This window comes from Labrus mixtus, chromosome 10 (assembly GCF_963584025.1).
Source record: "Labrus mixtus chromosome 10, fLabMix1.1, whole genome shotgun sequence".
NCBI lineage: Eukaryota > Metazoa > Chordata > Actinopteri > Labriformes > Labridae > Labrus > Labrus mixtus.
Genome location: NC_083621.1, coordinates 9852077 through 9992331, shown reverse-complemented (window position 1 = coordinate 9992331; position 140255 = coordinate 9852077). Strand labels below are relative to the sequence as shown.

At 40.2% G+C, this 140255-nt stretch overlaps 13 protein-coding genes across 16 annotated transcripts in view; 8 read left to right on the top strand and 5 right to left on the bottom strand.

Annotated features, from left to right (window-relative positions):
- Positions 1–10236, top strand: part of zdhhc5b (zinc finger DHHC-type palmitoyltransferase 5b) — an 11704-nt gene extending 1468 nt beyond the window's left edge. Inside the window, exons 2-12 of one of the 2 annotated variants that reach the window (XR_009674659.1) lie at positions 422–1882; positions 2367–2488; positions 2658–2815; positions 3092–3264; positions 3410–3512; positions 3637–3728; positions 3978–4110; positions 5565–5673; positions 5765–5871; positions 6655–7702; positions 8068–10236. Coding sequence is in view for 1 of the 2 variants with exons in the window: in XM_061048009.1 (XP_060903992.1) it covers positions 1734–1882; positions 2367–2488; positions 2658–2815; positions 3092–3264; positions 3410–3512; positions 3637–3728; positions 3978–4110; positions 5565–5673; positions 5765–5871; positions 6655–7589; positions 8068–8173 (2187 nt within the window). In the remaining variant the exon portion in view is untranslated. The remainder of the gene's footprint in view (positions 1–421; positions 1883–2366; positions 2489–2657; positions 2816–3091; positions 3265–3409; positions 3513–3636; positions 3729–3977; positions 4111–5564; positions 5674–5764; positions 5872–6654; positions 7703–8067) is intronic. The other variant, XM_061048009.1, reaches the window with a different exon arrangement.
- A 6-nt stretch (positions 10237–10242) lies between these two features.
- Positions 10243–14093, bottom strand: tmx2a (thioredoxin-related transmembrane protein 2a). The gene is made up of 8 exons (XM_061048016.1): positions 13905–14093; positions 13718–13778; positions 13104–13217; positions 12493–12569; positions 12052–12158; positions 11131–11196; positions 10921–11050; positions 10243–10826 (listed from the first exon to the last, which is right to left on the bottom strand). The coding sequence occupies exons 1-8, from the start codon at positions 14091–14093 to the stop codon at positions 10647–10649; spliced, it is 924 nt and encodes a 307-aa protein (XP_060903999.1). The 3' UTR covers positions 10243–10646.
- Positions 14094–14127: 34 nt separating this feature from the next.
- si:dkey-6i22.5 (polyamine-modulated factor 1) lies at positions 14128–17085 on the top strand. The gene is made up of 5 exons (XM_061048018.1): positions 14128–14506; positions 15987–16092; positions 16234–16334; positions 16574–16769; positions 16896–17085. Exons 1-5 carry the CDS (start codon positions 14280–14282, stop codon positions 16956–16958), a joined length of 693 nt encoding a protein of 230 aa, XP_060904001.1. The 5' UTR covers positions 14128–14279; the 3' UTR covers positions 16959–17085.
- A 32-nt stretch (positions 17086–17117) lies between these two features.
- med19a (mediator complex subunit 19a) lies at positions 17118–21793 on the top strand. Its single transcript, XM_061048017.1, has 6 exons — positions 17118–17482; positions 17879–18001; positions 18714–18847; positions 19031–19127; positions 19234–19328; positions 21353–21793. Exons 1-6 carry the CDS (start codon positions 17263–17265, stop codon positions 21416–21418), a joined length of 735 nt encoding a protein of 244 aa, XP_060904000.1. The 5' UTR covers positions 17118–17262; the 3' UTR covers positions 21419–21793.
- A 478-nt stretch (positions 21794–22271) lies between these two features.
- Positions 22272–45707, bottom strand: slc43a1a (solute carrier family 43 member 1a). 2 transcript variants are annotated; one of them, XM_061048013.1, is made up of 15 exons: positions 45496–45707; positions 38314–38469; positions 37963–38155; positions 37011–37066; positions 36477–36553; positions 29265–29357; positions 28989–29122; positions 28736–28863; positions 28455–28601; positions 28305–28340; positions 28079–28214; positions 27823–27952; positions 27576–27649; positions 25279–25402; positions 22272–24735 (listed from the first exon to the last, which is right to left on the bottom strand). In XM_061048013.1, the coding sequence occupies exons 2-15, from the start codon at positions 38465–38467 to the stop codon at positions 24538–24540; spliced, it is 1680 nt and encodes a 559-aa protein (XP_060903996.1). In that variant the 5' UTR covers positions 38468–38469; positions 45496–45707; the 3' UTR covers positions 22272–24537. The 2 variants fall into 2 exon arrangements, with proteins under 2 accessions (XP_060903996.1, XP_060903994.1); XM_061048011.1 differs by having other exon boundaries at positions 38314–38472; positions 45496–45706.
- Positions 45708–65344: 19637 nt separating this feature from the next.
- On the bottom strand, positions 65345–77445 carry clcf1 (cardiotrophin-like cytokine factor 1). Its single transcript, XM_061048008.1, has 3 exons — positions 77075–77445; positions 68477–68631; positions 65345–67203 (listed from the first exon to the last, which is right to left on the bottom strand). The coding sequence occupies exons 1-3, from the start codon at positions 77088–77090 to the stop codon at positions 65863–65865; spliced, it is 1512 nt and encodes a 503-aa protein (XP_060903991.1). The 5' UTR covers positions 77091–77445; the 3' UTR covers positions 65345–65862.
- A 2911-nt stretch (positions 77446–80356) lies between these two features.
- Positions 80357–95483, top strand: ssrp1a (structure specific recognition protein 1a). 2 transcript variants are annotated; one of them, XM_061048007.1, is made up of 17 exons: positions 80357–80512; positions 82254–82439; positions 85221–85326; positions 85576–85769; positions 85931–86031; positions 86195–86324; positions 86432–86535; positions 86833–86961; positions 87056–87277; positions 88228–88300; positions 89664–89796; positions 89898–89943; positions 90084–90213; positions 90310–90477; positions 91153–91259; positions 91343–91550; positions 94927–95483. In XM_061048007.1, exons 1-17 carry the CDS (start codon positions 80399–80401, stop codon positions 94990–94992), a joined length of 2217 nt encoding a protein of 738 aa, XP_060903990.1. In that variant the 5' UTR covers positions 80357–80398; the 3' UTR covers positions 94993–95483. The 2 variants fall into 2 exon arrangements, with proteins under 2 accessions (XP_060903990.1, XP_060903989.1); XM_061048006.1 differs by having other exon boundaries at positions 88228–88306.
- Positions 95484–100244: 4761 nt separating this feature from the next.
- On the top strand, positions 100245–107108 carry p2rx3a (purinergic receptor P2X, ligand-gated ion channel, 3a). Its single transcript, XM_061048014.1, has 12 exons — positions 100245–100681; positions 102187–102322; positions 102783–102854; positions 103317–103386; positions 103570–103666; positions 103777–103854; positions 104014–104155; positions 105451–105587; positions 105689–105782; positions 106291–106356; positions 106455–106532; positions 106637–107108. The coding sequence occupies exons 1-12, from the start codon at positions 100548–100550 to the stop codon at positions 106763–106765; spliced, it is 1233 nt and encodes a 410-aa protein (XP_060903997.1). The 5' UTR covers positions 100245–100547; the 3' UTR covers positions 106766–107108.
- A 1405-nt stretch (positions 107109–108513) lies between these two features.
- On the bottom strand, positions 108514–115281 carry zgc:113229 (uncharacterized protein LOC550612 homolog). The gene is made up of 7 exons (XM_061048010.1): positions 115131–115281; positions 112707–114124; positions 112473–112624; positions 110937–111339; positions 110645–110780; positions 110344–110540; positions 108514–109645 (listed from the first exon to the last, which is right to left on the bottom strand). The coding sequence occupies exons 2-7, from the start codon at positions 113538–113540 to the stop codon at positions 109382–109384; spliced, it is 1986 nt and encodes a 661-aa protein (XP_060903993.1). The 5' UTR covers positions 113541–114124; positions 115131–115281; the 3' UTR covers positions 108514–109381.
- Positions 114808–122119, top strand: rad9a (RAD9 checkpoint clamp component A). Its single transcript, XM_061048015.1, has 12 exons — positions 114808–115024; positions 115138–115208; positions 115335–115408; positions 115533–115581; positions 116581–116695; positions 116859–116958; positions 117491–117597; positions 118053–118159; positions 118428–118492; positions 118724–118822; positions 119612–119852; positions 121664–122119. The coding sequence occupies exons 1-12, from the start codon at positions 114991–114993 to the stop codon at positions 121778–121780; spliced, it is 1179 nt and encodes a 392-aa protein (XP_060903998.1). The 5' UTR covers positions 114808–114990; the 3' UTR covers positions 121781–122119.
- tbc1d10c (TBC1 domain family, member 10C) lies at positions 122113–130687 on the bottom strand. The gene is made up of 10 exons (XM_061049095.1): positions 130573–130687; positions 130059–130192; positions 128042–128141; positions 127741–127953; positions 127291–127397; positions 126959–127073; positions 126684–126749; positions 125955–126144; positions 125613–125770; positions 122113–124840 (listed from the first exon to the last, which is right to left on the bottom strand). The coding sequence occupies exons 2-10, from the start codon at positions 130190–130192 to the stop codon at positions 122288–122290; spliced, it is 3636 nt and encodes a 1211-aa protein (XP_060905078.1). The 5' UTR covers positions 130573–130687; the 3' UTR covers positions 122113–122287.
- Positions 130688–130907: 220 nt separating this feature from the next.
- Positions 130908–135175, top strand: ndufs8b (NADH:ubiquinone oxidoreductase core subunit S8b). The gene is made up of 7 exons (XM_061048019.1): positions 130908–131042; positions 131800–131848; positions 131932–131997; positions 132111–132200; positions 133838–134010; positions 134240–134368; positions 134643–135175. Exons 2-7 carry the CDS (start codon positions 131800–131802, stop codon positions 134772–134774), a joined length of 639 nt encoding a protein of 212 aa, XP_060904002.1. The 5' UTR covers positions 130908–131042; the 3' UTR covers positions 134775–135175.
- A 459-nt stretch (positions 135176–135634) lies between these two features.
- Positions 135635–138722, top strand: ran (RAN, member RAS oncogene family). The gene is made up of 7 exons (XM_061048005.1): positions 135635–135733; positions 136602–136641; positions 136801–136885; positions 137550–137675; positions 137817–138004; positions 138089–138259; positions 138357–138722. Exons 2-7 carry the CDS (start codon positions 136609–136611, stop codon positions 138399–138401), a joined length of 648 nt encoding a protein of 215 aa, XP_060903988.1. The 5' UTR covers positions 135635–135733; positions 136602–136608; the 3' UTR covers positions 138402–138722.
- The last annotated feature ends 1533 nt before the right edge of the window (positions 138723–140255 follow it).

Genomic DNA, 140255 nt, shown 5'->3' with positions numbered 1-140255 from the left:
TGATAGATATCAGCTACTGATATCAGTTCATACCACATTACTTGTCAAGCTGTTGTCTGTCAATAGGGCCAATATAGGCCAATACTGTTTGCAACCGATGCATTAGTGCATCCCTAAAAAAAAACGTTTTTATATTTTATATTCAATGTGTTTTATTTTAGGTAGTTGTGTTCTCCTCTTGTTATTAGGTCTGGGCGTTATGAGATATACCTGCAATGTAAACATGGTTTAATGTTGCAAAATTGAAATGTGCAATTAAATACCAAATATTGATGTGCACATATTAGCTACTTTAATAGCACTTACAGTTCCTGTTTCTGTCAGTCGTGAGGCATTTTTTTTACACATTACCATTGTTTTAAACAATTATTATATCATTATTCAAATTATTATTACTAATTATATATTTATTTTTTTATAGGGGCATCCTCGGTTACCCAGAGAACCAGAGGTTGACAGAGGACCAATTGAACAAAGGATTAAAATGCATCAGACTTCATAACAACACTGCTGCACATGGCTTTATTAAAGAGATGCAAAATGGAAAATGAGGTCTATCTGCAGAGAATTTGGAGGTGGGAGAGGTCTCTTCACCAAGACCTGGCCTTCTGTGGCGACAGCTCGGCAACATGCACGGGGCCTCTGTTTGGAATGAGTTGATTCTTTCCTCATAAAGACTGAGGGCAGGGGTTTTAAAAGCCCAGAGGACTGTGTTTTGCTATTTGAGCAACTTGTAAAAGCAAGGCTAGACATCATTTTAAAACATTCTTTTAGCAGATTTAAAAAAAAAACTCCAGCTGGACTCTATTGTTTGATGTTAAGCAGCTTCATGCAGCTGATTCAGAAGTGACATTTGTTGGTTAAGTTCTTTTCAACTGCTGACTTGGTTTGAAACGCTGGAACTGTCCCTCCTGCCACCATCCTCAGTTTCTTCCACCCACCCAGTGCCTAAATAAGCCCTCTCGGGACAATTACAGAAGTCATCAGCAGCTGCTGTGCTCAATCCTCTGCCTGTTCTCCTCTATGTGCTTCTGCTCTGGGCCTACTGGCTTTCCACCCACTACCTCTTTAATTTTCTTGTCTTTTTTTAAAATATTACATTTCTCTGAGGCTTAAAGTCAGAAGTCAAGCACAGCGACAAGCATTAGTGTAAACACTTGAGTTTGAGAAGTGGAGACGAACCTAAACTGCTCCAGTTCTAGCTGTGTGTACTTGTGTCTATGCTTTAATGTGCATGCACAGCTGTGTAAAGGTTGAACTGGTGCCAGGAAGCAACTTAAGTTTAGATTTATTTATATTCTTGCACCAAAAACAATTACAATAAGCCATACAAAAATATTTATGAATTACCAACACATATTTTTGTATCACATAGCTTAAGAATAGTTTTGCTTTTATAAACCTCGACTAAGAATATGCATATAAAGTGAGTATTTAAAACGAATTGTACACATGCAAGAAGAGCTGTTCATTGCTAAATCAGTAAATAATCCTCTGTTTTGAGTGATTGTACTAGTGCTGTGATACATTTAGTGACTGGACCTAGTTAATTCCTCATGTTTCTGCTGAGTTTCTGCTTTGCATAGTGTTGGTTTTCTTCTCCAGTCTGCAGTCATGGCCCCTCGTAGAAAACAACCTACTCGCCATTTTAACCTGTAGAGCACCCATAATAGTAGGTAGACAGTAGATATCTACCTATCTCTGTGTCGTCTTTCCCTCTCTCTCTGTGTCCGATGCCGGGCTTCAGTGGTGGGGGGGTTGGGGGAGGAGTGGGTGGCCCTGCTTCTGCTCCTCCCCGCCCATTTCGACCTAGCCGATATGTCCCTGTGTCTGCAGCCACCACGTTCCTTGTTGGATCAACCACCCTTTTTTTCTGCTTCACGTAAGTAGCATTTTAATGCACAGAACACAAACATTTTGTAAACGCCCTACGTATGTGCCATACATGTATTTCCCCTCTTTTAATTTGCATACACACACTTGTGTCATTGCACAACCAAAAGTGTTTTAAACATGTGTTTCCTACCCGCATGTGTAAATATGCCTGTGTTTATTATGTTTCATCCAAAGGCATCATTTTCTTTCTTTACCTTTATTTTTTCAAGGCAAACTTTACTGATCAAACTTGCACTCTTACAGCAACACTTGCATTTATAATTTCTTACACTTTCAGCTGAACAGCTTTATTTGAGTTGTTTGAGGGTAAATTATTTTTTTCTATTTGTGCATTTAAAAAAGAAATCTATCTGTGATATGTCAACAAGTCCTTGATTTAAGCCTGTTAGTGAAAAATTGTCTTGACACTATGTAGTTTTGAAAATTACGTGTCAGCCTTTTACCATGTTTCCTATTTTGCATTCCTCTAGGTGCCCATGGTTGTCAGAGTATTTCTTCTCTGTCATTCCCATATACATTGCTGTGATCTTCCTCTTCACCCTTGCCAATTTCTGCATGGCCACCTTCATGGACCCTGGAGTCTTCCCCAGAGGTAAACACACATGGGCAGTGTGTGTGTGCTAGTCTTTTCTCCAGAGAGTTATGTACCAATGAAAAGCTATTCTCAATCAGTTATTGAGTTGTAATCTAATAGAGGAACAACATATGATCAGGGTGTATGATGTCTGTGTAATCTCAGTGCCTGTGTCTGTTATCTTTAGCGGAGGAGGATGAGGATAAAGAGGATGATTTCCGCGCTCCTCTTTATAAGACGGTGGAGATCAAAGGCATCCAGGTGCGCATGAAGTGGTGCTCGACCTGCCGCTTCTACCGCCCACCGCGCTGCTCACACTGCTCTGTCTGTGACAACTGTGTAGAGGTAAACACATGCACATTAACACACACATAAACAGACACATACAATTTGGTGGGCATTCTGTACATACCATTACATAATTTTGAATTGAATGTCTTTGCAACATCTACTAAACATCCTCTGCTTTGTTGTTAATAAAACCTAGTTTTTTAAGTGACTGTCTCACAGGCCTAACAGTGCTTAGTCTGAAAATGGCAAAGTCAATTATTAGTTATTAAAGGAGCAAATTTTTCATCATAATTTTGCATCGTCTCAGCTTTTGACCCTGTGCCCTCTCAGGATTTTGACCATCACTGTCCATGGGTGAACAACTGCATTGGCCGGAGGAATTATCGTTATTTCTTCCTCTTCCTGATTTCTCTCACCACCCATATCATAAACATATTTGGCTTTGGTCTTGTTTATGTCCTGCACCACCGCCAGCAGTTGGACACACCACATGCAGCTGTAACGTATCCTTAATTTAGCGCTTTGCAGCTATAAAGACATGGGATGTCATTTTCCTATTTTACGAAGCAACTTGTTATTTTTAGCCTGTTTCTTTTTTTTTAACTTAATTTTTCTGGATTTGTTGCAACCTCCTTGACCCTCTCTTAGTATGGCTGTTATGTGTGTGGCTGGTCTGTTTTTTGTCCCAGTCGCTGGCCTGACTGGGTTCCACATGGTGTTGGTGGCACGCGGTAGGACCACAAATGAACAGGTTTGTACAAGAGCTGGTTGTGTAAATCACATCTTGCGTCATATTTCACTGTTCTTTAACTTCCATCAATATTTTCAATGTTCATGTGAGCTTAAGCATTTTTCTGTCCTCCCTTTCATTGAAGGTGACAGGGAAGTTTCGGGGAGGCGTGAACCCTTTCACCAATGGCTGCATGAGAAACATTTCCCATGTGCTATGCAGCTCCCTGGCCCCCAGGTAAGCCTTTCTCCTTCTCCTCTCACATGCTTTTACTCCCCTCTTTTAACACTATGCTACATGAATATAATGTTTAGGCCCTCTATTTATTTCTATTACTCTATTTCCCATCCCACCTTACTCTTTTATTTTTCTCACTTGTCTGTTTTGTTAATGGTATACCGGAGTTCCATGCCACAGTATGAAGGGTTCTTATTTGTTCCTGAGTATTGTATTGAATTTGAATGTATGTGCATGTTCCTGTCACAGATACATGGGCCGTTTGCAGAGCCCCCAGTCAGTGGAGGTACAGCCCCCATTTGTTAGACCGCCTCTCACTGAGGCGCAGCTTGAGGCCAAGGTCCTGGACAACGGCATCCAGAATGACAGACACAGTACCAGGGTGGGTGACCCCAACAAACACAACAAAAACATGCCTACCCCACGGACTCTTATATGCATTTTCATGTTGTTCAGAAATATTTGGCACATAATGAACATTTCATTGTTACGAGTTTACCATGTGACCGACTGAACAGGTTTGTAGAGGAAAAAAATGTTCTTCAGCTGGTTCAAACAGTGCTTTTATTAATTTATCATTCTTACATTATAATGCTACTTGTTGTACATCGCTACAAGTTTAGCTTTTAAAGCCAGTTAAAAGCGTGTTTGATAAGCATTAGGGCTGCAGGAACGAAATTGGGAAATCAAATTATATTTTAATATTAAAAGTACCAACAATATTTGAATGCTTAAATGCCATTCGATTATGTAATTTTGTTATAAATAAATAATTGTTAAAAAATCTTTTGGATAACGTGTATATCAATTCATGTGAGGATGTTAATGTTCCAGAAACAGTTTTACAAAAGTAGTCAGCCTAGGTGTATTTTATTAAAAACAAAACTGCCCTATCTTGAATCAGGCCACTACCCCTCTACCAACAGCCCGCGAGTGCTATATGTTGTGTCGCATGGCGCACGCTGGCTGTCCACACTGCATCCGTTAAATATTTCATTCCTTGTTATGTGAATTTCAGTTTCCCCTTACAAACAGTATGACATCTAGTGCTTTTGTATTGCTGCGTGCTGCGTTGCTCTGTTTGGACCATTTTAAAAATACTATGGGCATATACATCCAAGTGAACATTATTCTGTGCAAAAGCTTCATGATAAAGAAAATGACATGCAGTATGGGCGCAAGGTTTGCCGTAGTAACTAGTAAAATTGCCTTTAATTATGTATAGGATAAACGGTACTAAATTTTAGCATTAAAAAAAATCTGATGTATTCGAATATTAATCAAAAAGCATGCAAATTCCAATGGGATTATAGATATATAGATATAGACTGGGAATGTCTGCAGCCCTAATAAGCATACTGGTCAGGCTTGAGTGTTAACATGAATGTGTGGTTCCGGTCCAGAATGAATGTAGAGATAACTACAAGTAAAAGTATGTCTTGTTTCTGAGTTTTATAGGTGTGTTACTGGTGTCCAAAGCATGCAAGACAAGAAATTAAAATGTTTGCTATTTTGCAAATCTATTTAAGCTTTTCTGTATGAACAACTGTTGACTTAAAAGTATTAAGTATATAGTAAGAGAACTGATAATAAGCAGCAGAATCCCCTACCACATGTTTTTGAAGCTGCAAACAAGCAGGTATTCACACTCAAAATAGTTAGAGGACATCAGTGTGATAGTTACCAGAAGCCAACATTTCATTTTCTTACGATGTTGCATTGTTTTTCATTCTCTGTGCCATGCATTATGCATATCAGGGAAATGATTTTTAATTCAGGTATTTTCTCTCTCCTGTGAAAACGTTTTGATTCTCTTTGATGGCGTTTCTTTTTCAGTCCAAGATCAGCCTAGATCAGATGGAGAGTCAGTCAGCCGATGCAGAGCCTCCACCTCCTCCAAAGCCGGAGCTACGGTACCCTGGCCTGCCCCGTGCTGACACAGAGGGTGAGACACACACAAGTACAGTTGATACATAGGTAAAGTAAATCCATCCTGGAGAACTCACCTCTTTCAAATGTCCCATTTGTTTTGTCAGAGAGCAGCTTGCTGACTGAAGCTCCGCTTACGCCGTCAATGTTCAAATACCGACCACCTTACAACAGCCCAGGAAGGAACCACTCTGCCATTACACACCCGAACAAGGTACATGTCAATTTACACTTGCATGTACTGCAAAATATTGGAAACTATATTCATAAAAATGATTAGATACTGTAAGTAATAAACAATCAGCATTGAGTGAAGTTAACTGCATGGCTTTGCTTGATTGGATGGAAACACAGACACATGTAAATTGAATCTGTATGTATTGTGTTGTAAATGCACACAGCCATGTTGAACATTACACTGCATTCTTACTTTATAATTTGTATAATTAGCCGTGTTACTCTTAAAGGATTGAAGCAATCAGAACAAACAGTATCCCACAGATTACTAATTTCCTTTGTGGTTAACGCCATGCCCCTCTTTTTTGTTTTTACTTTGAATTGATCATTCAGTGGCCATCGGTTGATCAGTAAGTCTCAGCTAGTGTCATCTGTGTGTGTGTGTATCCCTTTGACTGTCTCTGTGGGTTTGAGTGGATCTATCCTTTCCCCTGAGACTGAATTGACTGGATTGTGTAGTTCCTGTACTGTACTGTATTGTATTTGTATTCCATGTCTGTGTTGACACACCGTCTTTGACATGCGGTGTCAGTGCTTGTAAAGCCAGTCAATGTTTCAAATCCAGTAGTGTGATGATGGAGTAGAGCACCGGTCAAGCATCCAATTTCCCCCTACCACTTTTTATTTCTGTTGCAATCTGTACACAAACATTTTTTTTTTTTGGTTATCCATTCCTGAAGTAACAGGGTGTTTCCATCTTCATCACATTGTTCCTCCCACTCTTTTCCTTTGGTCTGTGTCTCCTCTCCCTTCTCCTCAGATGATCCGTGGGGAAAGTCTCGACTCTCCATCACCCTCCATTCTCCAGTCCAGCCGTCAGCCAAGCTACCGCTCGGAGCCAAGCAGCCTGGATGGGGCCACAGTAGTGGGGGGAGGTGTAGGGGTCCGCAGAGGGGGAGGGGAGAGAGGTGAGGGCCCCGGGGGCCCTGGCGGAACTGCTGGGGGGATGTCAGGGGGCATGTCTGGTCACTCTCTGACTGGACGCTCCTACACCTCCTACCCATCCTCTTTAGTTCTGTCCGCTGGTGGCTCCCACTCCTCCAGTCTGCGCTCAGCGCACACAGCACATTACCCTCTGGCCACGCTCCAATCAGAGGGCACCACAGACACCAGCTATAAAAGTCTAGCTAATCAGACGCCTCGGAACGGCAGCTTGTCCTATGACAGCCTGCTGACACCTTCCGAGAGCCCAGAGTTTGAGTCGGCCGCTCATGAACTGTCACCACAGAAGCCTCGAGCTCTGTTTTCCTCAAAGACTATAATGAGCCAGCCTGAGGTGATGTCACCCAGTAGCCCGCTGCAGGGCTACACGTCGCCCTTCCTCTCAGCTCAGATTGCCCAGCAGAGGGAGGGGCAGCTTCTCCAGGGCTCTGCCACTTTCTCCTCCCCTCACAGGGCCTACCTGCGTGCTGTGAGCCCGCCCCCTCCCTCCTCCTCAGGGCCTCCTGAGAGTCAGCACCTGCTCCATCATAACCACGACCCTTCTTCCCGAGCCCCTCGAAACCCTTCCTCCTCATCCTCTTCCCCTGGGGCTCGCTCACTAGAGCCTCCTGTTTCCCCACCACCCCGCGGGCTCTCCCTTGGCAAATCCTATTCTTACACTGGTGAGGCGGGGCCTCAGTACAAGCCTCAGCCCACAAGAGGAGGCACTGTGCTGGGCGGGGGAGGAGTCGGGGGAGGGCAACAGGCTCCACAGTGAGTAGTGAACCGCCGGCAGATCCATCAGCCTGCAACTCTTCCTCCTCCTTTCCCTCATAATCCTCTTCTTCTTCCTTCCTGGTTTGTGTCAGCCCTCCACCCTGATCTGTGTGAGTCTTCCTTTTCCTCCTTTACACTTTAGAGTCTTGCTTGCTAAGCGTGTTGCAGCTGTACGTGTGTAAGGAGGTTGTATTGGTGTAGTTGGTGTAATGAGTGCACTAGTGTCCAGCATGCTGATACATGATTAACTTGATGAAAGCATGTCTCTTTACTCCTTTCGTTTCACCTCTCAAATGACCCTGTATAGAAACCAAATGCCTTACGAGATCAATGGTAGTGAAATACTTTTGCATTATATGCTTGTTTACCGTCTTTGATTTAGAACCACTCACCTCCACTTCCATTTATCCCCTATCCTTATCCCTAATCCCTCCACCCCCTCTTCCTTTACCCTCCCCAATGACTGTCCAATCAGATCCATCTCTCGCCCAGTCTTGGCCAACCACACCACAGCCAAACCAGGGGGTGGGGTGAAGAAGGTGACCGGTGTCGGAGGGACCACTTACGAGATATCAGTTTGAGTGACAGACATCCTTCATGGACCATCACCAGGAGGAGGAGAAAAGGTCTCTGGACTACTTCCACTACCCTGAGCTGGATATTATTCACGACTGCAGGACCCTGAGGAATTACTCTTTTTCAACAGCATTGGATGACAGGAGCAGGCGCGTGTGGTACTCACTGCATCTCTTTAAGGCCACTGGCCGGTCTTCTCTGTTAGCTTTTCAGATCTGAACAAAGAGTAAAAGGGGACTTCGTTTTATTTTTCAAAGGATACATTTTTCTCCATCTAGCCACTTTGTGAGCCATAGACTGATGTGACTGTATCATTACTGGGTACAGATATGTCAATAGAACATGCATAGCTATCTAATGATTTTCTGTTTTACTTTGGTACTTAGCACACAGAGTGCTGACTGCTGTGCTTGACACACTTAAGGAAAAGATGGCCTTTATCCAGTGGATGTAGAGATTTAGAGGGTGGATTCAGGACTGTTGACCAATAGAAACGTCTTCTTCTTCACTGTCTGAACGGACCACATGACCTGTTAATCGATTTGAATCATGGAGAGCAGAGTCCGACCTATAAACACAGTATCATTTTAGTTTTATAAATCTTTTTTTAAATATTGTTTTATATAAATGTATGAAATCTTACAGATTATTATCGGGGGGAAATTGTCAGGTATTGAAGATGACTATTGATGAGGTTGACAGTTTTACTGTGTGTAATTATTCATGAAAGCGATTTCAAATCAGTTGCCTGTTTATATTAAATGGCTGCATCAGCCACTTGTGAGCTCTTGTTGGAGTTGACATCGTCCAAAGAGAAAGATGATCCTTCAGTGGACAACTTAAGTGGCAAATAATTGAGGTTAACTTTTGAAAGCCACAAAGAAATTTCTGAATGGAGATTTCAGCACAAACATTTTTGTGGAATGTACACTTGTAATGTTTAAACTAGAGACATTATGCAAAATCTATTTGTAGCTTTAAGATCATTATTTGTCTTGTTGGTGTCTTTTATTTTTTCCTTTTATTCTGTAATGTTTGTCAGTCAGTCAGTCAATCAGTCAGTCAAGATGCTAGCAGAACCTCCTACATTCAAACAGATAGCCAGCCAAATAGAGGCAGCGAGGGAAGGGCTTATTTATTTCACAAAACCAGAAAAACTTTGCAGTTATCAACACAACATCAAACCAGTCTACCAGTTTTTTTTTGTTTGTTTTTTTATGACAAAATAGGGACATATTCAAAAAAAATTAAATGCTGTAAAAATAAATTGTAAATGTGATAAGCCACTAACTATCTTGTCAAACAGAGACTGGTTTGCAAGGGATATTTTTTTGTCTGCCTTGAGCCATTTTTTTTTTTCATTTTTTTTTTTTCTGAGGACAAATTTATAGGCAGATAAAGTTGTATTGATGATCATGCTCATTTATAGATACTCCCGTAGAGGTACAGAAACAGCCACTTTGAGAAAGTAATAATTAGAGGAAGGGAGGGGTGTATGCAAGTTTGTGTCTTTCAGGATCGGGCATTACAGTTGAGGTTTATTTATTTTATTATTAACTATTAAAGCAGTGTTTGCAGTAGAATGTTAAATCTGGCTAAATGTGGCACATCTTTGGGTGGAAGAATACGCTTGAAGCACACAAGTATCATTGTTTCAACCCAAATGACTGTGTTATGAGTTTTCAACCTTCCCAGGCTTTGTCTTAGGTGTGCATGCAGTTTTGTCAAATGTCTACCCAGTTTATGTGTGGGTGGCTAAAAGAAAAGAATCATCATGAATGGCACAAGCAGTCGTTGTAAGGAGATAAAGAGAACCTGTGTTACTTTTTCCTGCTCCGGCCGATGATGGTGGCCACTGAACAATCTGATCCTTTGAGTATAGTAGGTATACTTCTGTGTGAGATAAAATATCGCTATTGTGGGCTGTGATGAATGGAACGAGTTTCACAAATATCTGTAATGAGTACATGAAAGACATTTCCAAAATGGCCTTATAAAGAATTTTTAAAAGATGTCTTCTCAGAATAAAAAGGTCAAACTGATTTAAAAAAAAAAAAAAGTACTGTCATGAATCTTCGCTGTGCACTTCTTTGTTTTATTTCAGATTCACCTTTACGATACGAGGCATCAGTAACAAACAATACCGTCATCAATAGTTTACGTCAAGTGAAGAGATATTGCTGAAAATACAATCATTACAAAAAGGCATTTGGTTTTAAATAACTTAAGGTTTGTATTAAAAAAATCATTGGTATGGCTGCATTCAAGAAACAGCACCATAGCCAGTCAGAGCAGGCAAAGGTGGCCCAGCTGTTATGGGTATTTATTTAACACAATAAAGACTAAGCCGGAGAGAACATGTTGAAGTAGATTAACCTTCTTTCATCTCTAAATCCGTATTTGAACTTCTGCAATGATGTAAGAAACCACCTGATGCAAAGGAGACCCCATTTAGCCCCTCTGACTTGTCCTCACATCTCACTGGTCTTTCTTGCTCTCTGTGGGCTGTTGTGGGTTGTCAGATTCAGTTTGGAGCTCATCACTGCCTTCCTCTGGCGGAATTCCGTTCTGATCCTCTTCCTTCAGACCATGACTTTTGTTCAGCTTCTTGGACTTTTGGAAGAGTTCATTGAGGTTAAACTCTCGGATAATGTTCTCCTTTTGAGGAAAGAAATAGTCCTTGTATTAGATATGTGTGAATATGAATAATCAGTATATAGCCCTTCACATTCGATCTGAAAATATGATTTACCTCACTAAAGATCCAGGATACAGCTCTCCCTTTGTTGTCCACCATTGGACGTCTAATCATTTCCCGCCCTCCTTGGAAAAGAATCAGTGAGGGAAGCTGCTTGGCCAGAGGAGAAGTACTGACCCTGTACCTGTTCAGAAACAATCTATGGTCATTTTGTGGACAAACAAGACGACACAAAAAAAGGTAGAGTGAAGGATAATGACTGACTTTTCTGAAACCTCTCCATAGCGTCCGATGTCCACCTTCCCAAACCTGAGTCCAGCACAATTATACCTGAAAGATGCACAAAACATTTATCCTTGTTCAAACTTAAAACATGTTCTGGAAGTTTTTTAACTGAGTTGTTTTTTCAAAACTCTAAAATTGCCCCAATGTGATTGGGACTTTGGAGGAAAACTTCAGTTTCTAAAAAACCCCCGACATTTTTCAATAATAACCTCCAAAATAAAATATACAGAACAAAATATGGTAAATATAATTTACCTTAATAAGCTGATATTTTACAGATGACATGCTTTTGTGTAGCAGCACTTCAGGAAACCTGAAGCTCTAATCTGTTTCACTGACAGACACCAGCATCTGCAGCTGATTCTAAGAAATTTGCTATTGTTTTGACATTTGAATGGATCAATATGTTACTCTGACATCTAGTGTTTCAAATGGGTACTGCAGTCCAAATTGAAAACATTGAAGAACGAAGAATTAGTCTTTCTGTGTTTCATACTGGCTGCTGTGTCAGAGAAGCCAGCGCTTCAACAGAGACGTCTAATGATATACCGGTAGTAAGGTAATTTTATGATTTAATTCAGTATTATCTTACATATTGGAACTTTAAATACTAAGACATGAAAGACCATGATTAAACAGTAGATGCAGAACGTTCACAAACTTGTACAAAATACTATTTCAGTTTGCTGAAATTTTGGTTTGAATAATGATTATCTCCTTCAAGATACAAAACAGCGTGGCTGTAAATGTGTGACTGGTGATTTGTAGTTTAGATGTCCTACTTGTGTGTTAGTCTACTCTTTGTCTGATCATGACCACAGCACAGCCAATCACTAAAATATTTGTTTCTCCAATAATGGCAAGATAACTGATAGAGTGTCATCCTCAGTTGATTCTTACTTGAGAGAAAGTTCAGCGAAGACTGGAGCAAAGGACTGGCAGTCAGAAGACCAGTTGGCAAAAAATTCAACAATCCAGGTGACACGACTGTCTCTCTGCAGCTCCTCCTTAATGATTCAACAGAACAAAACTACATGAGAAAATAATACACAACAACAAACTCTTTCATTCACACCTAACCACCTATTGGACTAGGAAATCATCAATGAAGTAGGTCTAATATTCAAAGAAATACACTATAAATTGTGCTGTCTATAAGAACAAAAAGTAAAAAAAAGTTGAAGAAACTGTCATCTTTATATTTTTAATATAACGCATCAGTCTGTGATTATCAAATGACCTGTGATCTTGCAGTACTTCCACATGGTCTTTTTAGTTCATAAAGGAATTTGAAAAAACAAACAACTGCAAATTCAGCATTATCTAAAGAGTAACACTCACATCTATGGTCTTGTCACTGAAGTACTTGATGTACTCAGGGCCCATGTAGAGAGGCGGCTTACAGGTCATGACGAAGGCTGGAGACAAAAAATGATGAACAGAACATTTTTTTTAAACTACAAGTGACAGATATTTCCACACAAAAAATTATTAATGCAAGGTTAAACATTCGTTAAGAAGCACTAGAGGTAACACAACAACCTTAAAAAATATACTGGAAGTTAAGGCTTGTTATTCGATTGGGCAAGGGAAGTTGTGCGTGCATTCACCATACCTCTTTGAAATAGGCCTTGATACAAGAATCTAATTAATTATTTTGAAAGAGTGATGCCAACACACTGGGAGCCTCAGGTAGACCACAATTGCAGATGCCTTTCATTTGTATTTTCATTTATCAATTAATTTAGCCTCAATTTTGTCTTATTTGGCAATTATGGGAATAAAAACCACATCTGTTACAGTGACCACCTTACAGTTTTATAAACGTTTTGTGTAAATGTGTAGCCCGACACAAGGGGACATATTTGAACTGCATCAGTTTGATTTAGGTGATAGGCTGATATCCTGCTGCTTTTTAAAAATAAATATATAGGAGTTATAAGGCCACTGACCGACACACAAAGCGAAGTAGAGGATGCCAAGCCGGATGTCCAGCCTGAAGAAAAGGATGACGTTGGCCACTTTGCTGAATAGGAACAAGTTGCCTATGTGCTGCTCCAGTGTGACTGAGAGAGAGAGGGGGGGGGGGGGGGGAGAGAGAGGAAAAACATTGAATGCAGCATCGGAGAAAAACCTTCAAACTGTTGACACAAGGTCACAACTGTAATCGCAGCTGTGTGTTTACACATCAAAGCGTAGTTGTTAGTGAAGCACTTTGGATGTTGCTTCAGGCAGGGTCTCTCAGAGGGTCTTGAAGGAACACCATATGTCGCAAATTCCCTTTTTTTTGCTGAACATAAACAGTTAGTATGACTTTTGGTTGGGTATGATGTTAACCCAGTTATATTAATGTGTACAGGTTAAAAAAAAAGAGCTTAAATTAGGAGAACCAATTATTTTGTGCATAAATAATCTGATGGTTGACTGTTTAGAGTGTAAACATACACTTGCCATGATATCACATTAGTTGGTTTACACAATAATAAAACTGTGTGTGTGTGTGTGTGTGTGTGTGTGTGTGTGTGTGAGAGAGAGAGAGAGAGAAAGGGGGAGGGGGGGTACTCACTCGCTCTTCTGTTCTTCATCATCACTATTGCAGTGAGAAACATGAGAATCTCCAATTCTCTCTGTAAAAACAAAACAAGAGGCAAAAACATTTAAAAACAACTTTGTGAAGATTGTGGAAAACAGCTAACTCATCTCACAGGACCCTCCATATTTAGAAGCTGGCGGCCCCCCCACATGCTCCTCACCCAGTCAAAGTCGCAGGAGTTGCCGTCCTCGCGCTGGGTCGCCAGGTGGTCACACAGACCGGGAGCCTTTCGGACAACCATAAAAGCGACTGTCATGAAAAACGACATGATATAATACGGTTTCAGAAGCCATTTGTAAATCTGAGGTAGGTGGTACAAGAAAGAGCACAGTCCTGTGATAAGACCCATGCTTGCAGGCACGACAGTCACCCAAGAGAGGTTTGAGGAGGAGTGACAGCTGATGTTACAGACATGACAAGACTCTTGTGTCGATCTGCGCCTGCGCCACATAAAGCGATTCCGCAGTTACTGGGCTCACCGACTCGCCGTACATTTGGCGGGCATTGTTAAAACGTAAACAGAGGAGTCTGAGAAATGGAGGAAAGTGAAGCAGCTGCAAAAACCGAGACCGTAGATAACAAGGATGTTAAAGAAACCTCTGAAACGTTGACTAATGATGCTACAGGAGAAGTTTCGTCAAGTGTGTCAAACTCAGGATCAGTTTGTAAGACGTCCGAGGAGACGGAAGCGAAGTATGTCCGGTTGAAGTTGTTCGACAAAGTGATGCAGAAGAGCCTTGAGAGGTTCATCCAACATGCCAGGTAAAGTGACACTTTTCTTTATACTGGAATTACAAAGAAAGAAAGAAAAACGTGTATGCTGTAGTCCCGGGTCGAAGCCCTCTTGTAATGATCACTTTTTGTAATTGCAGTATGATAATAATAAAATAACATGAGGGCTACTCATCATGAATAGAATAGAATAGAATGTCTTTATTGTCATTATACAATATGTACAACGACATTATTTGGCTTCACCTTAAAGTGCACACACATACAAGCATCCACAGCTAAAAACAACAAAAGAAGAAAAATTAAAAAAAGGAACTCTCATTCAGGTAAGATGGGCAATGTATGGTAGGAGTTATTTACAGGTAGTAGCATAACAGAATATAAATAGATATTGCAGAAATATAAAATAAATATTGCACAGTATGAAATGTAAAATATTGCAGAAATATAAAATAAATATTGCACAGTATGAAATGTAAATATTACAGAAATATAAATAAATATTGCACAGTATGAAATGTAAATATTGCAGAAATATAAAATAAATATTGCACAGTATGAAATGTAAAATATTGCAGAAATATAAAATAAATATTGCACAGTATGAATGTAAATATTGCAGAAATATAAATAAATATTGCACAGTATGAGATGCAAAATATAAAAGAAATATAAAAGAAATATTGCACATTATGAAATGTAAATATTGCAGAAATATAAATAAATATTGCACAGTATGAGATGTAAAATATTGCAGAAATATAAAAGAAATATTGCACAGTATGAGATGTAAAATATTGCAGAAATATAAAAGAAATATTGCACATTATGAAATGTGAAATATAAAAGAAATATTGCACAGTATGAAATGTAAAATTATTGCAGAAATATAAAAGAAATATTGCACAGTATGAGATGTAAAATATTGCAGAAATATAAAAGAAATATTGCACATTATGAAATGTAAATATTGCAGAAATATAAATAAATATTGCACAGTATGAGATGTGAAATATTGCACAGTATGAGATGTAAAATATTGCAGAAATATAAAAGAAATATTGCACATTATGAAATGTAAAATATTGCAGAAATATAAAATAAATATTGCACAGTATGAAATGTAAAATTATTGCAGAAATATAAAAGCTGAAGGTAAATACAGCAAAAGGCTAACATGATAAAGGTGAGACACAAAAATTGTTTATGTCACAGCTGGTATCATGACTGCTGCATTCACTGACTCATCTGACAGATAGTGCACAGAGCCTCATTGAATATATCTGTCTGTTTTTAATTACGTTGTTCAATGTGATTCAAACAAACATTAACATGTTTCACTGATAAAATATCTTATAAGACCTGCCTATTCTGCCTTATGGTCCTGGGTCTCTTTAGATAAAATGTTTCATTTGTTTTGTACAACTAAGGGCTCAGAACAAAAAAAATCCATTAAGAAAGGTATAACACTGAAAATTCCCCACTTTGCTGATACACTGGTCTCTTACAGTTTTAACAGATTCGCCAGCACATTTCGTCCGCTGTACAAGAAGAACCCTCAGAGGATGGAGAGCATTCACAAACAGTTCATAGAGGAGTTGCAAGGGGCTATAAAGGTGTGTAGCATATTATTTTAAGACTATGTGTGAAAAATAAATATCCCCTTTAAAGTGTATTCTATGTGTGTAAGCAGTCTGCACTGGTCTACCTGTTTTTTTCATCTGTTTGTATGAATGCCTGTGTCTGTGTTTGTGAAGGATGACATCAACAGGTTGATTGAAGAAGGCCAGTTAGAATTCAAACTGAATGAACTGGACAAACTGGAGAAGACTTCAAAAAACAATCCAGATCCTGTATGGTTAGTAAACTGCATTATGATCTCTTATAATCTCTGTGTACAAGTGTTGAGAATGAGCAGGTGTGCTGAAACACTCAAGCAATGCATCGGGTTCGTCCAATCTAATTGTGATGATTTACTAATTACTCTTCCTAATTTTGATTATATGTTTGTTCCTTATATTGCCAATGTTTTCTGCATTTTGCAGCTTGAATGAAATAATAAATGTAATCCTTCAACCTGTGCTTTTGTTCCATTAGGCGGCCAAGTGGCATTCCTGAGCAGGACTTCTGCAGCTTTTTGATGCCGTACTATCAAAAACAGGAAGCCTACCTGCGACTGGAGCTGAAAAAGATTCAGGCAGAGAACGCAGCTCTTGCGCAGAGGGTTCAGACAGGTAGAGAGAGCATTACTCAGACTGAACATCACATCTCTACTGCTGTTGAAGAGTGGAAGGTGAGAGAGAATTATTGATGACAATAAAATAAGATTAAACATTTATATTTATACGAGGTGTTCATTGCCAAGTTTAATGTTAGTTTGACTTGATTATTCTTCTTTTTTTTTCTCTCTCTGCTTTAGGCGTCGGTCACAGAGTTTGAAAGGATGGCATCTTCTCTCTGCCCTGCTGATGTCTTTGATTAACTTAATAACTACCTTTAATGTAAATATTCCTTTTGTATACTGTCTGTTTTCCTGACCCTAAAAATGAAAACGTTGGAATAAATAAAAATGTTTTTTGCACACATACACCATTCATTATGGTAACATGCGTGTTCTCGCCTGTATTACGGTAGACGGGCAGTGGAAATAATGCCACAAAGAAGTGAGGAGTCGAGTAGTTGACACTGGATGAATACGTGGTGAGAACTATCAAAACAGGAAACATTTCACACGCTTCAGTAACCCGGTATTTTAATTGTACATACATGCTTTACCCGGGGTAGTTATGACGGAAATGTTTTCAACGCTGTACGGGCAAAATGAAGCTCAGGGACCGCCCGGCTCGTCGTCTCTTGGTTTCGGACCGGGGAAACCTCCGCCGCCTCTGCCGCAGAATCAAGCCTCCATGGCGGGGCAGCTGCCACCGCAGCTCGGGGATGAAGGGCCTGCTCTGCGGAAGCCCGGAGCCATGAATGAACCCTTCTACTTATTGCGGGAGCTTCCTGGTACTGTGAGGGGGGCCAACCCTGCTTTGTTTTTTTTTTTACACTATTTTTCTGTGTTAGTTTAAATAAAGAAATGACCTGCTATCACGGGTTGTTAAGCAGTCTGTTTACAACGCTAGCTGAAGTTAGCCAACGAGATGAGTTTATGGTAATACGTGGACAAAGTAGCATGTTTTTCATATATATGTTTTTTTTATTTATTATGTTATATGATAAACAAACTGCCTTATTCGTAGAAGAACTAGAAATGTAGCTTACTATTAATCATATGAGCATCTGTGGCCTGATCTTTAGCTCTGCTTATAATGGTCACCTGGCAATGTTTCTGCAGGATGAAATGTGTTGAATAAGTCACACATGGCAGGTGTTGTCTTTCATGTTGTGACTGTGTTTTAGTGGGAAACGAGTTGACGGGAAACACCAACCTGATCACGCATTACAACCTGGAACACGCATACAACAAATTCTGTGGGAAGAAGGTGAAGGAGAAACTCAGCAACTTCCTGCCAGAGTTACCAGGTTGGTGTCTCGTCAGGTCACTGCACTGACCATGTTTCAGCTTTTGTCCTAGAGTCAAAACTATTAACACTGTCCACTGGTAGCTATTTCTGGTTTACTTAAGGATTTATCAAAACAAACCATCCAGTGCCCCCGCCATAATGGATGCTATAATGCAGGGGTTCCCAAACTTTTCAGGTCGTGACCCTCAAAATAAGGGTGACAGAAACTGGGGACCCCCCCACTGTTCTTTAAGGTGGTTAGTTAAGTATATAACGTAGCGACAGCCACACACACTAATAAATCTATCCAAAAACTAGTAACACAAAATAATACAACAGCCTCAAGGAATTCAAAATTTCACTTAATGATACTGTCTTTTATGACATTGGACTACTTTTTGTATATTTACAAAAATGGTAAAAAGATATACTTATGCACTTTTAATTTTTTTATGGAAGGCATCTCGCGACCCCCCTCTTGGTGGCTGGCGACCCACCTTGGGGTCCCGACCCCCACTTTGGGAACCACTGCTATAATGCATGACCTGCTGACTCTTTCCTCCCAACAAAAGCAAAGAAATGGGTGCTTAATGAAACCCTAAGATGCAAATATTTTTTTACACCTTCATCATGTGTTCCGTGCTCAGCCTTATGCCTGTCATCGCTGGTCTTTTGATTTCCATTAGTATTCCCCACTCACTCCTACATGTTCTGTATGTTCTGTGCCGTAGGTATGATCGACTGTCCGGGTACTCAAGACGGCAGCTCGTTGCGCTCACTCATCGATAAGCCTCCAGTTTGTGGGAACTCCTTCAGTCCTCTGACTGGCGCACTGCTCACAGGCTTCAGACTCCACACAGGACCGGTACAAACTGAACACACAACATGTTGATACAGATCAATAAATGCATTAACACTACCATGGAATATCCTAACTCATTTTGTTAGGATATTCTGATGTGTTTGTAATTTGTGTTCTTTATTTCTGTTTTATTGTTGTATAAAATACAAACATGCATTCATGTTATTTATGTTTGTTTTTTTACAGCTCCCAGAACAGTACAGACTGATGCACATACAGCCTCCAAAGAAAAAGAGCAAACACAAGCACAAACACCACCGACCACAGGATCCATTACCACAAGGTATGACATCAACTATGATGTACTGTATTGCACTAGGTACAAAACCGCAAAGGATTGTGACGTCTTTTCAGGCAGTTGACCCTTTTTTTTTTTTTTTATCCCACAGAAACTCCATCAGACTCTGATCCCAAGAAGAAGAAGAAAAAGAGAGACGATGATCCAGACCGCAAGAAAAAGAAGAAAGACAAGAAGAAGAAGAAGGTAAAAGAATCTACCAAATCCCATGTTTGTCAGCTAGGTGTAATTATCAATAAATCAATCAATTTTTATTTGTATAGCGTCAACTCATAACAAGTGTTATCTCGAGACAATTTACAAAAAGCAGGTGAAAGACCTTACTTAATGCTATATTACAAAGACCCGGCTTAATCCATCATGAGCACTTTAGCAAAGCAGCAAAAGTTACAGTGGTAAGAAAAAACTGTCTTATTAAAAGGCAGAAATCTTCGGCCGGATCCCCGGCTCATGACGAAACAGCCTTCACAGCCAAGACTGTGTCAGGCTTGAAATTATTGGATTATGGACCCTAATTTGTCCTTCATGCATAAAAGTCTAAACTCTTAAATAAATGATCATAAAAATGTGTTTAAGTTGTCCCCAACACAAATTTAAGTTTGAGGGAGCTTTAATCCTCTTGGATTAATTTTTTGCTGCTGGAGCGTGAAGGAGCAAAACTATCCTAAAGATAACAGACGTGACTTAATATTGTTGAGATCTGTGGTAACACTTTCATCCCCTCATGGTTCTCAGTACCTGGCACATTTTAGTAAATATTTACTAACTTTTAAGTTCTAGTTCAGTCTTCTGCCCCTGAGAAAACTATCTGGGCGTTTTGCCTTGTTCCAGCTAGATCTTAACTCTGTCAGTCCGCTTTGTCGTTGCTTGAGGTAGCATACAGTGGGTTTATCTTTTTACCGAATAAAACTGCTGCTGGTAACAGAATTTAGGAGAACAACTGAGATTGAATAACTCAATAAGTGTGAGCCCTCATCAAAACAGTCTGATAGAGAGCACAATTCTGCATAGAGCTGCAGAGCTGTTAAATTTGGAGTTTTATCGCTTTTTTTACGGTGGCTGGGAAGTGCAAATCAAAATAAAATGTGAGACAAATTTACATTTTGACATTTTATGAAACAAAATTACAAAACCGAAACATTTTTACCAAGGACAAAACATATTTACATTTTATAAAACAAATTTACAAGTGGCAGAACACTTTAATCAGTCCCCAAACAAATTTACAAACGACAGAGTCTTGACTGAAAGGGAGTGTACCAAATGCAGGAAGTGACCCAGAAGTGATTTAGTAAGCGGTCATTTAGTTTGTTTTGGCAGAAAGACTTGGCCGACTGTGACACGCAGTGATATGGAGTTTGTGGTGACAGAAAGATGTTTTGTGGAACTCATTTGAGCCAGATTAGTCAGTTTTGCTTCTCATGTGGACTCTCGAACTTTTGAAGTATCCTGCATCTCGGAGCTCTGCAAATAACTCCATCCAAAACTGAGACTTATAGAAATTCATATAATTTTATGTGTATACATATATGAATAACATCAAAATTAATTAATTAAAATAAATTATCTGCCAAGTCTTTCTACAAAAACAAACTAAATGAGCCTTTACTCAATCCCTTCCGGGTCACTTCTGGCATTTGGTACATTCCCTTTCCGTCAAGATTCTGTCGTATATAAATTTGTTTGGGGACTGGTAAAAGTGTTTCAACATTATTTTTATAAAATGTAAAAATGTTTTTCATAATGTATGAACACCCGCTTCACATCAGGTGTGGCCACTTAATACGATGTTTGGAAAACGTGGACTTATGTAATAACCCACAAAGGTTGATCTGTTAATTGCTCTCTAAAAAACTCTGTGCCATAGTTTTGCACCATTCTGTCCTTTCTGAGAAATGTATGCAAGGTTTCCGCTTCAAACTAAATTTTCCCAACCAGTCTATAGTCCCCACAGCGGATCAAATACAGTATATTGAACATGGAAATTTCTATCAATGCTCTATCGATGATCTGATATCAGAACATCGATATGTAGGCTCACTGATATCTTCCTGCTTCATGTCAGCTAGCAACAGTCAGAGTTCCTGAGTATTTTAGGGTTTTAGGTCATTTCTGCATTCCTACTCACAAGAACAAGTCTGTTTTAAAATTCCGGGTCACAGATGAATATGTTAAGTCTGATCCCATTGATTTCACCTGTCCCCCTCTAGAACCGCCACAGTCCCGACCACCCTGGCCTCGCTGGATCACAACCCAACAGTAACAGCCTCAGATAGACGAGAGCCCATTGTGTGCGCGCCTGAGATTGAATGTGTGTGTGGCTGTGTATTTTGTAAAATGATGAGTGTTTTTTTCCAGATAATTGTATTATTGGCAGAATGTTTACGAGAGGGCTTGATAGACATAATGCTGATGGATGTATGACGTGTCGGAGAGAGACAGGAGCCACAACACAATGATGAGTTGTTGCTCATTATGTGTGTGTGATGATGTAAAATGTTACAGAATAGTGTAAGAGGCAGAGAGCTGCTGCTGTTGAGCTGAGTGGTGTTATGAATGACTGAGCAGAGACTGTATGTCCCTCTTCGACTCTGTTGTGATATCTTTTGACCAGAATGCCAAAATCAAATAAACTTTGGTTATCATCTTTACTTGTGTCTCCTTCACTTATAGGAGTTTTTCACTACCAATGAATCACCTTGTGCTGCATTGAGACAGTGTGTTTGCATTCAAACATTGATTTATCAAATTGACAAGTGGGATATATTGACTTAAAGCAGGAAAAAGAGATGTGAATTTAGCATAACATACCAACATTTTTCCCAAAGGGTAACCTTAAAGACAGAACATGTTACGATACAGGCGTGAAAAATAAAATAAAGCAAAAGTAGAGGATAATAATTTCTCTTTTTGGAGTCTGTCAGAGGTTTTAATTTCACTATGAACTCTTAATATTTCAGGCAAAAACTAGCTTGTCAGCTACAACAGAGGTTTACCTACAGTTCTTAAAAGGCAACTCACAGAGCTACAAAGAGGTTGTAGAGTTGTTGCTGGATCACCAGATCAGTGATTTAAAATGTTACAAATAACTCTGGCATGCGGAAAGGTAAGACAAAAACTTCACCAACACATATTGAATTGCACTTTATAGTACGCATACTAAACAACACAAGGAACAGACAAAAAAAGTCACCACCAAACTGAATCGACACCTTTGACAATCAACAAAAACCAAACTGCACTGTGAAAGAAGGCATTTCTGTTATTTTTCTTCTGTTTGTTTTCCTGAGGAAAAGTGCCGCAGTATCGACTCGCTCCCAGTCTCTACACATGGCTTTGGTATACAGAGAAAGACGTTTGGCAGAAGCATTAATTTCACATTAATATCTATTGCAATGAAGCCACGATGGCAGCAAAGGCACAGCCTTCAACTCAAATGGTCTCCTTCAAAATGAGTGAGCGAAGAATTAAGAAGTTGAAGACGTTTTATATATGATGAACTACAACGCAGCAAAGGAATACTTCCAGAAAGACAGAAAAGACAGTCTCGATGACAAATACTTAGTCAAAAAAGTAAAAGATTACACATTACAACTGATTTCATACATCTACAGGATACTGTTGTGTGCAGAACAAATGTGTAAAAAAAGATTTTGTTGTAACTTTGTACATTTTTCTGTTTGGGTCTACAGCTGTCTGAAATGTTTCATTGTGATTTGGGTGTTTAAGCAGAAAAACCACAGCAACAGCAAGTTTAACCACATCTATCAGTATATATATTTTAATATACCGTACACACCCATATATAGTCAAGCAAGCTGAATATGTAATAAAATAAAGACACACCTCGGTTCTATTTACAAAAAAACAATGGAGGTCTCTTTGCTCCATCAGAACACGATAAGAAAAAGTAGAATAAACAGAAAAATCATCATAGCTTCATATATATTAAGCACACTACAAAATAACAGAAACAAATGCTTCCCTTTTTAATACTACTGCAGCTAGAGTATAAAAATACACTTAAATACATTTTTTATACACACTAGTTCATTTCTGTGCATAAAGCAGTAAAAAGTGTTTCATTTCATCGACACACACACACACACACACTGTGTGTTAGAACTTTCAAAAGTCAGTCCTATATTTCCTTGTTTAATTTCCATGAAAAACAAATTTTCACTAAAGAAAAAAAAAATCAGAAATGCAAGGGCCAAGGAACATGAATGCACAGGGATAAATTCTGAACTGATATAATGTTTTTTTGGTGGGGCTGGGGGGGGGGTATTATTTACTAAACTTAAAGATGATGGACGGAATTGAGAGTCGGTTGTAGAGAGAAGGTACAAAAAAGGAAACTGGAGGTAGATGTGGTGTCTCTACAACCAGCCTAACTGTGCGTGTACACGAGTGTCTTTGATTATTTATATTCTGAAAGTGTCCCAAAAGCTTCTTTAATCGTACCAGAAGTTTGGTATTTCGATATGTATATGCGTTCTCTGATAGCTTCTATTCTTTAAACAGTGTTTTATAGATATCTTAAGCAAAATGGATAACTACGGAAGCCAAGAGCTTGCCATCTTCAGACCAAAATGAATTTGAGTAATTTCAAAACAGAACATCTTCGATACACATATTATCTCCAGAAAATTCCTCTTTCTTCCTCAAGATCGGAGGATATTTTTGGAAAACTAGAAAAAGACTGTTTAGTTTGAGAAAATAGCTTTTAGTTCACTTGTGATAACAGATATTCTGACTTGATAAAACAAGAGGTCTTTTTTCTCAAATCTACCAACCACTCAATATCTGATGATTTTGTCGCAACATTAAAAAAACAGCATTAGTGGCTGTTCTTGGCTTCCGTAGCTTACAGTAGAAACAGCACAATATACTCCAAGTTTGCTTACTTGAGTAGAAAGTGTAACTTTCCTGATATATTTCAGCTGTTCTTTGGTGTTAGCGAGGATTGTCATGATTATCAGAAGTCTTTAAAAAACTATTAAACAGTTTTTCAAGTACTAAAACCCCAGGTCTGACACACAAGCCAAACCAGGACGTGTGCATATGCCTTTCATGTGCGTGTGAATGAAATCTATGGCTTGAAATCACACTAATTTGGCTTTTTGATCTAGGCCAAAATAAATATACAGCAACAATGATGATGACACTGTTTTTCCATTTTTAGAGGAACTGGAAGTCTACATCTGACTCAATACAAACACAGGGATTCCTATATACTGTTATTTGGATTGTTGGGAGAGCAAAATGTGGACCAGCAATGACCAAAGCAGAAATATTAAAACTAAATATTCGTGACTGAGGAGACTGTTGGTGCTCATTTTGAAGGCACATAAAGATTGATCCTTCAGCTCTACAAATTCAAGACTGTGTCGCTTTAAGCCTCCACAGCAGAGAGGCCATTGCTGTGTGACTTGTAGCCGTTGGTCTCGGTGTGTCTGAGCGCCTGCATCTCCTGTTCAGCAGCTCGCTTGTCTCTGGCCTCCTTTTCCCTTATCAGGTGCCCACGGTGGTAGAACAGGTAACCTGGCAACAGGAAGCCAGCCAATGAGAAGATCAGCAGGCCGAGGTTGATCTGAAGGAAGGACGGATTGCCAAAGGAGGAAAGTTACAGCTACAGCCATACACAGATATGTTCATGCAAAAATGCAAGCAAAACACCGATCAACTTTTTTCTTTGGAAAATTATTTGAAACATGTTTTTTTTTTTTTTAAAAAGCAGAAACAAGCCAAAATACAGCTAAGTGAGATACGTTTTAATATTAAGTAAACAGGTTCAAACCACTTTCATATGGCATTTTCTGAAACAAATCCCAACCACCTTTTGCTGGTTTAAATGGACACAATCCAGATGCAAAGAAAGGTGCGGGCGGCTAATGGGTTGTATTCGATTACTTAATCATTCGTAGATGTGTTTGAGGCATACCATGAATCAAACCCATCAATGTCATTTCCTCTTTACAATACAGACAATTTCAGTCATTATTTGTAAATAGAAGGAAAATACTGCGCCATTAATTTTAGACCAGATTGGGTCAATAAAGATTAAGGACAGCAGAATTTTGTTTCACAAATTAAACCCGATGGCCTTAAATGTGGGATAAACATGCGTCCTCACCCAGTAGGGGTCTCCCTGCAGTGGTCCGACCATGGCAATGAAGAGTGGCTGCTGGAGCAGAGCAATCACAGCGCTGATCATGGACTGGAGGCCTGTCAGGGTGCCGAAGTGGTTGGATGGGTAGCTGTGGGAGATAAACGAGGTGTAATTACTAATGTAAGTTCTACATTTAGAACCGGTAGTGACCTTTCCTTTTTTTAACTCATCTGTGCTCACTCTCCCCTAGCATAATATTGCTGGGAGATTTTAATACACATATGGATAAAATGAGGACTTAATTTGCTGCTCTGGCGTCACTCCTCTTGACTGCACTGCAGATGTCCTTCCCATTTCTGATCACATGTTAATATCTTTCAATGTCAAACTTACACTATCCAAAACAAATCTGCCACGTGTCATTTCATGTTGCAACATCAAGGACATTGATGATGGTAGTCATAGCCTCTTAAATACCCTGGCTCCTTTAAAAACCTGGACTGTTTCCTTCACCCACTCTGCTCCATGGTTTACGCCTGAACTTCGCCAACTCAAAACAAAAGGCCGTCGCCTGGAACGTCTCTACAAGAAAAACTGTTCTTCTTATTCACAGAGAAATGTACAATAACCACATTCTCCACTACAAGGACAGTCTCTCCACAGCAAAATCAGCTCAGTACGCAGGTATCATCAGCTCAGGTGAAGGGAATACAAGGACACTGTTCTCCATCGTCAACAACATACTACGACCACCGGACTCTCTTCCTTCTCATCTGTATTCCACCGCCTACTGTAACTCTTTCATGTCATTTTTCACTGCCAAAGTAGACAAGATTCACCAGCAACTGACTCCTAACATCTCATCCCTCCCAGTCTTCTTACCCCCCTCTCTCTCTCGCTCACTTTCAAGTTTCAAACTTCCTGCTGTTGCTGACATATCTGACCTCATTCGGAAATCAAAACCATCTACCTGTCCATTAGACCCTCTTCCTACCGTCCTGGTAAAAGCTTGCCTACCCCCTCTGTCTTCCCTAATAATGGTCATCATACATTCCTCCCTCACCTCTGGGCTTGTTCCCATTTCTTTCAAGTCAGCTTCAATAACCCCTATACTTAAAAAACCACCAAACCCACCTCCTCCCTCCCGCCCACTTCCCTGACTGATTGCCTGCAAGAAATCAAATCCTGGTTCACCTGCAACTTCCTCAAATTAAACGGTGACAAAACCGAGCTTCTCCTCATCGGCACCAAATCAACAATCTCTAAACTCGACGGTTTTTCTCTGGCTATTGACCACTCCTCAGTTTCTCCCTCCCCTCAGGTCAAGAGTCTGGGTGTCATCCTAGACAGCACACTATCATTCCAAGCTCACATCAATAATGTCACCCGGCCTGCTTATTTCCATCTACTGTAACATTAATCGCCTCCGCCCGTCCCTCACTCCCAGCAGTACTGCCATCCTCGTCAACACCCTGGTTACATCCCGCATTGACTACTGCAACTCCCTTCTCTTTGGTCTCCCTCTCAAGTCCATCCACTAACTTCAACTGGTCCAGAACTCTGCCGCTCGCATCATCACCAGAACGCCCTCTGTTAATCACATCACCCCTGTCCTACAGCAGCTTCATTGGCTCCCGGTTAAACATCGCATCACCTTCAAAATTCTGCTCCTCACCTTCAAGGCCATCCACAACCTCGCTCCGCTTTACCTCTCTCTGAACTCCTGCACATCAACACACCTACCCCGCACTCTCAGGTCTTCTTCTTCCATTCAACTCACTGCACTGTCCACCATGGGGGGTCCAGGGCCTTCAGCCGCTCTGCCCCCCCACCTCTGGAACTCCCTCCCACCACAAATCCGTAATATCGACTCTCTCTCCACTTTCAAATCTCATCTCAAAACACATCTTTTTGAACTGGCATATTCAGTCTGATCATTCTCCACCCGGTCTCATAACTCCGTTACATCCTGTACATTTGTGTTTTTAATGTTAATTTTATCGTTGTGTTTTCACTTTGTTGTTTTTATCTCTGCTCTGTAAGGTGACCTTGAGAGTTTTGAAAGGCGCCTTTAAATAAAATGTATTATTATTATTATTATTATTATTATTACATTTATTAAGGAAAACTGTTATACGAGCACAAAATGAGTCAATGTTTTTTGGTAGAACTTTCAGCTTACAGAAAATCAAAAACCAACATATCGGTGAGCAAAAACTTGATGATTGTTAGGAGGTTTTTTTTTTATGTTGTTGGGGTACAAGAGGGCACTAATCAGCTCGTCACAGAGATGTAACACTCTCAGGGGACGCAGCACTCACACAGCGGCGTAAAGGCCTCCGCAGCAGGAGTGGATGAAACCTCGGACCATAGTGTGCAGGACGAAGGTCAAGACCTGAAGGAAACAAAGCAACACAATCAATGTGACTATTTAACTGGTTGATGGTTCTTTTTTCTGCTGTGATGTGTGTGTGTGCGTGTGCGTGTGCGTGTGCGTGTGCGTGTGCGTGTGCGTGTGCGTGTGCGTGTGCGTGTGCGTGTGCGTGTGTGTGTGCGTGTGCGCGCTACCTGTAGGGGCAGGTTGTCTACGAGACAGCAGCTTCCAAAAGCAAGCAGCAGCACATTGGTGAGGATGAAGGCTCTCATGGCGTTGGTCAATTTCTGGATCTTGCGGTCTCTCATGGGTTCACTGGTCTGTCTGATGAAGCACACACACACACACACACACACAACACACACACACAGGAGTTTATAACGTTATAATCTTCATCTTCATTTATTCTGTTTGTACTGTAGATTTGACCCCAACCTCCCATGTATTTACCCCTTCTCTGTGGTTGAGTCAACAGTCTTCTCATCTGCACATTCCTTCATTCTCCAGTCCATGATGTAACCAATCAGAGGACACGTAGCCAAACACAGCAGCTGCAGCGTGCCGAAGATGGATGAGTAGAAACTCACTGAAAAAAGGAATTAATAAATCAGAATAAGAAGAAAAAAATTCCCCAAAAAGTTAAAGAAGCTGTACAATTTCTATTCCTTTAACTCACCTTTCTCCTCTGCCTCAATCACCAGCTGTTCAGTAGCTGAAATATAAAAAAACCCAACTCTTTCAGTATCTCTCTTTGAAAAGGTTAACTAAACAACACAAAAAGACTGTAATTGTTCTGTGTGAATGTTGCTGCAGGCTGGACACTCACGATGCACTTCACCATGTGTGACCATAAACTCGAGCATCTTGTTCATGGCTCCCATGAAGAAGATGATCCTTAGCTGGGACATCCCCATGGTAACCAGACTCCACAGGAAGATGGGAGAGAAAACAGACCGCCGAAAGGGAACAGCATCTGAGGGAGAGAAGACGCTGTTTTATTAGTAGTGAACTCATTTGCTTTAACATCCTGTGTATGAAAGAAGTCTGACCTTAAGAGGGGTCATATGAAGTCACATTGAGTATGTTTTTTTTTTTTTTTTTACTCACTGTGTGCAGCGTCAGTTCCATTAGGAAGTTTCTCTATGGAGTGTCGGACGTCTCCATTTTTCTCACTCAGTCTCTCTGCAACACCCTTCTGGTCTGGAGATGGCAGCTCTTGCACTATGAGGATCTTACTGTTATATATAAACACACACACACACACACACACACATTGTAGTTAGAGTGATGTTCTGCTACATTTTTTGTGCCTCTGTGTCTCTGGAAAATGATATAGTAACCGACAGGCAGCCAAACTCACCTGTAGTCGACCTCATCAGGTGTTGGGAATCCTTCAGCGGGCCAGTTGAGGAAGCAATTACAAAAAACAAACCCAGCAAGACCTGCCCACATCCACATGATCACCTGGAAGGAGACGCCTGCATCATAGATCAGCTGGGGAGGTGAGAGAGGGGGAGAATGATTTGTTATATTTTAGAAACAATTTGCGGACACTTTTAAAGTTGCATTTATTCATTATTTTGTCAAAGCTCTAAATAAAACGCTTATTTCTGCAAAAGAAGCCGATATTGTTTACCTTGACTCCAGGGAAAGTTACAGCAGAGGAGGCATAGGAGCCGATCATCAGAGACATGACAGTGGAGCTCAGAGAACCAAACATGTTTGGGAGCTGAGGGGGACAATGGAGGGAAAAACAATATTTTCATTAAGACAAAATAAATGACAGTTTCCACACTTAACAAACATGTTCATCCAGACACGGGCAATGTGACAATGGTCTGAGCCAAGCCCGAAAATGTAGCAATAATCCAGATGTAGTTTGTGATTCTGACCAGCAGAGGGCACAGTGCTGCTTTGTTTATGCAGTATGGACCAGACTGACAAAAGTTCCCCTTAAAGCTGAAGAAGGAAACTTTGAGAAATCCGCAGCAAAAGTAGCTGAAAGTTATTTTGAAATGTCACAGCCAACTCCCTGAAACATGTTAACGTCCATAAATGACTGAATTATGATTAAGAGAGTTATTACAGTCCAGCAGTGACCACAGTGCATTTCATTAACTGAACACTATTGGGATGTTGAGGGAACATTAATAGGTATTAAAAAAAAAAAAAAGATGCATCTAAAATATATTGGTTATGAACTGATCCGGACAGGAGTTTTCACACAGTAACACTTCTCTCTCTCCCAGCAGAGCAGACTCATTAATAAAATATTAGTTTCCATGTCCTGAGGAAACTGAAAACTAAGTAACGACCTAGTTGGGCTCTGACACCATAGTGCAAACACAGGATAAGCTATATTCAGGCTAATTTTCATTGTTCATTCCTGCTGTTTCAACATATTCTTTGAGTAAGGATTAAAAACTTGGAAGCTGATCTATAGAAAACTCCCGGTGAACTATGGGGCACTCGGTTGACCCAGCGTGGAGCATGTCTGACACACCGAATAGGGGAAAGGTGGCGGGCACCAGGCACTAAAACATCATATATTAGGTTGACCTATTTACAGTAGTAAGAAGCTTGGCCAACATAACAATGATCTATTGTGTTGCCAGCGCACTCGTTGTCCTTTGATTAGAGTTTTAAATGGGTCAATAACGATTATAAGATCACATGTTTGGGATTTCAGGAGTGCTGCATTGCAAGCTCGCTATTCTCCCCAAACGCAGACCACAGAGCTAGTGTTCCCTAATATCACTGCTGGGTCAGAGTTCACCCTGAATGTCAGTGCGAGTGCCTTTCTCCATCTCCCTCAGTTGTGTTCACTTTTCACTCATCTTACTGAGGCTGGAACAAATGATGTCAAGTTAGAGAAACGAAATAAAGAAGCCAGAACATGAAAAATATTCAGAGCTTTTTTAGACTGTCCAATAAAAAATATTAAGGGCCTCTTGAATTTGAGTTCAAATTGGAGGGCAGAGAGGTGGATGTAAAGCGGCAGAAGGACCCGGGAGTTGACCATTTTACTGTCATCTTGAGATGAGCATGTGCAAGAAACACATGTAGAAAGTTTCGAATGTTCACAATCCTAAAAAACAAAAAGCATTTTATGTAAAAAAGAGATGTACATGTGTACATTGTACCTACTGGGCAGAGGCCAGGATGTAATAGCCCTACATTTACACAATTCAAATGCAGTCAGATGAAGCTAAAGCTAGGTATCAGCTACCACTCAGGTTGATTGGTGCCAATTTAGTGATGAGGAAAACAGCTTTTTGGATTTATTTTGGATTAAGGAAAGACTCGCTGTTATACTCACAAGGAATTTGTAAAAGAACAACAAAGACACAACTGTAAGCTACAGCTAATACGCACTTTTTTTAGTATTTGTTTATTATTCACACTCAGTTTAGTAATCACAAATCACATATTTTTCTCAAATAGTGCAGGCCTACTAACCACGTTATGAAGTGGATTTAGAAGACATGGGGCCACCTGATTGGTCTTTACTGCTCCTGAGGACAATATCTGGATAGATAGCTGCTAAACCTACAGGCAGATAGCTGCTGACTTTGCCTTTAGGTGCTTAACGGAGCATACAGTCAAGAGTTCTTGTGGTCAACAAGTGTCAAATTTCACATCTTTGTTGTCTGTTTCTAGTAACCATGGCACTGCATAATTGTTTTTAAAGGCTAGGTACTCCTTGGTGGGTCAGAACTTCCCATAAAGTCTTTCCAGGAACCTTTTTTTCCTGTCTGGAAATTCCTTAAGCTGTTTATGGCTTTTAAATCCAGCACGTCAGATGAGCCTAACAAGTGGAATAACCAGTGTGCATTTATGTGTTCTTTTTGTCAGAAGTTTTGTTATCTGGAGACTAGGCGTGTAAGTTTATGCGTGTGGGTGTTTGTGCATGGACACATTAGGTCAAATCAGAGGGCTGACAAAACGACAACTTTAGAAGGTAAACATGGGGGGGAAAAGCGTTCCCGAGGATGTTGGACAGAAGCCGTCATTGAGCAGGAGGAGAAAAGCATCCCAGAGAACACCCGTCCTCATTCAGAGCTTCTGAGAATTGAAATACTTCACGGCCGGTCTGTGGCCATGAGATGTACAGTGCTGTACTCTCTGACTTGTATTTGTAGTATGTAGGCGAGAGGGCCCACTTAACACACAGCAGAGTTTGCATCTCTTGACAAATGTTAAAGCAAAGCTATTCCAGCCATGTGGGATGTTAGCTAACACATGTTTGTTTTCAAACCCATGGAAGCAGTAACCATAGTGTGTTTGAATGATTTGTGCATGAGGCAGAAAGAGAGAAAATGCATGACATGTGTGTCTGCATGTGCCAGCATCAGGCATGTTTCCCACCCCTGTGTTCTGACAGTTCTCATAAAATACATATTTCACAAAAGGGCCTAGCAGCACATGTCCTGCATTCTAACACTGCCAACTGAGGGGGGGGGTGTTGATAGGAACATGTGACTGCAGAGAGAAACACGAGGGTCACCTGGTGTCAAAAAGTCACACACAAACGGGGCTTTGGCCTTTCACTTGTCACGACTAATCAGTCCAGGCTCTGCTCCTGCTGTGCTCACTCACTTGGGTGTTGTAAGGCTTTGGCACCGAGTTTAATTAAGATCTTAACTCCAGCGAGAAATGGCCAAACTGTAGCATAATGAGCAGTGAAGTTTGATGCAGTTCTGAACATGTGGACGACAGGTGGAAAATAGGAGGAGAAAGTGGGACAAAAGTGAATATGAAAGAAGCCACACAGAGGGAGGTGTATAAAAATAATCAAGATTAGACGAGATTTTTTTTGAGAACATTTTTGAGATTTGACTGATCTCCCCAAGCCACAGCTGCAGCTTCTCCCTCTGTGGAGATCCCAGCAAGAAACACTAAACCACGGCTGATTAGTACCGGCTGATTCTGTTCACCTAACCTTTCTGCTGCCCTCTCTCACAAAAAAAAAGAAAGTATTTCTTATCCTTCACAGTGTGGGTAGAGTGCACTGCTGTCATAGCTACACAGAACTTATACAACACCCTTTTAGATTTCTTTGCGTTTCATAAGGAGCATCTTTCAGAAAGTCATCCCCTGAAGACGCAGCCTCAGCCTCTGAAACCAAAGGTAGCGCGTAGAAAACAAACAGCTCTTATGATTGTGGCTTTCTTTGCTCGCGTGTGATCAGACAGGCCTCTGCATGCAGCCAATTGAATCTGACTCATATTTTGCTTTACATTTTAGCAGCGTGTGACACTGAAGCTTTCTGACACGCTGTACATAGTTACCATACAACACTGATGGTAGTAAAGTTTTTGAGAAGAAGGGTGTCCCTGAAGGTTATGTGTTTCATGCAAAGAGGAAAGGAGAAGGCATTCACTCAATGCCCTTTTATGACCTTCAAAACCACAAGGGTGTCTTCTTCGCACACGTTACCGACACCGCCGATCTGTTTAAACCAGTTATTAGGAAAAACTGGTGCAACTGGTGATCTCTTCACGGCTTCATTTTTACAGATCAGTTTCTGAAATCAAATCTGAGGAAAGACAATGCAGCCATGTTACAGATACAGGAACTTTAACCTTCATCTAAATTACATAAATGACAACTATGTTTGTAATTTAAGTACACGGTTTTTGGTGTTTTAAACTTAAGCTCATTATATTCCACGTATGATGACATACTATCTGTAATTGCATCACACACACAAAAGACGCTCGTCATCAGGGGACATTTCCCTCATCAAAGTGAACGGTCCACAGAGACCGTTTCTTGTTTTGTAATCTATTTAGAGTTATTATTATCAACCATATGGTTTGAATCATGACGGCATGTGTGTGTTTGTCCTTCAGTCTTCGTGCTCTGCCGTCACTAACTCTTCAAAACAACAACAGTGTGGAGGTCAGTCAATGTTGGTAGACAGCCGTTCAATCACAGACAGACAGAAAGACTCAGGGGTGACACTGGGACAAGAAGAGGAGCGGGTGATATAAGTTACTTAAGTGTGTGATTATTAGAATACAAATAGCACAGTGCCTTCCTGCCTTGACTGTGGGTGTGTGTTTGTGGTTTGTGGTTTGTGTGTGTAAGAATGCAAATAGAGCAGGTTGAATCATGCTTAATTGCAGCTTGATGGATTCATTCCTCATTTTGACCGATATGATCCAGAGTGTAAAACTTAACAAACTAGTTGTCTGTTATTTCAGTGTAAGCTTTATTGAAATCACTGATTCCCTCTGGATCATGTTGTCTATCACCATAGCTCTTTGATTTAAAGCTGTAAAAGCAGTATATAAGATGTGAACCCAAATGATCATGTTTTATGGCTGAATTAAAGTTCCTATGTCTATTCCCCTTTTATGAAAGCCCAGGTCAGGCTCTCTACGGAGACATTCTCTGGAAAAAATCTCATGTGAAGTACAGTGATGTGTTTTTAACCGCCGGGAAATGTTTGGGAGTTGCTCTTAGTGTGAGGCGAACAGAGATCTTCAAGATTGTGACTCTTAATAATTGCCCAGTTATTTAGCCCCCCTTACAGTTTCCTCGAGATCATGGTCAGGTCTTCTACTGCTTAAGCAAAATGCTCAGTCCAGGAACTTAAAATCTTGTGTTGTACTTACTTTACGATGTACGTCGATTTGGATTAAAGGGTCTGCTAAATGAATTGTGGAATTGTAGGATGTTTCTGATGTCTTGTGCATAATTTACAGAAATGTTCCAAAGTATTGGTCTGATTTTTTTGAGAGCTTTATTTTCTTTAAACAAACCTGTACCCCACATTTAGCTAAATCACAGCTGGGATCGGCTCCAGCCCACATGACCCAAAACGGGACAAGCAGTATTTTTTTTAAACAAGATGTATAACTGACCACTAACAAGACGTGACCTGCTGAGGGATTACAACATGCTATTAGTGTTTTTACTGTGAGCATAAATATAACCTAGAATAAATGGGAAATTACTCCTTTACATAAAGAAACTAACTTGTTTTTTTCACATTTCCAGCAGGTAACAGTGAGATTATCTGCAGTGGCACAGGTGACTGTAAAGGTGCAGAATATTTCATTTGAGCAGAGATTCACAGACAGACGAGAGACTTTTTTTTTTAACAGAGGCGAGCTTCAGTCAGGGGGAAGATCACAAGAGAGGGTCATCTGACCAAACTCAGCTTGGACTTCTATTATCTAAACATCTGTTTCATGTTGGACTCCCTGTGTGTACATAACCATGTACATGCATTTGCACATTGACATGTGTGCACAGTCACTGACTTTTTTTCTCTGTTCTGCTGAGAGCAGAGAAAAAAAGAGCTTGAAGAAAAGACGACAAGAACAAAGGGGGAAGAGAGGATGTGAGAGTGTAAAGAACAGAGGCGGCCGGAGAAAGTGTGACCTTGAGTGTTTTGAGCAGAGGTGAGTGGGCTGAGCTTTTGGGGAGGGTGTGTGGACAACTGGAGGCCGTTATTGGTGGAAACACAAAAGGGACGGTTTGAATCTGGGAGAAGTCACATGCAGCTCTGACGGAAACTTTTGTGAAGTGAAACACGCGCTGTACTGACACACAACACCAACCTAAATACTTGGCAGGACAAAGTGAGGAGGCAGCAGCAACAATAAAACACACTTGATAATGTTGGTACCAGCTGACACATCACACAGAAACACACAGGCCTGGCGTGAATGCAAACAAACACAGCTCCCAGTCACAACCCACACTGTTTCCTCAGCTGAGATAAAAAGAGGCCCCCGGCCCAGTGGGACTCTCAGCTACCAAGACTTTTCTGCTCATTGGTTCCAGGAACACAACCCTACATCTCAGAATCCCACTTGTATAACCACAGAAGAGGCCTTTTTTTCTTGCATGACAAGCCAAATTTGGTGCACAATTATGACTCAAATGCCCAACAATGATCGTGTTAATTGTGCCGACAACATGCGTGTTTAACACTGTATCAAGAGATAAGGAAGAAGGTGGATGCTATGAAGTCTTGTTCAATTCCTCACATTCTTTGGTTTTAATCGTTTGCATCTTTAACACTGAGACAGAACAAGGAATAAAAACAAACTATTTCTTCCCTTTGGCTGAGAAACAGACTTGTATCACTTACAACTGGTTTAAATCGCAAACTGTTCCTTCCAATATTACAGTAAAACTGTCATTTGTTTCAGTTGTCCTTTTAAGATTAAAATAGCTTTCTATAAATAAAAGCCTATAATTAACACACACACTCTCACACACACACACACACACACACTCACAGTAACTTTTGGAGTTGGTCAGGGACTCAGCATGTAGTGCTGCCAAAGACATTATGACCATCTTATCCAATTTCAGGCTAGCAAACAACACAAAAACAAATACCAAACATTGCATTACAGAGGTGATTTGTCTTTGATTTTGGGCCTTTCATTCACTCTTTTGCTCCTGTAGTTTACAAAGATTGATAACAAACACAGTAGGCATTTAAGTACAGGTGTTGCTTTGAATGTGGAGCCACAACAAAAACACAGGAAACTTGCAGCAGACACTTACTGACTTACTCATTGAGGCATTTTAACCGAAGTCAGATGGTTTTCAAAAGTAAACAAAGACACAATGATCACGATTCATCTTATATAATCAGAAGCTCGTTTTTTCCCCACAAAGTTTAAAAAAATCCATACTGGATCTGTTTTTAGAGAGGGTCGATTACTGTAGCTATCAATGAAGGAACAAAAGGACCAGTTATTTGACCGCAGACATGAATTGTCTTCTTTTGTAAGCACCACTTTCATGCTTTACATTATATTCCCCTCCACTAGTCAGTTGTGTGTCTATTCATGTTTTCTGTTGGTTTGTGTCTCACCGTAAGAGACGTGAAGGTCAGGCAGATTCCACCGAAGCCGTTCAGGGACAGAGCCAAGAAAATGAGCGCGGACAGAACTACAGAGAAAAAGACACGGATGAAGGGTTAATGTTGAAATCTGCAGTCTTACCAAGAATGCAAGATGTATTTTCTGACTTTACAGACTTTAGAGAGACATACTGCATCCTGGTGTGTGTTCAATATTCAATAGCCACTATGTAAACAGAAGAAAGTAGAGCAATAATCCTCCAAAAAAGTTGCTGTGAATCATTCTAACACTAATACATTTCATTACATGTTGCATAATAAATGAATTCTATGCATACTATGTCAACCTGCAGAATGCTGCCGCTCCAGATGAACCCTGGGATCTTACAGTAAACCATGATCTGCAGAGATTTGCTTTCAGCTGTCAATCAATATAAGCAGCTGAGCATTATAAGCAAAAATCACTTGCGCAACAGTTTGGAGTGGACTAATTCAAACTCGGTGTGCTATATTACAGTGTGCATGTGTTTCTGTGTTATTACTCACCATGTGGGTCATGTGCAGACACGGCCATCATAGCACAAGACAGGGCGAAACAAGAGCTGTAACAAAACATGGGCTCATTTTAACGACTTCAACACCAGATCATGAACTTGGATGCCAAGAGTCACTTCAGTCAGTTAGAGTTTGTACAGATAAGTCAACAGACGCTCTCAGAGGGTCATGATAAAGAAACCCTCGCTGACTCACCGGCCTCTGTGTTTGTAAATGCCTGAGTGCCTCATCTGCCACATCAAACAAGTGAAAGTTTAGACAATGTTAGTCATAGCCAGCAGATACTTAAGGGATTTCAAATGTGTCAGCAGTCAAGTCATTGATCGTCTGACCAACACTGAACCTGTCAGTGGTTTAGCGGTCTGAACATCAGATGAAGATAAATGTCTTCTTCTTCTCTTTGTATCTAATTTCATGGCTTCCCATGTGGTGAATGAGGAAAAACACAGATTTGAACGTGTGTCCGTTCTTGTTAGTCTGTGGGCCGTCTTTTTTTAATTCCACACTGTGTACTTTCACAACACTGACGTTAAAGCTGGTAGTTCCTCTGGTAATCGGACAGAACAGTGCTGTGTGTCGTATGAGGAAGTACAATTGTGTTTACATACACACCCCCTCACAAAGACTTTTACTACTTACTACCAAAACCATTCTTACACCCAGACTCACTGGTCTTCTGCCCCTCCTACATTCATTGACACACAAACAATGAACGAAAGGCACAATCACACTCCTCCCACTGTGATCGGATGGAATGTGATCCGTCTGCTTTTTACTATAAACTCAAACCGCAACTAACTTCTCTTTCATATCAGAATGTCATGTTCATAGCATTTATGAAACAAAAAAGAAAAATGAGTAGGTATCTTAAAAATGTGGTTTGCTGTGTTTTAACACTCCAGCCCTTCAAGTGTGATGCGTCTATTGTTTTTCCAAACATTACCTGCCCATCAGGCGGATTGGACGTGGCCCGAACTTGTCCATCAGGATGCCAAGTGGAAGGGTGGTGGCACTTAGCAAGAAGGAACCAATGGTGAAGCCCAGATTCAACATCTCCTCCTGGTCCACACAGCTGAGCCACTCCTCCACCTCCCCGCTGGTTGAGTTACCCAAAGACACGGCCACAGACTCGTTCACTGTGGGGAGGAATGAAAACAAAAACACAAATGGTAGGATTTGTGCATTCGAGAAATAATTGGAAACTGCTGATGTTTTTGCGAATAGAAACTTTCTGGATAAGAGAGATATCAAAGAGATACAAACATTAGCATCAGGGTTATACTGCTTATTTTACCTGAGCACAGGTGGGAGTAGAAGCCTTCCCTTTTCAGCATAATGAGTAGGGAGCCCCAGCCCAGGAGCACCGCCGAACACAGCAAGTTTTCAATCACTGCCGACACTGCCATCCACCAGCGCCTCCTGTAGGCCTGGATGAGAGATGGCGTCATCTCTGCTGTTTGAGGAAGGAGAGGCAAAGAGAGGAAAGAGGTGGATAGAAAGAAAAGTCAATATCAAAATTCATATTTAAAGTCTATTGTTACTTTAGGTTGCTGGGAACCGCAATCTCCCGGCAACTGAGGTGCACCTATCACATGGACACCAGTCAAGACAGAAATGAGACTACAGATGGATCAGATCCAGATCTGCTGAAAAACTCATGCGGGCCAAACTGCCCTCTATCCAGGACCTATTCCAGTTCAGGGTTAGGAAACAGGCAGTCGAAATCACTGAAGACCCCTCACACCCTGGACACGAACTGTTTAAACTCCAGGAGGCTTTACAGAGCCCCGTACAACAATACAACCAAAATAGATTCTTCCCCGAGACTCTGATGAACGCTTAATAGTCAAGAAGTGTCAGAACAATCACTGTACGATAACCACATTGTTTAAGTAAAACAAGAATAGAGTGTTGATGATGATTGGAGAAGGTGTTGCTTGTATACACACTGCTCTCTGCCCCCAAAACAACACAAAACCTTGCTCAGGTGGAGTCCCTGTAGTCAAGATATTTTCTCTGTCAACTTGTCTAATGAGTGCCAATGTGACCAGTCTCTGTTTTGTAAATGCCAGTTGGGTACCTGACACCTCACACTGTCATGTCCTCAGGAAACCTCCCGCTGTGTTGTCTACTAGGCGGCTATTTTAACCTTGATTTTGAACAGAGGAAACAATGTCGAGCCCACTTTTGTTTTGGAAATACTGACAGCACTTTAAAAGCATGACATTTAAATCTGAAAGCATCGCCAAGTCAGATTGTTGTTGCCTTGGAACAGCAGGAGGAGCAGAGGCCGGCTTTTTGTTCACAGGCACAAATGGGTCAAAAGTGAGTGGGGATGCAGCTCTTGTGTAAACATAAACACAAATAAACTTAACAGACACTAATGACGTGACTGACCAAACAGACGAGTCAGGTTAGTCATGACCGCCTGGAAAGTACACACAAGGTCACAAATTGGTCACATTAGCCTCTGACAATTGAAACAGGGGCAAACATACAGACAAACACGCACATTCTGAAAACATCTATTAGGAAACTAAGGCCCTGATATAACCAATTGTACCAGCTTGAAAAATAAGTAGTGGAAAGAAAAACAGGAGGGAAGTCTCGTCCACTTTGGGGGGGGGGGGGGCAAAGGCCTCAAAGGAAACACTTTCAGGAGTGCCTAATGAGGGCATCTCTTCAGCATGCTTCTCTGTGTGTGTGTGTAGTATGGGAGCTGGTGGACAGAGGACCTAATGGGGCTGATTCGTCTGTGCGTATGTGCACATGAGGCGCGTGTGTGTAATGCGATTATCCATGGCCCAGTGAACTGGCTTTATGCTGAAAAGAGTTTGAAAGGGGAGGATTTCTGTGTAACTGACACTCCAGGCTGAAAACCCTTCAGTACGTATACACACACACACACACACACACACACACACACACACACACACACACTCATCATACACACAACAAGGAGGTGTCAGAGCGAGACCGGGCGCGTTTTTTTTACCCACAAATAAACGTGTTAATTAACTCACAGGCGCACATAGACTTTAACTACTTGGCTGTGGTTGTCTGTAATCTGTCGAAACTGTATCCAATGAGAATATCATTAGGCCTGCAACCAGCCGCTGTTTCGATTAATCCTATTTCCCCAAGTAATTGTTTGGCCTATGAAACATAAAAAACACATAAAAATGCTCATTATGTAATAGAGGAGCTTAATATGACCTCACCAAATGCCAGTTTTACTCGACAAACATCTCTAGTCCAAAATATTCAACTTACTATCATGTAAGACAAAGAAAAGCAGTAGATTCTTACATTCGATTTTGCTAGATTATGAATTTGTATGATGAGCTAAACATTGGCAGATTAACATGTCAGTTAAAAGATGACTTAACAAATCTCTAATGAAAAATTGAACTCACTAGTGGTGTGATTCTGATAGTTGAGGTTCTTCACCGCTGATGATTTTCTGTCATACCAATGAAACCACTTTTTGCAGGCTTCCTGTTGATGTTACACTGACACGTTTTTCCACTTCCATTGTGTACCAAAAGCCCAAAGGCACATTCTAGTCTTGAGATACTTTACCATTTTATGTTTACAGATCCTAGTGTTCATATTTAACAGAAATTACATAAACGGTTGTCATTTACGAGCTACTGGCTAGAAATTTAGCAAAGAATGCTGACATACAGAAAGCCCCGTTTCCACCAAGCGGTCCAGTTTGGTTCTGTTCGCTACGGTAAACCCTGATCTTGCTTGTGTTTCCACAGCCAACCGTATCCTTATTTGGTAAACAGAGTGTAAGCCAGATGGAGACAGCCAAGTTCAACGAAGAAGAAGAACGGGACACAGTAAAAAAAAAGGGACCCTTTAGGGTTGGATCGGTACCCTTGGCACACGGACAGGGCACCAAAAAAGTAGAACGATACAGATCCTTTATTTTGGTACCATTCCCAACTTTTGACGGTGGAAACACCAATAAATGGATACTGTACCGAACCGAACTGAATCGGACCGCTTGGTGGAAACGGGGCTCTACACATGTGCAGAACAGTGATTCCGACATCCTAATTGTTGTGTATGTTTTAGCCAATCTGTAAAATCCGGTCAGCTAAGTCCTTTCAAAAAATCTCTGACTTTGCTGCTCGTCTTTGTTTGGCATAGTTACACCGTGGTTGAAGGCAGAGTGCCATAACGATGCGTTTAAACCAATACAACTGCATTACAGTGACTTTTTAATGCAAGTTTCCCTTTTTAATCACCAATGTTTAAGATGTAGTTCTGTGTCTCTGTTGAATATTTCAGATAAAAGTTACCTGTAGAACTAGTCTGATAACTGCCAACATTGTAGGAACCAGAACTAAAAGCTCAATAGTTTAGCGTAATGGTTTTTTTTTTTTATTGGTGTGTTAGGGCGCGGTCTCAGGGAAAAAAGAGAAAAAGAGACGCGCAGTCGAGTCCGCTTAAACACAGAGAGCATGACAGCTACTTTACTGACTTTGCAGCTTATTTTAAGCCATTTTAATCAGACACAGCCATAAATAAATTTAAAAATAAAATAGTCCGCGGACGCCCGCACATCGGCGAACAACACAGAGAACATGACAGCTACTTTGTGTCTTATATTGAGTCATTTTAGTCAGACACAGCCATGGAACTCTGGATCTCTCCATAATGAAGGCTGTCAGCGTTGTGTACCTGCGTGTGTGCTCGTGCATGAAGTGTACCGTGCCGAAGCACACCTCTCCCAAAGTGTGCCAAAGCCAAGGAAGTGTACTGTGCCTGAGCACGATACGGAGCGGTCACACCGGCCAAACAAACTGGACTTTAGCGTTGAAGCGTGCTTGGGCACGGCCAGTGAGGGTGCGGTCTCACTGGCCGTCCGTATAATCCAGAAGAGTCAGGGGCCTTCCAACATGAACAGACACGTCCATTATAAGCCTAAGTATAGGCCACTGTCACATGGATTGGATTTACACTGCTGTGGCTGCAACACAAAATGAACACGCATTGCATTCACAATCCAACACAGTGAATTTCTCTGGAGACAATCCTGTAAATGCAGCAGCTGTATCTCATGAACTCTTTTTTTAATAAAAGGGCGTGGTTCCTGTCCTCTGTGTGTATTTGAGCTCACGTTATTTGTCCACATGTTACAAGCTGCTATACAATTTCAAGAAACCCCTGTTGGCCTTCTGCCTACACTTCCTCTTTCTCTTATCAAACCTTGTCGCCGTCACTTTCCCGCCTGTTCTGTGATCGTTACAGAAGCGGTTACTTTGAAACCGGCATGTTGTTGTTGTTGTTGTGCCGAAGCAGTTACTTCTACAACGCCTTCTGACACAACAAGGACTTTCAAACTCGTTAAAACAGAAGCGTGTTAAGTGTTTACTAGAAGATGTTTTTTTAGGATATGTGTTTGCGGGCACTTGAGAATTCTTGTCACAACGGTGTGAATGGGGACGGCTTGTCTAATCCACTGTATTCACAAAGCAGCCATTTTTCTCTGATGTCCTGCTCAGGGATGTCAAATTGTACTGCTGTATTATAGGTTTAGGCTACTGATCTGAAAAGACAATGTAGCCCAGGGCTATTCAATTGGCGGCCCGGGGGCCAAATGCGGCCTGCAGGCAATCTCAGAGCATGTAACTAACTTGCAAGTGAGGCATCTTACTTCATTCTTATCTGTGTCGAGAGTTTGCAGTACTGATCAGAACGGATGTTCGCGGAAGTAGTGGTATTCAAAACATTCAGACCTTGCCTTTCCAAATGATTAAAAGACAAAATATACAGTGAAAAACCGCCGGTTTAAACGTGCCTGGGCTGCAAAGTATTTATTTGTTTTTACTAACAACTCCAAACGCAAAACCAATGTTGCAACGAGTGCGTTGCAGTAATTAAAATAATATAACATTCGGATGCATCGCGATGAAAAACACCTGACTGATCCGGACTAACTTTCTTGAGGGATCACAGGAGAGGGACCTTAAAGTACAGTTTGTCTCCAGCGTATGATCGGAGACGTAGCCCTGGTGCGGACCTGCACAGGGCCAACAGAGAGACGCGGCAGCTTCCCCGCGCGTGTCACTCACAGAATTAGAGCAGTGAGAGGACGCACACTGGCCTTTTTGGATGAAGTGATAGGTGATGCGAAAAGTCCGGCCCTCTTCAAATCTGGCCCTTTTGAATTTGTAATTGAATAGCCCTGATGTAGCCTATAGTGAAAATCTGAAGGGGCATCAGAACGCATTTCAAGTTTAACTACATATTTACAAGCTGTTATGTATTTTGGCCTACTGTGACCTCCGTAGAGGGAGGGGCGCATTGAATGTTGGAATGTTAGGCACCCAGATAAAGTGGAGATATAACACAAGCCAATAAGCTTATATGAGAAAACAGATAACGTAACCATTCAACTAATGATTTTAAACGCCAGCTTTTGAGGGAACAAACTTGAAATAAAGCCGTCTTGGTCAAAATGTAATGATTTGCGACGTTTCTCAATTTGTGACATTACAATTTACAAAACACAACTCAGCAGCACAAGATATAAAAACACACCCTGAGAGTTGCATCATAATGAAATGGTCATAGTTTTTAATATGGTGAATGGGGGGAAAAATGAAGCTATACTGTTGGGATTAAGCAGTTCGTGGTTTATACTGTGTACGAGTTAGACAAGGAAGGTCTAGATGTAGTGTGACGGGAAAGCAGGTGAAGTATAGATGCACCATATAAGGAAGCTGCTTCCTGAAATACCTGAGCACCAGCTGAATGATGCAATAAACTATTCTTTTACAGCCATGTCAGTTGTAGTAGCCTATTTATAGGCCAGTGAAGGAGTGGTATCTCGGATTTTTTAAGGATTAATTCAATATTTTTTTTCTGCTTCTGTGTATAAATTGTACTTGTCCATGATTTTATTCATCACGTGTCCTACTTTCTTTCAAGTGCTCCCATCCAGCCCTGCTCTTTTTTCCCCGCGGGGATGTTTCTGACCTTGACCAGCCGTGTTTATCAACCTCTGTCGGACATAAAGGACCGCAGGCCAAACTCTTTATCCTCACAAGTTTCCAAGAAAATAAACCACTCGCCCTAGGACTCCAGAACGCAACCCTAGAGGCTGACCGGCCGGCAAGCAGCTGTCTCTCCAAGAGCACGACCTCACTGCGGGGTCTTGTTACCCGCTCTGAACAGCGACTGCTGAAAAGACCCGGACCGGAGCAGGGTCTGCCGCTCCGTTCACGTGCTGTCTGAAATGTCGGAATTTCCCCCCACAACAGTCACAAACGACCATCAAAAAAAAAAAGTGACCGTTTCCTTTATCATACCACTTACAGGTAACACAGTGATGCAAGGACAGAGAGGCATGATGTCAGTGACACCGGTGGATTTAAAGCTATATGCTGGTAAGATTAGGCTAATTGATCAGCCAATTAAGAAAATTGTTCGCCAACAATTAAAAAAAACGAATTAACCAACATTTTCCAGGTCGAGCTTCTTAATTATAAGGACTTTTTGTTTTTCTCTTTCTTTATTGCCTATTTAGGCTACATTTAATAAGGTCCTATTTGTGTTTCTACTGATAGTTTGAAAAACATTTGTAGATATCAGATGAGGATGTGTGGGTGTTGTGATAAGGTGATTGAAGTTTTCACTATTCTCTAACAAGATGTAGTATAAAAAAAAAAACAGCACCTGGCCCTGAGTAATTAGCCATTTTCTTAAAACAAAAGATGAAAAACTTAGCCATCCTGAATGTGGTCTTTGGGGTGATTAGGCTACAGCACATGATTGCATGCAGGCTAACAGGACAAAATAAACCCCGATGTTTTTTCATGGATTCTTAACTTTGTCATCTATTTCATATTGAACATAAAAAATATAGGCTATAGAAACATCAGCATTTATATAAAAATAGTGATTAAAAATGGTGCCTCTGTTGTATACAAAGGTCTGCTATTTTACCAAAACGTCTGAGAGGACCACTTCTGGTTGAACCGGTGACAACATATAATTTAGAGGGAGATTAACCCGTAGCCTAGTAGTAGCAGCGTGTTTGCATCCTTATGCACCACCACATTAATTAGGCTTTAACCCACATAATTTTAGGCAACAATAAATCCCCTTTAAAGTAAAACAGAAACTACGGCTGTGGAAAGAACAGTCACTTCCGAAACATCAGCTCTTCCCCTCATCCTAATTTTGTGGTTTCTACTCTCACGTTTTCAATCTGTGTAAAACTTTGAGCGTTTATCACATTTTTTTTTTACACATAGCGTCAATGTGTCTTTTGTACTAATGTAATGTAGCCGATGGATTGTGAAGTTTTCTGCCACGTGTAGCCGGTTCGTCCAGCTTTTCTGCCGCCTCATGCCGCCACTTTACGCACGCTATAGGATAACTACACATCTATTAACAGTGGAAACATACAAGTATCATCATCAAGAGTCAACCACATTAAGACTAGGCTACTTACTTGAGTTGTATGCCTTCTCAGGGAGTAAAAATACTTGAAATGTTTCCTTTGCTGCTTGCTGAGCAGAAATGTAGGATGAAAGCTGGTTGTTGTTCTTCTTAAAATACTTGCTGAGCCCCTGAATTAAACCTTTTCCTTTCCCTGCTTCTTTACTATGGAGATTTCATGGAGAGACTCCACACTTCTTTCCTCTCTCCGGTTTCATTAGAGACTCCCCCTCTTTTCCTCCTAATTTGACTTCTAATTCCCTCCCTCTTTCTGTGACTTTTCTGAGTCGCCACCCTGCTGCCCTTATCCGCCACTCAGCAGGACAGATGTCTGTACTCCACTCACTCAATGCAAATGTACTCCACGGACACAGCATGTTTGCCTGCAGCTGTGGGCTCTCTGACAAATTACCTCCTGGGGAAAAAAAAAGAATTGGGCTTACTGTCAAAAATAAGTTTTTAACTGAAATATTTCACAATATAAAACAATTTCACAACAAAAACGACTCTAGTAGTGTGTCTGTTCAAATTACAGATCTACAATCTGTTATTTGCATAACCATTAATAAGATAGTATGAGTCAGTATGTTAATAGACATTTATTTACACATGAACAACTAAGGACAACACCTCTACTTGTGTAAATAAAGATCTAGAAAAACTCATGACTCTTCAGTGTGGAAAGCACACAAGTTTAATGAATTAGTCTGCAGAACAGAACTTTAAAGGGACTCTGAGTCTCTTGCCTCCGAGCTTTCCTATTTCAAACACACTGGTCCAGCTGATAAAAGGCACACATGATTGTCACCATTGGTAATAAAGCTCAAACAAATCGTATTCTTCATATGTAATCAACAAGCAGAGCAAACATAGTTTGGGAACAAATCATGTATTATTAGTGAACATGCCCTTGACCTCCTGTTCATTTTGAAATCTTTATTACTTCTCAGATTGACAGCAGAGCTCCAGCAATTCTTCATTAATTCTTCTCTCCATACAAAAGCAATAGATTTGCTAATTCACTGGATCAAAGGGAAATCTGCTCCCTGCTGGCCTCCACAGGGAAGTGAACAGTTTTCCATTTCAAAGATAAAGTTTTTCAACATTGGTTTCTGACCATCACAGCTTTACAGTAAGCCATGAAACATTTGTTCCAGCCGCAGGGGCAAACCTAGGAACTCAAGGCACAATTTTTTTTTAATAAAATAATCCTGTTGGAATTTCAGTGAGCTCCATCCAGCTGTGAACACCTGGAAATGTGACCTTTGATCCCACCTGTACGCCACAAAGTCCACGAGAACAGAGAAAAAAAAGTCAGGCACATTTGTACTCATGTCATGGTACACTAAACTCACTGGTTGTTAGAAGTATGTGGCTGAGTGATTAGACACAGAGCGAATGATGCAGAAAAATGAGTCCACTGACAAAATAGAGCTTGATTAATGAATACCTTTGTGAACCTCTGAATGTCCTGTTTTTGTCTGAACTGTTTCTGAAACAGTGGCTCAGATTTAGAAAGAAGTTTGGACAATATATTTAAAAAAGAGAACATGTTTGATTCATTGCAAGGGGGAGGGGGGGGGGGTAATTTATCACCATCCTACATAGGTCCACAGGGATCAATCAAAAAGATCTAAACATTTACTTGGGTACCCTCTGCATGAAAATCTCTCAGGCACATTCGTCTTGTCTTCGTGTCGATTAAGGGTTTCTAAAGAGCTAGCCCGTGTGCTGAACAGACAGGACTCTCTGCCTGACACACTCAACAGCTTTTATCCTAATTTGGTTCTCCAGACTCCTCTAACTAAAAATAAAACCGCAAACAGAAAACCCTCCAAATCCAGGCTTGAGAGTAACCTTTAAAAAACTTAAGCAGTCCATGTTTTTCAATTCAGCTGTGTTTTTAAGACCTCGTTAGGAGATATGATATTTTCAATAAAATGATACGGTATGATATTGTTGTTTTGGCCTTAGTGCTAAAACAAATTCCTTCTCCATTTGGTGGATGTGTGTTTGTTGTGTTTATATGTTTAGGTTATTTCTAATCAACTCTCCTGTTATCCTCACACATCTGTTTTCCTTGCTATCATTTGATCCCAGCAATTTCTTAACCTCCAGAACATGTGTATATTCTACACATCTAATTGTTACCCATGTGTTTCAGATATTATTTGTTTCATTGACAGCATACATAGCCCTTTAAATAAAACAGTTTGTCACAATTGAGAAGGACAACAACTGAGCACACATCTTCACATACACTTTTTTTTTTAATTCCTCCAAAAAATTCCAGCACCCCATGCAAAACATCAAAATGATTGACTCTAATAGAGGGCTCCACCTTCTGGAGATACAGGAGTACTTGTAAGATAACCTGCAAAGTATTTAAGTTCTCTGCATTACATGTAAGAAGGCTAAGTACAGCAAAGAATGACTTAGATAATTAATAATTAGATAAAACAACAACAACTGAATAAATAAATCATTTAGGAATACAAATAATTAAACACAAAGCAGGAGAAGCACAGGTGAAACACATTTTGTTCACCCTGACCCTGCTCCATCAAGCACCTTTGTCGGTCATGACAATGTCCCTGCTTACACTTTGTTTTAATAGCATTTTTTATCCATCACAAGTGGGTAGCAGGAACACATTGTTGATGTCGGTGTATTATCGTTTACACATGACAAGGTGTTTAAGTGATGACAATGCATCTTGGTGGTTGCTTACACTTCTACAAAGCAAAAGCAAGATCCCCATCTGAATGACTTGCTTTATATGTAATCAAGATATGATACAGATATGATTTGGGGAGTGAATGGTGTTAGTTTTATGGGAGGGGGGCGGGGTTAAATTATAAAACTCCACTATGACATGAAACTGTAAATTCATGCTATTTCAGACTGTTCAAATGTTTATGGTGCAGGGTGCCATTTATGTGTAACACCTGTCATAATGTCCTGCTGTGAAATATGCTCATTACTTTAGGAGGTGAGCGGCAGAAACGTTTGCTTTTCATGCAGCTAAAGGAGGCTGCAGGCCAACGATAAGCTGGAGGCTTATCGTTGGCTCTGCAGAGACGATTATTGGCTGCAATCTGCCATCCTTCACAACCTGTACACCTCCAGGACCCTGGGGCCCGCAGGAAAGATTGTGGCCAACTCCTCTTACCCTGGAGACTCTTTGAACCCCCCCCACACACACACACACAGTTTATTCTATTAGATTTTATTGAAGTCCCCTGATCATCTGTTATATTTTACTTTGATGTTCACTGTTTCACTGTGTACACAAGGACACACTTTGCAATAAACCTGATTCTGATTAAAAAGTAACCAGATCAATTCCAACAGACATTGCTTTCATAAGGTAATTAACAACAAAAACATAATGACTCCAGATGAAATTGCAAGGCAGCAACTAAAATGTGGAACTTTAACTTTAATGTTTGACTCTATCTTTAGGCATGCAACATTTGTTTTTCTAGCACAACCAGCTGTTTGCCAAAAGATTCAACTTCAGAGACCATTTAGGTGCTTTTTTTTTTTGCTAACTCCAAGCAATCATTGAATTTCTTCCTACTCAGCATTGGTTTCTGTCTTGGCACTCTGCAATGAATCTTATTATTCTCCAGCTACTTTTTGATGATGGGCTCATGAATTCTGACTGAGGCCAAAGACAAAAGAAGCCTGCAGATCCCTGGATGTTGAAACTTGGTTCTTTTTGACTTCCTGTTGGATATTAATACTTTGCTCTTGTAGTGAATTTGGCAGCGTGAAGACTTCTTGGAAGATTCAGTTGTGTCCCAGGGTTTCTCCACTTGTACGGCATGCAGTTGGCCGGGATTCAGCGGAGCCCCGGAGCTTTTGGAATGACTTTGGAAAGATTTCCAGACTGACAGGCGTCAGCATCGCCCCTCTGGAGATGTTGAGGGATTGCATTTGATCGTGACTTGACATGGTTCTGAAACTTGTCTGCTGATAGTTTTTCTCCAAAATGTCTCACATGTGTTACTGTCAAGTGTCCAAATCAGGCTGTATGGCTGCCATTTATAGAGAGACAAGACTTTGCAAAATAAATTGATGCACTAAATAATACATCATTTAACTAACTGATTAGAGTAATCCTTATGTGATGAAAAACACAGAGGTAAACATGAAAAGAAGTGGTTTGTCATGTTGTAAATAACATTTACTGTTAGTTGCTGAGAGTTAGGTGAGAAGATTGATAGCCCTGTCATACCTGTTACACTTAGCTTATAGCTTAGCATACAGCAAAAAGGACAAGTTGCATAACTTTGTCTGAAGATCTCTGCAGCTCAAGAATAAACCTACTTTATATCTGTAATATTTCATAATATTTTCAAAATAAAACATACAAAACAGAATACAATAAAAAAGTTATGTGATCATTTTATGACAGAGCATTTCGGATTTAGATCAAGTAAGGAGCTTTTCTAAAATATTAATTTGCATGTAGCATGCATAACACTTGTCATTTGTCCAATAAAATATGTTAATTTAAAATAACCTTTATAACAGCAGTAACAGCAGGGGGGGGGGGGGGGGGGGGGGGGGGTAATCAGGGGTCTCATATTACCTTCTATGCATGTATGTATGAGTGTGTGTGGTTCTAACTGACCTGAAGCCCCTTTAAAAGCAGCAGTGATGCGGCTGCTGTTTGACATAGTTAGGGAAATTCCATCTTATTAGAGCTAATTATCATTCTTCAATCTGTTTCTACTTAAAAAGGTCCAGACAGCAACAGTGAAGGCACACTCACACACTCACACACTCAAACTCAATGTGGTCTTAATTTTCATTAATGTGGGGACTGTTGGCGGGTCGTCAGAGGAGACGTTAAGTCTCACGGTACCTGAAACATTAAACATATCTAATCCCATGATTCTGTTAGCAGAAGAGCATGACACATCATTCTCCTCAGCTCAAAACTACACACAGGTGGTGAAACACGCTCACAGCTCCTGAGAAGTCATGAACTGCTAATGGTAACGATCCCAGCTCGCCACAGGAGGGCAACAGAGGCCTATAAAAACAGCATGGCGCTCCTTTTTACAAGAGAAGTCTATTTAACCTCATTAACTACTGTCCAATTGGTTAGGAAACAGTACTGTGGACTGAAACAAAACAGTTTCCAATGAGCTTATTTACCCCCTGGCAACGTTTGGAGCAGCAGCTTTCTCCCTAATGTAATCCAGTGCTCTCGTAAAACAAAAAAAACAAAGCATGAATACATCTTTTTGACACATCTACTTGGCTCCAGCTTCTCATTCCCTCATGTAACTTGGAGGCTTTTCTACTATTTCTCAGCTCTTCAGTCATATAACTCTTTGTCTGTCCAACTTGGAATGTATTTTGCCATTATTCTTCATTACACCGATTCTGCCCAATGTCTCATCAGTTGCTTCACTGCAGAGCTGCAAACATCTTCCTTATGTGGGTGCGTCCATCAAAAGGATAAGATGAGCAGACCGGCAAAAGCATCAATCCAAAAAGCTACACTCTCTGTTTTCAACACGCTGAAAAGCACACCTGCATCTTGTTTCAGTTATTGAGTCAATAATGGCCAAATAAAAAAATAAAAAACTGGCTGAGGCAGAGATGTATTCAAAACGAAACAGAAGTGATATTAGGATTGTATTTCTACTGCTAAGCAATGAGTAATCCTTGCTGTTCATTTTTATTGTGAAGATGAAGATGGGGACATTTAAAGTTGACCTATTTTTCCAGGCGTTATTGTAACCCCCTAATCATCATGCGACTTGTGCTAACAATGTTGCTCCTTATATTTTCACTGGCACATTCTGTGTACATAAGCAATTTAATTTAGCATGTTATTTCATTTCAATAGCAGCCACACAGGCAGAGGCTTTGTATCAACCACATTTAGTTTTGACCTGCAAGGCAAAGCTTAGGCACACCTCAGTATTATGAAATAACTATCCTAATATGGCAAATTCAGGTGATTTACTGTAAAAGGGCCTATACACTATTTGTATCTGGTTACACCTTCTGAAGAACTGAAACAATGTCATAGGGTGATCCCAGGTTAACATAGGATCCCGGGTGCTATGATTGTAAGGCTACCTGGAGCGCTAAATTTGGCCATCACCATTTCAAAAGAGAGACACCTTAGACTTCCTCCTTCGACATTATAATGGTCAAACACTTTATGTGCGTTCAAATAGTCATGTTTAGTGGGAATCAGACAAACTGAGAAGACGGTTAGGAACTAGCAAAGTGGAAGCTAGTAAGCTTAGCGGGCGACCTTTGGTTTTCTAAATGAAAACTAACTTGGTCAAAACAAATGTTGAGTGTTGTAAAAGAATGCACATCCCAACGCGTTTAAAGCAAAACGTAACTATTGGTTACTGGAAAATTACATCATTATTTAACAAAAAGTTTAAAAAAAAAATGATGTTTAGTCAAACTCAGTACCTTTTGAATGATCCATAGGTCGAGCAGGACCGGGGAGCTTTGAGATCTGTTTTTTCTTTTTTATAACAAGGAGCCAGGCATGTTGGCTAGAACGATATACTGAGATTTATCATAACCAAATAAGACTTTGGTCAGAATTGAATAAAGATGTGAAAACTGAGTCCAACATGGCCTGAGTTAGACTATTGGGGGGGGTATTTGGACCTTCAGGGCATTGAGTGTAGCTGTGATTATCCTCCCTGCTGCTTCTCTGCACGCTCCTGCTCTGAAGCTCAATGGGCAGAGCATGGCACCAGCCGTGCTGTGGTTCAGGGTTTGACTCCCGCAGTGGCTCTTTAAATTGAAACTGTGTGTTTGCACAGCGCTGAAAGACAAATAATAAAATGTATCCCTCCAGATTGCTTATGCTGCGTTTGTGCCCTTTGAGGCGAGGAGGTGTCTAAAACTAATGATCACATTCGTCATTGCTCTTTCTCCTCTGAGACTCCTGCTGCCTGAAAACGCAGGCCTATGCTTTGAGCAGTGTTAAAATCAAAAAGATCCCGCTGTGCTGTCGAGCCTGTTGGCCAATCAAACATCTCCCTGGCTTGAGTTATGACATGAAGCTTTTTAATCCCGGAGCATGGAGTCAAAGGAACCCTGAGTGCGCATTAAACCGAGGCAGCTCTTACAGGACAAGCATATTCACATAAATATGAGATAATTACATGACAGCGTCACAACCGCCGGCGACAGCACATGATGGATGAGCTGGGGAAAGAAAACATGAACAAGGCGAGTGGAGAAGTAGACAAGGCTGCTGGTGTAACACAAACTGTGGTCGGAGGGATGGGGCTGAAAAGCAAAACAAAAGATGGACTGTAGGAGGAGGAGAGAATAGCAAAGGTCTGAGTGTCTCAGGCCTCAAGTATTACCCCTCTCCTCTCGCCCTTCTTCTATTTCTGCCTTTTAAGGAACTCCATAACTTCAAGTAGATAATGAGTGCCTTCAAGCAGGCAGGAGTAAATCAGACGGAGAACAACGGAGGGAGAGAAAGAAGGTGTGTGTGTATCTGTGTGTGTGTGTGTGTGTGTGTGTGAGAGAGAGAGAGAGGGAGAGAGAGGGTGGACTGAGCACTGCTGTGGGAAACGGTGGAAGGAAGAAGAAGATTAGAAGTGATAACAAATGAAGCGAGAGAGGAGCTGAGCTGAGTGGAGATGCATGATAAGATCTTGCATTAACTTAAAAGCATACTTTAATAAAACTCCACAAAGAGCTTTAGAGGAGAGGCGCAAGGATAGGTCCCATGCAGGTTAGCAAAATACATGTTCATTTGAGATGTTTTTTCATGATTGTGTTTAGGCATGGATCTCCTTTTCTCCATGTTTTTTTTTTTTTACTATATTATTTATGTGAACAGCTACCAGATTCACTTCTTTTACCGTCATATGTCAGGACTTTTTTTTTTTTGCTTGTGACATCAAAAAAGCTTTGAAAGTCAGGGAAACTTTGACCTCATCACTGAGTTCAAATCAACATTGATTGAGTCAACTTTAACATTTGACCCTTATTGGAATCATATGTGTCAAATTGAGGACTTCAGTATGCTCCAAACAAATGCTTGTCAGGTTTTATTTTTCTTGTTCTTAATGCAGCCAATTGAAAAGTTAAGTTAAATCCCATTTTTTGACATCAGGACTTACAAAGTCACCTGAGAGGAATTCAGGAATTAATTTACTCCAACTCTAAAATCATTCCACAGGAAAAAAAAAAAAGCAAAATTTTCCTTTCAGCTTGTGTGTCAGTCACTGCATGTTTACCTCGACAAAACATGACATTAAAAAAAGATGCTGCAGAAATCCAGCATGGCTCAGTCCAACACTAAAGTGACTACGTTTGTTTTTGCCTTTTTGTTACTTGTAATTGGACATTTTCACAGTATCAACAAAAACTAGCAGGAAAGACTATAATGGTGAGCAGAAGAGAGTATGGAGTAACTTCTTAATGTGCATGGAGATCACACTGGTCACTCCAGCCCTGTGGTATCAACATCATCAACATCATCATGACTTTTCTCATTAGATGTATTTGTACTCACTCTCTTCGCTCTCGTGATGATTTCCTTCTTGTGATCGCCTTTTCGGCTACAGCAGTGAAGCTTATTATTATAACAAATCTTTAAAAACTTAGTGTTCTACCGTCCAGGAAAAAAGAGCAGACACAGCAATGCTGCACATTGTCAAGCTTTGACATCATCATAAACTTTTTAAGGAGTTGATGGAGACCAAAACAAAGACAAAGGGACAGTGAATACTGACTTGAATGAGTCAGGACCAGAACAACTCTGTTTGCTGGAGATGGGCAGAAAACTTTCACTGACATGTCTCCAAACACAATTTAGAAGGTGAAAATATGTCAATATGTTTTCAGCTGCCTCCGAAAGACATTATCTGAACAAGAGAAGGTTCCCAATTTCCTAAAATTAGGGAGAATGTTTGCAAAATGAGCCTCTTGTCAGCTCAGCTGACTGCAGACACTAACACATAGTATCTGAGCATCTCTGTGGTACATTCAATTTCCTTCTTTTCAGCCACACTTCAGAGTCAAAAATGACAACAGGCTGTCTAATAAAAAACAAATAGCACCCAAGATCCAAACACAATTATTAAGTGACGTCAATGAAAGAAAAGAAATCCTCTTCTGTCCCCACCTCAAGCTCTGTCTCTGTTTTACTCGGTTCCTCTGTATTTTGCTTTGCCATTCTTTCGCTTCTCTGTCGCTAAACCACAACAGTTGGGGGAAATCAGTCCCAGCTGTCAGCACTTTGATTTGATTGTAGAATGTGTCAATCAAGCCAGGGCACGTTGTCCAAAATCTTATTCTAGTCACTCGTTATTTCAGCTCCCACTGAGCTCTTTGGTGAAGGATTAACTCTGTTATAGAGAACGAAAGGGACCAAGGGCGAAACTGACCAGCCCATCTGATCTTTGTTCCATGTACCAAGCAAACCCAACATGAAAGCACAAACTTATTCAAAACAACTTGTCCTGGATCACTTTGAATGTTCTTGCTCCAAGCAGTAAATACTTGGATGGCAGCTGTGAGATTATTCTTTTTTTTTTTTTCTTTTAAATTTCAAGATGTAAAAGCTTTCTCGATGCAAACTGCCAGCTAATGGACAGACTCGGCTATTTTTAACAGTGTGGGAATCTTTACTCTGAATATCTGCATGTGGTGATGTCAAACATCAAACTGCTTTCACAAAAAGGATGCAAATCAAAAAGACTCAGATTCATTCATCTGTCTTGTGAAACAAAATCAGTAAACTCCAGACTCTCTCTTTACCTCCAACCTTTACTCACTTTCTCATCCCTGTTTGTACTTCCAGGCAGACACAGGCATGCCTCGATCAAGTTTGTTTAGGTCCAGTCCTGTCTATTTGTGCTCAAATAATGAAAGCCCAAGAAGGAGTTTAAAAAAAAGAAACGCAGACAGCGTGACGGAATGAAGGAATAGCATCACATTACTGTGGTTTTTTTTTTTAAGAGGACAGTAAAAAGATACGCATTGTGTATTTTCCAGGCCTGGAATGGGAAATTGTTTGGTTCTGCTTTTCCTTCACTTTTGAAATAGTGTATTGTTGGAGAGGAAAATAAAATGGTCCAGTTCCAAATAATTGTGTGTCTCAGGAATCTTTTGTTGGATGCAGGTGTGTAAATGAAACTACTGTTGGGGTGTGAGAATGAAGGGGCTATAAATGTCTAAGTTATGTTGGGAGGAAAAAACACAGGTATTAACAAGTTTTTAGCTAACGTTTGAAATGTTACTAAAAGAAGTGAGAATTAGGCCTCTGACCATTTCCATCAACTGGTTTGGAGTAAATTATCTAAACTAAGACCATAGTATAGTTTTATTGAAATTATGTTGGTTTTGGACCGTGAACAGAACAAGTCCCTTTTGCCATCTACAGTAGATTGGATAGAGGTTTGTCTGTTTGTTTGAGCTCGTATTGCAATGTTTTCATGCTGACCTGAGACAAAAAACATGATCGCATGAACCCAATTGGAGACAGCTGATGTAATCTAAGTTAAATTAATTTATTTTCAGAATTTATGAAAATGCAAAGACATTTCTTTATCTTATTAGGGGCCTCAACCATTTTCCCCAAAGGCATAAAGAACCTAAAACAGGCATAAAAACCTTCTGCCAGGTTGAGGAATATGTGTTATCAGATTTTGTTGTTTCCATACATCTATTTGCAATGCATAAAAGCCACGGACTCAATAAAAAAAATGGACAACATGACGGCTACCCAGAAGTGAAGTCTAAATATTTGTGTGAAGCTGCCCATATTGACTCGCTGCTTTATAAGTCATAAGCGTTGCCTCCTCCATGTTAACTGATGGAACATGGGTCCAACTAAAAAATAATAAATATTTGTTTTCTAAAACATGTTTTTTGTTCTTATAGATAGTTCTGATCATGCTGATAAAGCCTGAGCGGATACATTTAATTTCAATGAATTATGTTTGCTTAAAAACAAGTGTTCAGGGCAAAGATTGACAGCTCTATTTACTCCATTTCCTGGAGTTCTGTGTGCACGAGATTCGCAGAACAGAGCAGGAACAGCAAGAAGAAACATGACAGTTACACAGGAGTCCTTGCATTGTTCCATAACTGTTAACAATTGTGGACTTATTCCAACCTGAAGGATCTATGCTGGTTTTTTTTTTTAGTAAAATAATATGTTTTGGTTAGCCGAAGGGGTGGGGAGTTGATACCACAGCTCCTTCAGCCGAACCCTACTGCACAGACCCCCGGCTTCAGAAACGCAGTATGTGAGCGCTCGTCATAGGCTTATTTTGGATTTACTTTTTTTTTCTTTTTTTTTTTTTTTTTTACAACAGGAGGATCCAGAGATGTCCCATCCATCTTTATATAGAGTCAATGCTGGTAGCACACTAACTTCCTAAAAAAAAACAACCTGAAATGTTCAGGGTGAGCTGCATGTGTGACTGCAAAATAATTAGATTTTTCACACCTACTTTACCCAGAATATTCCCTGCCTGCCGTTGTAAATTTTCTGTGCAAAGTTGGGATGAGCGGATATGACAATGCATCAGGAAATATTCTGGAAAATTCAGCGCGAGCAAGCGGCAGGGGGCGTTCATGTTTATATCCTTCGACTGCACGTGACCATAGAATGCATGCACGCGACTGATGGGATCTCCATACACGTTCTGAAACTGCTTCAATGTGTTTTCTGTTCGCCATGTTGTTTTCCTTGTGTTTGAAAATGCAATTAAGTATATAAGGCTAAGTACTATCATTAAAAAAAGAGATCTAAGCATTTAAAGAATAAGTTAAATAAGGCTGACTAACCACGCAATGCTTGTTATGAGGTTAAATGTTTGCTAATGTTGCTCATGTAAACTAGACTTATTTTTAAGTTGAGCTCAGATTGTGATATTGAGTTGTTAGGGTTAACATTGAAAGGTCTCAGTTGAATGAATTTAAGTGAATGCTGAGAAAAACAACTGTGCAGTGTGTGTGTGTGTGTGTGTGTGTGTGTGTGTGTGTCAGTTTGTGCAATGGGATCTGTAGTTCTTCTATAATCTCCTGCCTTTGTGTCTCATGCAGACAGTTTAAAAGCTTTGTATTTACCTTTCGCACCATTCTCCCATCTTCAGGTTGCAGAGCGGGATGGATGTGTGTGCGTGTGTCCGTGTGTTTGTGTTAAAGAGGAAGACAGATAAAGAGAGAAAATAAAAGTGAGAGACGGAGTTAGTTCTCCTGGTGTGGGTGGACAGCTGGGCCAAAACAGGCGTTTTAGTCTTTAACAAACCGTGACACGTCAAACATTTAAGGTAGACCACGACACGGCAGCACGTAAAACGCCTCATTGACTCTAACATTAGGCCTCAGGGAAAAGAAAAGAGAAAAAAAAAACAACTTTTTGCTCATAAAGAAATGCAACCATTAATCTTATATGAAACGTTACGAGCGATGGGTAGAAATATGATTGTCATAAAATGAGCAAAACAAACGCACAGAGGGAAGTCCCCACCTATTACTGCTGAAATCACCTCAGGATAGCTTGGCTCCAAGAACAAAGGTGCATAAATAAACCCTGTGTTTGCATGCGAGTGTTTACCTTTTTGCTATCCCCAAAACTGCTGCGTCTCCCTCTGTTTTAGATTTATGCTTCTGTACTTTTGCCCGAGTGCGTGTCAGTTATCAGACTTATTAGCTGCTCTCAACTGTTGCCTCTCTGTCTATTTACTGGAGTCTTTCTCACTCCTTTAAGTAGCTTTCATCACTCTCTCAACACATACACAGACAAATGTACATTACAAGCAAACACTGTCAAAAAAGCATGTAGAACAAAAGAGACAAGCAGAGAGAATAAAAGTAGCAGCACAGTGGACAAGCCTGAGTAAAAACACACGATACTTCTCGTTCTACAGTTTAACTGGATCGTGTCAACTCTTCTACAAACATCATAACTATCAAATCATCATTTTAAGCCCACCGGAAACAATAGGTGCTGAAGTGCATGATTAGTATACATGTTTCATATAGGCTATCAATGATATGTGAGTAGAAGAAAAAAGTTCTGCACATCCTGTCACTTCAAGGGTTTTGATATTCTGATCAAATTTACCAAGGGCATGAAGATGACAAACTTTCCCAAGAAAAGGTTTTTTTTTAATTGACACATATATATATCTACTTAAAAATGAAAGTCTGTGGATTCACCCAAACAACACAAACAACACAAAGATTAAATCAGTTGTATAGTTTTTGGTGTATGGAAACATTTTTAACAGTGTGAAGACTCAGTCGGCAAGATAGCTCAAATGTCTGGACTGCAGAAAGGCCAGTTTATCACCTGGAGTCATGTTGTTGTCATACATCCAAAATGTGGTTTGACATTGTCTTGCTAAAATAAGAGGCCTTCTCTGAAAAAATAAGTCTTCTATTCAGGACCATTTGAGCTCCAAACCTGTGGTTCAGCATTAATGGTGCCTTCAGAAATGTTCAGGTCACCCATTCCATTTTCATCGCCGATGCTTGCTTTTGAAATATGTCGGCTACTGACATCAAGACAAGTGGTCTTTAGCCCAAAGAACAGGGCATCCAAGTATTTTTACACATAAAGTCCAATTTTGGCTGGTCAGACCTCAGGACAGTTTTCCACTTCACCACAGTCCATTTTTTTTAATTCTTGTTTGTGTACATTGTCCTCTTTGCATGGTAGAGTTTCAGCTAGGATTTGTGAATGCAGCAATTACCTGTGTTCACAGAAAAGTTTGGATTTTGGATGTGTTCCTGAGCCCATGCAGTGATACCCGTTCAAGAAGTTTGTGTGAATGTATCACTTCTACTTAGAATATATTGCCGGATAAGTTCCAAAATTTGTAACAAAATCAGGTCATGACCAGGTTTGGAGAGCAGAGAGAATTTCCCTAGTGGCCCAGAAAGCCATCACAAAAGAATATTACAAGTTGGCTTGTTCCTGTTGGACGTTATAAAGGCCAAAATGTCTTTAATTTTCATGGTCAGTTTAGTTTTCTGTAAAACCTTAACACCCACACAATTACACTTGAACATACAGATATATAATACAAGACATTTAACCATCAGATGAATGAACACCCATATTCTCCCTAATTGCTTTTGAAAACATGTCGAGCAGCTGAGCAACACAGAGGACGACAGCTCGCAGTGTTTTCCTCAGGGACTAAGTCAACAAGCACAGACAGTGACATGAAAGAGCTCACACACCTCTGCGGTTCTGCTCACTCACACGGACGACCGATTGATTAACTCATAAATCAACCTCATCCCAGGCCCCAGGCCCCAGGCCCTGCCCCCCCCCCCCCCCCCACCCCCACCCCCACTCCCCCATTAACCCAACAACAGCGGATAGTAGCTGCGGCCCAACCCTGCGCCCTCCAGCTAAGAAAGAGGAGGCAGGATCCAACTCATGGCAGAAACCCAGCAAGAGGGAGAGGCCAGGTGAGGCAGGTATAGTGGGTGCTATGGAGTTTTAAAAAAAAAAGAAAGAAAAAAAGGGTTAGGTCATGGAAACGACAGGTAAAGGATTAGTGTGTTTTTGTAACGACAGGGAGGGATGGAGAAAGAAAACACAGAGGGGATATAAACGCGTTAAAAAGACAAAGGAGGAGATAGGCTGAGGCAAACACTGTGTAGTTCTGCCAAAAGTGAGAGAAACAAGGGGGAGACAGATATGGAGAGAAAGAGGGAGAGAAAACATAGAGGAATGCAGTAAATCCTTAAGCGACTGAACAATTCTCTGGAGGAAGAAAAGAGGAATTTTTATGTGCTGCAGGTGAGCAGAACAGAGGGAGGGAGAGGGAGAAGAGTAGGCAGAGAGAAGAAGAGCAAAGGAGATAGACAGATGGAAAAAAAAAGAGGGAGAGAACAAACGCGGGGGTGGCCGAGGGAATTTTAGGAAAGTGTAAAAGGGTTTGATTGTAGCAGGGAAAAGGGGACGCATGGAGTGAAAATAAAGCAAAAAATTACACGAAATTACACAAAATGGCTACTCGTTCAGTCACAAAGGATGGCGTTAAGATGGATATTATGAAGGAAGGCAGAAAAAAAGGCAGAAAAGTGTGACCAAAAGAATAGACAGCAATAGCGTGCATGAAAAAGACAAATACAGGGAGGGAGAGGAGGTGTGTGAATGTGGAATTGTCTAATTGGTCAGCTGTAATAATATCAAACACAAGGTTACAGTTTTGAAAATGTCATTTTCTTTCTGGTTATAGACCACCTTTAATACACAATGTAGCATTTTTGGAATTTTCTTTAAAATGTCCTTTTTAAAAAATATATAATTTCCTTGTAAGTTTATTTATTGGTAGAATAAATTGTATTCTGAGTAGGTTACACACTGAGAAGTTTTCCACCAGTTAAAGACAATAGTAACGTTTAAAGCATATGTAATGAAATGTTGTGAAAATAAAAACACGTAGCAAAACATAAAATGTAAGATAAAACAAAACAGTGAACAACCAGCTGGAACTTAAATGACAGAAAAATGGACTGAAGATAGTTATTTGAAAGCAAGTTCAGCTTGTCTCCTCGATGTGAAACATTTTAATGAAAGGGGCTTATGTGCTGAAATAAGCATTTTGATGCTCTATACTCACCATACAAATAAAGACAAATATCTACAATAACATTTAATCATTTCCAATTTCATTCTGAGAATTGGAGTCAGTTTGGTGTCGATGAGCCCTTTAAATATGATTGAACATCCAGCAGAATGTTGCAGAGCTGTAAGAAAATAAAGTTAAAAAAAAGCGTCTTTTTGCAACTCGGGGGGGAAAAACTGAACCTCAGTTTCTAAATGTATCTGATATCAATCCAATGGAGTGCTCAACATGAGATTTTCATTTTGCATACTAATGAAATAGCTCATGATTAGATGTTTCTAACTTAACTTTGGAATTGGACTTTATTCACACGACTGCTCTCATCTTTATCAATAGAGTCTATCCACTCATGAAGTTCAATTGCACGGGGCTAATCTCTGTATCATTCATTCTTTATATTCAATTGAGAATGATATATCTTCAGAAAATAACCCATTCATTATTTCATTAATAATTTGTTTATTAATCTGATTTATATCTAAACAACAAAAGGGAAATTAAAAAAAAAGCATTGGGAACAGATTGGAGAGAGTAAGACTTTTAATATCCAATTTAAAAAAAATTATCTTAAAGCTTCAACTTAAAGTGTTTTTATGTTCCAGATATGTAAGTCTTTTTTTTTGGTCCTGCAGATGACGGCTTGTCTGTATCATACACTGCCTCAGGATAGTACCAATAATTTCAACCACTATTTGGCATTTGCCCTTTCCACTTCAGAATGATGGACTAATTAATGTTTCTCCTTTTAAACCCAAAGCCCAATAAAATCATTTTGAATTTGCAGTTGTAACACAAAAACATATTTAGAGTTCAAAGGTAAATAACCATTGATTGACCTATGATGATTGAAACCTATGATGATTGAAACCTATGATGTAAAACGATATAGAAGCCCATATTAACATCATGTCATACTATTTAACATAATGTATAAAACAAGGCAAGTATCACTCGACCTCTATAAGAGAATTGTTCCAAATAATTGTTCTTTTAACGCATAAAGAAGTTGAAGCACGAAGAGAAGATCCCTGAAAGACAACAGAAGATTTGCTCTCAGTGCTAATAAAAGTCCTTTAACAAGCTGACCTGCACATCAACTCCTCTGTAGGTCACAAGTCTTAGATCGTGTCCCTCCAATCAGACAGACAAGCCTGTAATGTCGATGTCTTGTCACTCACAGTGTCTGTTTGCACTGAAGGACTCGGCAGCTGAGTCATACGGCGCAAGGCTCAGTTATTCTGTAACGTATTAGTTACAGCAATTTGTCTCTGCTCGGCTGACAGAGAGAGAACGAAAACAGTGAGTGATGGCTGTTAGATAGCTTTGCATGACAAGCCTCATTCCAACAAAGCTCTGACACATATACAGATAATGATTCACACACGTGCTGCACTCGCAAGCCCACACACGGCAAACAATATGCGCACGCACGGAGATAAGCGCACACACACACACACACACACACACACACACACACACACACACACACAGACATAGGCCGCACAAGGATGCCTTTGTTGACTCCTGGCAGCCGCTCAGTTGCTGCTAGTGAATGTGCAAAACTCACAGCTTCTTGTGTGTGTATGTGTGTGTGTGTGTGTGTGTGTGTGTGTGTGTGTGTGTGCATATTTATGTGTGCTTGTACAGAATACATATGTGTCATGCCTTTGTCAGAGATAACCCTTTACCCTCTTAGCGAGGTGTGCGGGTATGTGATGATGTGTAAGCGATGACACAATCGACCCTCCCTGTAAGTCACTTCCTGCTCAGCTAATGCTGCTTTTAAGCTTCAAGTGTGCACTCATTTGGTCCACTTTGGTGTGACTGTGTGTGTGTTTGTGTGTGTTTCAGGGCAGGTGTGTGCTGTTGTTAGCAGGTGTGTACCTCGGAGGTGATGGAAGGGAGATTCTCACTGATCCTTTAATATCTGGCCTGAGGCGAGGAGAGAGAGAGCTGCTTACATGTGGGGGAAAGGGCATTAGAGAGCACTACAGCCAAACATGAAAAGAAAGGATGAAAAAATACAGGTGAGGAAGGGATAAAAGAGCGACTGTAGAAGACAAGGGATGTGGCACAAAAACCATGCGAGGCCGAGGCGGTGACAGAGACAGGAAGAGCAGCCTTCATTGAAACACAGACACAACAAGAGACAACCAGGAGGCTGGTGGGATTATGAGGGGTGTGTTTGTACCTGTGCCTGTTTGTGCTCATGTAAATCCCTCACTGTCACAGGTCGGAGGGATGTTTTAGGGGGGAAGAGGAGCTTCGTGAGATAATGTGATGAGAAGAGAAAGAAAAGAAAGTGGGAGGAGGGAAGAGAGAAAGATGAAAGGAAAGAAAGAGATCGTAAATTTTCACCCGGACAGACAAATAAAAACTCTCTCATACCCCGCCTCTGTCCCGCTCTATTTTTTGTCATGAATGTGAGCTGGCCTTTGTTTTCCAGAAAACGCCCCGACCCCGAACTCCTCTCCCCTTGTGCCAATCACCCGAAACCATCCCTATAAAACTCAAACCATTACAGACAAAAATCCCATATGCATCTCTTTTTTGTCTCTCCTCCCAATGGGCTCCCAAATGACCAATTACACCAAGCTCTGTACAAAAGCAAGTATTTATTCTCTCATGAGTCACTATACAGTATTTTCACACTGGAGAAAAATAAATAAACATCTTGTTCAATAAATATGATAGAAATATGATCAAACCCCCTTAGCCCTATCATTCAAGGCCCAATACGCAGAGAAAAACAATAGTTTGTTTCTGAAAAAAGAAATTAAGCCGTCTATGAATTGCAAAAGGGGAAAAAGGCTTTGATTTCATGTTATGAACAGTATGAACAAGTGAACTGCAGTTTAAATTGTGAGATATCTGCTTTTCTTTCCCTCTGACAGCTCGATGGCAAAGAAGACTCAACAGAAGCTGCTAACACTATTATTTTGGTTGTGATATTTGATGAGTTACCAAACTTAATGCAAAGCTATAATCTTACTGCCGATGGCTCCATCTTTACATTTAGGGTACGACAGCATTATCGCTGTCAGAGAGAAGAAAATGAACTCACGTCTCGGACTTATTTAATCATAAAATCGTTCAAAAGTGGAAAATATGAGCAGTGAACTGTTAAGGCCCCAAAACATCACAATAACGGTGTGGGCGTGTGTCTGTCAGTATGTGTAGCCCTGTTGTTACTGAGTTACTGTAACTGACTGGTTGACTTCTGATTACTCAGCAGTACCCCTCTGCCCGCTATTCCCTGCACTCATCCCCTGACTCACGCCTGCTCCTCATCTTCCGCTCCTTTTCTGCCTTTTCCTCTCCTCTCCTCGACCTCATCCCTCCAGCTATTTCCTCGGCGTCTTTTGTCTTTTGACCATTCAGAAAAGTCTGTCCTTCCTTTAGAGAAAATGAATGTTTGCTGATTCACACATGTGGGGGTCACGGAATCAGCTTTCGCTCAATAGCTACACTGTCTGTCTCTGTGCCTGTCATTCTCTCTGACCACGTGTGTGTCTATTGTGTGTGTGTGTGTGTGTGTGTGTGTGTGTGTCTAACCATCTACAGGGGTGTTTCTGTTGATCTATGAGCAGTGAAGTCCGGTAACTCGGCCCAGTCTGAATATCTTGCTGAATGAGCTGCTATGTGGCCCATTGTGTGTGTTATATTCCATTAACACTTCTGGTGACCTGCCAAATAGTCCTTCATTCATGTATTCCAGTAGAGTATGAATGAATGTGTTAACCATGCAAGTGCTTTTGTCAGTCAAAACGCTACATTTATTTCATTTTACCGCACCCTAACAGCGGCCTTGTTCCTGTGACATCACACTCAGGGTGGTTCAAATGCTGTTATAGGGTAATAGTGCAGTAAATCAGGTTGTTCAGAAAACGCAGGATAGGCCTACATGACAGTCCTTATCGCATCACTACTTCTCGCTAAATCAGCAAATGAAGATTGATTGTGAAAAATCAAAAAGAAAGGGGGCACTGGTAACTAAGTGGTTAGTTTACGGACCCCTCTGGCTCCTTTCCTGCATGTCATTCCCACCTCTTTCTGTCCTTGATTTCCAACTCTATCCATGGTCCTATTTCTACAATAAAGGCATGAAAAGCCCCAAAAACTAATCTTTAAAAAAAAGAAGAAAAGAAACCAGTTAACACTTTTAGGCAAAACAAACACACAATTGAAAACAAAAGTTAGCATTCAGACACTTCATAGCTAACTAACAAGTGTCTGAATTCTAACTCTAGCAACAATTCCTTATCCCTTTACAGCATTAAGTAAGCTAGGAAATACATTTCTAGCTAACATAACATAAGCTCGAAAATACATTTCCAGGCAACATATGGTAAGCTAGAAATGTATTTTACTTTGCATGGAGTTACACTAACAATGGAGTAGCACCCATTTCCTGTCAAATGACTTTGTAAGGATGTGCTAACTTAAAAGTTGTCCGACTATAGCGAATGGGTTTTGCTGTATTCACTTTAAATATGATCAGATTTTGCTCTGAAACTTTGGCATAGATTTGCTTGCTGTTCAATAGAAAAGCTGTTTAATAATAAAGATTTGTCAATTGCAATTAACATAATGTGACTTACACACTGAAACACAAAAGTTTGACAATTTTACAATATTTGAGCTTGTGACCCCTAGCATTGCATCAGAGTTGATGGTTTCTCTCAGAATAAGGTAAATTGTGTGTTTCTGCTACGTTTTCAATATTCTGTCTCAACAAGTCTGCTTGTTGTCTGTCAGCCTCGAAGTCTCTTCTTGAGGCGGTTAAAGTCTTTCGCCGACCGCCACAGCCAACTTTGCAGCTCTCGCAAAATCCAAAATCCTTCCACCTTTCTTGCAAAGTCGTTCATTGTTGGCCGCACCGACAGCAGTGAAGACGAGGAGGAGGTGGACGAGGAAGATAGGAGTGGAGTCAGAGGAGGCGAAAGGAGGGAGGTGCCCCTTTGTAGAGATAGAGGGACGGGTTGGGAGAGGAGCGTGTGCTCCTCACCCGCTCCGAACTGGTAGAGGAGAGATAGGGTGGATAGAGGAGGATGAAGGGTGGGGGAGAGGAGGGAACGGGGAGGCCGACGCTGATGATGGAATGATGACAAGGAGGAGATAGCTTCCATTACTGTTTGCCGTTCTTCGTCCATTGTTAATTCTCTGCTTTTTTCCACAATAAATCTGTCTTCTTCTCTGATCGTGTCAAGATGGAGTGAGTTCAACTTATAGCTGTACTGATTGTTATTGTTGTTGTTTGTTTGGATGGGTGGCTGTCGAAGGAAAGTGGGGCCCTCTTTACCTTTAATAAAGACCTCTTCCCCTTGTTCAGTCAGCCGTTCCTTCTCCTGCTCATCCTCACTGATACTCAACAACCTTCTTCTCATACCCGATCTCTCCACCTCCACCGCTCCCTCGTGCTCCAGGTCTTCCTCTTCTTCCTCACCGACTCTCTCTTCAGGCCATTTCCCTTTCTCAGGCGCCTCCCTCCTCACTCTGCTCCCTTTTTCTCCTTTTCCCTTCTCCCTCAATCCGCCATTCCTTCCTCCTGCTGTTGCTCTCCTCCCCTCTTTCCCTCTCCTTTTTTCCATCAGGTCCACTCCTTCCTCCCTCTCACCCCTGACCACCCTTTTCCCACTTCTTCTCTGGTTGTTTCGCTGACCGGACTCAGTCCTCGTCCCTGCTCTGGAACTGTAAAGGCTCTGGCTCATAAGTGGAGCTGGTGGGACACCCCCTGTCCCCCTGTGACTGTACTGCAGCTGTCCAACGTTACTTCTGATGTTCACTGATGATGGGGGGAGCGAGTAACCAAGGGTGGTCATCAGTGCAGATATTGAGCCCAGCAGCCCATCCAGGCCTGTGCAGAAGTGCAGCAGGGAGGTCTTGAGGGAGGGGCAGAGGGTAGAACGGGCCAGTTCTCTGACAGCAGCCAGCAGAACAGAGTAGGCCTTCTGGTTCTGTGCGAGCCGGGCCTGGTTTTCAAGTCCGTGCCACAGCTCAAGGCGGGTAGCTGCACTTGGCAGGGACAGAGCTGTGCTGTTGGGACGTGGAGGAGAGAAGTCTTTCTCGTTGAATGGCGGGCCGAGGTAGGTCAGCTGGAGGAATTTAAATGAGAATGAAAAGGATGAGAAGATTAATTCTAGTTTATTCTGCACAGTCATCATTTAGCCAATCCCTGAATAACATTTTACACAGCTAAATGAAGGTTGTCAACCAAGAATCAGTCGATCAAACAGGTTGTAAACTACCAATTTTTTGTAAACTATTTCACCACTTAATTGGGTGTTTGAACTGAAAGCCAGCAGTCATGTCTGAGGGAATCCAACAATACATGGGAAAACTCTGTGTCATCTGGTAGGCTAAAATAAAGCAAAGTTGAACTATGACCATGTAAACAATGACTTCGTAGTTTGACTTAGTTTGTTTTCTCTCCTGAATTGTGTTCTGTCATCATTCTTGCCTTTTTTTCGATATCACCACTCTCCAGGAACTCAACATGGTGAGTACAATGTCATCAGTAAAAATTAGAAAATGGCAAAACTAAATACTAAAATAATCAACAGGTAAGACTTAACCCTCTAGATGGTTGAGCACAACAATACTGACATTTCAATATATCAGAATAAATTTAACTTTTGCTGTTCTGGGCACAAAGGCAAGCCAGCGATATAGCTTATTTCCAGTCTTTTGATTCCGTTCCCACTACAGCAGTTGAAGAGCAACATTATCGTACATTTGCTGTCATGTTCTCTGCAAATACTGTCTCAATTCTCAATTCCCCCCTGCTAACTTTATCATTCATTTTGTACTTGTATATACCCCTTGTTTTTTATTTTTATTTTTTATTTTCATTTATTCTGTTTAATGTGTATTTTGTATTTTCGAGCTTTCTTGTCTGTGCTGCTGTAACGCCCGAATTTCCCCTCTGGGGATCAATAAAGTACTATCCTATCCTATCCTATCCTATGTTTTTAAGTATAGTACAGAGTGTTTGTCAGATCTCGTCACTGACAACACCTGCCCGGTGACTGCTAGAGCTGAAAATGATAAAAGCCTAAACAATAAAGTTGTGTGCCTGTCAGCTGAAACGAGACGAGAGACATCCTAAAACTCCAAGAAGGGAAGCTGCAAATTCAGGTAATGATAAGTTGCCTTCAGGTTCAGGTAATGATAAGTTGCCTTTGACAATAGTTACAGCAGCTTTAATGGAAATTGATGGGATGTTTTTGGATTAAATTACTTCGGAAGAGAACTCTTCTCCACCAAATGTTCTTCTTTATTATGTGAATGACAAATGTACTAATTAAGCTTTATGCAAATAAATAGACAAATACAAGATATCCTTCTGAACAAACCACAGTTACTCACATAAATGTCCTTGATTTCCTTCAGCTGATACTCCAGGTATTTGGTGAGCTCATACGTGCTCTCTATCGAGCTCCTCTCACTGGCCAGGTTGTGAGAAGGATCCAGAGCCGTTGCCATGGCAGCTGCCAACAGCAAGACGAGCTGGTGTTGATGGACTGGTGACAAAATAATAATTAAAAGAGGTTAAAACTAAGACAGACAGTGTGTGATGTTACTCTAAAAACATGCCCTTCGTGGGTGTCCAGGTGATAATGAAAGCTCTCTGCAGAGATATTTACAATCATAACAACGAGGTGAAATTTATCTCAGCCCCTCATTTTCTCAGACATTTTGTCATTATTTAAACAAAGTGCTTGGTTTTGAAAGAATTTGAAACATTTTGAGAACTAAAAAAACCCTCCTGCATAAGTTTCAAGGCTTTGCTCCTTTCTCATTCACATACTGTTCACCGTTAACAGGATTTTTTTATAGCACTCTGGTTTATTTCTTTGTCTCTACGGTTATGGTCATGTCTGATTACTTATTGTCAACCAACAGCCGTCAAACATTGTCGATAAAGTTTTCCCAATTCCAATCTAATTTTAGCAGTTTTCTTGCTGTCGTATATTTACTCTGGAATCAAATGAAACCTTTCTTAATAACCTCAGACACTCAGACTAATGGCTCCTATGTTCAATAATGCACCGGCTTGTCAGGCAAACAGCTGCTTACACACACACACACACACACACACACACACACGCTCATTCCTGACTGATATCCCTAAAAACAAAGACATGTGTCTCTCTGCACAGTCACAAAAATTAATGTGTTTGAATCAGTCGTATGTGGACTGGTTGTTTAGGTTTCACAGTGTTTGTGTGGGTGTTTTGTGTTACGGTGTGAGTGTTTGTTACAGTTCTTGTAGATGTAGATTAATTTCACTTCGCTGTGGTGTGCACAAAGATTTTGGGACTGTGTATTTTGGAGTATATGAGAGAAGGACAGAGAGAGGATGCAGTTCTAACAACCCTTTTAGTGCCCGTGTTTCTGGTTTCAAACTGAGAAAATTGGAGCTGAAAGATCATAGCGATCATAATTTCAGTATTAAGGAACATCATGTACATACTTTTCTCTTCACCCCATGCTTTCAGTCTATTTCACACTCTCTTCCTTTGCTTTTTATCTCTCCCAGCACTTCCTCCACCCTTCTCCAGACATTTCTTTTTACCTATCTGCCCTCCGTCATCCTTTTTTTGATCCTCTTCATCATCCTTCTGACACCCACAGTTGGCAGCAGTGATTCACGCTTGTAAATATGGGCAAAACATACTGCTGTTCAACAGGTGGGGAATATGGATTGCACAATGTGTATCTCCGTGACAGCTTTCTCTCTTTCTCTGTCTTTTTTCTGACTCACCTCCGGCATTCCAATTGCTTCAGCAATTTAAATCCCCTTTAACAGGTCGCATCACACTCAAACTTTCCTCTTCCCTCCCTCCTTCGGCTCGACTCTCTTATCTCTTTTCTGCCTCGGGTCAAAATAACAGCAGCCAATTAACCCCGATTAGCTCTCCTACTTTGCCTCTATTGCCTTTTTTTCTTTTTCTTTCATCTATTGACAGCGACGGGCCCCACAGGAGAAGTCATTTGAGCAAACCGCTTCAACACTTGCTAAATATTTATCTTCTACATGTTTTCAGTGGTGCAAAGAAAACAAGTTCTGACTTAAAACAGTCAACACCTTTTTTTGAGTCAACTGCTTACATTTGACGTATTGTATACAATTCCACACAGGGAGCAACATAATGATATTAAATACTAACTAGATACAAGAGAAAGGTCTGCTTTGCAACTTAAAACAAGAATGTGCTCTAGTTGCAGTGTGCAGGACATTTTGTGTTTACAAAAGGTGAGGAAAACATGGTTTCCAGATGAGAAATGTGGAAAAATGTGATGTATTTTTTTTTTCTTCAACTTTGCAAAAAAAAGCAAATCATCAAACTACATCCCAACGTTATGTTTCCCATTTGTATTTTGATTCACTTTAAACGATGACAGGACGAGTACATGTTACAATACAGCCTAATGAGATTACAAGCTTCCTTAAAACAAGCTGTGCTCTACTTTTAATGACAGATTGAATGACAGATCTGGAAACTACCAGTTTCAAATTAAAGTATGCTCGTCAGGGATGATGTGAAAAAGAGTGACGTGGACAAAAAATTGAACAAAAGCTCCCCAGATTTACCTCCTTTAGAATCTTTAACTCCTCCACCTGAGTTGTCGGCTAAATCAAAGCATCCTCACAGACTATTATCTAAAACACAGTGGTTTGGCCCGGTAACTCCCACACGCTCCCACACACACCTTGAAATCAGTCAACTAGGACAGCCCTGTCAGCAAAGCCTACTCCGATCTCCTCCACCGCAAAAGCCTCATCACTTGTCAGAAGCAATAAGCATCTCTCAGCGATGCCTGAACATTTGGAGCTCATCAAGCCACGGGCCCTTCCCATCAAACATCCTCCATTAGCATCAAAACAGCCTGCAATCAACGCAACGTTGTTGACTCTGAGAGTAAACAGCCTTGAGGGGAAAGTGTGCAGTGTACATATAATAGTGTGCAAAAAAAAAAAGAATCCCATTAAAGAGGAATCAAAAAAAGTCAAGAGAAAGAAAGTTCTTTCTTTGGTAAAAATCAACCCAAACTGTTTCAAAGTGTTTCCTTTTGTCTGCAGCCACATGCTCGGAGATGATTGCCAGACGTGAAAGTCTCCTGTTGTTTTGATTGAGCGCTGACATGTCTGAAAGCATCCTGCGTTGTGGCTTTAAAACAACTGCTCTTTAGTACGAGTAAACTGAGATAACTTATACCCAGAGCTGAGTTGTTGTTATATAATAATACATTGAGTAACTACGCTAAAGTCGGCACATAGACAAACTTCAAGGGGAGCCCTGCAGGCTTGTGGCTGTGTCTGTGTACCTGGCAGTGGAAGCACACTCCTCAGGGCAGGGTTGAAACCAGAACATTCTCAGTGGGAGGATTGCATTACAGCAACACAGGGGTTCCCTACATTGGCCGACCATGACCTGCCTCTGTGCACTTATGTGTGTGGAATTCTGTACATTTTGGCTCTCATATCTATTAGGGTTACACATGCACACCCACGGGGGGGGGGGGGGGGGGGGTGCTACATTATTCACAGCAGATCATATTTTTATTTACGCTTTATTCGCTCGTGTAAAGTCAGATGGGGCACTGTGAGTCTGGCTGCCATCTGCAAATGTAGAACTGAGCTTGAAGATCAGGCGCCAGAGCCTCTGAGATACACTTAGAGTAAAACACCATCTCAGGGTCAGGGTTCAGGGTTGAATTTAGCGGTGTTAGGTTCTGCTCAGGGGGCAAGAAGCATCTCGTAACATGCTTCACATTTTACACTGCTGACTGTGTTTTGGTAAACCAGTGACCCAGTGTCTGTGGGCGATGTACCGCTTCCAATCCTAGAGGACTAATATTTCATCTTTCCCACCATATACCACCATTTGAGGTTTTAAACAAGCACTAAAACAGAATTTGGTATTGTGGGAAATCCATGTGCAAGTTATTCTCTGCTCTGGTCCAGGAAAAACTAGCTCCATTGCCAAAAGAGGTTGCCCTCCATTGCTCAAACCACTTGAAAGAGGCCTTAAACAGAAAGGAAACGTCAGTATGTAGAAGATGTTATAAATCCAGTCCAAATGAGATGTTTGTAATTTCCCAGCGCAACTTTGATTTAATGACCGAAGTGTATATTTGTTGCATACTTTTGGTTGTATTCATTGTTAAACTTTGATATAATTTAGCATTAATTAAGCTTGGTTTTAGGGGAAAAGGTTTATTTGTGGTGAGCCTTTTCGGGAACCAGAACTCACATTCTGAAGAACTCCCCTGTAACACCAGAGGACTATAACTGACAACAGAAAATAACAATGTCATGCTTTGGATGAGAATTTATAGACACATCTTTGGAATTCCTTTTGAATAGCATGCAAAAACACATAAATCTAATTTAATTAAAATTTACATGATTTGTTTTTACGTGTTTTATCCCTTATCTCGACTTCTCGAAAGATGTCTGATACAATCTGGAAACACCGTTTTTGATTGGGGCGGCAACTTTGGCAATAACTCGGTTCAAAACATGAGCGCATTTCAAATCTGCTTAATGTGCATAAAAAAAAGAGAAAAAGTCATTCAAGTATCTAGTTCAAGGTTCAAGTCACATCATTCAGGTTGTGTTTTTCTGCCACATTGCTGAACATTTGTCCCCGTCTGTCTTTTATGGGCCATAAGTTGCATCACAACTGCAACGCACTTCTTGTGTTACATTTTGATGTCACCTCAGATATCTCTGTTGGACTAAGAAGATATTTGGGTATATTTTAAAGCTTCACAAAAAAGGTCAGAAGTAAACCAGGGGTTAAAAAAATTGACATATATGTACAGTAGGTTGCCGAGATCAAGAATGGAACTCAATGGGACCATTTTTATTATCATTAACTGTAAACTTTGTTAACAGATTATTTTCTTCTCGTCACATTACTCTCTCAGACTGCTGCCGTCCTCCGACTTGTCTTCCTTGTTACTGTTACTGTCATTGCACTTATGTGTTGGAGATGTTCAGGCTCATTGGGGTAGGCTTGATGACAGAAAAGGACCTATCAGAGTTAACCTCAGAGGAGATTTTTTTTTTTTTTCCTTCACATTTTTGTTGTTGTTGTTGTTCTGTCCCTGAACTGTATCTGGTGACAGTTTTTCCATCTGTCATAACGCCTACACTAAACATAAACACACCTGTGCATAATGCCAGGGACACAAACATGCACACATCATCAGACAGATGTTATGGTTACTACAACAGTGGAAGTGGACAGAGACACACGCTGGACAGTCAGTGAGGTGAGTGAGGTTGAGGAAAGGGTGAGGGGCTTGACAGTCAAGGGGTCAGGGTCAGTGTTGTGTGTCTGTGTACAGTTAAAGGCCAGATTTATGTGCAATCTGCACTCAATCAAATGTGCATTCCTTCACTAACTCAACACACATACATCCAGATTGTGCAGTGGAGCGTAGATCCATGTATGCACAAACCTTATACTGAATAAATACTCATAAACAACCCAAAGGCACAAACACACACACACTTTTCCCATCACTCCTCCCATGAGATTCCCTTCTTCTGGAGTTTGTACAGAATTGATCCTCTTGGCACTGGACACACACCCACGTTGCCAAACAACATCAATGACCCAAAAACAAAGGCAAAAGAAAACACACATAAAAAAATCCAATAAAAACTGTGTTTATGCAAAGAGACTTTGTGTGTAGCTATTTCTTGCTAGTCGTAAACTCTATATCCTTTGTTTAGTTCCCCTTCATACACTCATGTCTGTCTCCCCTCTTCACCTTATAAAGCCAATCCATCCCTGTCTTTTTTTAAATCAGCGGATTCCAGTCGCTCCAGACTTTATCGCCATGTTTGGTTTCAATTTCTTTGTCTCTTAATCTGTCCCCCCTCGCTCCCTAAATCTTCCTGAAATGTCAAACTTCCATTTTAAAGTTTCCTTCCTTTCTCTCCCTAATTACCGCTCCCCTCTCTTCCTTCCACTAATTGGCTCCACTGGTTCCCCGCAACATCTTTCATTCCCTGCCCCCCTTTTTTTCAGACCCTAAGCTTTTAATTTGCTTCTCAACACCACCCTCCATTTCAATGTCATTATTTTCTCTCTTAAAAAACACCATCATAACAACAATAATAATAATAATAATAATAATAATAGCTTAGATATATATAGCGCCTTTCGAGAAACCAAGGATGCTTTACAGTAGTAAAAAGGGCGGTAGGAACAGGAGACAAAAAAAAAGGGAAAAGAAATAGAAACACAAACAGAGAAAAAAATAACACAAAACAAACAAATGAAGGAAAGAAGAAGAAAGAAAAAGGAACTGAACTGAGGCAATAACGTGCTGCTGAATTGATCTGCTTTAAGAGAGAAAAAGCAGGGATGTAGTGAAGTAAAGCGCTGACACCTTTGAGTTTTCCTCCTTCTGACAATACTTTTTTTAAAGGATTAATTGTTTAGGCCAACAAAATATACATACTCTAGTTCAAATGTTTGTTTGATAGTTAAAATATTTTTTCAAAGACATTAAGTTGAACAAAGCGATATGAAGAGATAAGTTTGAGTTTTAAGAACATTTTATTGGAAAATATCTAATATTTATTCATGTTCTGACTCTCTAGACCAAAGTCTCACTAATCAATGGATTGTGAAGATGATTGGTAGTTTGATTGCTAGAAGTTGTTTGTTATTTGCTGCCACATTGTAGGTTCTAATTTGAATTCGATCTTTTCTTTGTGTTTCTTTGTGTGTGAATGTTATGGTAGTACTTCTTCAAAGGATCTGATGAATGTAATCTAATAGCAACAAGTTATTCCTGCATAATAAGTACAAAATACTTTATCTTAAATGACATTTTGAATGCAGAGCTTTTTACAGTTAAAACATTTTTTTGCAATGTGGTATTACTACTGTGATGAATCTTAATCTGGATCTGAGATTGAGGAGAGATATTTCAGGGTCTTGAAGGATCAACACATAGAGGAGGTGGAGGAGGAAGAGGGGATTTGAAAAGAAGAAGGGAGAGGAAAAGGAGTTGGTGGAGGGGAGAGAGCAGGGGAGAGTTTTCTGAAGCGAGGGGCCATGTTAATTTGGGAAAAATGTAAACAGCATGTGTAACTGTTCAAAGCGTGACCGACTCATTTTATATCATTCCCCCTTCCCTCTTTCTCTGTCTCTCTCTCTTTCCCTCTGGGTGCTGCTAACTTCTGTCAATCGTGAATCTGCACTGCATTAACCCCTCTACCACCAGTTTCTCTCTCTCTCTCTCTGTTTACTTTTATCTACCTCTACCTCTCTTTACTCGCTCACTCACCCCAACACACACAACCCCCGCCTCTACACATCCTCCTGACATCCGTATATATATATGTACCATGAAGAATTGAGGATGGCGCTGAGCAAATCAAAAGATGTGAAAGGTTCAATTTTTACTCTCTTTTACACTTCCCCTTGCTCTCTCACTCCCCCTCTCTCTGTCCTTCACTCTTCCTTTGTTTCCTCCTATTGGCCTGTGTGTTTTAGCTCACTGGTCCAACACACACTAACGCTTTTATCTGAAACACACCGACACTAATTCAACCCTCCCAGCAATAACATGCCTTGTCTGTGTGTGTGTGTGTGTGTGTGTGTGTGTGCGTGTAGGTGTGTAGGTATGTGCGTGTATTGTGCCACCTTGTGTGCATGTGTATTTGCTGACTGAGAGACAGAGAGAGACAGAGAGAAGTGCAAAAGTAGGAAGAAACATGTTCGCATGATTGCATGTGTGTGAGTGGTCATGATTTTGTGTCTACCTGAGGACCTCAATTTCACAGTCACACAGTGTCGGGACCGACCATAATGGTGGTACAGTAATGTCAAAATGTGGGTATATAAGGTTAACTCCACAGTTAAGGTAAGGGAAAGTCATCAAGAAAATAATGGAAACATGACTTTGTGTGTTTATGTTCAAACACTATTTAACAGTCAATATTTTTTAGCAGTGAATTATTTGAGTATCAGAGAGTTTGTCCTGCAATCAGATATTTTTATTGTCCTGATTGTTTGCTGATGGTCAGCCATGCTACATCATGTGAGTGACCATGAAATAAGCCTAGTGGGGAGGGTGACAGGAGGAGAGGAACTTGGTGATCTTTTGCCCGGCATATCATTTTTTTCACACGGACCTCCTATGTTTTACTTTTTCCCCCGTATTTCTTTCACCTCCTTTTCCTTCCTTTCCTGGACACAGAGCAGCAGCCGCAACAGGATTTCCCAGGGGGAAAAGTGTGTGTAGTGTGTGTCTACTTGAGTGTAAGTGCGTCTACTCACACCCTGACTAACGTGAATCATGTACTTTCTCATATCAGTGACAGCTAACTAGACAGGGGCTTTAGCTGCCTCTGACCCCCTCAAACCCCTGTCATTTTTTATGTGAATAAGAGCCCCACACACGCCCCTCTTTCTTTCTTTCACACACAGACACACACACACTCACTTTTTTTGTCGCTCTCTTCTCGTGGTGTGTAAATTGCTGCCCTTCTTGCAATTTTCATAGAAAATCTAAAAAAAATATATATCACCTATGTCTGATCCTTTGAAAACGCTTAGGTCTGCTGATGTGCCACAACAAGTGTTGCTCCATCATACATCATTTGATGATAATAAATTATTAACACCAACCTTTACACTAATTTGACATTTTTTAAAACAGAGATAAAAATCCAATACATTCTTTACATTGTTACAAAACAAACTGAATGAAATGAGCTTTTGTGTTAAATGTTTTTTGATTTAGCAGTAACATTTAAAAAAACAGTATTTACTTAAAATCAGACAGCATTCACATTAACATACTTTGAAGACTTCCCAACACATCATATTAATTTTGATAATAATAATAATAATATCCTCATTATCAGAGCATCATGGGTGGGTGGGGGGCTATATAACTTCACTGCAAAAAAAAGGCTACACTTACCTCCGCAACTTTTCATGTTCTCCAAATTCTTTTATTCTGTTCAGTGCGCTCCCTCAATTTATCCACCGGTCGATTTATCAGCTGAGATAAACCGGTAATGTCTCCTCTCTCTCTCTCTCTCTCTCTCTCTCTCTCTCTCTCTCTCCTCTAAAAAAATCGAAAACTTTCCATTGTGGCGGTCCAATTAAATCTACTCTGCTTCCCCAGCACAACTCTGGAGATGATGAAAGACAGCGCAGGTGGTGACGCTTTTTTACTCCTACTAATGGATGATTTTTTTTGTTGATGGTAAATATATTATTTTGGAGAGGATGGAGCTTAAATATTGACGGTCCGCTGACTTGGTGCGTGTGGTCCGTGTGACAGACTGAATGACGGCGGAGCCTTTTTGTACCTCCTCCTCCTCCTCTCTTTCTACCCGTTTCTCCTTTTCCTCCCCTCCTTTCCATCCCGGGCTCTCCTTCTTTCGCTCTCCTCCTCCTCAAGTTGCTGGTGATTCACCGACTTGACGCATCGGCAGCTCCGCTCTGACGGAGCCGCAGGACCACGGGACTTGTCACAACTCATAATCTGTCTTTCTCCGCTTGTCATCCTCCTGAACGCGATCTGACTGCAGCCGTCTGATCTTTAATCTGTTTCCCCTTTAATAAGGTGCGAGTCCGGCCACGAGGACCCGGCAACCCCGAGACCCGCAAATGCTCCAGGAAACATGGAATTACACAAGTTCTCTCTCTATCTCTTTCAGCCTGTGCAACTTTCCAGCAAAGTTTTATAAAAGCCACATATTTGTATTTATTTTTTTCACTAAGATTTGATCATGCAGTGTCTCATTTGAATAAAATAAGTCAGTTGAAAATTATTTGTATCATTGCTAATTATTTCCCCCCTCATTATCAGCGGGCCTATACGGACACACCGGCGATCTTAAAGTGATAAATAGAAATGTAATGCAAAACTTTTTAAATTTGACAAAAAAGCTGAAAAGTAGGCTCTATCAAAGGACCTTCGAAAAAGTGAGATTTTATTAAGCAGCCTGTGACGTTTATATTTTTGGACAGTAATATAAGGACACCGGGGTCTATAAATTAGAGGCCTCTCGTAAACTGTTTCAAAGTTGCAACACATTTTATCAATGGACCATGTAGGCCTAAACCTGTAGTCCCTGTTTTGGGAATATTCTGCCTGTTTTTCTTTCCATTTTAGGGTGATGACAAGTGTGCGTGTGCTTCTCTGTGTTTTCCTCTGGCTTCAGTGCTACAGATTTAGTTTTTACTGGCAGATGGATTACGGTGATCTTCCTCACCTCCAGCTGTCACTCAATGGACTACACTAACAGCAGTGCACGATTACGACCATGCATGTTTATGCGCATCAGAATGGATCCACTTGAGAATCTCTGCTGGTAGGCCTATGGACATTGGCCTAAATGAATTTGAAAAAAAAAATAATAATAATAATCTTACGCAAACTTCGGAGTATGAAACCTTGATCTGTTTGCATCGCGTCCAGATTGAATAAAGGGGCCAAACTATAAGGAACGACGATGGCAGGGGCCCCTCAAGGCTCAAGGGCAACTGTGTGCCAACTGGTTTTGTCAGAATTAATTAGGATATTGTCGAGAGTATTTAACCAATAGGCTATATCGCAACATTACCCGATGAGAAAACGATTAAATAAATTGCTGTCCTGTCTTAGGATAAGCTATTTTCATCATTTTAATTTTATGATTTAACTTTGCTACATTGTCGGAATTTATATTTGTAAAAACTAGGGCAAAGAAGAAAACTAGCCTATAAGCAGGGGAGTGGGGGGGAAACAAGGGGTTTCAGGTGGTAATATTTACAGTCTATGGGTAAAACCTAATAATTTTGCAACAAGGCCCCAAGGCAGGATAATTTGTTCATGAGTATCCGGTTAGATTTCTCTTCCCACAGTCACGTCGAGTCTTCTCTTTATCAAATAACAAAACTAAATAACTGTTTTAATTAATCCGTTTCTTAGACTACATTATGATGTGAGCCACCACTGGTCAGCTCCCAGTTCTGTAATGGTAGGCTACTGGACACAGTGTTGGCCATGAAAGGGGAGATAAAAAGAAAACAAGGATAAAAAAAAAAGACAAGACAAGAAAGTAAGAAAACGTATCAGTGAAAAAGACTAGAACAGAAAAACACCTGGTTTATTTTAGCAGATGTGTTGTGCGCCACCCAGTGGTGACAAGTCGCCACTGCAGCCTGCCCGTCCGCGTGGACTCATGAACAAGTGTGTGTTTAAAGAAAAAGAAAAAGGACATTAGAAAGTCTCTGTTTTCTGACAGAAGGTGAACGTCTAAGGAGCTCCTGTGCTTGCGTATACCAGCCAGGAGCGTTTGTGTTTTACGTGTTCATTGTTCTCGATTCATTCCTTAAAATACATCTTTCACCAAAACCGGAAGTAAATAAACACATCTCAGTTTCTTCCTGTGACGTAGTGCTAGCTCTCGATGCTACACGCGGGAAACAGGCGAAGCTGCACACTGCATTGACAGTAAGCCACGAAGTTTTCTAATTCGATACTTTAGCTTGTTACGGCACATTATTTCCTCACTAAGGTTTCTTACATGGGATTATAGTCTACCTTTGCGTGTATGTGTTGCTATTACGTGTCCAAATGTACTCTGAACATCACATACATTTCTTTACACCGGCCTACCTCTGCTGGAGCGCTCGATTTGATGTACACGGTGCGTCTATCGGGGGCGGTGTCGTTGCGCGTGGGTTCGATATAGAAGTCCGGGCGTCGTCGGTCAGTAAAAGAAGCGCCGCTCAGTGTAGCCTAGCTATTGTGAACGGTGCAGCGCGGAAACAAAATAACTTTAATGTTATATAATAGTGAGATATAAAGGTGTTTCTTAACCTTTAACAAACAGCTGAACACCTGAAGGAATAACATGTGGTTTAGAAAATGACTTTTAACAGTCGACGACATGAACTGTGTGCTATCTTTGTTAGCTGTGAGCCCTGCGCGGTGCTTCAAGTGGGGGAGATTTATGGTCAGAAATGCTTTAAATTACAGTGATAAATAACAGTAGTTCAATTTGAAAGAAAAAAAAAACACTTTAATTATGATCTGCGCCACCACAGATGGCTTTTGGTTCTCGCATCATGACAGAACAATAGGTCTATCTCTCCCTTTCATTCATCAGTCTGAGAGTCACAAAGGTCTCCACACGACTGACTAGTTGCTGAAATAAACTGCGAAATCAATGAAAATGATAGTTTCTAGATTAACACAATCCCATTCTAGGGATAGGGATACATTGCATGCTTGCCATAAGGTCTCTGAATGTGTCTATATAACTTAAATGCACTTTCTTCTGTTTTCTTCAGAGCCTCAGAAGCTGAGATGGGAGACACACTGGAGTTCAACGAGATTTATCAGGAAGTCAAAGGCTCCTGGGTCAGTGTCCCCCATTAATGCCTCTTCTGGGGGAAAGATAAATTGAAGCCTAGGTGTATATGTTCTGGGGTTTTATAGTTGTGCATCACACTGTATGTTAATAGTATTTTAATTGCCAGTTTGTTCGAGGGCAAATACGACAAATCTGTCTGTTAAGCAAGAGAATAGAGGTTAATACAATCTTAAAGTATTCAAACTTCACTGCCTTGTAAGCGTGGTAGAGATAATTAATGCTGGAAATAAGTTAGTATACTACAGTGTTTCCCCTGCCGGCCCCCCCTGAAGGTCAAGTAATTTTCTTGTTAATTTTAAGATTGATTTTTGGGCTTTTTGTGCCTTTATTGTAGACATAGGATAGTGGATAGAGTCGGAAATCAGGGAAAGAAGTCATTTAAGGATACCTTTCCGATAGAAAAGAACAGCTGTCATTAAAAGTAACACATGAACACCAAGATTCCTTCAAGTGTTTGTGTCGTCGTGTCGGCTTGTCCCCACCCCCCCACAACGCTGTAAACCTAGGGCAAACACTGTACTATAAATAGGCTGCACTTTATTATAAACTCTTTAAAGCCGTGATACCAGTTCAGTACTGTAGTATTATTACGAGAATAAATGTTTTATAACAGTCTTGGTATTAAGGTAAAGGTGTAAAAGTTCTACCTGTAAAATTAGTAAAATATTGAAATGTCATGTTGTGTAGTTTAAGCAAAAACAAATGACATATGAGAGCTGATCTAATTCTAGAAATAGTTCATAAAGTGTCGACTCTAACTCCTAAAATGCAGAATTTGGGATTGGCGAGACAGCAGTTACTGCAACCCAATATCATAATTCATTAGCACACCCTACAATGGATTTGTTTCTCTTCTTCACTAAAGTAGGGGCATACACAGAAAATATATATATTATGCCACTTGGAGCTAATGATTTAAAGAGGGGGGAAATACTGATTTTAGATAAGAAAAAGTAAAAAAAACAACAGAGCAGGGACACTGAGTGTTATCAGAAAGTGTCATGTCTGTTAAAGCCAGCAATACTGTATATTAGTATTAACTTTATTCCACCTATAATCTTTTTTTCCTGCTGGTATCAGAGAGAAGTACTCAGTATCAGCCAATACTCAAGACTACATAACAGAATTAACACCTGGAAGAAAAAAAATAATCTGATCATTTCTGTTTAAACTAGACATGAATTTTCTGGGATTAACCGTATTGGTATTAACTGAGGCTGTCCAATATGATGGTAAAGGTTCACATTTATAGCAGTATTGAATTAATTACCCAGAAGCGGTTGAGTTCTACAGAAAGGTTGATACAGACAGCACAGGTTTTTGATTATCAGATTTAGAGTTAAACTTTTATTCAGGACAGAAACTTACAGTTATTATTAATATTATCTTTTCATCTGCCTAACGTGCTGTTAAGTAGTCTTCTGGTCTGTGAAATGTACGGTTGAGGAAAATTACACCAGCCTAAGTTCTCTGCTTTAAATTGTTTGTTATGTCTGAAACCCAAACATTAGCTTAGTGTCATGACTCAGAAAACCAGTAAATGTTGACTTGGAAAATACTGGAACAAGAGACAATTTCACCTCAAATATGACTCGGTTGTTAAATGTTGTAAAATGTTGTCATAATTGATTACTGTGCCGGTTCTCAGCCTTCCTTTAAACAATCTTTCAAGGGAATTCAAGAACCTTTTGTTTTAACACAAGCCCTGTACCTGCTTTGTCTTTCCAGAATGATGGACGGCTGCGTTTCAGCAAACAAAATGTGGTTTATAAGAGCAGCAAGACGGGGAAGGTGGACAGCATCCCAGCTGGTGAGCTCAACCATGCCCAGTGGAGACGAGTGTGTTTAGGTCACGGCATCAAGCTGAGCACCAGCACGGGACATGTTTACAAATATGACGGCTTCAGGGACACAGTGAGTGTAGCTTCTATGTTTTTGACATACAGTACCAGCAGTCTGCTTGTTAACCTTTTTTCTTTTTGCAATCAAGCAGTGATTTTACAGTTTTTTTTAATGTTCATAATTGAGCGGGCTCTAATTTTCACTCTCATGTTGTTCTCATTTTCCTGTTGTCAAATGTCAATAGATTCCAAATTTTCCCCCTGGTTGTATTTGTCTGTTTCTGGGAAATGATTGTTACCTTCCTCAGAGGGAGAACAAGGCAACAGTGGAATATTACAGACGGTCACACACTGCTGTGTTTATATCAAGTAATGTGAAGAAACAAAACAGGGCCACCACAGATGACCAACCTCCATCATATATCAAACATTGACACAGAATTAAACACTATCATCTTGAGAAAAGGCCACCACTTGAGTGTGGTGTGTGTGTGTGTGTATTGCTAACAAAAGTATGTGAATGAGTCGGCTCTTCTCTCCAGAGCTCCTAATGGGATTAATGAGGGAAACCAGCGCTAGCATGTGTGTTCCATAAACAGTGTAATCATCGGCTCATGTGAGTCAGTGTTTATGTCAATCCACTGAAACAATTTGGCTCAGAGGACAGACAAGGAAAAAAAATTGCGGTTGTGTTTGTTTTTTATCACTGTATTTTTTTTCTTTGCCCTCCTGCTCTGAGTGTACGGGGATTGTCAGCACACAAGTTAAAAACTGGGATGGAGGGGCGGGTAAAACCTGGACTCTTGAGTGGCTGCGTCTCCTGGGGTTAATCAGCATATTTTTTTTGGTGGGGGGGGGGGGGGAGATGAATCCTCTTGTCTCAGAGCGTAGGGTGTGATGTCATTGTTTATGATCCCACAGCCAGCGTCAGTAATCGGAAGTTGGCGGAAGGTTTAGCTGCTGGCGAGCCGGACAGAAGCTTTGATGCATCTGTCCCGATAAAGTGTCTTTGAGCAAGATGTTGACCCTTTGCCAGAGAGTCGGATTTGTTGCTGACCTGTAACTGTCAGCTGGCGGAGCAGGGAGTGAAGAGGCATTCATATTGTATAGTTTTACAGTCACTGACATTTTATTTTATTGCTTATTCTGGTCACCAGCCGATCTATTCTATTAATGTATTGTCTGCATTACATTTTCACACGCTAGAATGACTCAAACAGCCATTGTTAACACCCTTTAGCCCGAGGTTTTCAATGTAACTCATTAGGGATGTAAAGATTAATCATGATAAATTGATTCAAAGGTGTCAAGATTCACATCGGTACTCTGAAAATAGAATTGCAATAATATCGTGAGCGTCAGCAGCTGTAGAGCAGAGGCGGTTGGCAGAGCAAGATTTTGAAATTGAGGACACACCACCGTCTTTTTAAATTGGAGGTGTGGAAGCACCTCAAGCACTGTGGCAAAACAAAGCTTAACGAGAGAGAATCGCCACCACAGGGTAGCATGCGACGTAGGAGTGAAAGGTCATCTTGTTATGTTGTTGGGTGCCAGAATAGAAGGAGTAATGACAGTTACGTCTTTCTACCATATACCAGCAGCCACTGCCCGTCAACAACATGTAACATGCTGCTTACCCCTTTATAATATCTCACATAGCAAGTGTGACTAATTATCATAGTTGTTAAACTTGTTGCTGTTTAAAAACATGTAATCTATAACACACAGATATCAGTTCAGCACCTGTCCAACATGTTAAATCCAACTACTACTTGTTTCTTGTTTTTTAAACTGCAGACTGAATGATGTTGAGAGAGCTGGTTTGCTCGTATATCTGCGTGTGTGTGTGTGTGTGTGTGTGTGCGCGTGTGTGTGTGTGTGTGTGTGTGTGTGTGTGTGTGGAGGGATGGTGGGGGAGCCTGTGTTTATTATGATTAAATGAGCTAAACAGAAAATCTGCCAAAGCTGTAATGAGGAGGTGGGAAACACTCACCAGCAGGCCTGATGAGGACACAGGGAATGAACACACACACACTCATACACACATATTCACTCTCTCAGACTTTTGCACACTGTTTTGTTTTGTTACAAATTAACACAAACAGGCACTTCAGCATATTTTTTATGAATTCTCACATCTGGTCACACATGCTTCTCTATCTAAATCACATCTTAATCCAGGCTCACAAACATCCTAATGAACTGTGTTGAAAACACACACGCTCGCACACTTTTGCACACACTAGCTCTGCGCTCTAATTGGCTGTAATAACCTTATGGACAGGCAGATATCCAGGTGCCTAAACTCTCTTTCCCACAGAATCTCATTCTTTAGTCTGCACACATACACACTGCAATTACTTCCACATGTGTATGTATGTGTGTGTTCTACTAAGACACCGCCTGTGTGTGTGTGTGTGTGTGATTAAGCATGTGTTTGTTGCTGTGTGTGAGTGTGTGTCCTCTCCAGTTTTAAGCAGGCCTGCAGGATAAATAAACAGGCTGATTGTCAGTGGCGGTGTGTAGGGGAAGAGGATAGACAGGGCGGATGGATTACATTCACCTCCAGTGTTCCCAAGTGGCCTCAGCGGCGGGCGCGGCTATAATTGCATTGTGATTAATTAGCCCTCCATCCCCTCACTCCTTTTTTGAGGCTGTTTGTCTTGGTTTTGACCCATGTAGTGACAGTGTGATACTGCCTTAGTTCCTTAAAACCTTTCCTCTTTTCCATTTTCCATTTTTCTTTCTTCTTACTCTTCATCCGTTCCGCTCCTGTCAACTTAATGTTCTGCTTTACCCTGTGCCCCCAGACACCTCTAACTCTCGGTTCTCGCTGCTACCTTTTTTCCATCAGGACTTTGAGAAGATTTCCGAGTTTTTCAAGACTAACTACAAGGTGGAGCTGACAGAGAAAGACATGTGTGTAAAAGGATGGAACTGGGGAACAGCAAAGTTCTCAGGTAAAAACAAACATGCATACTCAACAATCTGATCAACAATTATTCTCTCACATAAAGATTTTTTATTTTGTTCTGAAAACTAAGAGCGGCGTGAAAATGAGCTCCTGCAATGACATATCAGTTATTTCTCAAAGATTCAACATGTATTTTTATCCATCAGGACTTCTTTCTCTTTTAGGAACAACAAAGGATGATTTACCACTGACACCAGTTTTTCTCTCTCTTTCTTCCTCCCCTCTTCCTGTGCAGGGCCGCTGTTATCATTTGACGTGAATGACAATTCAGCATTTGAGATCCCGCTGGCCAACGTATCCCAGTGCGCCACGGGGAAGAACGAAGTCACTCTGGAGTTTCACCAGAATGACGACACGGAGGTCTCCCTTATGGAGGTCCGATTCTACGTCCCACCCAGCCAGTCTGATGAAAGGCAAGACCCTGTTGAGGTAAAGAAGGACGGCCTTAATCCTTTTCTAGAAGTGTTTCTCTCAGTTTTTATCCTCCTTTGATTCAGATTCAGACAACTTTATCAGTCTCAGAAGGGCAATTCAGTTTCACAGCCTACCGAGTCATTGAAAGAAGATATTTGTGTATGTGTTTGCTGCAGGCATTTGCCCAGAGTGTGTTGTCTAAGGCTGATGTCATCCAGGCCACAGGAGATGCTGTGTGTATCTTCAAAGAGCTGCAGTGTCTCACACCCAGAGGAAGGTAAAAGATCCACACAAAGCAAAGTCATTCCCAGATTTTTTCATTTAAATATTATTCTTCCAAGCTTCCACTAACCCTGAAATGTTTGTAGCATGTTTCAGTAGAAGCCACATTGGCCGCTTGTCTTGGCTACTCTCTTATCTCTCTTTGTTTCTTCACACAGATATGATATCCGTATATATCCGACTTTCCTTCACCTCCATGGTAAGACCTTCGACTACAAGATTCCCTACACCACCGTCCTCCGTCTATTCTTGCTGCCTCACAAGGATCAGAGGCAGATGTTCTTTGTTGTAAGTGGACTTTCTTTGTACCCTGGATAAGCATGTTCCCTGCTGTTTCTCCCGATCCTTCTCACACCCTTTTATACTGTTCTTTTCTTTTTGTAATGTTTTTATAGATCAGTCTGGATCCTCCAATCAAGCAGGGTCAAACGCGTTATCACTTTCTCATCCTGCTCTTCTCCAAGGAAGAGGACCTCAGCCTCACCCTCAACATGAGCGAGTGAGTTTTTGAGAGTGAAAGACAGCAGGATTTTATGGGCTGCAAGTAGAGCTATAGTTGTGATAAACCATCTTTATGTTAGGACAAACTTTATGTATTGAAGATGCTCTTTCTGGTGTTGTGAAGCGTGAGTCCACTAGAGAGAGCCAGAGGCCTGGAGGCGTTATGTCTCTGTGTTATCGTTTGAGAGTGGAGCCTCCTCTCTACTTTGTATTGCTTCTTATAAACCCCAGAAAGCGCTCAAGGTGCCACTCTTTAAGATAATGAACCCTGTCCTGTCCTATGTGTGTCCATCAGAGAGGACGTGGAGCGCCGCTATGAGGGCAAACTGAGTAAAAACATGTCTGGATCTCTGTATGAAATGGTTAGCAGAGTGATGAAGGCTCTCGTCAACCGAAAGATCACTGTGCCCGGAAACTTCCAGGGGTAATCATCCAGTAGAAGCATTGAAAACACATTTTCTCTATATATTATTTATATATCTATATCATATCTTGCTAAAAATGCCACATTTCTTCAGTCATTCTGGGGCTCAGTGCATCACCTGCTCCTACAAGGCGTCCTCAGGCCTCCTCTACCCCCTGGAGAGGGGCTTCATCTATGTCCACAAGCCCCCAGTCCACCTGCGCTTCGAGGAGATCTCCTGCGTCAACTTTGCTCGAGGCACCACAACAACGCGATCCTTTGACTTTGAGATCGAGACAAAGCAAGGAAATCAGTACACTTTCAGCAGCATTGAGAGGTGAGGAGACAAACTCTGTTTTAAGCACACGGACATCCCGTATTCTATCAAGATGATTAAATATATCGGTATTTATTAAAGAGAAACATGTTTATTCATAACTCTCATTCACATTAATCTCTTAATCCTTTTTACACATTATTTTAATTTGAAAATTAAAAAAAATGTGACCGGTGGAAAACTAAATCGAACCTGACCACATGGCAGACATTGATCAGAAACTTGTAGTAAGCTTTAACAGGACTCAGTATCCTTCTTTAATATACCAGAAATGTCTATACACTCAAATAGTTTCTTTGGGTCCAAATGGCCAAAACTTTTTAAGGCGTTAAAATCCTTAATGTGAATAATTTTGCTGGCTAAAACATTATGACTAAAGTGTATGTCATTGCGACCTAAGGCGGAACCATGGGGCGAACAACTACCCCACAAACTGACCCAACATAACACAACAGGCCCCCTCCTAAAGCCTCTCCTTTCAGAAGTTAGCACAGAGCTCCTGATCGACAAATCTGTAGATCCTGGGAAGACACAACAGAGAGGGGAGAAAGGCACAAACGGAACATAAAACAAACAGCAGTATCAAAAGTAAGAATGAGTCCCGCCCCCACGTTTGGATTTTGGTTTTAACTATAACTAAAATCCAAAGAATTGTGTTATTCTTTTATGCATAGCTGCATTCATTTTGCAGACCAAACTTGAAAGCAGACGAACAGTAAATGTGTCACCCAATGTAACTGAGAGTAAGAACAATAACCATCGTTGTCAGGCCAAAGCCCCGTGCAGGTACCTGCGGATTGATCTGTTATTAAACTTTAAACAGTTTTAAGTGTAGGCAAAGATATGAATTGAAATGTTCATAGTGAAACATAAATGAGATGGCTCATCTTTCTCTTCTCTGTATTATCTATCCTTTACTTTATAACCCTGTCATTCTGCTTTCCTCTTAGGGAAGAGTACGGCAAACTGTTTGACTTTGTTAACGCCAAGAAGCTCAACATCAAGAACAGAGGATTCAAAGAGGTAAGTGTTTTGTCGTTAAAACCCCCTCCAGTGAGGAGAAGATTCATGATACGAGTTCTGTAAAACTTCCATCAGAGATATTGATGCTTGTTGCCCTTCTTCTGTGTGTCTGTCCGTGTGCCCTGTAGAAGAAGGTGGGTATGGTAACGGGCGTCATGTGTGTGGACAAGGCTCTTTTATTTGTGTGGAGTGATCTCTGCTTGCATGGTATGCTGCTGCGTGCGTGTGTGGGGGTGTGTGTGTAACTCAGGACTGTGTTGGATGTTACCGATACAGATGGTTTTGAATCTGATCAAATCTGGGTGATTTATGCCTAATCATGGTGTTGAAAGAGCGTGGGACCGTAATAACTGAGTGTTTAGGTGTGTGTGGGTTTGTTTGCATCGTGCTGGCTAATGTGTGGCCTTGGGGCTTTTGGTGTGCTTTAACACTTGACACAGCTGTCATCATGACCACCTCCTGAACTCAGGCAGTGCTGATTACGCTCTATGCTGTCTGTTGACACGTACAACTTCCTGGTCTGTGTGACAACAATGTCTGAGCACCAAATCAGTCTCCACTCGTAAATTGGCCATCTGTTGCCATGGTGATATGTTCAGCAGAGTAGGTCAATCAAAATGAATGGGCCTGCTCTCCATTTCCTGTTTGTGTTAGAAAGCTTTAATGATTGGTCGTACTGTATATCCTGTGGCATACACAGGTACTGATGCATGGAGATTGGAAATAGAGGTGGGATTTAATAAGGAAAGACTTGATTTCACAATACAATACAACCAGCCTAAACAGGTCCAGGATGTTGCGCTGAACGGGAAACAAGTGAAGACAAAGACGTCAAGCCTCATCCAAGAACGACTTGTGACAACCAACTTGTTCTGAAGTGACACTTTTATTTTTTACTTTGGGGAGCTGGTAGCTTTAAGTAATCTTTTTGTTGCTGCATTATTCTATTTATCAAAGCTCACATAACGACACCTTCATGGGAACATCAGACTCCTTTCATCACATATCTTTGAGCTATTTACAAATCATAGTTGCAGTTAAACGAGTTTGCTTAATAGGACTTGGACAATAAGTGAAAGGTTGATCTAAAACTGGCTTCAAGAGCAGTACTTAAAATACAAAGCATTGTGTTTATTTCATTTAATTACTGCAGAAAAAAGACGGGTCTGATCACTGTTCAGCTCCCAATGGCAATTTTATTTAGACAGAGCAACGTTTTGATCCTGAAGAGCATTTTTTAAAATAACTTTTTCTTACGTTGTGATGTCTAATGATTAATCATTATTAAAGTAATGGTTGATTGCAGGTGATGGAATAGATCCATATGTCAGTGCTGTATTTTGACAGAGAAATTTGTTTTCAGGGCATGAAGGGTAAAATTGACGAGTACAGTGACTCAGACGAAGACCAGCATGACGCCTACCTGGAGAGGATGAAGGCTGAGGGCAAGATCAGAGAGGAGGGCAATGACAGCAATGATTCAGAGGGTGAAAGCGGTGAGTAAGAGTCCCTGTTACACAGAGGTAGATCAAACATGTTGAGTTTAAGATATGCAATGATTTGATCTGGTGCTTCTCTGTCCCTCTTTCCTCTGTAGATGAGTCGTTTAACCCCGGAGAAGAAGATGATGACATTGCAGAAGAGTGAGTGACTTTTCCCTTTAATTTCAATATTTATTACTCCAAGAACAGAATGTTAGTTTCATCAGCTTTTCTTCCTTTCATCTTTGCCTCTTTCTTTAAGCTTACAAAACTCGTCTTGTTTCCTTACGTGTGTCCATCAGGTACGACAGCAACGCTTCCGCAAGTGACAGCAGTGATGACGGGGACGACAGTGAGGATGATGGCGCAAAGAAGAAGGTCAAAAAAGTCAAAGTTGTGAAGGAGAAAAAAGAGAGGAAACCACGCAGAGAGGTAGAGAACAGTTGGTATGGGGGAAACATGAGAGAAATATCTGAGAAATTGATCAAATGTATCTGACTATTTCCATCCTTTGTTCACTGAGCGTAGAAGAAGAAGAAAGAAACCGGTGGCCCTAAAAGACCGATGAGTGCCTACATGCTGTGGCTCAACTCCAGTCGTGAGAGAATCAAGTCTGAGAACCCGGGAATCTCCATCACTGAGATTTCCAAGAAGGCTGGAGAGATGTGGAGACAAATTGGCAAAGAAGAGAAGGAGGTGAGATATTAAATATGTCTTTATTAATGAATTTACTTTAGTTATTGACCTCAACATTAGATATTTCACTTTGAAAGTTTGCATTTTACATTTAGGTTTTCTATGAGACTGAGACTCTGACACATTGGGAACTTTGTGTTTTAATGACTAATGATTTAAAAGCAGCAAGAGTCAGTGCTGTCCGCATAATCATAATGTGAAAATGTAAATCTATTGAAGATGCATTAAGACTTTAGTTAACATTTCAAATTCAAACTCTACTTCAGAAAATTTTAAGAGCTTTCCATTTTGGTCATCTTAATTAATTATGATATTTCTTAAATAAGTCCAGTTATCTTAAGTTGTATGCAAAGCTTTATTCATTCACTAATTCTTCTATGACATGCTCCCATGTCTGCATTCATAGCAGAGTGAATCCTATACATTTTTTGGTCATTGTTGGAAACATTGAATACCTGCTATTTAAACTTTTAAAGTCAGAAAAAAAGACTGGAAAATGCATTTATTTTTTGATTGAGTTTTTTCTCCGACCCCCATCTCTTTTGAAAGATGTTAAACATGAGCCATGAACATGAACAACTCTATCAGAAATGAGCTTAAGCTTCATCTAAAGTAGTGTGAAGAATGTGTCTTTATCCATGATGCTTTGTTTAATCGTCCGTGTTCTCTCTTTAGGAGTGGGAAGGCAAGGCTGGAGAGGCCAAGAAGCAGTACGACAAAGCAAAGAAAGAGTATTTAGAGAGCGGCGGCGGCGGCAGTGGAGCAACCCCCTCTTCAAAGAAGTAAGATGTCAAAAACTGAAACTCATGTTTGGATTCTTATCACAACAAGTCAAAAACCTTTTTTTCTTCTTCTCATCCTTTAGAGAGAGTAGAAAGTCTGGAGGCAAGAAGGAGGAGAAGAAGAGGAAATCTTCCGGTGGCGATAAGGACAAGGAGCGGGGAGGAGGAGGAGGAGGAGGAGGCGGAGGAGGAGGAGGAGGCGGCAACGACAGCTTCAAGAGTAAAGAGTTTATCGAGACCAGTGAGAGTTCATCAGACTCTGACCACAAGAGCAAGTCCAAGAGGAAGAAGGTAAAGCCAGTAATGATATCAGACAGATAATGGTTCCTGCAGAAGGAACTGTTATGAGATTGATCCTCATGTACTTGTCCTCTGTTGCACCACAACATTCAGACATCACTCGCTTCAGTCAGCCACATTGATAGATGTGTATCAATTTAACGGCATCATATATGCATTAAGGCAGGGGTCTCCAACCTTTCTTCATCTGAGAGATACTTTCAAAAAATTAAAGTGGCCAAGGGCTACTTGCATCAAATTGCTTGCATTTATTTACATAGCTCAGCTGAATTAAGCTACTGTTTGTACATGTGTGAAATTGCAATAAGCCAATGCTTATCAATAATCTTAAATTCACATCAATGTCCAAGAAAACATTAGTACTTCATACTTGTTTTTATGGGCCAAATATATGAATAGTGGGAAGAGATGCATTTACCGTCGTCCGATTTTTATTTTAATTTTTAACACAGTCGGTCAACCTATAGGTGAGCTACTGAAAACCTGCCCGGGCTACCTGTTGGAGACCCCTGCATTAAGGTTTAACCACTCTTAGTGATATGGTTAACATGAAGTAGTCCTCTGGTACTGGACAATTAGACCAAACACATGCAGCTGTGTTAGCAGTTCTAATTTATTCTCTCTAGAATAATCAACTGTCAATTTTTGCTAGAAAAAGAACCAAACATGTGTGTGATTCAAAACAAACAGATTAAAAGCTGCTCATGGTCCAGGGTTTTTATACCAAACTGTGTTATATCTAAATGCATCTGGATGTCTAAATTGCCTTAATTGTACATTTGAGCAGTGAAGAGGCAGACAGGAAATGGAGGGGAGAGAGGAGAATATGATGTGCAACAAAGGTCGCCGTCCTAAATGGAATTTGCAGCATTGTGGCTCTGCTGCATGCTCTTTGCTTACCAAGGCACTCTAAGAGAGGACTTGTGAAACAGTGATAGTATCCTCTTTTTGTGTTCATCAGGAACATTTTTACGCAGAGATGCATTCATTTAAAAACAGGTCGACTTCAAGTTCTTGTGTTTCTGTTCTATTTTAGCTCTGCAGAATTCCTACAGCTGTAGCTTCATATACCTGCAGCCAGTGTTCATAGGCTTTGTTTTTTATGACATCATTGGACTAACTTTAGTTTGGTTTATATATAATCAAACAATACAGAATGATTGTTGTTGATTGACAGACAGACAGTCACCATGGTTACTCACTCTCACCTGCCTGCTGCACACAATGGCCCTCACTTATCAAATGTACGTACGGCAGAAAAATGGGTGTACGGTCATTTCCACGCAAAGTTCGGCACTTATCAATTTGGACGTGAGCGTCAGGTCTCATCTCGTGTACGTACATTTTCAACTCAGTGTGGACTTGCAGTGCAGTGAATCTGTCTGTGTTGGAGAATAATTAGATCACACTATAAAAGTGCTTGTTAAGAAGGATAGAGGTTCACAGATTTACTGTTAGATAAGATATGGCATCTAAAATGTATTTTATATTACGCTCCACCTCAAACGATCTCTGTAGGCTACATTGCTTTTTAAATAATGTGGAGCAGCGTGAGCTGTCGGGTGATTTCTTTAGTTGTGTTATATTTTATGAATGATTTTATGTTTGTTTAATCAATTTACTTTACAGATTAAAGATTAGAGAGGCTGCTTTCGGTAATTACATGCTAACGTTCATGCGCACAGGAATATCACTGCAGAAAATACTGAGACAAATTAAAACAGAAAAACTAAAAACAGTTAATTTAAAATGACAGAAAAACTTTCCAGAGGATACTAAATACAACTTTTAGCCTCTGAAATATGAAATATTTAGGAATACAGAACATCAACATTAGATCATAACTAATCGGCATGTCCGGAGATTTAAATAATAAATATGCTGATGTGCCACATGCGTAATTGCGCACAGCAGACGCACATAGGCCAGACAACATGTGACATAATAACGAATGAAGAAATCCCGGGGCTGTAAGACAGAGTCGGGACCTTCTTGTGTTAAATTCTTATGTTTGGAAAGAAAGCTAATCGGATGAGAAGTGAACATTACACAGCGTTTGGTAAAAATTTTTATAAAAAATTATAAAAATTTCATTATGTTATAGACTAGATTATGTACGTTACATATCACAGATGTTTAAATTAATTATTGGTTCGGTTATCCACACCAACGCTGTTGAGATTTCATGCATGTGTATTTCTTCTGACATGCTTTAATCCTAAATTTCAGGCTGCCAGACAACACAATGCTATTCCTCTTTACTTCTCTCTGTTATGGTGTCACTCAGGTCATATCTTGTTTCTCTTTTTTTGCCGTATTACGTGTCTCCATGCCGTAAACTCTGGGGGCGAGGACAGCTAAACCGTGAATAAATAGGGGCGTGGTATTTAAATGACCATCGTTTCCAGCTGCCACACTTATCAACACCCAGTCATGCGTACGCTGTGATCAGCCAGATACGCACGTTTCATAGGTCCCACGTGGAGCCTGTTGTACGATGATTTCTACACCAGATTGATGTAAAAGTAACTGAGCAAACTATGCAGATAAGTGAACTGTTGCTCACGCCGTGTCGGTTTGGAAAAATATCACAACAGTTGCATATAACCTGGATGGAGTTGTTTTTGCGGACTTGAGTTTCGTTTTTGTTTTCTCCGCTGCGGGGGAGACGCGTCTGTGTCGGAGCATAAACTGCAGCATGATAGAATAAACACATAAGCCCGGTTCTACGATCCCTCTGCTTTGGCAGATCGTCAGCATGTTCAAATCCTTCACGATCTAAGATCGTTATATCGCCCACCACTAGTTGATAGCTTGATCAATGGAGAGCTACAGAGATAACTAAAGGTAAGATTGAGAGAGAGAGAGAGAGAGAGAGAGGTTATAGAAACATGTTAGTACATTAAGGGTCTGATTTACTAAGCTCCATATTAAAGAGTACTAAATTGCGCGTTCACTCCAAATAATTGCACGTTTGGTTGATGTGCGATTTGCGGGTGATCTACTAAGAAAATTTGCTTGAATGACAACAGGTGAAAACCTTGTGGAGGCCGTAGTATTTAAGTTAGATTTTTGCGTATTATATTGGTTTACATCACGGATAGTTTGGACAGAAAGCAGGATGACTGCAAGCCCAAAATAGGTATTAGTGGAAGAGGCAATCCAATCCAACTTTATTTATAGAGCACATTTAAAAACAACAGAGTTGACCAAAGGACTTTACATCAAATAAAATGACAATCTCATCTTAACTGTTGTCATTTTAACACTGAGGATCTAAGTACAGCCTCGTGAAACAGAAAAAATTGTGTCTTTGTTAACATTCAAACACCCTTTTTACCCTCTTGGTTTTTTTTGTTTTTTTTAGAAGGAATCTGAGGAGGAGGAGGAGGCTGCATCCACACCTGCCAGCTCAGAGGAAGATTCAGACTAAACACACACTGCTACACATGTACACACATGTACACACAAACACCAAGGACCAAGCATTCATACAATCTGTGTTGATTCACACAAACGGACTGGCAGACCCACCAACAGACAAGTTGTATTTGTTTTCTCCTCCGTGTCTTTTATAAGTTCAAATACAGCTATTGACTGTTCAAGCTTCATTTAGTATTTGATGTTTGTTAATTCCCGTGGAAAAATCTGTGAAACGGAGGAATACTTGTGTAATGCTTTGCCCAAAATTCTTGAAGGGTTTGACTATTTTACCCATGGGGAGGGTTTTTGTAGTTTTTCTTAGCACTGAGAAGTGTAGGAGTTATCTGATGAATTAATGTGGAAAGGAAGAAAGGAGCACATGCTAAACAATTTTGTTCCTCGTGTGTAGAGCATTTAAAAGTTGAACTTAACGGCTTATGTTTTGAAATGTCATGTTTTCAGGCTTCAATAAATAAATGGCTCATTTTTAATAAAAAAAAATACTCTCATTGCTTTTTTAATGACTCCACGGCTACAACATCCATTGAAAGAGGCTTTATTATCAGGACTGCTTGGAAACATCTTTACATTTGGTGTCCACAGATTGAACACACTCATTGGTTATATTGTCTGACCCAAAAGTGAGGCTTATTGTTACCTCAAGAATGACCCACTGAAAGTGATATCTGCTTCTTTGTAGAACTTTTCATCACACTCCTCATTTTGAATTTAAAATAGCAGCTCAGCTTCGGTTAAATTAGCATTTTGATTCACATAAAGGACTGATGTTACACACATTTATTGTTAAGCACTTTTCAAAGCAGCTATTTAAAACAGTAAATAGAACAAGGATACACATCTTATTGTAAAGCATTGACAGAATGAAAAATGGTAAAAGGAACTGAAGTGAAATAGAAATTGCCCAGCACCAGTTAAACAAATTAAAAAAACGTTGAGACTGATTTAGAGGACCCTGAAGTTGTAGGTCAGTAATCTTCATAGAGCTTCACAAACAAGAGGCCTGTACTGCAAAAAGTTGAATCGCACCATAAACTATAAACTATGCAATGGTGCATAGAAAAGAGGCAAGATAGAAATAAAATGGGAGAACAGCAAGAGTGAAACAGGAAGTACATGCAGTGAAAAGGCAAGAAAATACAATTAAATAAAGTTAAAATAATAAGAACAATTAAAATGTTAAAAGCAAAAAAAGTTAAAATCAATAAGATCAGAAATTAAAACTTGGAACTGTCTCTGTTACTAATGTGTTTAACTTAAAGATGACATATAACCCTTTTCTACCTTTTCAAACAGTCCCCTGTGGTCTAAATGAAACATCTGTGCTGTGCTTTGGTCAAAATATAACATGAATCAAGCACCAGAGGAGGTTTGTGACCCTGGATAAACCAGCTCTCTCAGAACGCTCCGTTTTGGTGTGTGTGTCTCTTTAAATGCAATGAGCCCCCCCGCCTGAGTTTTCACGATAGACATCACCCCTCTGTAGCGAGAATAAAAATGGCGAACCTGCTCAAAAGTTTTGCTCTAGGCTGGGGGTGGAGTCAGTCCATGAGGATTTCTTTACATGAATCCCTCTGTGACATCACAAGGAGAGCACATTTGAAACAGAGCACTTATGCAGACCACGAGCAAAGGACTGGATGGGATTATTTCACATTTTGTGGGTCTAGTTATATATTCATACATTCTGAGGTCATTTTCTTCAACTAGAGCCTATAGGACTTATATCCACACTAGTGGTGCATTAGGCCCTTTTAACCAGGCAGGGCGGTTTTGGAGTGCGCGTTATTACGGCAAGTTAGATGAGGACGCCGGTCACTGTTGAAGAGACAGTGGTTTCTAACAGGAGTCCGAGGCCTAAGTACAATGGTTTGTAAAAGGCCTTATAAGGGTCGAAGAGAGTGGTTTTTAAGAGCCCAACACTCCCGGATGTGTGGTGCAGCCCCAGTGGACAGTGTTGGTTTGATGTTGAAAAACCTCTTCACACAGTAATACTGACCGGATGTGCTGAAAGTGACCCCTCATATTTACTTGAAGGGACATCTCATTACAATGCTCAACCTAAATCATTTTCAAACTGAGCTATTATCAGCAACAGAGAAGTTTGATGTTTAGTGAAATCTGGGTGGACTGGTCAGATCAAATGTCATCTTAACACAATGCATGGGATAACTAAGTAGCTACAGTCAGAACAAAGCTAGCATAAAATGGCTGCTTAGTTACCCCTGCTGTTTGTGTTACATGCCACTGGAAGAGTAGCGTAAATACCTCGCTAATGATGCTAGGGAGCTTAAGTTTCTGGTTTCAAAAGTGTGATTGAATGCAACGTTTCCTATTTTCACTTAGATGTGAGCTTATCTAGCAAAAAAAAAAACACATTTGTGAACGCACAGTGACAACTTGATCACAACATCTAACACAAGCATTCAACCAATTCCTATTTTTAATGTTCTTCAGCTTGCGTCTTTAGCGAGGACTCGTGGTCTTCTGTGGTGTCTTGTGACATTTGAAACGTCTCTAGTTCCCTCCAGATTTCACTCGCTGATTTCTATCAATTGTCTATTCTGTCGCTGACCCAATCAAAAAACGGCAAATTGATAAAGATTTATGGGATTCCCTGTTTATACAACTTGCGTGTCTGTAAAGTATCAGCATGATATTGTGACACTCTTTGACCTTCCCACCATGAGCGTGACGTCAGAGGAAGATGTCCACCTTTTAAAATGGTGAATGGCAAACAAACCCATGAAGTAAATTATGAGACGTGTGTGTGATCTGACAAGAAATAATAAATATGCAAAGTCCTCTGGGATATGTTGTACAAACTGTCATATAAATACATTTTGAAAATATTTGACAAATATATATTTCAGTTTGCATCGTAAGTGATAAACCTACCATCATTGGCAACAACAACAAACAAAAAAACCTGCTTGAAAAACTTGAGGGCGATTGTGACTCTGTCCTTCATGTGCTGTGTTTATGTGTGAGGTTTTGTCCACGTGATTTTGGGGTGTTTGTGTGCTGGCATGTTCTAAATGTAGCGGTCTAGGACGGATCGGGTGTAAATGTGTTTACGAAGAATACTTCCCATGACATGATGATCACTTTCATGAAGGTTTCCTCTTTCACCATGAAATCCATCCTACTCCATCCTTTTCCTACGATCAGACAAATGTGTGTCTCATATCTGTAGTCGTATAGGTTTCATATTTTCAAGCCACCATTACAGGAAAGCTTTCAATATATCGGTGTGATAAACATTACAGTCATATGCAGACTGGAAGAGCTCGTTTGCACATCCAAGGCATGCATGTGTGCCCATGTGTGTCTTGTCTTGTATTAGATTACCATTAATTGACCACAAACATTATGGAGCCACTTAAGAAATGACAAAGTCTCCATGCACATACATCTACACACACACACACTGTTATATCATCATTACGTTATCTCCCTGATGTGAGAGGCAATAATGCTGTCAGTGCTTGTGAGTGTATTGAGAAGTGGTCGTATCACATGTCACATTATTGCACAGTTGTCAATAATGCCACAGTTTCTCGTTTATAACAGCACATTTAGACTCAAGCCTCTTATTGAAGCCTGTAAGTATATAATCTGATTATTTTTTGTACTGTATAAGTAAAACAAAAGAAAAGAAGAAGAAGTAAAGTCTGAAATTATGATGGGCAATGACTTCATAACAACTCAAACTCTTTCTCGGTCCTGTGTGAATTTTGTCAGGAGTCATAAAAGTAAAGATAAGTTGGACTCTTCTCCTTTCTACATGCAGAGAATTTTTCTGATAATTTTTCCCCTCTGCTTGTGACAGATTTAAGCCGAGAGACATTTTACAGGTGATAGACTAACTTGTCAGTGGTTGTTAGTAAGCTAAATGATCATCATGTTACTGTTTCTACATTTTTCAACCAGATTGAGCGTTTTGCAAACATGTCTATGAGTAAAATGTTGACTTATTCAGAGCTATATATATATATATATACAGTAGGTTGACTTGGCAATATTGATGTATTATTAATATTTGACTCATTATGTGGTGATTGATCATTTTAATATACAGTATATACATTTGAATGCATGGGACTTGTAAGGTGTGTTACATATTTGACTGTAAAAAAAAAAAAGCAGGATGAGATTTTGTGAGAAAACTCTACTTCCCCATATCCAGAACATGATCAGCATGAGATTAGAGGTCATCAGCATGGACACAATAAAAGTTCTTCCTTCCATTTTCTATTGATTCACCCTTTCACTCAACTGGATTGAACAGCCAAATATTGTAGATCTTACTCCACTACATGTATTTCATTTACTAAGGCATTCACATAATTATTACAATGTAGGATCAATCAATAAATTATCATTTATTTTGATAAATACGGTTAGAGAAAATGTAAAGGTTAATCAGCAATTATGAAAGTTATTTAAATGAGTTCCTTCTTAAAGTACACATGAAGGCATGGTAGAAAAACAATAGTGTTTTGTGTGTGTGTTTCTAAAATGGCTATTCTGGCTTCGGAAAATGTTTGCTTTTTGTACTTTAACTCAACTTTGATGATCAAAACGTGTGCTCTTTACTCTCATGTAAAGATTTGAAAGCAGGATTTTTACTTTTATGTGCATATTGTGGTAATACTACTTCTACCCTTTTATCTTTCTCTAGCGGTACTTTTTGTATTTCTAAACCGGTGAAAGAACAGGGTTTTTTAATTTGATTTGGACAATGAAATTAAAATGTCATATCCTTGAAAAAAAGAACAGCTCGATCTGAGATGACAATCAAACACAGGACGGCTTATGTAGCAGTCAACTAAAATACTTTTTAAAATAATTGAGTGAACAGATAAAAAAACAACATAATTATTGTCTTTTTCCCATTAATAGTTAAGACTTTTAAAAACAGCCTCCCAGTGACTTATAAAGAGTAAACAAACATGTGATGACACAACCATAGTAGTCATCTTTATTTAGTTTTCTGCTATTAAACAGTCTTAGATATTGTTATATTTATGGTTACATGAAATGGGCAGGTTTGGGGTTTGGAGTAAAAAAAAGGAAAAAAAAGAGCATGCAAGAAATGAAAGAAACCCCACTGAAAGGATGTTTGAGGAAAACGTGAATTGAATCTGACTCACACTAAGCTGAAGAGAGATGGCTGATGGGGATTTGTGGTCAGGACAGAAAGATAAAAGGGGATGGAATGGAGAGACACTTCCACATCTTCCCCTGGCTAATTAAAAATGAAGGGGAGGTCCAGTTAGTGACATAGACCAGTGAAACCAAGACAGTGAGGGAGAGGACAGAGGCAAATCAAATATGCAATGAGGCAGATGAACACAGAATACAACGAGTAAAAGACAGGACCAGTGTGAGGCTTTAGATAATATTACTCTCATTAGAATCAGGAGCGTCGCCTCTATTCAGACACTTGATCTTCAGGCTTGTCTGGAAGAACCTGCAGGTGCTCGACAGGAGCTGCACTTTTCTCCAGATTCAGGAGGTCCTGACTCGCACTGACAAGAAGACATGGGCTCCATGGTGTGGGGCTTCATTACTGACTTCTTCACCTATGAGACAACCAAGTCCGTGGTGGTCAAGAGCTGGTCTGTGGGCATCATCAACCGGGTCGTACAACTGCTCATCATCACATATTTTGTTGGGTCAGTGTTACTTTTTTTGTGATTTCTTCCAATCTATGGTATTCTGTGTATAAATACATTCAAATGTAGACTTTCTCGCCATTCATTTCTAGCCATGCATTGCAGATTGTTTTTGATTCACTTACACAGGATATGAGAAATCTTCCCCTGAGATTTTTGCAGCCACACCATAAAAATGAAAGAGAAGATTGCTTCTTTAAAAAAATCAATATTAGTGTACATTTTCATACAGTTTTACCCTCGACTACTTGAAGAAGAACGTATTTTCTTGTGTAATTGTAATTAATCCTACTTGTAGAAAAGAAAACGAAGTAAAGACAGGAGTGCTTCTGGGCTCAAACAAACAAGTGTTAGTTTAGAGATGGTCTTTGGATTAGGGTACATGAACCCATAAATCACAAGAGCGACAACAGGAAACTCCTCTGAACTAAGAAGAGAGTGCCTTAAAGAGTGCCAGGAAGAGCTCATTTCTCTGCAGTTTTATATCCCTCATGTGTTAGATTTTCACATATTTTCCATTTCCCTTCAGATTTAGAGACTATAGAGTCAAAGTGAGAAGCTCACCTCGTGTGCTCAACATCCCACGTCTTAATCAGAACTTTACAATTTAGAACATTTATCAACAGCAATATTTACAATGTAGTAGTCACTGTTTGAGAAGTCTAAGAAAAGTTAAAGTCCAGTTTTTCAGACTTGTAGAAGTACTCATTGTTCAGCAGAGGGACATGGGGGTGTTTCATTATTTTATATCAAGAATAAAAAAGCAGCATAATAGTTGCAATTCAAATTATTTTTGGAGAACAAACTTTATAGCACGTCATTTAACAGTTTTCTGGTCTTCTTGTCGTTATTTGATAGGAGAGCTTAAGAGGAACAGAGAGAGTAGGGGTGACATGAACTTAAAAGGGTCAGGACCAGGAGTTCAACATGCAACCTGGGCAAAGGAGAATAGAGGAAGATGTGGAGTTGTATGGAGGACTGTAGACTCTGTGCATGGGGTGCCTGCTCTATACCCACTAGCTACATAGTTTTGGATGCCTGTTTCAAAAGATGTTGAACAACACTGTTACTCTGCTTGATTCTGTTTTCTGAATCATTTCACTTTCTGGATGTTCTAAATATTCAATCAGTTGAAAGGTTAAAAAAAGATATTAAAAACAGTTTTTAGAGTTTTTATCCAAACTAGAAATGACACATCACCATGCTCAATTTGTACCTGAACCAAATATAATACCCTTGACGGGGTTTCCCAAATGCTGCTTATTTATTTATTTTGTGGAAAATCTAGTTCTAAGTTCTGTGAATCAGACGATATGTTAATGTGTAAAAAGGGAAAGAACGAAACCCTGGGTCAACCAAAAATAACTCAGTTCTGTGATTTGTAGCTGATGATCTATTTGCTGTCTCTGAAATAAAATGTATATGAGTATAATTTGAGCTGGAGATGAAATCAAAACAATTCCAATCTTCAAGTGCTGTTAAATGACGTGTCCTCCGTCCTGCAGCTGGGTCTTCATCCACGAGAAAGCTTATCAGGTGACTGACACCGGCATCGAGTCCTCCGTGATGACCAAAGTGAAAGGCTTTGGGTACCAAAACAATCATGTGATGGATGTGGCCGACTATGTTCTCCCACCACAGGTGTGTGAAACTATGTGTTTAAACCCACCCAAGCATACGTATGACCTTTGACTTTTGGTGCACACACATGGCTCTGAATCACTATTTCCTTGAACAATAACATCATCTCTGAGGTTCCCTCTCAGACAGGCTTTACGGTCATTAGAGAGAGTTTATCTGATACCAGTACGAACAAATACAGGATCAGGTTCCTGCAATTATTGTATCTCAGAGCACCACTCCAATACCAACATTTATTAAATAGAAAAAAATCCATAAGAAATCATTTCATTCTCGCTGCTCCAAAAGAGCAACCTACAACCTGGCTATATCACAGCTTCTTTTTTAAATTAATTGTATAGTAAACAGCAGTAGTCTGTCACTTTACAAGTTGATCGTTTTTCCCGTCACAGTTTGACCATTGTATCCTATCACACAAGACTTGAGTACACAGTTTACAGTATTTCCTGCTGTGTTTCAGGGTGCAGGTGTGTTCTGCATCATAACCAAAGTCATCGTCACCGAAAACCAGTTCCAAGGAAGATGTTCAGAGGTGAGGACACATTCAAATCACTCATCACTTATTAGTCTTAATGTTTTAGTTTCACTTATTCCTCATTGAGCACCTGATGGCATTTCTCTCAGCTGTATTTGTAAACTGTTGTTCACTTCATTATACCCTGTTTTACTTGTCTAATGTTAAGTACTGTTTGGTTATCAAAGAAAAATTCCACGTAACCAGTCATTTCTTAATATAACATCACACAACAACACATCTTTCATTCTAAATATAATTTATTCTGACCAAGAAAGAGTCTCAAATCAGAGCTCTCAAGACCCAAAAACACATACCTTGCAAAACCACAAGTAATAATGGCTCAAGAGGTGCAAACTCGCTTGATTCCTGATACCCTGTGTACCCTTGAAATGTTTCATAGTTATCCAAAAACAATCTTGCTTAATCATAAATTACTGCAAAAAAAAAAAAAAAAATTCTCATGTTTCTGTGTTTTAGACTGGGAAGAGGTTTGGTTGTAAAACAAATGAAGACTGCAACAAGCATTTGGGTTCTATCCTCTCCAATGGTGAGTCTTACCAGTCTTAAAAAACAATCAGTGACTGCTGAAATGTCCTTGCTTTTCCAGAGTTGGGATAATTTCAGTCTGCGCTCTGATGGCTGCCATTGTTTTTGAAGCAGAAGATTATTAAAAAAAACGTTGAGGTCTGTCTACAAAAAAATGATCCATTATTTCTGTGTTACACATCAGGTATTATAACAGGTGTTTGCCTGAAATCCTCCAACAATTCCCAAGGCATGTGTGAGATTGAAGGATGGTGTCCGGCTGAGAACGACAGCGTCATTGTGTAAGATTTACACACACAAAAAAAATACACACAGATAGGCAACAACTTTTTCCTCATTTAATCCTCCTCTGCTAGCCTCACACCTCCTCTCTTCTCAACATCTTCCTCAGCACACCGATGCTGGATGTGAACAACTTCACCATCTTCATCAAAAACAGTATTCGATTTCCACTTTTCAATGTCACCAGGTGGGTAACGCACAAGAGGGCTTACACACATATTCTCACATTACAGCTTCAAATGTCTTGGAAACTTTATGGTTACAACAAATGCATGAAAAATGTGAAAATCCAATAACATGCATGTTGAGAGAAAGAAAAACATTGTTTCTAATTATTCTCTAATAGAGGGAACTTTCCTTCCACCATGAAGGCTGATGAGATCAAGAAATGCACCTACCACCCTGAGAAGAATCCCTTCTGCCCCATCTTTCGTGTGGGGGACGTGCTGAACTACACTGGACAGGAAATTGCAAATCTGGCAGATAAGGTGTCGTCCTCATTGTCCATTCTTTCCTTAAGATATCCCTAACTCTTCATTTTCAATTAAAAATGTTTTATACCTGCTCAGGACTACACACAAAGAGACAGTTTGAGGTTTAATTTCACTTTACATAAACAACAGAGTAACTAGACTCCATTATACAAATGACAATATAACAAGGACCTGCACTTTGACTAGCCTGTTTGTTCAGTTTGCCAATGCATGCCTTTCTTTTTGTGAGTAGACCCCTTCAAACTTGAAAAAGCTTTTGTAGCTCTTAGCTGTCTTGCGCCATTCACTCTCCCCAACAACAAGAATGGTTTGTGGTAAGTCGAGAGACAAGAATCACATTTTTTATATACTCTGTGAATCGGAACGAACATGCAAATAGGTGTACTTACTGATGGTTAGCAAGTTTGTTAACTTGGATAGCTTTTTTTCAGGCTTCATTTGTGTTTTTCACTAAACAAAACAGGGTTTATTGTTGCACAACATGTAATAGGGAGTTAAGAACAGTAGATAAAAATGATAATTTTATGTTTCTTTATCAATCATCTATATAGAATTCATAACACCACTGAGCTTCTTGCTTAAAATTTTAAAGTATTTTCTTTGCAGGGATTTAGCCAATTAAATGTCAGGTCCTAGCTCCCTTAAGCTTATATCCCACCAAACGGGATGCCTCAAGGGTCAGTGCTGAGTCTCCTTCTTTTCTTAACATGCACCACCTCACAATCATCCGCTCTCATGGTTTCTCATACCATTGCTATGCTGTCGATACCCAGCTCTTACTGTCAATCCACCAGATGACATTACAGTGTCTGCAAAAATGTTGTCATGCCTTGCTGATGTCTCTCAATCAATCAATGAATGCCACCTTCAACTCAACCTAACAAAGACTGAACTCCTTGACATCCCAACCCCTCCCTCAGTGCAACCACGGATCAATACCCAGCTTGGAACAACCAAACTCATGCTGAGAAAGTCTACCAAGATGTCATGCTTGATGATAAGCTAACATTTAAGGCTCACCGGGCCTCGATTGCCCACTCTTGTCAATTTCTCCTATACAACATCAGGAAGATCAGACTTCTGACATCAGAATAGCATGCTCTGACAGCTCCTGTCAGGTCTTCCTGCATGCACAGTCAAAGCTCTGCTGATGATCCAAACGCAGCAGTGTGCATGTTAAACCAACCCAAAACAGCACATTTCACTCCGCTGTTCATATCCCTCCACCGGTTATGTACATGTGTAGTGCCTCAAGGTGTGCTCAGTTTTTCCTTGTCATTCTCTTTCAGGGTGGAGAAATAGGAATAAACATTGAATGGAAGTGTAACCTGGACCTAAACATTGATTATTGTGAACCTAAGTACTCTTTCACTCGACTGGATGAACCATTTTCAAAGAATGCCGTCTCCAAAGGCTACAACTTCAGGTAGTGAGGCTGTTTCTTTCCCTCTCAACATCTACTCACTATTTTAATTACTTCTCATTCTTGGTCACTTTTTCTTCCAATCTTTGACTCTTTGAATGCAGATTTGCCAAATATTTCAAGACACAGGATGGGACTGAATTTCGGACCCTTCACAAAGCATATGCTATCCGCTTTGATGTAATGGTCACTGGCAATGTAAGTCATGTGAATTTTACAAGCTAACTAACAATTATTTGAGAAAATTGCTAATGAAAAATGTGTCAGTTAGGCAGAAAATTGTTACTGTTTAAGTTCTTAAAAATGTTCATAATGTTATTCAAGTGTGCAGAGAGAATATGCCTCTTAAAATGAAAGCCCTATAATTTGGGGAAACACATTGATTTTCTTTCCTGCAGAGTTGTGGATGAGAACTTGATTATTACATCCAAATGTACTTTGGTTTCTGTGCGGAATATCCTTCAAAGTGTAGCCCGTAGAACGAAGCAGTGACTAGAAGGTGTGTTTTGACATACGTTGAAGACTGTTTCCCTTTTTCCAGTCTCTTAAGCTAGAGCTAAGCTAAGAAGTTTCTATTCGTAATTAAAGTTTTAATAGTATGAATCAGTAAGTAAGTAGAAGTAGAAGTAAATATTTCTTTAACATATTAATACTTGAACTGTTTGGTATCAAACTGGTTTCATTTCTGGATGTTCGTCTCTTCCAGGCAGGAAAGTTTGACACAATCCCAACACTGATCAACTTGGTTGCTGCCTTCACTTCTATTGGACTGGTAAAAAAAAAAAAAAACTCTGATCAGGAAACAAATATTTAAAATGTATTGTTCTTGTTGCTGTCAGCTTTATTTACAATTTTATTTTGTTTTGACAGGGTGCAGTTCTCTGTGATCTTATCCTGCTGAACTTCTTGAAAGGGGCGGCGCAGTACAAAGCCAAAAAGTTTGAAGAGGTATTGAACTTACGCTTACATGTGACTTTGACTGCAATATCCAATCCACTTTCACTTTTCTGTTAGAGCGTTGCTGATATTGCTTCACTATTTTGTCCCTCCAGGTGTCGGACGCTCAAATAGAAGCATCCCTTGCTCAGAGCCCCGGCAGCCCACTGTCACTGAAAGGAGGCATCAAGAGCTCCTGTGACTCCGGAGCCATTTCCCTCGCCGCCTCTGACCAACAACTTTGACTGACAAAAAAAAAATAACAACAACCTGAAGACATGAACTCTCCTTCTCTTTCACTTGTTACCTCTCCATAAGAGATACATTATGCTTTTTTCTGGTTTTTCTATACCCTGCTGTCATTTTCAGTTTGGTAAGTCAATGAACTGTGGAGAAGAAAAAAAGACTACTTTGTTGCAACGTTTTCATTTCTTCAACTGGAAGTGTTAGAAGAAAGGAAGATGCAAAATAACTTCACACTGTGTTCTCCTGGTGTCATACACTCAATCAAAGTTCCCCTGAGAAAGACTTACAATGAAACTCAACGAATGGCTGACTCCTAACTACTTAGATTACGCTTACTTACAATTACAGTCATACTCTGAAAGAAAAAAAACCTGATTATAAAGCATCCATTATTTTAATCCAAGTACTAATTTGAATGCTTTTTAACTGTGATTGTTTGCATTTTCCTGTTTGTACAACCTTAAAGCTGAATAAATCTTCTTCTCATATCAACAAAGCAATTCTTAAACTTTTAAGGATAAAAAAAAAAGTACAACGTGTTCAACATCAACAATGCTGAGAATGAACTAACTGTGTAACATTTTAGAGAAATGATCTTCCTTGTCATATTCACACAATCACCAACTGCACTCCATCCTGTACAAATAAAAGCACTAAAGTGTCTCCCAATGGTGTAAAGACATGGTTAATGACAGTGTGTGTTTGTTTTTTGGAGAGGGCTGGCGCAGGATAAATGTATGTGTGTGTGGCTTGTGGTTTATAAATGGGCCATTATTAGTCCACTTCTGGGCGATGACGTACAGTAAAATACGTTACTGTACAGACTAATGGACTCATGTATTTCTTTTAGTAGAAGACTATTCCAAATGATCCCAAATATTTTCTGTTTACCCTCGTTTATACTTTCTCTTTCTATATCAGACATGAACAAATCTCTGTTTCTTTATCCCTTTGTCGCACACATATATTACCTCCTTCCTCCCCTCCTCCTCCTCCTCCTCCTCCTCCTCTCTATTCTCACCCTTGTTAAGTGTGACCAGAGCACTAAAAAAAGACAAGCTAAAGAGCCTCTTAATGGCTCTGACAGTGATTTACGAGAGATGATAGCTGTGAAGGGAGGCCACAGAGGAATTGACAGCAGTTAGCCCCAAAGTTTGATGAACTAATTTAATCACACTAATCGAAATAATGCATGTAATGGGAATATCAGAATACGATACACAGTGCAAGAAAGTACTCCATCTCTCTGAATGATGTCTCTGCTCTGGGCAGAATGAATAGGAGCAGAAAACATGAATCCCCTGGATGGAGAGATTCATTAATGTTAGACAAATTGTGGAGTTGAAGGATGTTGTCCCCACAGGAAAAATTTAGAAGGGACAATAGATGTAGGTTTTTATACATATTCCAGCACTGCTAGAGGAGAACAATATGGAGGATAATGACTATAAGGATAATGACTTTAAATAAAAGAGTAGAAGGAAACCCCTCATGTTTCATCAAGAAGCTTAAGCTTCACCTGCATTTGGGTTAGCTTAGCTTAAACTAAGACTCAGAGAGCGCTGCCAGACTCTGTCCAAATATAACTGAATTCTCTTAAAGTCTGTGAAGTAGCTGGCAACTACAGTTGTAAATAACAGTAGTAAAGTAAAAAAAACAAAAGTAGTATTGGTTAAAGTATAAAGTTGTGTGACCAGAAGTTTGTGTCTATCTTCGGCTTACCTTTTCTAAAGGCAAACACACACTCTCACATTTTGCACATTTTGTTTTTTAATAAAGCTTAATGAGGGTTTGTGGATCAGCCTGCTTTTTGGCGGGTTGCAGTGCGTTCGCTGGAAGCAAGCACAAACTCTTACTGAGAGTGGTTTTAATCTTCTTCACAAACAAAACTACAAAAAAAACTACAAAAACAAAAGTACATAAGACGATTTCCCCAAATAATAAATTATTTCTTTGACGTTTCTCTTAACTCTCAGTTGATATAGACACACACACAACAAGCTTGTTCTGTAAAAAAATAATACTATAGAGTCTATGAATACATTTTTATGATTTAATATCTAGGGATAAGTAACCAGTGGAATCTGCAGCCTCTGCTTCAGCTCTATAGTCTCATATGTCTTTCCTCCTCAGGGGTTAATTTCCTGGACAAATGGACAAGAAGCCATTAAGAGGAGACAGAGCGGCTAAGTGTCACAGACAGCAGGACAGAGAGGAGTCTGAATATGAAGGAGGAGGCATCGTTTCATTTCTGCGAGAAACTTTACTCCAGACACCAATTTGATCATCATCAGTTTTTTCAGAATGTGCAACACTGCTGGTATATAATCCATTCTAGAGGGAGTGAGCAGACAGCATGGACAGAAAAACTAGAAACTAGAAAGTGGTACAGATCAGCACCAGGAGCTGATCACAGTTGGCGGTAAGGAGAGGGCAAGAAGTCGCAAAGAGGTGCTTGTAGCGCCCAGACAGAAATCCAAAACACTCCGGAGATGCATGAATTAATATATTGTAATGTTGAATAACTGCTAAACTTTCGGTCCAAAGGGTCTTATTCTGAAACATCTTCAAACCAGATGAAACGATCTTTAAGTGTCTGTTTTGTTGCACCTTGACTATCTGGGCTTCCTCCCAGTGTTCCTCCTCTTCAGAGCCAGAATCCAGGCAGGTAGAGCAGGCCGACGAGCCGGTGCCACCTCCTCCATAGTTTCCTGCGCCACCTCAAAGTCTTGCTCGGTGACAGAGTCCTCCTCTGCTTCAGAGTCCTCCTCTGCTTCAGAGTCCTCCTCTGAGTCCAAATCTTCCAGATCCAGGTCTGGAAGTGGTATTGTCTGCACCTCCTCTGAAAAGCGAACACGCCGGTTCTCCTCAACTCGTCTCTGATAGAGAGTGGGTTAAACAAGACAGCAGTTAAAAAAAACATCATATACAGTAGAAACCTGTGTCACTTTGAAGTGGTTTCATTCATCTATGTAACATGGATTATTCAATATTGCTGCCGAACTTATTTTATGAGTCGTTTATTTCTGAACAATGTAATTCGGAACAAATAACAAAGTATTTTCAATTTACACAGCTAAACACAAAAAAGGATATTCACCATTTATGAACAAAAACAATGAATATCTTGTTTAATGGGTTTAACTTAATCTATGTTCCGATTGTATCTTGTTCCCTTATTATTATCATCAAAACATTTTATTTAGATGACACTTTTTTGAAATGATTGAGGAAATTGTTGAGGTCATACCAAACTGAAAACTTTAGTGAAATGTAAGTTCACTTAAAAAGATATCAAAACTCTTTGTTTTTAGCATTATACACGTTTCTTACACACTGTAATTATTTCTTCTTATAGTTGTTTCTCAAATAATTTGTATAATTTTTTTCTGCATTGTGGCAGAGATGTCAGAATTCAAGAAAGTCTCATGAATTTGTTGTTTTTCTTGAGTCATCAAGTGTCTAAAACTGTCTGCAAACTCACGCCTGCCTCGATTGAACTTGTTGAATTGATGTGGGACGCAGACCTGACCTGACATTCTTGTTGCCTTCACAACTTTTCTGTTTTGAAACGTACCCTTTTTGTCTGAACTTCCATTGAGGACTCTGAATCCTGGGATATGGAGTGTTTGAGGACACCCTTTGGTGGAGCAGAAGAAGAAGAAGAAGGAGAGAGAGGTTGAGGAGAGTTTAGGATGTATAAAGGCAGGACGACACGTCGTGAGTCCTCTCCTGTCTCCTTCATCGACTCGCTTCTTGAAGCTATGGACCCCTCTGTGAGACGAGAGACAAGAAAACTTTTTAGAGAACATCATTTCAGCAACAAGACAACATCTCAAACTGTGTAAACTAAAACCAGAATATGAAATTATTCTGACCTCTGCCTATCGTATTCCCATCATTTATATTCGGTCTTTGAAGCCTCTGGTCTCTCCTCTCAGCTGACTGATGCTGCCTCTTTCTGTGGAGCTGGACTCTGCTCTTCAACGCCGAGTTGTCAAGAAGATCAGCAGGCTGCAGACAGCAGGACAGAGTGGAGAGCACACATTTAACATTAAAACTTAAATACACAAAATGGAAAAAAAAAAGGGATTATTAGTGTTTTCAATTTGGACCTGTCTCTTGGATTGATATAGAACAAATGATTTCTGTTAAAATTAAAAAACTGACCCTAAGAAAGGTAGCTTTTTGTAGCTTTCCACTCTCTTCTGACTGCAGATCTGATTGGTTGTTCCCATGCTCCATTGGTTCTGAATGGTCAGCCTCAGAGTGAACATCCTGCTTTTGCTTTCCTCCTGAAACATCCATGCCGACGGGCAGGACACCTTCTGATGATGTTTGCCCCATGCTAAAGTCCGAGGCAGGTGTCGACCACTGCTTGTTCCGACCTCCAGGCCGGCTGAAAATCAGGGTACGGTGAGGATTCTGTGCGATTTGTAGTCCTTCTAAAGGTCTCTGATTGGCTGAGGTGGCTGAGAGTTGTGGTTTTAGGAACTTTGCCCACTCTTGACCTGTGACGATCTCCTCCAGTAGACTGAAGGAGCCCAGACCCAACTGAAAGTCCCCTGTTGACCTACCATGAGAGAATTCAAAATCAGTTCTAATCATTGTATTTTTACATTTCATACACAGAAAAAGTAAATATGATTAACAGTAAAAAAAAAAAAAAAGAGGAGATAAAAAATACAACAACAAAAAATAAACAAATTAATTCAAAAACATGTGTACAAGCACAATTATTTATTGCACTGCTGTTGTTTGACATCTATAGTAGGTACTTTAAGAGAACAGCTTGTGTTCTCGTGGGCGGCAGTAGCTCAGTCTGTAGGGACTTGGGTTGGGAATCGGAAGGTCGCCGGTTCAAGTCCCGGCACGGACCAATCCTGGAAATTGGTCTGGTAGCTGGAGAGGTGCCAGGCCACCTCCTGAGCACCGCCGAGGTGCCCCTGAGCAAGGCACCCAACCCCCCCCCCCCCACAAGCCCAGGAGCGCCCGCCGCAGGGCAGCCCCCCCACCCTGAGACCCCTCCATTAGTGCATGTCCACAGGATCCTGTTTGTGCATGTGTGTGTATTTCAGTTCATGTTTGTGTAGCATGTTTACTAGACAGAGTGTAAAAACAAATTTCCCCTCGCGGGATCAATAAAGTATAAATTCTTCTTCTTCTTCTTCTGTTCAAATAGTCTCAGTAATGTAAACCGCCTAACAAGTCACTCAGTACGTCGCTCATTCTACCCACAGTACTATCAGTGAAATGTATCATTTAAAACATCAGTGCTAATAATATGAGGTATAATCTAACAACACTGGCGAGGGTCATTCTGTATGCATGAATCGTTCTTTTTTTCCTTTGTGACTTCATGTACATGTTTCTTTATTGCCCTTTGTTAAAAAGCATCTGAATATTTTTCGCTGATGACGTTTTCTCATCAGACATGTTTAAAACATCTCACGAGACTGTTCTCAATGCTGAAGTGTGTGGTACACGTTGTAATGACAGATGCTGTCAGTGACAGAGGTGTGTTTGGCACACTAGAGGGAAACTAGACCAAACTAATATCACAGACGTCTCAGAAATACTTCACATATCTCAATCATGTTGCTCTTGGCCCGAGAGACGAAAAAAACAAAACCAGGCTGAGAACTTTTAGCATGCGTGACCCTTTGGTAAATTCAGTACTGTTTGTAGGACCTGTAAGTAGCTTACCTCATGTATCCTTCATTGATGCCATCCTCTGTCTGTGCAGGGGCGGTTTTACTGGGGTCACTGCTGTCCAGTGAAGGGGCCGGTCTTTCATCTTCCTTATTTGGCGTGTTGATGAGAGTCTCTGCTGTCATCGGCTGGTTTTGAGGTAAAATCTGTGCAGTAAACAAGCTTCAGTATCACTTACACGTTTTCCTTTTCAGTTTTGACAATAGAAAAAAAAAAAACTGTACTCACTCCAGTTCCTTGCTCTCTCTTCTGGTCTTCTCCCCCTCCTTCCTCTTTTCCCTTTTTGCCAAAACTGCCCTGCCTGTCTCTCCACCTCTCCTTTATCTTCTGAGTCCATCTTCTCGTTTTATTCCCAGCTGATCGCTGTTGTCTTCTGGAGATGCTGTCTGTTTTGCCCGGTGAGCCAACCTGCATGTCTTTAGCTCCAAATCCTCCGTTCCCCACGTGCAACAGTTGGTCCTCTTTACTTTCTGTGTGAATATTCTCATCCGTCGGCTTCAAAGACCACATGTAGACTTTGGGTGTGAAACCTTGACCCCGTCCTGTACTTGTTGCAGCATCTTTATCATCAGGGGTGTGACTTATCATGGCAGAACTGACAAAATTCCCCCCATCTGTTCTCTCAGAGGAAGAGATAGCCGCATCTTTGAGTGATTTAGCAGGAAACAGCTGCTCTGTTCCAGTTGGGATATGTGTGTTCTGCCTCATCGCCCTGTTCTCACCCGTGTCTCTGTCAGTGTTTTCTTTGCGGGCGGAGAAGGAAATAAGACCCCGGTCCACTTCACAGGCATGACCTGGCTGATGTAGCTCCACAGAGGAGATCCCAAACTCTTTCGAGGGGCGATCATTAGAACCAAACTCAAAGCCATTACCAGGGCTGCAGTTCACTCCCTGGAAGTCAGAGGCTCCCCTCTCTCCGCCCTGCACCCATGTGTGAACAGCTGTGTTGGGTGCAGGTGCATTCAGGTACACCTGGCCCTCTCTCCCCGGCTGGAGCTTCAGTCTCTGCAGCATGGACTGCAGCAGAGCCTGAGTGTCTTTCGGATTAGGTGACTGAGACATCTAGGAAGAGATCTGCTGCGTATTTAATCCAGAAGAGCATGACAACGACGACTGTGCGGAAACATAACAATACAGTCCTATAAACAGTGGTGGATTCCTTGCAGACATTTGTAAAGAGCTGCTTTAAAAAAGAGACCACGAAGAAGAAGAAGAAATCATCTGTGTGTAGATAACGTCACCATTTTGTCCTTTTGATGTTTATTTCCCTGTGGTGGATGTTCCCTCCTCTTTTATTTCTCCAGTCGTTTGCCATGATTCTTTCCATAGTTTCTTATCAAGACGGAGCCATCTCTTAAGGTTTATATTCCTCTGTTTCTTCTTTTCTGTGTTGGATGGAGGTTTCACTCTCACACGTCTCCCTCTCCTCCCTAACCTCAAAACATTCAGCAGCAGTCTCTCTCTATTCTTCACAGAAATGTGACTTTTCTCTTGTCGTGTTCTTTCAAACTCTCTCTCTCTCTCTCTTGTGATAGCCGAGGTTTCGGCGCACAAAGGTCGTTTGAGTCACTCCCCTTTGGTGACAGACATTTCTATCAATGGTGAAAAGGAGGAAAGACGGTGTGACGTTCCTCAGATCTTACACCCTGCAGCAGACCAAACGAGAAAGACCAGTGAGGTGAGATAATTGTGTGCTGAGGAGTGACTGTTTCTGTCTGCCCATTTTTTCTTTTTGCCCTCCCTTCCTTCCCGTTTCTCTCTCTCTCCATCTCCCTGACTTACACATGTGCACACACGCCCTCTTGACCCATGAGTGGTAATTACGGGGCATTTTTAGTGCACAGCTTCTATATATGTCCCTAGAATGAAAGAAAAAGGAAAACCCCAGGGATGACCTTTGAAACAACCAGTCTTTTAGATTCTTTATAGGGTTTTATGTATGGACAGCTCCTTATCATTGGTGTAGGAATATAATATAATTAACTTCTAGTATGACACTGGTACTGTTCTGGAGACTTAATAATGCTTCTCTGCAGTTCTTTTTAATCATTAGTTTCTGATTTTCAGCTTTGTTATTTCCAAATACAACATGATTTTGTAAACAAATGCATTATTATTTATTATTAATATACAAAACAACAACTTCTACTTGCTCAGCTTATTTAGAAAAAAAACCAAATATTGTTATTAAATTTGTCTAACATGCAGCTGTAAACATGTCAACGTATGTGGCCATTGCGCATGCGTTGAGTCAAAACCACACCCCTTTTTTAGTTTCTGCCCCTCTGATTCGTCAGCACCGCGGAAGCGGGTAATGGCGGCGTAAACAACTCTAAGATTCGGAAGAGAGGCTCCGATATGGAAATCAAAACTAAAATACACATGAAACTCAAATAGAAAATATTTTAAGTACAAGACCGATCTCTCGGCGTTTGAAGTATTACATCCCCTGGTTGTTTTCTTGGTGTAGTAAGCCGCTGGTTTCGGCTAACTCAAACAAGTATTAGGAGAAATGGATTGCGTCGTTACGGGAGGAAACGTAAAAGGTATCTAAACGTGTTGTGCTAAACCGGGCTCGTCTTTAACAAGAACATGAGTATTAAAAGGCTAAGCTAAGAATATTAATAATGTTGTTTATGTTTATGTACGTACCGGCCAGTACTGGCCAAATCCATCCAGTCTCTGTCACGGATCGGTGATGATCTGTATGTGGAGCCTCAGCAGGATGGGGTGAGCTGCTTTGTCAAACGCACACACATTTCTTCCTGCCATGCGTGCACACTTGTTGCTTCCTGTCGGTTGAGTCTTTACGTCAATGATAAATACTCATTTGGGTTTTTTTTATCTCTCTTGTAGCTGGCCCTGCGGTCTGTCAACTCTTCTCGGTCGGCATATGCATGCTTCCTGTTTGCACCTCTCTTCTTCAGCAGGTGTGAACACTGTGTGCGTGTGTTTAAATGGCACAGTGTTATTTGTGTTATTTCACTGAGCAACACATTTTTTGCGTGCTTGTTGAGCTGAAACTCAAACTTTGGCCTTGTCATTCTTATGCAGGTACTCTATCCCAAGTGGGCCTGCCTTCCGCTGCAAGATGGCAATAAAGGTACACAATAGTTTATGTCTCATACTCAGTGCATTCACATGAACATTAATGAGCCGTCATTACAAATTACATACAATATAACAATATGTTCTGCATTTATTCATTACTATTTGTTCAATTCAACTCAATTCAAAAAACTTTATTTGTCCCCGGGGGGGCAATTCAAAGACACAGAGCAGTAAATTAACAACAGTGCAAGTAAACAAAACATTTAACCTAAATATAAAGTGTCAATTTAAATACAACTTAAAAGCTTAAACTTAACTTAAAAATACAAAATGTAAAAGAGTAGATATAAGTGGACAGAGATTGGACTAACAGATGTAACCATAACTATGTGCAGTAAACGAGAAATAAATATGTATATACAGAGCTATGTGCAAGTAGGCTAAATACTAAATGATAAGTTATTAAGGTGCATGGTGAATAATGGAACAACAGAACTAATATATACAATATAACTGTAAAGGTAAAAATGAGATAAATAAAGTGACCGTAGTGTAATGATGGATGAGAAACAACAGGACCTTTACCTTTATGGTAATGTGCTCACTAGTTTTCCAGAAGTCTCAGTCACAGCAGTATATGATGTATTAGGTTAACAACTAAGTAAGGTCAAGTGTTAGGTTTGTGGTTACAGTGATATACAATATATTAGAGATCTGAAGCACAGCAATTTACAATAAATTACCTTGTTTTTATCTTTATATTCATTTTGCGAAACATATTTGCCTCTTTGTAAAGTATTTTGTACTCGGTCATAATTTCAGGAGGTAGAGCAGTTTTATGATTACCTGTAAGTGCGAAGTTGTAAATATGAGAGTTTAGAAGTATTTTTATTTGACTTAGATTTGAGGGGAAAAAAAGTTTTTCTCATAGCAGTTTCATTGTATTATATTAGCGATATAATATGTAAATATATATTTTTAGATCATATCAACATAGTCATGGTCCTTGTGGGCTTTCTCCCCTTCCCATGTTCCTCTTGGCGTGAGCCAGAGCGTGCAGGCCGTGTTCAGGTCTCTGGCGTCTCTGGAGAAGACAGTGGAAAAGTGTCACATCGAGCTGGATGAGCAGAAGAACCGCCTCACCTTCACTCTGCACTGCAAACATGGTATACGTGTTCCACTTCCTTTCTAGACGGTTCACAATGTTTTACAAGGATGATTACAAGAGGATAACATTTTTCTACAATGACACACTTTATTTTAGCGTAGCGCGTCGTACATTCATTGCATTTTATTCCATGTGCTTTAGTGTTGGTATTTTCTCTGCAGGTCTCCTGAAGACACATAACCTGTCTTTCCAGGACAGCGAAAGCTTACAAGCAGTGTTTGATAAAGACAGCTATGCCAATGAATTCAGGTCCCATCCCAGGTCTGTAAATCTTTCTTCATTCTACTTTAAAAGAGAGATACAGTCTTCTTTCAGCCTTGATAACTTACAAATATTTGCACTGGTTTCTATTGTGCACTATGGATTCCATTTGTTATGTTCTTACTCTTGTTTATGTTCTTCTGTGTTTGGTTTAGTTTGCTTTGTTCTTGTGTTTGCTGTTTGTCAAAGCACTTTGTAAACCTGTGTTTTTAAAAGGTGCTATATAAATAAAGTTATTATTATTATTATTATTATTGTCGTGTTATTGTGTTAAAAAAAGTAAGTGATTTATATTGCTCATGCAGGTATTTTGAACAACAGTGTGTTAAGTAATACATTTCTAATGAAGGGAAAAACAAGAAGGCTGTTTAAAGCAACATGTAGCTGGTGTTATAAAAGAGGATAATGCATTGAGGCCAGAGTTGACTCACAGCTTTGGTAAACTGTTACATTGTCCCAGTACTACTTTTTTTTTTTGGCTTCACTGTGTTCTGTCCTTCCTCGATCATTTTTCATTTTCCTTTGTTCTCAGGCTGCTGGTGGACACGGTGGTTCACTTCCCTCAGTCTGTGGATGAAGTGACTGTTTCAGTGAGCGATGAACGTATGTGGGTCAGGAACCACGTGGAGGAAGAAGCAGGTGACTTAGTAGTCTGTGATTTTCACAGTAGCACAGTCACTTGTTCTTACGGTTATTAATGCAAATGGATTTGTGAAACCAGTGAACTCTTTTTTACAATGTTTTAACCCTCTTTTTATTCATGCAAATCTTAATCAAGTTAGCAATATTACAGTCAGTTAGATGGACAATAGTCACTTCTTAAGGGTAAAAATGTAAAGTTCTTATGTAAACCCCCTGACTTGGCTTTTTATAACAAAAGTAAAGTTTTGTAAGAAATTGTGCAAAATAAGAAAAAGGACTGAATTAAGCCCAGTGGTGCCTCTGTGTGGTAAATATCACGGTACTGTTATTGCTACTGTTAAATATATAGGAAGTTTCTCAAACCCTGCAAGCTAGCAGCCATATTATTTACAAAGTTAATTCAAAAACATGAGTTGACACTTGTCTTTGTTTTCTTCCTGTGTCACTCTCAGAACAGTCCAAGGCCATGCTGACAGAGCTGTGTTTGGCGTCAGACGAGTTTGACCATTTTGCTGTTAAAGCTCACAACAGCGTCACCTTTTGTCTGAAGGAGTTGCGGGTAAGACGGATAATGAAGGGAGGGAGAACCGGGCGGCAACAACAACAACAACAACAACAACAAAAAATCTAGAGAATTAGTCCAGATGGGGGAGAGGTACTAGAGAGGGAGAGGAGGTATTTGAGGGGAAAGAGACAGACTGCACTGACAGGCAGTCAAACAGAAACAGTTGAAGTGGTTAAGGTTTTTTGTAGAACAAAATGTCTTGCTTTGAAACACTCAACAAGGAGGTTTGATAAGAGGTTTCATATTGTCATTTCCCTCTCAGGGTTTGTTGGTGTTTGCAGAGTCGACTGGTCTCCCTATTTCTATGTACTTTGATGAGCCAGGCAGGTAAGCAAGCCTATATACAAATGTCAGGTCATCACATGCTTCATTCAATGTTATTTTCACTATCCATAAATCTTCAAATTATGCTCAAGATTAATTAAATATATGTTGATCCTAAAGCAACAACATGACTTGAGCCTAAAGCAACATCCTCAGATTGAAGTTATAGCTCATATATAAATGTATTATCAAAAATGTTTGATAATTGTGTGTGTCTGTGTGTGTTTGTGTCAGCCCTGTGGTGCTTTCAGTAACAGACAGCGTCCTGGAGGGAAACTTTGTGCTGGCAACACTTTCTGAGGACTCCAACCACTGTAAAAACAACACGAGAAGGTAACACTCAAACACAATTAAATGTGTAAACGATGCATGAAAAAAGCTGACATTTGCCTTATGCGGGATGGTATTTAAGTATTTATTTTTAGGTCAGTTGTCAGCCAGATTTTAGGGTTGGCAGGAGCTGAGAGCACTGGCAAAGCAAACCTAAAGTATTTCGACTTCCTTTCTTAAGGTTTCTTCCTTTCTTAAGGAAATCCCAATCATTTTCACTGCAGCGAGGCCACCTGGTGGACGAAATAAGTTAATAAGTTTGAGTGCAAACGCAGCTGACGGCAAGGTGCAGGACTATTTATGAAATAGTCTAAATAAAGTTTGGCTGTTAAAGCTCGTTACATTGAGACAAATGATGATCTAGTTTTCCAAAACAATATGATTTTGTTATTTTCAGCACTTTTTCAATCTTCTCACTTTACAACAATGCAGCACAGGTTTAGGAATAGATCAAGCGATGGTGTTGATAGAATGTGCTGCAAAACTACATCTGTAAAACCTCTAAATCTTAACAGCAACAGAGTGTTTTTTAAATTATCCTTAACCTTTGACATTTCCAATCATCATGAATCTTTTCATTATAATGTTGAATGTATGAAGAGGAGCAACAAAGTCACACTGATATTGAATTCATATTACTGAAAGGCAGGCGAGGGGGGTTTGAAGGAACTTAAATGATAGTGTGCTGTCAGTGTCAGTGAATCTCATCATGCCGGCGGAGAGACATTTTTTCACCTTTGTCTTCCTCATTCTTTTCACCTTTGTCTTCCAACTATCCGTGCCACTCCTCAGAGCGCACACACAGCCGCCGCCCCCCCCTGATGACTTCATGAATGACGACATGGACTCGTATATCATCGCCATGGATACCAGCATGGCACCAGGTCCCTCAACTACAGGTCCACCCGCTGCCCCCTTCCACAAGTCCACATGTTCAAAACAGCTGGCTGCAGCTAATCACAGGCCGAGACTACACAGTGAGGAGGAGGAGGAGGAAGAAACAGAAGATCTGGACAGACCGCCAAATAAGAAGGTACAGTTAACATATTCATGAATTAGATATATTTCCAGATTAACAACTATCAGTAGCATCATATGTCATTGTTTTTTTTAAGTAGTTTCAAATCTTTATTAACCAAGAGAATGATTAATCCTCTGTTCATGGACACATGACAGATTACAATACATTATAAAACACCCAACCATGATATTTAAAAATCTGACACAAGACATACTGATCAAAAGACAAGTCCATCTGAGATCCGTTTCTAAAGATCACCCAAGAAGTCACTGGGTTTAAATGAGTGGTTTTTTTTTAGCCCCGCCCCTTCTCCACCCCTGGTTTCCTGTTTTGATCTTATTAGAATCAACACATATTTCCTATTGAAGACTCACCTCCAGGGCTTTTAAACGACTGCATTGTGTGTTTGCATGTCATGATATTAAATGATATATTGAAAATGATCAGAAGATATATTCAAAAAAAATATTGACCTCTTATGTAGCACAGTCTGAGATTTGAGAGTCGTCTCCTAACTTTTTATCTAATTGTGAAAACACTCGCTACATGAGTCCAGAAGTAAAGGGATTGCATATCAAATCTCAAATATATGTGTTGTACTGACACGTTATATCAGGACTAATCTGAAGTAAACAACTGGCAGCATATAACTAAATAAATAACTTTTTTGTTTTTTGTGTGTTCTCATTTCATTTTTTTTAAAATGTTTTATTAGGTGCAATAAAGTGACAAACTGGTGATATACAAATGAGGCACAAAAAAAAAAAAACAGACAAGGTCAGGACAACGACTCCAAAATACAGTAAATAAAAAAAATAAAATAAGACAAATAAAGACAGCAAAATAAGACATCAATATACACACATCATACTACGAACAGAAAAACTACAAAATTATATGAAATACCTAAGAAAGGATACAAAAAGTGAAAGAAGCGATAGATAGAGAGAGAGAAGGGGAGAGAGAGAAGGTGCTTAGTAAAGGGGACTTGAGAGGTGGAAGAGAGTTGAAGAGTTGAGCAGTGGTATGTGTTGAATATGTTGATGTTAAACAATGTTGTTGTGTGAGAGGTGAGAGTTTGTGTAATGATTATGTTTTAGCGGAAGTTGACTGCAGCCGGGGTTTTGGGGTTGGTTGTGTGTTCTCATTTCAAACTGGGGATCCCAATGTTGGTATCAGCTTATACAGTGTTTAAGTTTAAAAACATAGGTAGCCACATGCGTCCGTCTGTAGTCAGTTTTCTTGTTTTTCTGTGTCTTATGTTATCCAATATAACAGTCATGTCTTCATTTGTCTTTTCTTTTACCCTTTAAATCCTTTGATTTCAAATCTGTATGGAGGAAACAAGGCTCATTCTTTATTGTGAAAAGTAACATCAGACTTTCACAAACAACACTTGAGTAGCTTTGTGAAAGAAGAAGACGTAGCAGCTATGCAGCGAGTTAAAGTAGCTGTAGAACTTGTTCATGAAATACCTCAAAGCAGCTCACACTTCAGCTCCTTCAATGCTGGCAGCTGAGAACAATGGCTGTCAGACAATATTAGTTTCACACTGATTAGTGGTGCAACACATCACAAATGTCAAAGTTCTGTTGGATCTCTGATTTATGTCGTGGATTGGATCGTTTTTTAAATTGGCCAAAACATTTTTTTTTTGATTTACATAAGTTTTCGCTACAGATTGTTACACCTCCAATAATTACAACAACAAGATGATAAACCTGATCTTTTGTATTTAGAATGCTTTTCGAAGGTTTGAGTAGCCAGCTATATAAAAAAGCGTCATCAGTTGTTAAAATATACTCTTCACTTTTCTCTTCCAGTTCTGTTCCCTGTTCTTTGGATCGGTGCTTCCCCCATCTTCTCAGATGACGACTCAACCGGTGTCGAGTCAGGAAGTGTTAGCCAGTGACAGTGAAGATGACTCTCATGCAGAGTGACAGTGGACTGAAGAATGAGAGGACAGAGATGGACTTTTGTAAAAAAAAAAAGAGTGAATGTGTTCGTACCTGCAGCACCAGGAAGGAAAAGGACATGCCCAAACATTATTTTCCATCTTCACAGGCCTGTACAAACGAGTGCATGGTTCTTGTTCTTTTACATGGGGGATGAATCACAAGACAGAGAACAGGAAGGGCACCACTTTTTATTGGACTACAATGTTTCAGGTGGATTATGTGAAACTGGAAACGAAGCACTTCCTGTTTATTTTCATTTAGAGTTTGTTCAGAAGTGATCAAGGTGCCTCCCACAAATAAAGAGAAAACATAACTTTCAAAGTTTTAAAACTTATTTATTTATTTACATGTCAAGAAGTGCAAGTATCAAAGAATTAGGATGATGAATCTCTGAACATTAACCAATGTGTCGTCCATTCTGTTAAAAAAAAAAAAAAAACCCTTCTCGTCACTTCACAGATTTGAAAAAAGCCTCTAAAAAATGTCCTGTCAAAAGTAAGATTGAGCGTAAGGAGAAGTACATCCGAGCGTCTCTGATCCAGTCTTTGCAGGTTGAGCTTCATCAGTGCTCCCCTTTTTTCTGTGAACCGGGAAACTTTTTCCACTCGTCTTTGGTCTCCTCCTTTCTCGCTCCCTCTCTTTTTCCAGCTCCCTCTCTCTCTTCTTTCTCAGCCTCTCCTCCTCTTTCTCCTTCCTCTCCTGCTCCCTCCGCCGCCTCCTCCTTTCCCTGGAGCTTAGATTCTCCTGCTCCTCATCTTTAACCAGTTTCCCCATCTCTGTGCCATCGCTAAAGTCCTGAATTAGGATTTTGGGCACTTGCATTTTTGGTGTCCCTTTTGCCTTGGCCTTGTTTGACTGCTCTCCTTTAAGTCTGCGGAAGAGACCAAAACGTTTAGGGGGGTCGGACGGCTGCCGTCCCCCCTGGGCGCAAGTCCCCTTAGTAACTTCTGCAGGCAGTGACGAGGTGACTTCTTGGGCTTCTTGTGTTGGGTTTACAGCTATCGGATTGGGTTTTGATTCAGCGGGTTTGACTTCTTGGTGATTGGTTATTGATTGTGACTGGTTGGTTTTCTGTGGCATGACGAAGAGATCTTCAGACAGCCGGCGCCCCAACCAGGACCTGCGCGAGACAGGTGACTTGAAGACGTTTAAATCGCCAGAAGACTTACTGTTGTGACGCTCGCAGGCTTGTGTCTGGCCGCTGTGACTCGGCTCGGTCTCGTCTTCGGCAACGTGAGAATCTCTGTCTTGGATTTGAAGGTTCCTATCAGAGTCTGTAGAACCAAAGACATCTTCCCCTCCTGCTGTGTTTTCCTCAACAGTTTCTGCACTTTCTTCCTCCATAGAGACACAGACCGGTTCTTCAGGTGCAGGTTCCTCCAAAGATGTATTGTCCGATGGACTTGTTTTCTCATCAACCTCAGCTGTGAGATGAACCTTTTCAGCATTTGTTAGAGGTCTTAAGGAGTCGGCACACTCCTCATTCATTCGACTGTCTGCTGTTGTTTCCTCTGCTTGTGTTTGATTGTTATCAAGCTTTTCCTCCGAGTCTGAAGCGGAAATTTCTTCTTTTGAATGTTCACACGCAATAGTGTCACACTCTTTCTCTGAACTATCAGCAAATGCTTCACCTGTGTCTGTCACTGTGTCATTATTGGCTGCCGTTTTCTCTTCAGTGTCTGAATTAGCCTCTAACTCAGTGCCTTCTTTTGAATCGATGCATTCAGGTAAACACAGAATTAATGTTTCTGTTTCTGAATCTACTTGTTCTGAATTTGTTGTTTCTACTCTTTCTGGATTATATGCCAGCCCACCAGTTTCTGTCTCTGCATGAGAGCAGGACTCTTCTTTTACGTCTTCCTCTGCTAATAACTCAATGCAGAGGTGTTTGCCTTGAAATGCATCTTCCTGCGAGCTGTTTTCCTTCTCCGTGATTCCCTCTTGTTGTTGATGCATCTCCGTCTCAAAAACAGGATCCTCAACAGTTTCAGCTTCGTCTCCACTGTCTGTCTCCGAGCCTGGGCTTGTCTCATTCGTTGTTTCGGACACTTCTGTGACTCTTCCCGCCTTCGCCTGTTGCACATCTTCAGTTTCTGAGCTCTCCTCTGGTTTCATGTCAGACTGAATCATCTGTTCTTCACTTATATCGGCACTTCCTCCTGACTCCACCTCTGTGTTTGTCTCTGCATCATCATCTTTCTGGATCTCCGTCTTACTATCCTCCACAGCAGCTGGTTGTTCACTCTCTGCTGTTTGTTTTGCCGTCTCATTGTTTCCCTCTTTTACTTCAGTTTCTTGGTGTGCGCTTCTGCGACACTGCTGATCGTGGGGCCTGTCTTCAGAGGGGTTAAGAATATTTCCAGCACTCTGGGGTTTTGCTGGACTTCTTGGTGGTGCTCCTGTTTGTTCTAGAAGCAGTTTACTTTGCTCTGTCTCTCTGACGTGACTTTTCTCCTCTTCATTGATTCTCTCTCCAGAGTGTTCAGCCTGTTCTTTAAATATCACTGTTTCTTCTTCATGCTCTGCTGGTATGTTTTGGATTATGTCAATTTTTTCAGGTACTTCCAAAAGTTCTTTTTGTGCAATTTGTCCGCTTAGATCGGACTCGCTTTGTTTTTTGCATTCAGCTGGAACTATGTCTTCGTCCTCCTCCTCCTGAACCTCTTTCACTTTCTTGAAATGTAACTCAGACCAGCTCCTGCAGTCCTCCTTTGCTCCCATCGAGAGATGCCTCACAACTTTACCACCGCCTTCCCACTCTCTTGTGTTGCCTTTCCCGCCTTTCCTCCACTTCTGAAGCAAAGAAGGAGACAGGGAGAGAGTGGAGGCCGAGCGAGCAAGAGGGAGAGACAGGTTCCCTTTCTCTCTCTCTCTCTTGTCCTGTTCTACCTCTGTGTATTGAGCCTGCGCCCACGCCATACGGTATCCGTGGCAGCGACCCCTGGGGTCGAAGGAGGATGAGGGTCTGTCCTTCCTCCACTTTACTAACTGCTTCTCAGTTTGTTTCTCCAGATCTTTGGCTGATAGCTGCACTGAGCACACCTGAGAAGGAAAGAAAAACACTGATTTCACTTATTGTGTGTCACCAAATTTGAGTTTTAAGATAAGATAAGATAAGATATACTTTATTCATCCCAGCAGGGAAATGTAGGTGTTCCAGCAGCCAGCATACATACAAACACACAACACAACACATATATTCATACATATCCCACCCATACAAAAAACATGAGCCCACAATACAGAGCCAGGATAAAAAAAGTGGTATGGATGGTCCATGTGCATAAGTAGCTGTTACTCATAGATAACAGTACAAAATACTAGCTCTGCCAGTGCATAGTATGATAGATAAATAAAGAATTATTATTTTAAAAAAAGCAGTCAAGTGTGCAAATATACAGTTTGATATATGCAGCTCAGGCTAAAGTTTAAAAGTTTAAATGTCTTCTGTCCTTACTTAAAGGGGAGTCGTTATAAAGTGCAATTGCAGTAGGTAAATCTGTCCTACTCAGGGTTCAGTAAAGAACACAAGTTGTATTGTTTGATGTGATATCTGTCATATAAACATCAAGAAAAAGTTTAATTGTTGTGGATGGAATTATACAAATCTCCTTTGCCTGCATGTCAACAGAATAACAGTATCTCCATAACAACACTACCTACTGAAGTCTACTAGGATGTAATGTTCAGGCACAGACAGTAAGTAAACCTTTAATAGTCATGTGTTTAAAAATCAATTCAGTGTTTATCCTTAGTAACATGAGAAAAGATGTTTGCCCTGCAGTAACAGGTAGCTAGCTAGTTGAGTTCTTACCTCTGCTATAAAGGTGTCATCTTCCTCCTGGATCTGATCCCTGACTCCCCTCAGCCTCTCCAGAGTCTCCATCTGGCCATCACATTGCCTTCTCTGCTCGGCCCGGCCCAGCACCCGACGCACTAGCACCACCGCCACTTGGAGCAGCACCCGCACGCCTGCAAAGACCAGGAGACAACAGGTGCCAGGTTAGTCACATCATCAAATTATGTAAATGACTTCAAAATCATTCATATATTTAAATTGCTGTTCTAAAATCAACTCAATTCCCTTAAATTCAACTTAAATATGCACTTGAAAGATTTTGTTTCTTTGTTTTAGGGAAACATATCAGTGACTTACCAAAGCAGAAGAAGAGGTCCCAAACTCGCAGCAGTGTGTTGAAGGGCAGGTGGCGTGTGAAGAGACACATCAGCCAGTCTGTGGTGAACATGAGCGGCTCCACGCCGTGCTGCTGCAGGTGTTTATGTGCAGCTGGACATGTCCTTTTCAAGACCCAGGTTAGCATGGCAGCGTCAAACAGGACTCCCTCCTAAAGAAGTGCGAATTGTCATAAAAACACGGCTTCAGACATTATTGTCTCTTCGCTGGTCTGTCGTTTAATAATGAATGAAGTTCCCTTTAAGAAATGATAGACAGCACTCTCGCACTTGAAACTGGATAAACATGATGTTGTAATGACAGATGTTTTAAAAACTATAAAGATATGAACCAATAATGCATTTATTTTTAGAAGCGTTATTCTGCATTGACTTTATTATTTTGAGAGCTTCTTTTCTTGATCATGAATAAATGACATTTCTATAAACTTCTGAGAAAAGTTTAGAAAGTTAAAGCTCTGTGAAAAGAAGGATTACTGAGATCCACGCTGTGAAATAGGCTTGTTTGAGTGGGTGATGCTTTTTGCCTTAAGGCAAGTTCTTGGTAAAATTCATATCACAAATCAAAAGATACTGGGGTCCAATGTCAAGCCTACATGTATATAACCTGTGTATGACAGGGGTATACATGTAAGTGCTATGTCATCTACATTGTGCCTGCATTCGACATACAGTATGTGCCGGTCCTCACCAGCAGCGGGCTGTAGTACCCCGGCAGGTACCGCTCACTGATCTGCACCAAACACCAGAATGCCTCCTGCCAGGGTCACATGAGATGAGATGCATTACAAACTGACACTTGGTCAACAACAGCACATTCATTTTTCAGACTAATAGAAATATATCAAATTATGTCAGTTAACCCTTGTTATTATGCCTCTCAAGCAAAGTTTGTGGAAAGAGATTTTGAGATGGGTTGCAGCTTTTTTACTGGACAGAAAGCTGCACTGTGTTATTGGTCTCTACCTCGGCTGGCATGTTCATCAGCAGCACGGCAGCCACAGGCCCCTGTGCCTGGCAGTAACCCTCCTCTGGTTGGTACTGAGTGTAAGCTTTCAACACCCGAAATAAACCACGCTGCCTGCAGACACACAAACACACAAACGCACATTTAAACATCAGGATGTTTCGATAAAAACAGCCTTTTCGTTGTAATTTGATTTAAAATCCTTGCCAACAAAAACATAAAGACAGTAGGAATATGATGATTTAGTGGTTCAGGTACACTAAAGCATAAAGAAGCATCAGGACTTTTCTGTGGCCGTCAGCTTGTTTGAGGAAAAAACAGGGTTTCCTACCCATGTCCATCCTTAGAGAGGAACATTTCATGGAACGGAAACTGTCGGTCCAGGTCTCTCTCGATCACATCCACCCAGCTCTGCAGAGCAGGCTGTGAGTCCAGAGACTAACACAGACACAAAAACAAGGTTTAAATCGGTTATATGCTTCGTTACCCATTCTTTCTCATAACCCATCTGTGCTAGTATCAATAATCCACTCTGCCATATTGCACAAAGATAAGCTGATTTAAGCTTAGTGCTTCATTTCAGTATTTTAATGTATTTGTTGTTTAGACAGGAAGTTTGTATAAAAGGTGTAAAAAAGATCAAATGATCAGCTAAACAGAAAGGCAAAAGTATTCACAGTTCAGAAGCTTGAGCACATTGTTAATCAGATTTACTGGATACCTGAGACATAAAAGTGACTCATTACAAGTGAACATGATACCAATGACAACACTTTCTTCACACTGAGTGAGATGTAGAAACAACATCGTTGGACTCCACATCTGTGGTTGTTGTAGCTGCTGATCTGAAAACATTCACCACAGTGACAGCGTGCAGGTTTCTTGCCTGGTAGAGAGTTTCGTTTTGTTTCATCATGTCAGTTGCTCCACACAGTAGAGGCCAGCACTTTGCTCGGAGAGAGGCCGGGATGCCTTTCTGACACTGCACTCTGACCTAATGTGACGACACAGAATCATGTCACAGAAAAGATACTTCATACCTTCATTTAGCTTAAACGTGTATTTCTACTTAAAAAAAACACCTTATTAGTCTTCTTCAACAAGATGTGATCCCATTGGCTGATGATGCTTATCCATTTGGCCTCCCTCTGCCTGACCAGCCCAGGCGGTGGGCCCACACACCTGACACATAAAACAACAAGCAAAACACCAGGTTAGTTTGAAAAATAAGACACATCTGTGTTCAGTGGACGCTGTACAGTACATAACAGTGGTTAAACTAAGACCTTCAAGGTGCTATGCAGAGTTGATACATGCACATTTGTATGTTTTCATTGTATAATGCAGTGCTCTGAAATTCAAGACAGGAAACAGGAAAACCACACGCTAGCAGTTTAGTCTCCATGGCAACAGGTCAGGATGTTATCAATGGGGAGAGGTTAAAGAAGGCAGGTAGAAGTAAGTGTTGCTGGTCTTGTGCTGAATATCAACCAATTCATTTATTTAACTGCCTTTTTGTGTCATTGTGATAAATATAATGTTATAGTTAATTCATGTTTATGTTTTATCACTTCGACATCATTATAACATCCCCATTATGACTGTGCACACAGTGTCTATTAATGTCATATAGTATGTTTTGTATCTTGAACAGTAGAGTCAGTTTGGGACTTTAAACTGACCTAACAGTACCTAAAGCTCTTTCTCATTCTTCATTTAGATCCATTCACAAAGAATATCTCTTTACAACAGAGAAGTAGTTCTGATGAGGACCCTTGAAAAATGATGCACTTGAATATCTCTGCCTACATGTTAATACATTTTATGCACGTGGTTTAAGGAGATTTTGTTTGATGTTACCTCATGTAAGCTCTCACTCTGACGTACAAATGTTATTGTCTTTGCAAACAAAGATTTCTTGTTTACCATGTTTCTCTTGTTTTTTCCCATGCGGTAGATTTAAACTGTGTTGTTTATTCTCAAATGGTTTGGAAGCTGCAGCACAAGAGCTACGTACTTACTGTCTTTTGACAGTAATTTGTTAGCTGCCAACCTCTTTCTTGGCCTCATGAAGCTTATAAAAAAGTGGTCCGACTCCTCAGAGACATTGTCCCTTAATAACTACTAGTATGTTGTTTTTATCCCAGGGTCGCTGTGGCTCAGTTGGTAGAGTCTCAACCGGAAGGTCGAGGGTTCGATCCCCAGCTGGGCAACATGTCCGATGTGTCCTTGGGCAAGACACTTAACGCCGAATTGCTCCCGTTGCTTCAGTGGCGGTGTATGAATAGGATTAGTTACTTCTGATGGATGATACTACATAGCGATCACTACCATCAGTGTGTGAAAGGGTATGAATGGGTGGGTGTGACATGCAGTGTAAAAGCGCTTTGAGTAGTCAGAAGACTAGAAAAGCGCTATATAATACACAAATTTCCCCCACGGGGGATCAATAAAGTTTATCTTTATCTTTATCTTTTATCTTTATATAAGCTCAAGTCCATTTACCATCCCTTAAAAATGCTGGATATTTTAACTTCAACCTTTAAAACTCACTCTTTGGCTAAGATGCTCATGTCGTCTGTAAGACTGTGATGGTAGGTGATAAAGGCTCACAAACATGACTTAATTTTATGGGGTCGGAAGCCATACAGATAAACATATACTGAACAAAATCTTTACACAATACAATCAAATTTGTAGGCTTAATATTGACTAAAATGTGTAAATGTATAACTTAATAATGTACAATATATGTGTGTGTTTGTTTTATTAATTAAAGGAAATACCAAAGTCTCTGTTATTAACAAACAGTTAAGGACCTCTGTGATTTATCTTGTGCTGTAAACTTGATTTAGCCAGTTTCTGTTTCTCTGGATAAAGCAAATATAAACCTATGATTTTCAGAGCTTAGGGTGTAGTTCATTAATCCCAACAAATAACTCACAACTCATTCGTCTTTTACTAAACTTGTCTCTTACAGATACTTGTTTTAAAGTATTAAAACTAAGACACAGTATAGGCCTACCTGGTTTTGTTCCCAGTGACAAGTTTAATAAGGGAACAGAAACGGTTCACAAGCACAAATGTGGAACTGCTCACCCAGCTGTGGATCCATTGGTCAAAATGAATCCAAACCGGTCTGTCTCAGGTTCCAGGCCAACCTCTGATCCTTCATCAGATCCAGAGGAGGCCTCTTCACTGATCTTCTGGGTTGGACTGGATGGACTGAACATCTTAGTAAAAGAGAGGAAGGGGGGGGGGGGGGGGGGGGGGGGGGGGGCTGTGTGATCTACCATTATGATGTTAAGCAGAAATTCAGTCCTTTCTCGGGTAGGCTACTGATGTGACTTCACAAAAACACTGCTCAAAATGGAGCAAGTGGCGGAAAACAAAGTATTAGGTCCTGATGCTAAATGAATATATGAATGATGCTGAATACTTTACGACATTATCAATATAAAATAGGCTACATGCTTTCTCTGTCTTGGTTGAGTGAAGTCAAGTTTGTTGGCAAATTTTTTAACATAACAGTGCCAACTTATCCATCCAGAAACAAAGAACAGGACAGTTTTTCCAACATGTTAAAACTTAAGTTAAAATAAAGACTAGTTACCTTTTACATTTCCGTCATGTTTGATCGCTGGTTGCGGGGAGAAGTGTGTGATCCTCCAGCGATGAACTTCCTCTCTCTCTCTCTCTCTCTCTCTCTCTCTCTCTCTCTCTCTCTCAAATATGATTAATCAGCGATGAATGTCATCAGAGAGGGCGACAAATAATAACCTCCGCTCATTTGTCCTTTAAAGAATTTGCTCTTGTCTGGACAATGTGTATAATGTTTAAGCTTACTCTATGCAATGATACGTCCACAGATGCCGTTTAAATTAACGACTAATTTAAAAATAAAAACAAGATTGCTTTTTTTTAATTTTTGCGATCACCTTACTGAGAATGCAAAATTACGAGCAGCACTTGAACGCAATTTAATTCAATTGCGCAGTTCAGGGACCGCTATCTGCGTGTTGTCAGCATAGACTGTAGGTTGTCAGTCTGTGGTCGTATCTCTCATCAAATTGTGCGAAAGAGGTAAGTGTTGTAGAAGTTGTATACAGAGGCGAACTGGTGTAGGGATTAAGTAGTCATTAATAATAAATGAGCAGGAGACACTCTTATCAGGGGTTAGGGTTATATCAGGAAGGGTTTCTCAGGATAACTTCGCCATCCTCGGAAATAAATGTTTTTTTACTTCGGATATAAGACAATTTAGCCTTAGTAAATTGAGTTTAGGCTATTGGTTATTAAACTGTCCTAAATTTAAAACTTTTTTTAGTTAAAGTTGGTGAGCGACTGTTATTTCATTTTTAAAGAGGCGTTTACGTGGTATCTGAAATATCGTAAATGTGAGTTGGCATGTTTAGCCGAAATGGTTGCCAACTTCCCTTTAAGCCGGTTACCGTTTTTCGAGGAAACACTTGCTACCTTACACACTTATTATTCTTCTTTGTTCTTCAGCCTGGTAGCTATTTTAATCTTGCGTTATATGTTACACGGCAGGCTACTTGTTTGGTCCGGGATGTTTACGTTGTCCCGTTTTTCCCTTTCTGCCGGCATGCCGTGAATGTAGCATACCGCTGACGCAAGAGGGATTTAGGGCACAATGTTAGGCCTAATGGATACAGGTGCCAGGTCAGCTGCCACCTCCCTAATTCTACTCTTGATTCAGTGATGAGAGATTCATGTGTAACAACAATAGAGGTTTCCCCTAACTTCTGTATGCGTTTTAGTTCGTCAAAAAAAGTTTTAGCTTGGTTCGTATACGCCTTTAACTCTTCTCTCTGCTCAGATGTCTGCTGCTCCGAGTCTGCGTTTGCTCTACTGCTACTCGAATCCAGGTACTCCTGAAGCAGATATCACACAATACTATCTGTATGCACAAAAGGAGTATTTGTTAATTCATATTTGAATGTATTTTCAGGAACTTTTGGATATGGTCCTGGCGTCATAAGGTCTTTCAGTATCAGTGTGCAGAAACATGGCTACAGTAAGTTTTGCTTTTAAACTATTCAGTGATGTTCATATGAGGCATCCTCAGTAGATTGACCACATGTTTGACATTGTCTAACTATTGACTCCTCTCTTATGCTCCCCTTGCAGAGTATGTAAATGCCCTGGAGGTGCCAACAGATATGAAATCCATCACTGACAGGGCTGCAACAACCCTCCTCTGGACTGAACTCTTTAGAGGTCACACATCACATACATACATATGATAAAGTTTGTGTTGTTGTGAACAAATTTGGTGAAAAGAAAGAAGAAGGCAACTTATTTACCACACAAACAAGTGTCATCGGTGTCTGATATATCTCCCTCCTTAGAACTCCAAAAAATAATAAAACATAAACATTTGTCAAATTGTTGCAGTGGGCAACAGGTTCCTTTTGATATGAGTACTCAATAGTACGCCAGATAAGCTGAAAATAGTTGTCCTGACTTAGTTTAATATTATGAGAGGGAGGAAATCACAAAGCATCAGACTAACACTTTATACTGTAGCCCTTTTTGTAAAGAGAGAGAAGATTCAAATCTCATAGTGATCAGGTAGCAGCAGCACAATACAAACATGCATTTAATATCCTTATTTTTCCATTTTAAATAATACTCCAGTATTCCCTCCAAAAAAGTCAAAAGTCTATGCTCTATGCACAACTTCATGACACAAGTGACTCCCTTTTTTTTAAAGTTACCAAATATATCTATGAGCTGTAAAATGAGCATGCAACTTTGTAATGTTATGAATTGTTGAAACACTGTATTTGTGGTGTCTTATCAACCTATGAGGGTTGGGCATAACCCCTAAATAAAATACAATCAATCAATCAATCAATCAATCAATCAATCAATCAATCAATCAACCTGTTTTTGAGATTTAGTCTTGATTGTAAATATGAAAGCTTAAGGCTGTGTCTCAGACAGTGTAGAGAAGGAAGTGCATCAAAAGTCTACTCATTGCATTGTTGTTTTTGTTCCTTTACAATTAATGACAATAAAAATGTGCCAAATATTTTCAGGATGGCAGATTTTCTCAGACCTAACGCTCAAATGCTGTTATAATGTTGTACTGTCAAAGTAGGGAATCTAACATTCCGTTAAGTGTTCTTACTATTTTGGCATGTTCAGGAAGACAATCAGAATCAGAATCAGAATCGGGTTTTATTGCCAAGTACATTTACACATACAAGGAATTTGACTTGGTGTATTGGTGCTAAACAGTTAACAAGGAAATAAAGCAGAACTAGCAACAACTTAAATAATACAGTATAAGAAGCTATTACAATATATAAAATAGAATTTAAAGATGTTAAATATAAAATATAAAAAATAAAAAACACAAAATGTACAAACGGTGCAATGTAGGAGCTGTGCAGTGAACTACGAGAAAGAATCTTACAGTGTATGTAACCTACTCACAGAGTGCGTAAGGAAAATAAATGTAAAGTCCAGTGGGTGTTAATGTAACGAATAAAGAACAGTTTCAGCATTCACATTACTTTGATGTTTTACTGACTGTAGGGCTGATGAGACTCTGGGTTATGTGGGAGGAGGGGGGAGGGCAGGGACATTGTTCATTAGGCTGACAGCAGAGGGGAAGAAACTGTTTTTGTGGCAAACATGGAACGCTGGGCTATGTTAAAACATATTTGATAACTCGTTAGCCGCTGTTAGACATCATCTCATGTAACCACTTCCATGCTAATTTAAGCATTTAATCATGTTACAGGTTACAATAGGAAAGGCGTAAATTCCTGTATGTTGAATAACACAGGTGTTGTCTTTAAAGTGAGTCTTAACATATTGGGCTCTGCGACCACACCTCTCTGCAGGTTTGGGGATGACATTGAGCTACCTGTTCCGTGAACCTGCCACCATCAACTACCCGTTTGAGAAGGGTCCTCTGTCTCCTCGCTTCCGTGGAGAGCATGCCCTCCGTCGTTACCCTAACGGAGAGGAGCGCTGCATTGCTTGTAAGCTGTGTGAGGCCATTTGCCCCGCTCAGGTAAACAAAAACTGTATTTTTTTCAATAAAGATGGAGCCATTGTTTGTGGTAATCAGATAGACTCCTTGTACTATTATTTGAGTGCTATCCCTTTAAAATCATAGCGTCTCTTTCCTTGTTTCTTCTTTACAGATACAGTTCAGACGTTATCGTTATTCAAACGGATACATGGTAATATAAAGAAGTTGTGTCTGTCCTCTGACTTTGTTTTTGTCTCCTCTACACCAGGCCATTACAATTGAAGCTGAGACTCGTGCTGATGGCAGCAGGAGAACTACACGCTATGACATCGATATGACCAAATGTATTTACTGTGGCTTTTGCCAGGAGGCCTGTCCTGTTGATGCCATTGTTCAGGTAAAAATGTGATAATTCTAAATACTCAATGGAGCTGAAAAATATGTAAATTAAGAAGAGTCAGCTTGTGTTTCTTTTAATTTCATAGGAAATACAAACGGTTGATCATACAGATTGCTCTCCTCAATTTTTAAGTTTTCAAAGGGGAAATTGTCATTTTGAGACTTGTAAATTATGGCATTATGCATTTTGCTTGCTATCAAAACTGAACATTTTATATCATCTATGAGGATTTAGATGCTAAATTTGTATTTTTCCCGAATCCCTCCCTCAGGGTCCAAACTTTGAGTTTTCCACAGAGACTCACGAGGAGCTGCTGTACAACAAAGAGAAGTTGCTCAACAATGGAGACAGTTGGGAGGCTGAGATAGCAGCCAACATACAGGCAGACTACCTGTACAGATAGAGTCACTATTTTATGTTTACACTGCCACCAAAGATGTGTCGTACATAAATATATATATTATCACGCTGCTATCATTAAAGAGATTATTTGTAGCTTTAAGGATGTTCAAGAGACTTGCTTATAAAAAGTAAAGCACCTTGAAGCCTCAGATTCTGTTGTCAAACTTATTAATCAACGCACAATTCTAACTTCTTCTGGAGTCAAAATAAATGATGTTGACCTTAAAGTCTGTTAACCCATGAAGCAAATGCACTGTATGTTGTGGTGTATTTTCAGCTGCACTTTAAAAGCCTGTAATGCCTCAATATAGCAATTAGGCAATCAATGAATATTCACATGTAATGTTGCAAAGGCTTCTAAAATACTATAATAAATGATGTTCTCAAACCTTCAAAGTTCAATCTTGTTGCGTTGCTTGTGAAGTTTAAAATGTTGTAAACAAGTTGCTTAATTCAAGAATTTTTCCAAAAATTGAGAATTCAGCTTCTAACACATTTATGAAGCCAAACTGATGATTTTCTTGTGTGTGTTTATTTTTACAGTCTATGGTTTAAACTCAATATGGCCTCTGATGATTTATGTATTTGTCCAAAAAATAATCTGCATATTTTGTCTGTGATAAATAATCCCCATAATGACTCATTTTTCTGAGATACATTGTAAGGGCGGGAAAGGTAGTGCATTTGCTCTATTTTAATACATCGTACAAATACAGTGATGGTATAAAATTATACTTGAGACTGTGTAATAATGGACATTTTGTGTTTCTAATAGTGTTTTTTGTGTTATGCACACATGCTGAATCATGTCCTATGCAGGCCTAAGTGAATGCAATGACATAAATTGCATTTTTACCGCTGCGGTGATCACGTGATAAGGGCGGAAACTGACTCATAGGCCACGCTGAATCTCCCGCGAACGCAGCCATTTACTTCTTTCCTCTCGTCGCAGCAACACCGGTGAGTCTCTTTATTATTCTCTCTCAGCGGGTCATCCTTTTTTTTTTTTAATATATATATATAAGTTCTTGGTTTTCGGGGGCAATCCGTGAAAATAAGACGCAGCATTGATGTGTGCTTAAACTACGTGCGGTGGTTGAAGAGTAACAAACGAGCAGGTTGAACAACTTGGATCAGGCCTGTGATTTCTCTGACCAGCTAGTTTAGCCGCTAGCTCTGCGAGGAGAGTTGCGTCCATGCCGCGTTAGCTAACAGGTTAGCAAGCACGGCTCTCCCTCTTCCACTGCTTTGTTCTCGTGAATAGCTGTTATTTTTTACTCATGCGAGGAACGAGTTGTTGTTTTTTTTTTTTAAATGTGAAACCATGTGAAGTCGACTTGATTCCTTAAGAAGCAGTTTTGGTTTAACTGCATCACGGAACACATTTAGATGTTCTTGTTTGTTGCAGGAGAAGAAGAAAAAGTGCGGTCGCTCGGCGTATGGCGCACTTACGTTACTTACGTTAATGGCTCGCAAACTAGCTAGCAGTCGTTTGCTCAGGAATACGAGTTTTAAACTACACGCTTATCAATAAACGACGATCTCATCGTTAGGTGGGCCACATACAGTGTGACTAAGACGTGCAGGGGACAACGCACTAACTGTAGCGCCAAGGGTTTAGAACGCTCGCTTTGGTCGAAAATTCTAGAATGTGGATTCTAGAACGTGGATTCTAGAATCCGGATATCGTAGTTGATCTGTTTTCTACTGAACCTTTCCGGTGATTCAAAGTCAGGGTTTTTTTTTTTTTGGTTGATCTGTTGTCTTGTAGTGGCTGAATGCTTTGTGTAGCTATGCTAACCATTCTGTCTCGTTCGTTTCAACGCAGGTGAATCATGACTGAACAAGCGTGGGTGGCACAGTTCAAGGTATGTGGTTAATGTGTGTGTTTTAAATAAATTAAGAAATGTGTCGTCATAGTAACCGCGGAGTCTAGATTGTTGTATTCCTGACGCTAAATCGCGCTGACGGTTGGTGTGTTGTTGAACCAGTATCAACCAGTTCAAACTAACGCGTGTTTCCTACAGCTGGTGTTAGTTGGAGATGGAGGCACCGGGAAGACGACTTTTGTGAAGAGGCACATCACAGGAGAGTTTGAGAAGAAATATGTTGGTGAGTATCTCTTTAGAGATGACTGACTCATAGGTATGATTATATAATTAAGTAGATCTACCATAATCACATGTTAAATTGTACATGAATGAGCAGTGCCAGAGCTGAGTAAACTTGCCTGTCCATCTTTGTTTATTGGTAATGATGCATTCATCACATCACCATCAAGCCCTCAATTTTTAACATGTAACAAGTAAAAAAAATTACTATTAATTACTAAAAGGCCAAACTAGGGTTTATACTTTTTTAGAAGTTAATGATAAGTTATATATTTTTTTTTATTTACCTATTTTTTTTAAATCTTGTTTTGAGATGCGTATTCCCCACCCCCCCCCCCCCCACTCAAATGTCAGTTTCTTCCACCTAAAGAAAATCCAGTAATAGTTTGGTATAAACTAAATGCTGCATTTACTTTTTGTGTTTGAGGTTTTGTTTATCCACCAGGATGTATTTGTTGCACTAAACTGTTGCCCTTCAACAAGATCATTTAAAAAGGAAAAACAAAGGCGGTAACCCATTGTAATAAATGCAATGGGATTTTATTTTAAACTATCTGCAATATCTTCTTTCTTTAAACATCTATGGCCCTTGACCTTTGTTCCTATCAATAAATCATTTTCGTATCTCCAGCTCTTATACAAATTGTCTTTGTCTGTACTTTCAGCTACTCTTGGTGTAGAGGTGCACCCGTTGATTTTCCATACCAACAGAGGAGCGGTCAAGTACAATGTTTGGGACACAGCCGGACAGGAGAAGTTTGGAGGGCTGAGAGATGGCTACTACATTCAAGGTGCAATTCAAAATAATGAACATGCTATTCTTTTTTTTTTTTTTTAAACCTTAAGTCTGATTGCATGCTATAAACATTTTTAATCTTCTACCTTTCTTATCTTTTACCTTAAGTGTTAAATCTTTACTCCTGCCCCTACAGCTCAGTGTGCTATCATCATGTTTGACGTCACCTCAAGAGTTACCTATAAGAACGTACCCAACTGGCATCGTGACCTGGTCCGTGTCTGTGAGAACATTCCCATTGTCCTTTGCGGAAACAAAGTTGACATCAAAGACAGAAAAGTCAAAGCCAAGAGCATTGTGTTCCACCGCAAAAAGAACCTGCAGGTAACAACTGCTCTGTTTCCAAGTTATAGAAAGCATTGTTTTAAGTCTGAATCTCTAATTCCTGTTTTACTGCGCTCTCTCCAGTACTATGACATTTCTGCAAAGAGTAACTACAACTTCGAGAAGCCTTTCCTGTGGCTAGCAAGGAAGTTGGTTGGCGATCCTAATCTGGAGTTTGTGGCTATGCCTGCACTTGCTCCCCCAGAGGTCCAAATGGACCCCGTCCTTGCGGCAAGATATGAGGAAGAACTTCAAGTGAGTATGACAATGAAGGTGTCATTTTTTTTTTTAGTTATCGGGGTATCAATTTGCATTGGGACAGACATGATCCTTTTTTTTTTTGTTCTTATAGGTTGCATCACAAACCGCACTCCCTGATGAAGAAGATGACCTTTAACCTGTTACTTGCATTGTCCCTCTAAACCTTGGACAGGAAGCTGTTGGAATTTTTCCCCCTTACTGTAAAATCCCTTTTCAGATTTTTTATTTGACATTTTTTTCTGTTTTAAAGCTAAGAAAAACTTGGTGAAATGGTTGTTGTTCTAATTTCACTGTTAAAGACGCACCCACCCTAGTGTTGTCGTTGGCACGGCAGTGTGCTACTCTTCATCGTCAAGCAACCACCACTGCACTTACCCAGCTCACATAATGCTGTTGTATGGTGTAATGGAGGCACTAAGTGAAGAAAACTTTGAATAAAAACATTCTCAATTTAAAATGTCTGTTTTTTTTATGCTTTAAAAAATCCTTTGGGGCCTGTGGCTTGTTTCCTGCATGTTGTGCCCCCCTCTGTCTTTCTACCCGATTTCTGACAATCCTCCTAAAAAATAAATCCACTGACTGATGTCGGTTGGTAAATACTTTCAATAGGCCTTTTCCTGTGGATTACAGTACATACCCTGAAATCAGGGCCTCTGGTCCTGTGTCTTTGTTAACTTTTGTTTATGTGTAGGACTATCTATCTGTGCCAGTAACAGATATATCTCAATTGCTGTCTTCTATGCTCAAATGGGGCCTTGTTTTATATTGAGCAGGCCAAAAACCAAAAATGCTTCATCACCAAACGACACTAATTTGCACACTTTGTGAACTGTAATAAAATGAGTGTGTAGTTTGCCTTGCACCATTGTTCTTGGTAGATGGCAGAGACGGATACAACTAAAGTATCAACACATGGAAAAATCAAACTTCTAACCCTTGAACTCGTATTAGTTTTTTCTGTAACATGTTCATCTTGCTGTTTACCACCAGATGTCAGCCATGTTCTTCTATTCTAATCGCTTTAGACTTTGCCAACAACATTACATAACAGTTTAACGCTCCACATTCCTTGTGACGTGTTTCTACTAGTTCGTAAACTTATGGTTAGCAGTTTTAACAAGGGGATATCCATTGCAGATATTTAAGTTCTTCCAAGTTGAAATGAGCATGATAAATATCTGAAGTAATTCATATTCATATGTTTCTTCCTATTAGGCCTACTCATATTTCTACAATATAAATGCTAGTCATGGCCAATTTAAATGTGCAAAATGAAAACAAACAAAAAAATCCAGATCTCTATAATATCATATTGAATATATAAAATGACATGGTGACTAGTCAAAACGTGTTAATGGGTATCAATATATTGCATTATGACCAGGGCAAGTTCAATTTTAGATATCTAGCTCTACAATTAGAATTATCACTTGAAACGATCTGATTGGGGCTAAATACTGTATAATTTTAGCTTTGTAATAGCTCATTGACTATCTGTAATTATATTTAAGGTATCAATTAAACATTTTTCCTTGTTAAAATTATTAATAATTGGTAATCAGAGATATCTTGAAAAATATTTTTAGAAAATTACATTCATGGTATCTAAAACGTCATTAGTCCAAGTCAATATTCAATTAAAGATATCTGTAAGTCCCTATAAAGAACAAGTAGCCAATTTGACAGGCATGTGCATTGGGGTTTCAATTTCAGATATCCACAAAGGCATTCTTTCTATCCAGAATGAACATTGTCAAATATCTGCTTTAGAACAGGAAAATCTTCAATTTCAGACATCTACAATCCAATTGTTACTAGTCATCCTTTAATTCTATTCTAAATTAGGAAGAGAAAAAAAGGCCATCCATACATAATGAAGCCAAATTTAGAAAATACAAAATACATGGTGACTAGCTGTGACACTTACCTATCAGGCAAAGGACATTTTCCATGTCTAAAATAGGATTCATGACTTAAAAACTTCAATTTC

Coding starts and splice junctions, on each gene's coding strand:
- tmx2a (XM_061048016.1), bottom strand. CDS start 14,093: ATGGGTCTTATCACAGGACTGTGCTCTTTCTTGTACCACCTACCTCAG. Junction 12,159..12,492: donor TCAGTGACAAGACCATAGAT/GTGAGTGTTACT, acceptor TGAATCATTAAG/GAGGAGCTGCAGAGAGACAG. Junction 11,051..11,130: donor TATGGAGAGGTTTCAGAAAA/GTCAGTCATTAT, acceptor GTTTCTGAACAG/GTACAGGGTCAGTACTTCTC.
- si:dkey-6i22.5 (XM_061048018.1), top strand. CDS start 14,280: ATGGAGGAAAGTGAAGCAGCTGCAAAAACCGAGACCGTAGATAACAAG. Junction 16,093..16,233: donor AGTTGCAAGGGGCTATAAAG/GTGTGTAGCATA, acceptor GTGTTTGTGAAG/GATGACATCAACAGGTTGAT. Junction 16,770..16,895: donor CTGCTGTTGAAGAGTGGAAG/GTGAGAGAGAAT, acceptor TCTCTGCTTTAG/GCGTCGGTCACAGAGTTTGA.
- med19a (XM_061048017.1), top strand. CDS start 17,263: ATGACGGAAATGTTTTCAACGCTGTACGGGCAAAATGAAGCTCAGGGA. Junction 18,002..18,713: donor CTTCCTGCCAGAGTTACCAG/GTTGGTGTCTCG, acceptor TCTGTGCCGTAG/GTATGATCGACTGTCCGGGT. Junction 18,848..19,030: donor TCAGACTCCACACAGGACCG/GTACAAACTGAA, acceptor GTTTTTTTACAG/CTCCCAGAACAGTACAGACT.
- slc43a1a (XM_061048013.1), bottom strand. CDS start 38,467: ATGACGCCATCTCTCATCCAGGCCTACAGGAGGCGCTGGTGGATGGCA. Junction 36,554..37,010: donor GTCTGCACATGACCCACATG/GTGAGTAATAAC, acceptor TTTTCTCTGTAG/TTCTGTCCGCGCTCATTTTC. Junction 24,736..25,278: donor TGCAGGGAGACCCCTACTGG/GTGAGGACGCAT, acceptor TCCTTCCTTCAG/ATCAACCTCGGCCTGCTGAT.
- clcf1 (XM_061048008.1), bottom strand. Junction 67,204..68,476: donor AGGAAATCAAGGACATTTAT/GTGAGTAACTGT, acceptor AAATTCCTCCAG/CTGACCTACCTCGGCCCGCC.
- ssrp1a (XM_061048006.1), top strand. CDS start 80,399: ATGTGTCTATATAACTTAAATGCACTTTCTTCTGTTTTCTTCAGAGCC. Junction 85,770..85,930: donor AAAGGCAAGACCCTGTTGAG/GTAAAGAAGGAC, acceptor TGTTTGCTGCAG/GCATTTGCCCAGAGTGTGTT. Junction 91,260..91,342: donor GCAACCCCCTCTTCAAAGAA/GTAAGATGTCAA, acceptor CTCATCCTTTAG/AGAGAGTAGAAAGTCTGGAG.
- p2rx3a (XM_061048014.1), top strand. CDS start 100,548: ATGGGCTCCATGGTGTGGGGCTTCATTACTGACTTCTTCACCTATGAG. Junction 105,783..106,290: donor ATGTAATGGTCACTGGCAAT/GTAAGTCATGTG, acceptor CGTCTCTTCCAG/GCAGGAAAGTTTGACACAAT. Junction 106,357..106,454: donor CCTTCACTTCTATTGGACTG/GTAAAAAAAAAA, acceptor TTGTTTTGACAG/GGTGCAGTTCTCTGTGATCT.
- zgc:113229 (XM_061048010.1), bottom strand. CDS start 113,540: ATGTCTCAGTCACCTAATCCGAAAGACACTCAGGCTCTGCTGCAGTCC. Junction 111,340..112,472: donor ATCAATGAAGGATACATGAG/GTAAGCTACTTA, acceptor CTCTCATGGTAG/GTCAACAGGGGACTTTCAGT. Junction 109,646..110,343: donor TGGAAGTTCAGACAAAAAGG/GTACGTTTCAAA, acceptor ACTCTCTATCAG/AGACGAGTTGAGGAGAACCG.
- rad9a (XM_061048015.1), top strand. CDS start 114,991: ATGGATTGCGTCGTTACGGGAGGAAACGTAAAAG. Junction 116,959..117,490: donor GAATTCAGGTCCCATCCCAG/GTCTGTAAATCT, acceptor CTTTGTTCTCAG/GCTGCTGGTGGACACGGTGG. Junction 118,823..119,611: donor TGTAAAAACAACACGAGAAG/GTAACACTCAAA, acceptor GCCACTCCTCAG/AGCGCACACACAGCCGCCGC.
- tbc1d10c (XM_061049095.1), bottom strand. CDS start 130,192: ATGTTCAGTCCATCCAGTCCAACCCAGAAGATCAGTGAAGAGGCCTCC. Junction 128,142..130,058: donor ACCAATGGATCCACAGCTGG/GTGAGCAGTTCC, acceptor TTTATGTGTCAG/GTGTGTGGGCCCACCGCCTG. Junction 126,750..126,958: donor TGATGAACATGCCAGCCGAG/GTAGAGACCAAT, acceptor TGACCCTGGCAG/GAGGCATTCTGGTGTTTGGT.
- ndufs8b (XM_061048019.1), top strand. CDS start 131,800: ATGTCTGCTGCTCCGAGTCTGCGTTTGCTCTACTGCTACTCGAATCCA. Junction 131,998..132,110: donor TGTGCAGAAACATGGCTACA/GTAAGTTTTGCT, acceptor CTCCCCTTGCAG/AGTATGTAAATGCCCTGGAG. Junction 134,369..134,642: donor CTGTTGATGCCATTGTTCAG/GTAAAAATGTGA, acceptor TCCCTCCCTCAG/GGTCCAAACTTTGAGTTTTC.
- ran (XM_061048005.1), top strand. CDS start 136,609: ATGACTGAACAAGCGTGGGTGGCACAGTTCAAG. Junction 136,642..136,800: donor CGTGGGTGGCACAGTTCAAG/GTATGTGGTTAA, acceptor TGTTTCCTACAG/CTGGTGTTAGTTGGAGATGG. Junction 137,676..137,816: donor AGATGGCTACTACATTCAAG/GTGCAATTCAAA, acceptor CTGCCCCTACAG/CTCAGTGTGCTATCATCATG.